This window comes from Gopherus flavomarginatus, chromosome 2 (assembly GCF_025201925.1).
Source record: "Gopherus flavomarginatus isolate rGopFla2 chromosome 2, rGopFla2.mat.asm, whole genome shotgun sequence".
Taxonomy (NCBI): domain Eukaryota; kingdom Metazoa; phylum Chordata; order Testudines; family Testudinidae; genus Gopherus; species Gopherus flavomarginatus.
This window is the reverse complement of record NC_066618.1, coordinates 1,080,620-1,219,819: the sequence shown is the minus strand read 5'-3', so window position 1 is coordinate 1,219,819 and position 139,200 is coordinate 1,080,620. Positions and strand designations below refer to the sequence as shown.

The following is a 139,200-nucleotide window of genomic DNA, read 5'->3' as shown; positions in this document are numbered from 1 at the left end:
GAAATTCATTGCTGACAAATACAAAGAAATGCACGATGGGAAAACATAATTCCAACTATATATATAAAAGAATGGGGTTTAAATTAGCTGCTACCACCCAAAAGGAAAACGGTTCTGGAATCATTGTGTATAGATCCCAGAAAACAGTCACTTAATGTGCAACAGCCATAGCTGAAAAGAAAGCACAGAAAAAACCAACTAAAATAATCAGGGGTCTGGAACAACTTTATATAAGAAAAGATTAACAAGGCTGTTAATGGAGGGATAGCTCAGTGGTTTGAGCGTTGGCCTGCTAAGCCCAGGGGTGTGAGTTCACTCCTTGAGGGGGCCATCTAGGGCAGAGTCAATACTTGGCTCTGTTAGTGAAGGCAGGGGGCTAGACTCAACTCAATGACCCTCCAGTTCTAGGAGATAGGTGTATGTCTCCATATATTAATTTGACTAGGGCTTTCCAACTTGGAAAAGAGATAAGTAAAGGGGAATACCATAGAGGTCTATGAAATCCCAACTCTTGTTGAGAAAGTAAATACAAGTTTAATTCTTCTTCTTTAGAACACAAGAACAAGGGGTTACCGGTTAAGATTGCTAAGCAGCAGGTTTGAAATAAATACAGGAAAATTATTATGCAGCTTCTTGTCAGAAACTGTTGTAAAGGCCAAGACTATAACAAGGTGTTTTTTGTGGTAAAAGAAAGAGGTCGATTCATAGAGGCTGTTAGCCGAGATGGGCAGGGACGGTGTCCCTGGCCTGTTTGCCAGAAGTTGGGTGTGGGCTGCAATGATTTTCACTATTTCACTAGGAGGGTGGAGAAGCACTGGAATGGGTTCCCTAGGGAGGTGGTGGAATCTCCTTCCTTAGAGGTTTTTAAGGCCCGGCTTGACAAAGCCCTGGCTGGGATGATTTAGCTGGGGTTGGTCCTGCTTTGAGCAGCGGGTTGGACTAGATGACCTCCTGAGGTTCCTTCCAATCCTGATGTTCTATGATTCTATGATCATTGCCTGTTCTACTGATTTTCTCTGAAATACCTGGCATTGGTCACTGTTAAAAGACAGGACGTTGGGCTAGATGGACCTTTAGTTTGACTCAGCGGTTTTCATGCTTGTGTCCCTAAGAAGGGTGCTCACTGTATTGAAAGGTGAGTAATTTAACTATCTTCTTGCTTATTCTTCAGCTGGAATCCTGTAGCACAGACAGGTCTAGTAATCACATGGCCAACCAGCCATAGCACATTTCACAGCACACTTCTTGCTTCCACACGTTCAGAGATTAACCTGCAAAACATACGCAAACAAAACACACCAGGCTCTGACTGGACCTTACAGGTTAGTACAGACTGTGCATTCATTTCTGAAATTGGTTATATTTAGTCCCTTGGCAAGTATAATTGGATTTAATCAGAATGTTTTTACACGTCTCCATCTGGAGTGGTTACTAAACTGCCACGGGCCTGGCCATATACTTACCTGGTAATGGGAAAGGGTTTCCTTTATTTTACCTTTGTTCACCAGTTTTAAGCATTACTGTGTTTTCTATTTTTCATTGATATTTTAATGCCTTTGGCTCTTCCTCTTGCTTGTGTTGATTTCTCTGTCCAAATGTTTTCCAATGTTTGCATCAAATTTGCTACTCGGATCTTCTTCTGTACCTGCGCAGGCATCAGTTTCTTTGTTGTTGACAGGAACTCGGGAGTTCTTATAACGTAGCCTGTTCTCGATTCAAAGAGGTGAAGAACATGTCCAAGAAACAATTAACAAATGATGAATTCAGTATAGAGACCTGCGCTGGCCAGCCTAGTTGGCAGGTTGGCTGCACTGAGGGAAGATTTACAATGCTATTGCTAGAATATAACCATGGGATGTCATCTGCCACCCGGTTTCTGTACAAGCCAGACTGGGGAGTCACAGGGGCTTTGACACTTCACTACCCCTTGTGCTTTTAGATCCTGCAACGAGGGGGTTGTTTTTTTAATGTGGAGAACAGCTTCTGCCGCCTAGGAATACTAAGGACCTGCTTTACACATTTTGTTCACTATCTTGACCACTGCCCTTTCGTTCTAGCCCAAACCATGAGAAATTTCCCCGATCCACTTATTGTCTGGCAGCGCCAGGCTCACGTTCTTAATCCTTCAGAAACAACCTGGTTATTAACAGTCTCTTGCTTCACTCCCAGCCTTCTTGCCACATGAATCATTCACTTTTCCCATTGTACCAGATCTACTTTTCCTAGTTATGCGGTTACAAACCACTGTATTTATTGAAAATGTAGTTTGCCCTACTACCTGCAGCAGGTGTTTTAATACTCAGCGTTGCCTTTACTCCTGTATTAATTAATGCCAGGGACCATTAGATGTCTCCTTCTGTCCCCTCTTCCACGGAAGATTTACCAGTTATGTGGGGCTGTAATTTGGCTACTAACATTTACCTCTGTGGACAGGGGTTGCTAAGGGCAAGGCATTTTTACTGAAATGTGGAGCCGCCCTGACAGGGAGCTGCTAATTTCATCTGAGCCAATTCCAGGGATAACGAGCCACAAGAACTCACCGGCAGATCTCTTGGGCCTGTTCCCACACTCCCCACACCCTCAACTCCTGGCTGCAGCATTGACTGTGACCTAGTCCTTGTCATCAAGTCACTTAAAGCAGCTAGCAAAGTCTCCAGAGGCTGCCTATCCAAACGGGACGTATCTGCCCCTTTCCTGAAGCTGAGCCCACACCTGTGCTCCCAATGATCCCCCACTAAACACGCCACGTCTCCTACCATACCGTCCTCGGCCTTGTCCTATTTCATTGCAACTGCCATGTCCCATATCAGTGTGGTTGGAGCCATTACAGCCTGTAGGAAGCCTCACTAATCACTTTCTGAGAAGAACCACCTGCTCCTTCCTTCTGATGGATTAACCGAGCTGCTCTTCTCTGTTCAGATGGGGTCAGAAAGTATCGGGCTACTTCTGGATAATCCCGTCTCTGTCACCTGGGTTTCACTCTGCCTCCATTTCTGCCAACAAAGCTGTTCCTTCGTAGGGTCAGCACAAGTTATCATAGGTTCTCTTAAGTCTTCAGGATCGAAATGTTTTCTAACCACGTATTCCAGCAGCCAAGACAAACATGTTCTTTTAGTCAAAGAGTCCATTTGTCTAGCCAGTGCCTGTGTTTCAGTTTCAGTCAGAGGACAATTTACTTTCTCTTGTATTTGCCGTGAAGGTTGAGGCATTTTGCTATCACTACTGGCTGGGCTGCGGGAGGCCCTGGCAGGGGCTCCTCTTCCTCTTCCACCTGTAGAGTGATTCTTTCCGGACACGTATGGGTTAAAGCTGTTATCTGCTGAGCCTTGGTTACATTCAATGCTACAGCAGTTTGCAAGTCACTTTTCTGGTTTTCATTTTGCAAGTTTCGTTTTTTCACTTCCTGTTCCAAACTTTCTTGCACAACATCGTGTTCCCTTTACAAGCTTATCTGCAGCACTAGACATAGCACAAATGACGTGTGCTGCTAGCTGGGCTTTCTCGGGACTGTAACCCCTTCGGGACCTCAACAGCAAGTTGTCTAAAACTTCCTCATGCAGTGTGGGGACAGCATCAGGCAGACGTGGACCAGACCCAAAGCTTTTAAACACCTATCTTAACAAACACTCCTCAGCCACACCCGGAGGCTTCAGGGCATCACCCTCGTCCTTCGGTTCGACGACCCTTCTCTGTCTGCGTTTGTGAAACATCATCAACCCCAGGAATGCACAATACAACCCTGCTCACCAGTATATTTCCCTCTCTGTGTACTGTAACTAAATCTGATCCCCCGCATTAAAATTAATATAAATCAGAACTGATTGTGAACTATATTAAAATTAGTTGGTTAACACCAGTGATTCAGGATACCAAGCTCCTCAAAGGCCATCACTTCAGAAAACAGTTTGATTCAGTTTCAGACCATTTTTTTCTTGGACACGACAATAACCATCCTCTGCTACCAAATGTTGGCTCCAGGGGGCTACTGCCCCGACTGGCTGGTTAATGGCTCCCGGCGGAGCAGGTCACCGTCACACCAGTGAAAACCGCCCACGGTCATTAACTTGCACACACTGCAGTGTATTGAGAAGGAATTACAGCAGCGGTGAAGGGTTCCATAAGCACATAACTCCTATGTCAGACATTAAGAGTGATCCATTCCTCGGAGCGAGTGTCTCTGTCACAGCCAGACACAGACACGCCCTGCGCTCGCCTCACGCAGCCCCTGCCTGGCAAACAGAGACGGTGGTCACCAATTCCATGGACGACTTCTTCTCGCTGGGTCTGGTCTCCTCAGCCCTCTGCTCTGTCTGATTCCCTGAAGGCCAGGCCTCGGCTCCCTGGAAACCCCTCTGCTCACAGGCCCACTCGAGCTCACCGAGCAGGGTTTTGGCTACTCTGTCTAGTAGCTTCTTCAAGCGTCAGTTAAGGAATCCCCCCAACAGTAATTTACTTTGCTTGATTCTTATGCTTTTTCCTCAGAGGAGTCACATGCCTTACAAGTGCCCAGTGGGCGTGTGGCTACTGATTTGTACCTAACTGATACTTTAGGAGCAGACTGCAGAGTGGTGCCAACCAAACCTTACCCCACATTCACTGCCGTGTCAATCATTCACCTCAGCCCCCCGCGTGATGTCCTTCAACAGGGTCGAGATGTCCCGGTCAGCCCATGCACCACTCAGGATCTTCCACACGGGTCGTTTGCTTTCAAGGGGACATAGTCGCCGACCCAAAGATCAGTATGGATCAGACATGCAGCAAGGAGCCAGTCAGCTTCACCTCTGCCGTCTACCTGATGCTAAGAGAAGGATTCTGCTCCCAGAATCCTCTTCAGCAGTTCAGTCATGTCAAGCCATGTCCTCACCATTCATTCAGTACGGCCACACCAATTCGGCACCATCGCAACACCTGCCACCGCTCTCATCTGCCTTCAGCTGGGCTTCTTCAGGATCATTTACTTCCCTGAGCAGCCTCAGCTGGGAAGAGCTGCTGGGTCCTGGCAAGGGGCTGCAAGCCTGGGTCAGGGCCATGAATTGGGCTGGGGTCTGCCAAAGACTAGCCTGGCCTCTCTATGCCGGCGCAGCCCCACAGGAGGAGCTCAGACTCCCTGCTCCCCCGAACAGCACTGGTTCCAGCCGTGGGAGCCCTGCTCTGCTGGCACGGCTGGGGCTGTGCTGGAGCTTTGCTGGCAGAGCAGGGCTGCTGGGGCTGGGCTCCCCACTCCTGCCCGCCAGAGCCAGACAGGGGAAGTGCAAGGCGCGGCCCAGCCCAGAAGAGTCCTTAGGTCAGCCTGGAAAAGGAGCCTCAACACGGGCTCGACGGGAGCGGGAGCCAGGCCCGGCCAAGCACTGCGGAGACCATAGCTCTCTCTTGGGTTCCTATGTCTCCGCTGATCCCACAACACCACGGAGAGCCTCTGATCCCTCAAGCCGCCCTAGGTCTCTGGCTCCAGCCAGGTGGGCACTGAATTCCCAGGGGGAATCTTCTGTAATATGTTGTGTGCCTCGGTTTCCCTTAAACGTTTCAGCCTTACTGCATGGAGGGAGGGCAGGCTGAGATACACGGGTGGGTGTCACCTCCTTCTCTGGATGGAACGGCCCTGAGCAGCAAGGGGGTCAGCGAGACAAGGCCAGCAGCGCCAGGGACTCAGGGACTCACCCCACCTCACAGCAGGGAAGCAGAACAAAGACCCAGTGGGAGAACAAAGGTGTCATGGTACAATTCCCCACTCTGAACCTTAGCGTCCAAAAGATGGGGTACCAGCATGAATTCCTCTAAGCTCAATTACCAGCTTAGTATCCGTAGCGCTGCCACCAACCAGGAATTCCAGTGCCTGGTACACTCTGGTCCCCCCAAAACCTGGCCCAGGGACCCTCAAGACCCAGTCCCTCTGGATCTTAACACAAGGAAAGTAAACCCTTTCCCTCACCGTTGCCTCTCCCAGGCTTCCCCTCCCTGGGTTACCCTGGAAGATCACTGTGATTCAAACTCCTTGAATCTTAAAACAGAGAGAAAAATTCACCTTCCCCCTACTCCTTCTCTCTCCCCCTCCCAGACTCTTCCAGAGAGAAAGTAATCCTGGCACAGAGAGAAATCAGCCTCTCTCTCCCTCTTCCCTCCTTTCTCCCCACCAATTCCCTGGTGAATGCAGACCCAGTCCCCTGGGGTCTCACCAGAATAAAAAAAACAATCAGGTTCTTAAACAAGAAAAGCTTTTAATTAAAGAAGGAAAAACAGTCAAAAATTATCTTTGTAAATGTAAAAAAAATTGAATAGGTACAGGGTCTTTCAGCTATAGACACTGGGAATACCCTCCCAGCCTAAGTATACAAGTACAAATTAAAATCTTTTCAGCAAAATACCAGTTTGAACTCCTTCCAGCCAAATACACATTTGCAAATAAAGAAAACAACCATAAGCCTAACTCGCCTGATCTACCTAGTACTCACTATTCTGGATCTATAAGAGCCTGTATCGGAGAGATTGGAGAGAAACCTGGTTGCACGTCTGGTTCCTCTGAGGCCCCAGAGAGAACAACAACCAAACACTAACAGCGCACACACAAACTTCCCTCCCTCGAGATTTGAAAGTATTCTGTCCCCTGATCGGTCCTCTGGTCAGGTGACAGCCAGGCTCACTGAACTTGTTAACCCTTTACAGGCAAAGAGATATAAAGTACTTCTGTGCTATTAACTTTTCTTATCTGTTTATGACAAAAGGATTGAGAGGCATGAGAAGTGTCGGCTTCTGAGGGAAGCTGGGACCTGCCCAGGGAGGTCGGCCAGAGAGGCAGAGCTTGCACCAAGGGGTTCCCTGCAGCCGAGATGGCTTGGGGCTGGCTGAGATGGTCTGAATTTTAACCTTCATTTCTCTGTGCTGCCCCAGGGCTTCCTAGGCTGTGTCCAGCTGACTAATAAACGCTGCAAATACTCAGGAAGGTGCTGCACTCCCTGGGCAGAGCTCACAGCCCGAAGCAGGAGGGAGAGCCTCCGTCTCATGAGGCAGGGGGAGGTCACCTGTCTGGACCCTTCTGGGGTCTGGCACACGGAAGGCTTCATCCAAGAGACTGTCCCCAGGGGTGACCCTGTGGAGCCATGACAGCTGGTGGCAGAAGTGGGACGTTGACCCCACCAGGAGTACTTTGCAATAAGTGGTGTGCAGCAGTAAAACAAGGGTAGCCAAAGGAAACTGGCATGTAACCACCTCCCTACAGTCATCGCAATGCTGGGCAGGGAGACAGGTCCAAGAGCTGGGAAGTTCATCAAGGTGCAGCTGATTGCTCGGCTGGAGACAGATGATCAGTCCAAGAAGCAGGGTCCACACGTAGGCAGGGTCCCCAGAATGTCCAAGAGGGACAGAGGCAGCAGCCGGATGTGCTCCAGATCCAGTTCCCCATCGAGAGATCTGCGTGGCGGGAGTTGGAGCTGCAGGTGGAGCAGCACAGACAGCAGGACACGGACAGGTGAGAGCTGACAGTAGAAGCAGTCAAAGCAGGAACTGGGGCTGGAGAAGCCGAGGGGGAAAAGGCCCCACCGAGGGGTATGTGGGGAAAGGCCCCAGTTTGCGGGGGGGGGGGGGCACTACAGGTGCTGACTTCACTGCCTTTGAGAAGGCCTGGGATTTGAACCAGGCTGGCCCTGCAGACTGACTCCGCTGTCCCATCCCCTCGCTTGGGCCCACGGCACCCCCTGCTGGTACCATCGATCTGCCCAGAGCTCAGGGACGACATGACCCTGCTCTGAGCTGTGTGTGGGAACTGACGCTGAGTGACTAACACTGGTGCCGGGAGAACCCTGGACATGCCGGCTAGGACCGTGCCCAAGGGACTGGAATGATGCTGTGGCCTGGGAGGGTAATACTGGGGGGGGTCCCAAAGGACCAAGCCCCAGACCCAGGTCAATAGACAAATCAGATCTTACGCTCAAATCACGCTGTTGCCAATCCTTTAGAATCTAAAATCTAAAGGTTTATTCATAAAGGGAAAAAGATAGAGAGGAGAGCTAGAATTGGTTACATGGAATCAGTTACATACAGTGATGGCAAAGTTCTTAGTTCAGGCTTGTAGCAGTGATGGAGTAAACTGCAGGTTCGAATCAAGTCTCTGGAACATCCCCCGCTGGGATGGGTCATCAGTCCTTTGTGCAGAGCTTCAGTTTGTAGCAAGGTCCCTCCAGAGGCAAGAAGCAAGATTGAGTTCAAGATGGAGGAGATGCAGCAGCTTTTTATAGTCTCTTGCCATGTGGTCTCTGCTTTCTTTGTTCCAAACACAAGCCACCCAGCACATGGCCTGGAAAAACCTGAGAGTTCTGTCCATAGGCATGTCCCTGCCTTGCTGAGCCACAAGGCTGTCACGGAGTGTGGGGGAGTCCGGCCCTGCACCCCTCTTCCTGGGACTCACAGTGACTCTCAGCCAGCCAGTAAAACAGAAGGTTTATTGGACAACAGGAACACAGGTTACAGCAGAGCTTGTAGGCACAACCAGGACCCCTCAATCGAGTCCTGCTGGAGTTTCAGGGTGCTTGGGTCCCAGCTCAGGATTCCCTGAATTTCCCACCACCCAGCCCAAACCCGAAACTGAAACTAACTCCCTCCAGCTGGCCCCTTCCTTCGTCCAGCTTCCTGGGCAAAAGTGTTGACCTCCCACCCCCCTGCCTAGCTCAGGTTACAGGCTCAGGTATTGTCCCTCACCTAAAGTCCTCCCCCCCTCTCCCATCCCCCACACAGACAGCCCCTACTCCATCACATCTCTCCCCCCTTCAAGACTGAACTGAGCGGGGTCACTCTGCCCAGTGACCTGGGGAAGTTCAGGGCCCCCTCTCCGGGACAACGTGTCCACTATCAGGTTGGCACTTCCCTTCACATGGACCACCTCCATGTCATAGTCCTGCAGGAGCAGGCTCCACCTCAGGAGCTTGGCGTTGGCTCCTTTCATCTGGTGCAGCCAGGTCAGGGGAGAGTGGTCGGTGTACACGGTGAAGTGTCGCCCAAAGAGATATGGCTCTAGCTTCTTAAGGGCCCACACCATGGCCAGGCATTCCTTCTCGATGGCCGCGTAGCTTTGTTCCCGGGGTAGCAGCTTCTTACTCAGGTACACGATGGGGTGTCTCTCCCCCTTTTCATCCTCCTGCATTAACACCGCCCCCAGTTCCATGTCTGAGGCGTCGGTGAACACCATAAAGGACTTGTCAAAGTCTGGGTTTGCCAGAACTGGGCCACTAACCAGAGCCTCCTTCAGCGCCCGGAGAGCCTGTTGGCACTGCTCAGTCCAGACCACCTTGTCTGGCTTCCCCTTCTTGCACAGCTCAGTGATGGGGGTGGCTATGGCGCTAAAGTGGGGCACGAACCTTCGATAGTACCCCCGCCATCCCAATAAAGGCCTGGACCTGCTTTTTGGTTTGGGGAGCGGGCCAGTCTCTGATCACCTCCACCTTGGCTGGTTCCGACTTTAGGCAGCCGCTCCTCACCCGATGGCCCAGGTAAGATACTTCAGCCATCCCCACTTTGCACTTCTCAGCCTTTACGGTTAACCCAGCCTCCCGAAGTCGGTCCAGCACTCGTTTAACCTGGGACACGTGGTCCTCTCAGGTCCGGCTAAAGACGCAGATGTCGTCAATATACGCCATGGCAAAACTTTCCATCCCCCTCAGTAGCTGATCCACCAGGTGCTCGAAGGTGGCCGGCACTCCCTTGAGGCCGAAGGGCAGGGTCAGAAACTCGTAGAGCCCCACAGGGGTGATAAAGGCCAATTTCAGCCTGGCATCTGCGTCCAGCGGCACTTGCCAGTAGCCCTTTGTAAGATCCATGGTGGTGAGGTACCGAGCGCCTCCCAGCTTGTCTAGGAGCTCGTCAGGCCTGGGCATGGGGTAGGCATCAGATACGGTGATGGCATTGAGCTTTTGATAGTCCACACAGAATCGGATCAACCCATCCCTTTTGGGGACCAGCACCACTGGCGGGGCCCAAGGGCTGGCAGACGGCTGGATCACCCCAAAGCCAGCATGTCCCTGACCTCTCTTTCTAGGTCCTGGGCAGTTTTCCCAGTGACCCGAAAAGGGGATCATCTTATAGGGGGAATGTGATCCGGTCTCCACCCGGTGGACAGTCAAATTAGTGCATCCAGGCCGGTTGGAAAACAGTTGTTGGCACAGATGCAGCACCCCTCTGATCTCAGCGTGCTGCGCCAGGGTCAGCTGATCAGAGAGGGGAATTGCCTCCAGGGGGGAACCCGCTTTTGTCCCAGGGAATAGATCCACTAACGGGTCATCTCCCTGCTCCTCCCAATGTCCGCACACGGCCAACACCACATTTCCCCGGTCATAGTATGGCTTCATCATATTCACATGGTACACTTGGCAGTGATGTGCCCGATTCAACAGCTCCACCACATAGTTTACCTCATTTAGTTGCTTGATAACCTTGAAGGGCCCTTCCCAGGCAGCCTGGAGCTTGTTTTTTCTCACGGGGATGAGAACCATCACCTGATCCCCGGTGGCAAAGGCACGGGCCCATGCCGTTCGGACATACCAGACCTTCTGCTTCCTCTGGGCTCGGGCTAGATTCTCCCTAGCCAGGCCCATGAGCTCGGCAAGTATTTCCCGGAAGGTCAGGACATACTCCACCACTGACTTTCCATCGGGAGCTGCCTTCTCCTCCCATTTGTTTCTCATTAGGTCCAGAGGCCCCCTTACCCGCCTTCCATATAACAGTTCGAAAGGCAAAAACCCGGTAGATTCCTGGGGTACCTCCCTGTACGCGAACAGCAGGTGAGGTAAGTACTTGTCCCAGTCCTGCGGGTGATGGTTCATAAATGTTTTTAGCATCATCTTTAGCGTCCCGTTGAATCTTTCCACTAGCCCGTTGGACTGAGGATGATACACTGAGGCCCAGTTGTGCTGGACCCCATGTTTCTCCCACAAGAACCAGAGCAGGATCGACATGAAGTTGGACCCCTGGTCCATTAGAGTCAGGTAGGTGTCGGGAACCATCCAATCTGGGGTGACCACCTCGGGTCAGGCCAGCATCACTTCTGCGCCCTTGTCCCAGTACCCAGTGACCTCCCTCCCATCTACCTCCAGGGGAACAAGGCACTCTCTCCGGAGGGGCAGCCCCGCACCCACGCTGTAAACCAAAAACTCGGAGCCTGGAGCATCCAGCCCCCCAGAGGAGCTGACCTGGGGCCCTCCTCCCTCTTTTGCAGGTGATATGCGGCCAGCCCCCCTTTCCTGCGAACGCTGCCCCTCATCCAGCTGGGTCTCTACCAAGTTAACCCAGTGTGGGGTCAGTCTGCTCAGTCTGTCCTTGAGCCTGGGGCACTGGGACCGTATGTGGCCCCTCTGGCCACATTGACAGCAGCTCATGTCCCGTTGGTGCCCTCGAACCAATCGGTTGTCCCTGATGCTGGGCGTTCCCCTTGGGAGGGGGTTCTCCCTATTCCCCCTTTGGGAGGTCCCAGGATGACTCTCTCTCTTAATCGCGGTGGGCCTGTTCCTTTGAGACTCCTCCCTGCCACCCCCCGACCTGCTCTTCACAAACTCATCAGCCAGCAGCCCTGCATGTCGCGGGTTCTCTGGCTTTTGGTCCCTCAACCACAGCCTCAGGTCGGATGGGCACCGCTCATACAGTTGCTCCAGTACCAGCAGTTTAACCACGTCCCCCTTCGTCTGGGCCCCATCTGCCCACTTGCTGGCGTATCCCTCCATGCGGACGGCTAGCTGCAGATATGTGACCTCAGGGGTTTTATACTGACCCCGAAACCTGTCCCGGAACATCTCAGGAGTCAGCCCAAACTCGCGCAGCAGGGCCTGCTTGAATAGTTCGTAGTTCCCTTTCTCCTCCTCCCCAGCTGGCGGTACAATGCTATAGCCTTGGGGTCCAGTAAGGGGGTGAGAACCCGGAGCCTGTCCGCAGGATCTACCTGGTGCAGCTCGCAGGCCGTCTCAAAGGCATCGAGGAAGTCATCCATGTCCTCCCCCTCCTTACGCTGGGCCAGGATGCACTTCTCAAAGCTCTGCACAGCCCTGGACCCCCCCTCGCTCACCGCCGCCAGGGGCCTGCTGCTCCTCAGCCTCGCCAGTTCCAGCTCATGATGACACTGTCAGTTTTTCTCCTCCCGGTCATGTTCCCTCTGTCTCTCTCTCTCTCCTCTCTGTCATGTTCTCTCTGTCTCTCACGATCCTCCAGCTCTCTCAGTTTTAGCTCTCTCCCATTCCAGCCGCTTCCGCTCCACGGATGCCGAGCGTCGCTGGGACGATCACCTGCTGGGGAATGAGCTTCGCCGGGAGGATTCCCTGCTGGCCGAGGCGGTCACGGTGCTCTCGGTAGCCACTGGGCTCCTCCTCGCCCTTCCTCTAGGCATAGGAAGGGGGGGTCTCGGGAAGCTCTGAGCCACCGTCTGACCACTCCTAGCAGGGACAGACACTGGTGCCTGCGCTGCATCTGCCCGGCTGCTTCCCTCAGAGACAGGGCTCTGTTCATTCAAGCGGTTTCCCTCCTCCAGCCGGGCAATCAGCTGGTCTTTGGTGAGTCTCCCACCGCACAGCCCCCTCTGCTTGCACAGCTCCACCAGGTCGCACTTGCACCGCTTGGCATACATCTTCCTGCTGGCCACTCACAGGCCGGGGTGCTCGCCGCTCCCCATGGTTTCCAGGGGGACCCCTAGTGCACCAGCCCTTCTTGAGGTCACCACCTCTCTGCCAGGGTCGAGCTGCAGACTCCTCCGCCCCTGGGACCGCTCGCTGCAATCCCCCGGGGGACCCTGTTACTGCAAAGTCCTTCTCACTGGGCACACACTCCCAGGGGTTAACCACCCCTTCGTTTTACTGCTCCCCAGTCACTTACTGCAGGAAGCGCCGTCCACGGGGTGCAGTATATCCCACCTCTGCCACCAGTTGTCACGGAGTGTGGGGGAGTCCGGCCCTGCACCCCTCTTCCTGGGACCCACAGTGACTCTCGGCCAGCCAGTAAAACAGAAGGTTTATTGGACAACAGGAACACAGGTTACAGCAGAGCTTGCAGGCACAGTCAGGACCCTCCACCGAGTCCTTCTGGCGGTTCAGGGTCTTTGGATCCTAGCTAGGATACCCTGAATTCACCTGCCCCAGCCCAAAACCGAAACTGACTTAACTGCCCTACAGCCGGCCCCTTCCTTTGTCCAGCTTCCCAGGCCAAGGTGCTGACACCTCCCCCCCTACCTGGCTCAGGTTACAGGCTTAGATCCTGTCCCTCCCCTAAAGACACCCCCGGCTCTCCCGTCCCCCACACAGACAGTTCCTACTGCATCACAAAGGTGTATCTGCTTCTCTCAGTGGGTCAGTTGTGTCTTGATGGTCCTTAATGGGCCATCAAGCAGGTGAGGCAGAGCTAACACCAACTTGTCTGGGGTGTCACCCAGAAGCAGAGCACAAGTTTGAAATACAGACAGGATAGAGCCAATACTTATAACTGTAAATACAAAACTGATACATGCATCCAGACAGCATAACCATAACCAGCAAACCATAACCTTGTCTGAGACACCTTATTAGACCCCCTTTATACAAGATTTGGTGCCTCTGCAGGACCTTGGTTGCAGCAGTGATCTATACGGTCCCAGTTCATGTCAATAACGTCACAGACCCTTGGGGTAGGACAGCTGAGGGGTTCCTCCCGGGGGCTGTCTGCAGTCCAAGCCACAGACCCACAGGGCGAGGGGGTGCTTTGGGGCATGGGGGGTAATCTGGGGAAGCCCTGGGGCTTGGGAGAGGGGTGCCACAGACCCACAGGCTCGGGGCTGCACTCCCAGCTTTGGGATGGTCTCTGGGAGGCCCCTTCACTGGGCCAGCCCCCTGTGGGTTCTGCTTTGCCTCCAGGGTGAGCCACACGGCCTCATCACTCCCTAGACTGGCCCTCTGGACCTGAAACCGTCCCCCCGTGAGCTCCAGGCAGCAAGTCCCCCGAGACAGCCCCTGAGGGAGACTCGGCCGCTCTTAGGGATCAGGGCCCCTCACCCAGCCCTGGCAGGGAGGCTCCCAGCGCAGGCACAGCCGGGTTCACTCGTTAGCTGGCGCCCGGCCTAGGGGCCCGTCGGGCAGCCCGGGGCAGTGAAGGGTGAAGCAGGGTCCATCCTGTCCAGCCAAGAGCCCAGCCCGGCTGTGGGGAACCCTCGGGTCCGGCTCCGTCCATCTGTCTGTGCAGCCTCCTTGGTCAGTTCCCAGATGGGCCCCAACTGCTTCCTACAGCCCCACGTAACCCCCACCTCACTCCGCCCCCAGTCCTTTGGTCACGAGCTGGGGAATGTGGCTCAGCCCCCTGCAGAAGCGGGTGGGGGGTCCAGATCTCTCTGGTCTATGGCAAAGTCCTGGTGCTTGGATTTGCCATGGTCTTCTCAAAAGCTCCCCTGATGTGGGGCCCAAGCCCCAGAAACCCGGCTCTGTTCACACCTGCCCCGAGAGCAGCCACTCCCTTTTCACTCACTAGAGAACAATGCGGCACATAGGGGAAACTGAGGCACGCACAGTGTTTGAAAACATTCCCACTAGGTCACACCGTGACACTGCTGGCCCTGCACATGGGTGAGCAGCCCGCAGGGCTCCAGCCATCAGATGAAGAGAAAGAACTGACTGGGATGGTAGGAGAAAAATCATACCATTTCAAAGCCAGTCGAGGTTTGGGGGCCAGACCCTGGATGTTTGATGCTTGAGCTTGGATGCCCCACCATGCTGCTCCCCCCCAGCCCTGCTGCTCTGCTCCTTGCCTTCCCCTCCTGGGCCTGCCAGTCCCTGCCCTGCAGCGCCCCTCATCCCCCGCTTCCCTCCTCCTGCCTTTTGCGTTATTCCTCTAAAGGCTCAGGAAGGAAACCTCACTGTGGGTGATCCGGGCGCGGCTTCCCGTCTGCAGATCGGGAACAACGCATGGGCCCGCTGGAAGGGTGGGGGCAGGGCTGGCAGCACAGCCCCCGCCCCCCACAGCCTCCCTACCCCTGCCTCAGCATAGGCCCCCAACCCTGCTCCCAGCAAAGCCCTGCGCAGCAGCTGCCCCCACCCACATAAGCCACAATCCCAGAGCTGGGAAGGGCAGGGGCATCCCAGCGGGGCGCCCATGGGAGGGGCACAGAGAGCGGGATGCCCAGCCCAAGGGGGCAGGGAGGGACCCTGGGCACAAGGTCAGCAGCATCGATTCCAGGCACTGGATGGGGCACTGCCATGGTGGGGTGGGAGGCCCAAGCTGGGGGGGCAACGTGGGGGGGCGGTGTAGGGGGCAGGGAAGCTCAGGCCATGGCTACACTGGTGCTTTACAGCACTGCAACTTTCGCGCTCAGGGGTGTGAAAAAACACCCCCCTGAGCGCTGCAAGATACAGCGCTGCAAAGCGCCAGTGTAAACAGTGCCCTCGCACTTCAAACCCTCAGGCTGGGAGCAGTGTGAGGGGCTGCACTGATTGTAAGAGCAGCAAAGAGTCTTGTGGCACCTTATAGACTAACAGAGGTTTTGGAGCATGAGCTTTCGTGGGTGAATACCCACTTCGTGGGATGCATCCCACGAAGTGGGTATTCACCCACCAAAGCTCATGCTCCAAAACCTCTGTTAGTCTATAAGGTGCCACAGGATTCTTTGCTGCTTTTACAGATCCAGACTAACACTGCTACCCCTCTGATACTGATTGTAAGAACAGTCACTCTGGGTCAGCCCAAAGATCCATCTAGCCCAGTATCCTGTCTGCTGACGAGGCCAGTGCCTGGTGCCGTAGAGGGAATGAACAGAACAGGACAATTTTGGAGTGATCCGTCCCCTGTCGCCCATTCCCAACTTCTGGCAAACAGAGACTAGGGACCCCCACCCCTGCCCATCCTGGCTAACACCCAGTGGTGGACCTCTCCTCCATGAACTCATCTAGTTCTTTTTTGAACCTGTAACGACGTGGCCACTGGCAGGACACAACTGAGAATATCAATTCAGGACAAATTGCTCAGAGCAGGGCAGTCACAGCCCCAGGCTGGGTGTCCTTTATCACACCAAACCAGCCAGCCAGAGAGGACTTCGCTCTCACCCCACTGGCTAACCACAAGTCACACAAGCAATTCCCTTAGACACTCCAGTTTCCCAGTATCACCACCAGTCCCACTCGTTATGGGGACAAATGGTTATGAAAACCAACACCCCAGTGAAAGAAAAAGGTTATCTCGATCCCAAAGGACCAAGCCCCAGACCTAGGTCAATATACACATCAGATCTTACCCACAAATCACGCTGTTGCCAATCCTTTAGAATCTAAAATCTAAAGGTTTATTCATAAAAAGAAAAAGATAGAGATGAGGGCTAGAATTGGTTACATGGAATCAATTCCATACAGTGATGGCAAAGTTCTTAGTTCAGGCTTGTAGCAGTGATGGAGTAAACTGCAGGTTCAAATCAAGCCTCTGGAACAGCCCCAGCGGGGATGGGTCATCAGTCCCTTGTTCAGAGCTTCAGTTCGAAGCAAGGTTCCTCCAGAGGTCAGAAGCAGGACTGAATATAAAATGGAGGGGTTTTCAGGGCCTTTTATCTCCTCTGCCCTGTGGAAGGACCCTTTGTTCTTACTGTGGAAAATCACAGCAGCAAGATGGAGTTTGGAGTCACATGAGCAAGTCACATGTCCATGCATGACTCAGTTTGCAGATAGAGCAGCCAATGCTCACGTGCTACCTTGAACATTCCCAGGAAGGCTCCTCAGATGTGGATTGGAGTTTCCCAAGGTCCATTGTCCATTAAGTGTTTCTTGATTGGGAACTTACTGAGAATAGTCCTTTCTCAAGAAGCTGACCAAATGCTTCATTGCTGCTACTTAGAATCAAACACACTGAGATACCCGTACATAGCCAATATTCATAACTTAAATACAAAAATGATACACACATACAGAGAGCATAATCATAGCCAGCAAATTACAACCTTTTCATAGACACCTCACATGACCTCCTTTGTACAGATTTGGTGCAATTATAGGACCTTGGTTGCAACAATGATCTATATGGTCACAGTCTATGTCAATAATGTCACAGAACTCTGTTACAGTCGTGGCCCTTCACAACATCCCCTGGCAAGGAGTTCCACAGATTGACTGTGCGTTGTGTGAAAAAAAGACTTCCTTTTTGTTTGTTTTAAACCTGCTGCCCATTCATTTCATTGGGTGACCCCTAGTTCTTGTGTTATGAGATGGAGTAAATAACACTTCCTTATTTACTTTCTGCACACCAGTCACGATTTTATAGATCTCTGTCATATCCCCCCTCAGTTGTCTCATTTCTAAGGTAAACAGTTCCAGTTTTATTAATCTCTCCTCACACAGCAGCTGTTCCAGACCCCTAATCATTTTTGTTGCCCTTTTCTGAACCTTTTCCAATTCCAATACATCTTTTTTGAGATGGGGTGACCACATCCGCACGCAGTATTCAAGATGTGGGTGTTATTTTCTGTCTTATCATCTATCTCTTTCCCAACATTCTGTTTGCTTTTTTGACTGCTGCTGCACAGTGAGTAGATGTTTTCAGAGAACTGTCCACAATGACTCCAAGATCTCTTTCTGGAGTGGTAACAGCTAACTTAGACCCCATCATTTTAACTCCAGATCATTTGAGCAACACTGGTCCTAGTACAAATCTGCGGGGGACACTGCTATTTACCTCTCTCCATTCTGAAAATTTAACATTTATTCCTACCCTTTGTTTCCTATCTTTTGAACAGTTACCAATCCATGAGAGAACCTTCCCTCTTATCCCATGACAGCTTACTTTGCTTAAGAGCCTTTGGTGAGGGACCTTGTCAAAGGCTTTCTGAAAATCTAAGTACACTATATCCACTGGATCTCCTTTGTCCACATGCTTGTTGACCCCATCAAAGAATTCTAGTAGATTGGTGAGGCATGATTTCACTTTACAAAAGCCATGCTGACTCTTCCCCAACAAACCATGTTCATCTCTGTGTCTGACAATTTTATCCTTTCCTATAGTTTCAACCAGTTTGCTGGGTACTGAAGTCAGGCTTACCAGCCTGTAATTGCCTGGATCACCCCTGGAGCCCTTTTTAAAAATTGGCATCACATTAGCTATCCTCCAGTCATCTGGTACAGACGCTGATTTAAATAATAGGTTACAGACTACAGTTAGTAGTCCTGCAATTTCACATTTGAGTTCCTTCAGAACTGTTGTGTGAATCCCATCTGGTCCTGGTGACTTATTGCTGTTTAATTTATCAATTTGTTCCCAAACCTCCTCTATTGACACCTCAGTCTGGGACAGTTCCTTAGATTTGTCACCTAAAAAGAATGGCTTAGGTTTGGGAATTGCCCTCACATCCTCAGCCTTGAAGACCATGCAAAGCTCATCCAGAAGTTATCACCAGAAGTTGTCTCTGTCCTTTGTCATGCAGGATGGTCAGAATGGTCCCTTCTGGCTTTTAAATCTACAAATCTATAATCAGAATAATGCAAATGCCCAGGGAGCCAGAGGGGTGAGGTCAGGAAGCGTTTGACGCTGAGACTGTTCCAAGGCGGGGGCAGCACCCGTGCCAGTGAGGATAAAGCCCAAACTCAGGGAGGAAAGGGTAGATTTGTGATGGGTGATGGATTGTTGGCCGGTACAGCTTGTAAAAGGGAACCTGAAAAAGGTGACTGTGATTTGCTGGAAGTAGCTCAGTGTAGTGCGGAGAACAGCAGTTTACCTGGTAAGGAAGCTGTCCGACTCTCCCAGTATTTGTCTGTAATCAGCCCTGGGTGCTGGGACAAGGGAGAGGAAGGCAGGGAAAGTTTGGATGGGCCTAGGCAGCCTGGTGAGCTGCTGGCTTGGTCTAGTCAGCAGTTTGGGAAGACAAGGACAGTGGAAGATGAGTGTCCCTGTCCCTTACCTGTTTCCTGTGTGGAGAAATGTGACAGTGAAGGGAATGTGCCTATTTCTGTCAGGGGTATTGACTTGCCTATGGAGGGAGCTACCCCGGTCTCCAGGCAGTTGTCTGTGAACAGCCCTGTGTGCTGGGACAAGGGAAATGAGATCCCGAGCTGTGTGTCTGGGGAAGGAGAATGTGTCTGTGACAAAGTGGGGGATTTTCTTGTTTTTCCGTTTTCCAGTGGGTTGCATGCAGAGGGGTGGGACTCAGTGTCCCCGGGTGTTACTGGTTTAACGAGGGGAGGAGAGAGGGAGTTTGTTGGTACAGAGGCCTGGAGAGGGAACTTGGGACCCTGGCCGATGACCTGGAGGACGGAGACCCCAGCAACTGTGACCTCGTGATCGGGTGGCCCAGCTCAGGAGTCACAGCCGGTTCTGGCCAGTGGGAGGACAATGGGCTGTGGAGAGAGGGCCCTGGTAACCTGACCAGCCGGTTCCAGCCCGAGGGGCCAGAGGACAGAAGAGGCCCAGGCAACCCTGTTTACCTGGGGAGAAGACAATGGGGAATGGTCCTGCTTTGAGCAGGGGGTTGGACCAGATACCTCCTGAGGTCCCTTCCAACCCTGATATTCTGTGATTCTAAGACTAGAGCCTGGCAAGGCTCTGTGAAAGGGGCAGCCGGGCAGCAGCCATGTGGCTGGGAACCCCCCACCAGTCTCAGGCCAAGCCAAGGCCCCGCAGCCAGTGGGGGATCCTGAAGCAGCATGGTGGGGGCTGGCTCAGCTGGAGGGGCTGCATCCCTGTCCTCCTCCTGCCACTCACAGCTGGGCACCAGTCCCTACAGCCACCAGGGATTCAAGCCAGTCACCCCAGCCCCAGGTGTGGGCTGTGTGGGGCCTGCAGACACAGGCTGGCACTGCCCCGCACCTGGGATGCTCTGGGCTGGACATGGGTGTGTGTGGGACTTGCAGACACGAGCCAGCACTGCCGGGCACAGGTATGTGGGGTCTGCAGACACGGGCTGACGCTGCCCTGCGCTGGGGCCAGGGGCTCGGGGCTGGACATGGGGGTGGGGTAGGGCCTGCAGACACGGGCCAGCACTGCCCTGCGCTGTGGGGGCTAGGAGCTGGACATGGGGGTGTGGGGCCTGCAGACACGGACCGGCACTGCCAGGGTTCGGGGCTGGACATGGGGGGTCTGGGGCCTGCAGACACAGGCTGGCACTGCCCTGTGCTGAGGGGGTTCGGGGCTGGACACGGGGGGGGAGGGGCCTGCAGACACAGGCTGGCGCTGCTGGGGTTCGGGGCTGGACACGGGGGGTGTGGGGCCTGCAGACACGGGCCGGCACTGCTGGGGTTCGGGGCTGGACACGGGGGGTGTGGGGCCTGCAGACACGAACCGGCGCTGCCAGGGTTCGGGGCTGGACATGGGGGTCTGGGGCCTGCAGACACAGGCCGGCACTGCCCTGCGCTGAGGGGGTTTGGGGCTGGGCACGGGGGTGTGGGGCCTGCAGACACGGGCCGGAACTGCCCTGTGCTGGGGGGTCTCGGGGCTGGACATGGGGGGTGTGGGGCCTGCAGACACAGGCCAGTACTGCCCTGCACTGGGGGGTCTCGGGGCTGGACATGGGGGGTGTGGGGCCTGCAGACACGGGCCGGAACTGCCCTGTGCTGGGGGGGTCTCGGGGCTGGACATGGGGGGTGTGGGGCCTGCAGACACGGGCCAGTACTGCCCTGTGCTGGGGGCGCTTGGGGCTGGACATGGAGGGTGTGGGGCCTGCAGACACGGGCCAGTACTGCCCTGCACTGGGGGGGGCTAGGAGCTGGACACTGGGGGTGTGGGGCCTGCAGACACGGACCGGCACTGCCAGGGTTCGGGGCTGGACATGGGGGGTCTGGGGCCTGCAGACACAGGCTGGCACTGCCCTGTGCTGAGGGGGTTCGGGGCTGGACACGGGGGGGGTGGGGCCTGCAGACACAGGCTGGCGCTGCTGGGGTTCGGGGCTGGACACGGTGGGTGTGGGGCCTGCAGACACGGGCCGGCACTGCTGGGGTTCGGGGCTGGACACGGGGGGTGTGGGGCCTGCAGACACGAACCGGCGCTGCCAGGGTTCGGGGCTGGACATGGGGGTCTGGGGCCTGCAGACACAGGCCGGCACTGCCCTGCGCTGAGGGGGTTTGGGGCTGGGCACGGGGGTGTGGGGCCTGCAGACACGGGCCGGAACTGCCCTGTGCTGGGGGGTCTCGGGGCTGGACATGGGGGGTGTGGGGCCTGCAGACACAGGCCAGTACTGCCCTGCACTGGGGGGTCTCGGGGCTGGACATGGGGGGTGTGGGGCCTGCAGACACGGGCCAGTACTGCCCTGTGCTGGGGGCGCTTGGGGCTGGACATGGAGGGTGTGGGGCCTGCAGACACGGGCCAGTACTGCCCTGCACTGGGGGGGGCTTGGGGCTGGACACTGGGGGTGTGGGGCCTGCAGATACGGGCCGGCACTGCCCTGCACTGGGGGGGCTCGGGGCTGGACACGGGGTGTGTGGCTCAGGGTAGGTCCCTTCCGGGGGCACGTGTGCAGCATTCAGCCAGCTCACGCTGGCTGCGGGGCCCTGGGCTTTCCTGACACCTCAGCCCCAGGGGGACGCCCTGGCTCCGACTCAGCTGCCTACGCCAGCAGGGCTGCAGGAGGGGAGGAAGCCTGGCCCGCGTGTCCCGGCCTCACTGAGCAGTGTAGCCCTGCCCCAGGGACCAGCTAATCTGCCGCACAGATGGGGAATCAGGTGTAGAGCTAGGAGAGAACCCAGGAGTCCTGACTGCTACCCCACCCCCACTCTTACCACTAGACCCCTGCTCCCAGGGCTGGGCTAGAACCCAGGAGTCCTGGCTCCCAGCCCCACACCCTCCTGCTCTAACCACTCACTGCACTGCCCCACAGGGCAGGGCTAGAACCCAGGAGCCCTGGCCCCATGCCCACCCCTCCCCATTGTGTGCTGGCCAGGGGTGTGGGAGTCACTCAAAGGTCCCCGGTTCGTCCCTGCAGAGGAAGTGACTGTTGCCGGTCCCGGCCCGGAGCTCAGTCCACCCAGGGCTCAGTCGTGGCGCGATGGGGAACCTGCAGGGAGTGCTGCACGAGCCCGCCCGCACCTGTGCCCTCAGCCTCTGCTCCCGGCAGCGGGGCTCCGTGCCCGAGGACGGCGCCGGCTGCGCCAAGGCCAGGTAAGGGCCGAGGGGACACCAGGGTGAGCTGCCCTGCCCTGCCCACAGCCCCGTTCTCCCAGGCCCTGGCACTGGGCTGGCACTCGGGTGCTGGGCGCCAGTTCCTGCTCTGCCACATGCTCCCCACGGGACCCTGGGCCAGGGGGTGACAGCCCAGCCCTGCCCCCTGGGCTCCAGGGAGCAGACCCCCGACAGGGGGAAGATGCCCAGACGCTGCGTGACGAACACCAGAAAAGTGTCCCAGAGATGGGTGTGAGAGACAGAACCTCCAGCGACCCCGAGTCCCCCCCCGACAGCACCCTCACTGACCCCCCTGACCCCTGACAGTGCCCCCTGCCCCTCCCCCTACAGCACCCCCACTGAGCCCCTGAACCTCCCCCAACAGCACCCCTACTGAGCCCCTGCCCCTCTCCATACAGCACCCCCACTGACCCCCCACCCCTCCCCTGACAGCACCCCCCACTGACCCCCCACCCCTCCCGACAGCACCCCCCACTGAGCCCCTGCCCCTCCCCCAACAGCAGCCCCACTGAGCGCCCGACCCTCCCCCTACAGCACCCCCACTGACCCCCCCACCCTCCCCTAACAGCACCCCCTACTGAGCCCCTGCCCCTCCCCCGACAGTATCCCCACTGAGCCCCTGCCCCTCCCCCAACAGCACCCCTACTGAGCCCCTGCCCCTCCCCCAACAGCACCCCTACTGAGCCCCTGCCCCTCCCCCGACAGCACCCCCCACTGAGCCCCTGACCCTCCCCTGACAGCACCCCTACTCAGTGCCTGACCCTCCCCCAACAGCATCCCCACTGAGCCCCTGCCCCTCTCCATACAGCACCCCTACTGACCCCCCACCCCTCCCCTGACAGCACCCCCACTGAGCACCTGCCCCTCCCCCAATAGTACCCCCACTGCACCCCCGCTCCTCCCCCAACAGTGCCCCCAATGAGCCCCTGACCCTCCCCCTACTGCACCCCCACCGAGCGCCTGACCCTCCCCTTGCAGCCCAGCACACCCAGCTTAATGCTGCGCTGGGTTTGGGGCTGGCACCGACTGAGGGGAGAGCCCCCGACCTGGCTCCCTGTAGCACAATGCCCCCTAGAGGGAGGGGCGCTGCTGGGGGCAGGAGGGGAGGTGCTGGGGGGCCAGGAGGGGTGTTTCTGGGGGCCAGCAGGGATACTGCTGGTGGGGCAGGAGGGGTGTTACTGGGAGCAAGAGGGGTATTGCTAGGGTGGACCAGACGGGTGTTGCTGGGGGGCAGGAGGGGAGCTGCTGTGGGGACCAGAGGGGCGCTGCTGGGGGGACAGGAGGGGTGTTGCGGGGGAGTGTTGCTGGAGGGCCATGAGGGGCGTTGCTGGGGGGCAGGAGGGGTGTTGCTGGGGAGACAGGAGAGGAGCTGCTGGGTGGCAGGAGGGGTGTTACTGGGGGCAGGAGGGGTGTTGCTAGGGTGGACCAGAGGGGTGTTGCTGGGGCGACAGAAGGGGTGTTGCTGGGGGGCAGGAGGGGAGCTGCTGGGGTGTGTTGCTGGGGGGCAGGAGAGGTGTTTATGGGGGGCCACGAGGGGCGTTGCTGGGGGGGGCAGGAGGGCTGTTGCTGGGGGGACAGGAGGGGAGCTGCTGGGGGGGGCAGGAGGGGTGTTACTGGGGGCAGGAGGGGTGTTGCTGGGGTGGACCGGAGGGGTGTTGCTGGGGGGTGTTGCTGGAGGGCCACGAGGGGCGTTGCTGGGGGGACAGGAGGAATGCTGCTGGGGGGACAGAAGAGGAGCTGCTGGGGGGGCAGGAGGGGAGCTGCTGGGGGGCAGGAGGGGCGTTGCTGGGGACAGGAGGGGAGTTGGTGGGGTGAACCGGAGGGGTGTTGGAGGGTGTTGCTGGGGGGCAGGAGGGGAGCTGCTGGGGGGACTGGAGGGGCGTTGCTGGGGGGACAGGAGGGGAGCTGCTGGGGGGGCAGGAGGGGTGTTACTGGGGGCAGGAGAGGAGTTGGTGGGGTGGACCGGAGGGGTGTTGGAGGGCGTTGCTGGCGGGGCAGGAGGGGAGCAGCTGGGGGGACAGAAGGGGTGTTGCTGGGGGGTGTTGCTGGAGGGCCACGAGGGGCGTTGCTGGGGGGACAGAAGGGGAGCTGCTGGGGGGACTGGAGGGGCGTTGCTGGGGACACGAGGAATGCTGCTGGGGTGAAGCTCTCATACAGGGTCCCCTTGCTGACTGTGCCCACCCCTCTGCACCCAGCTCTGTGCCCGTCCGCCCCATTGAGCCTCCGAGATACTCGCGGATCAAGAACTGGGAAGCAGGTACCATCGCCTACGACACGCTGAGTGCGCAGGCCACGCAGGTGAGGGGGCACCGTGGGGCACGTGGGGTGTGATGCCAGGCCCATGGGAGGGGGCTGCAGGTGGGCTTGAGAAGCTGGGTGCCACGCTGCTGGGGGGAGTCCAAGCCTCTGGCTCCCTGCTCTCGGGGAGCTGCAAACCTCGGGGGCCGGACCAGAGCTCAGCTGGGTGCATCCAGCCAGAGCCCCTGCAGCTCCTGAGATGGGCGACTGGCCTGGAGGCTGCCCCTGTTCTGGGCCCCTCTGGGCCTGGCCCCTCGTTCCCAACCCCATTGTCCTGCTCCAGCTCTTCCACTGGCCCTGGGTGCAGTCGGGAATCGGCTGCCTCATGCGACATTTCCTCACAGGTCCTCTGCCTGCCCTGTCCCGGACTCCCAGGACTCGGCTCTCGGCTCCATACGGTCTCCTGGGGGAACCCCCATCAGGGCGACAGCCCTTCTCGGGGGGGGGCGCTCTCTCTTTGGGGTTACACCCCTCGCCTCCTGGACCTGCACCTCTGAGCCTCCAGCAGCCTGGCTCTGCCATGGGCCCCGGTGCCCCCACCCCCAGAGGGAGCTATACCCGCCCAAACTGCCCACCTCCCCGAGGGAGCGATGCCCCGCCCCAATCTCCCCACCCCCAGAGGGAGCAATACCCCCCTGATCTCCCCACCTCCCCGAGGGAGCGATGCCCCGCCCTGATCTCCCCACCCCCAGAGGGAGCTATACCCCCCCAAACTGCCCACCTCCCCGAGGGAGCGATGCCTCGCCCTGATCTCCCCACCCCCAGAGGGAGCGATGCCCCCCTCAATCTCCCCTTCTCCCCAAGGGAGCAATGCCCCCCCCTGATCTCCCCACCCCCAGAGGGAGCTATACCCCCCCAAACTGCTCACCTCCCCGAGGGAGCGATGCCCCGCCCCGATCTCCCCACCCCCAGAGGGAGCTATACCCCCCTGAACTGCCCACCTCCCCGAGGGAGCGATGCCTCGCCCCGATCTCCCCACCCCCTGAGGGATCGATGCCCCCCCCAATCGCCCCACCTCCCCAAGGGAAACAATGCCCCCCCGATCTCCCCACCCTCAGAGGGAGTGATGCCCCCCCCGATCTCCCCTCCTCCCCAAGGGAGCAATGCCCCCCCCCAATCTCCCCACCCCCAGAGGGAGCTATACCCCCCTGAACTGCCCACCTCCCCGAGGGAGCGATGCCCCGCCCCGATCTCCCCACCCCCAGAGGGGATGAAGCCCCCCCGATCTCCCCACCCCCAGAGGAAGCGATGCCCCCCCCGATCTCCTCACCCCCAGAGGGGTTGAAGCCCCCTGTTCTCTAGCCCGGAGTGACTCTCAGCCAGCGTAACACAGGAGGGTTTATTGAGCGTCTGAACCCAGCACAGGAAACTCTCCAGCCTCAGGCCTGGCCTCCCTCAGCCCAGCACATCTAGGTCTCTCCAGCCTCCAGGTGGGCTCTGCCTGCTCTCTCCTCCCAGCCCAGAGACCCCCGCTTCCAGCTGGGCATCTGATATCACCTGCCCCCAAGCCCCGCCTCTGTCCTTTGTCTTCTGTCCCAGATAAACAGGTCGCCTGGGCCTCCTCTCCTCTCCGCCTCTCCTCCCTAGGCTGGAACTGGCTGGTCAGGTCACCGGGGTCCTCTCCCCACAGCCCATTGAGCTCCCACTGGCCAGAACCGGCTGATTGCCAAGCTGGTCGCTAGGTCCTCCATCTCCCGGCTGTTGTCCGGGGTCCCGACTGCTGGGCGAGGTCACACCTGGCCCGCTCTAACAGCTACCCCCACACCCACCCTCACCCCTTCATTACACACGCAGCAGACAGGGAAACTGAGTTCTGTGTTCATGCAAAACATTAAGAAGATCCCCCACTTCGTCACATCTCTTCCCCCTCCAGTCTGAACTGAGTGGGGTCACTCCAGCCAGTGACCTGGGGAAGTTCAGGGCCCCTTCTCCGGGACAAAGCATTGGCGAGAACGTTTGAACTTTTATCAGCGTGGACCACATCCACCTCATAACCCTGGGGGTCAGACTCCATCCTAGGGCTGGGCATTAGCCCCCGTCAGTTGGTGCAGCCCTGCCCTGCATCTGAACTTGTCCTCGTCTGGGTCTACCCCTCGGTTAGAGCCTCCTTCTGTGCACAGAGCGACCCAGCACTGCTTGGCCCAGGCTTCCTCGACCGGCTCGCCCGTCTCACACAGCCCCGTGGTGGGAGCTGAAGTGGGGCACAGACCTCCAGTGGTGCCCTGCCTGCCATCCCATGAGAGACCTGGGCTTGCTTCTTGCTTTGAGGAATGGGCCAGTCTCTGATCCCCCTCACCTTGGCCAGCTCTGGCTTTAGACAGACGCTTCCTGCCTTGTGTCCCAGCCAGGTACGACACCTTTGCCATCTCCACCTTCCCCTTCCAGTCTCTAAAGTCGTTCAGCATCCTGGTGCCCCAGCCCCTTCTCACCAGGACACAGTTCTCCCTAGCTGGCCTGAAGACACACGTTATTCATGCTCTCCCAGGCACACTCCTCCACACCCCTCAGGAACTGATCCCCCAGGCGCTGGGAGTGGCAGGTGCCCACTTGAGGCTGACAGGCAGGACCAGGAACCACAAAATCCCCATGGGGTGATGGGAGCAGATTCCATCCCAGCATCTGGGTGCCAAGGTACCTGCCTGTAGCCTTTAGTGAGATCCCTGGTATTGAGGTACCTTGTTTAGGATCTTGTCAGGCCGAGGCCTGAGCCAGGCATTGGGCATGGTGATGGCATTGAGCTTTCAAGAGTCCACAGAGTCTGATCGACCTGTCCTTGGGGACCAGCCCCATGGGAGAGGCCCAGGGCTGGGGGGTGGCTGGACCTCCTCTACAGCCAGCATGACTCTGACCTTTCTAGCCAGGGCCTGGGCTGTTTCCCGGTGACTGGGAATGGGGAACACCTGGTGGGTGGGTGATTTTTGTCTCCCCTCCCCTGTGGACAGCTAGATTAGTCAGCCCAGGCTGGCTGGAGGGCAGGGAGGGACGCGGCCCCTCTGCTTCCTGCCTATGGGCAGAGTTAGGGCAGAGGGGGCTTGATTTCAGCAGGAGGCTGGCTCCTGTCTCAGAGAAGAGACCCGCTGGGGACCCCTCCACACTGCCTTCTCCTTCCCGTGCCCACACACAACCAGCACCCACTGCTCCCTGTCAACATGTGACTTCATTGTGTCCACATGGGACACGCGCCTGACTGAGCCACGCCAGGACATGACTCATCTCCTTCCGCTGGTTCATGATTTCACAGGGCCCATCCCAGGCGCCCTTCGCACAGAGCCAAGACCCCTCCCCTGGTCCCCAGTGCCAGAGGAGCCAGCATGCTGTCATGCCAGCCTTTCTGCTTTCCTTGGACCCTGGCTAGGTTCTTCCTGGCCAAGCCCGTGGGCTCAGTGAGCTTTCCCCGGAACGTACTCCACCCCTGAGTCGCCATTCATCTTCCCCTCCCAATCTCACTTCCCTTCCATACACCAACTCGAAAGGGGGGACCCCTGTGAATTTCTGGGGCAGTAAAAAGTTCTGCAGCCCCCTCACTGGATGCACGGCCCCCGTGAAGTTTACAGGGAGGGATATGGTACTTCTGGGGAGCCACTAGTTGCCTACTGATCCTACAAGGTTCAGTTTTCCTGGCACCAGATCCCTTTTCTTACAGGGATCTTTCCCTGCAGTTCTTCCCCAGGATCTTGCAACACTGGGGCCCACAAGGGCCCTCAGCTTCTTCAAGGAGGGACCCTTCTGTTGCTCAGTCTGGAGTTGTCATGGACTCACAGATCGTGCCCACTCATGACCCCGTGCGATCCGTGGTGGGTGCTCCTTTCAGTTCAACAGCCCTTCTCGGGGGTCCACCCTCTCTCGGGGTCTGGCCCCTCCACCTCCTGGAGCCTCACCTCTCTGCGCCTCAGCACGTCTGTCTCTCACCATGGGCCCCTCAGGGAGTCCCCTCACTCTGGAGCCCCCGCGCCTCCTCACCCCCGAAGGGGTTGATGCCCCCTGTTCTCTAGCCCGGAGTGACTCTCAGCCAGCTTAACACAGGAGGTTTATTGAGTGTCTGAACCCAGCACAGGAAACTCTCCGGCCTCAGGCCTGGCCTCCCTCAGCCCAGCACATCCCAGTCCCCCTGCAGCCAGGTGGGCTCTGCCTGCTCCCCCTCTCCAGCCCAGAGCCCCCCTGCTTCCCAGCTGGGCCTCTGATATCCCTGGCCCCAAGCCCCCTCTGTCCATTGTCTTCTCTCCAGGTAACTGGGTCGCCTTGGCCTCCTCTCCTCTCAGCCCCCCTCTGGCCCCTCGGGCTGGAACCAGCTGGTCAGGTCACCGGGGTCCTCTCCCCGCAGCCCATTGTCCTTCCACTGGCCAGAACCAGCTTCGACTCCTGAGCTGGATCTCTGGGTCATCAGGTCACCAGTCACTGGGGTCTCCATCCTCCCGGCCATCGGCCAGGGTCCCAAGTTCCCTCTCCCGATCTCTGTAACAACAAACTCCCTCTCCTCTCACCTTGTTAAGCCAGTAACACCCAGGGACACAGAGTCCCACCCCCTCTGCATGCAAACCGTTGGAAACCCCCCCCCCCCCACTTCTTCACCTCTCTCCCCCCTTTGTGGCTGAATGGAGCAGGGTCACTTAGCCAGTGACCTGGGGAAGTTCAGGGCCCCCGCCCCGTGATAAAGCATCCGCTATAACATTGGCCCTCCTTCTCACATGGACCACCTCCATGTCACACCCCTGGAGGAGCAGGCTCCATCCCTGAGCTATGGGAGATGGGGAAGCCAGACGAGGTGGTCTGGACCGAGCAGTGCCAGAGGGCTCTCTCTATACTGAAAGAGGCTCTAATCCAGGGCCCGGTAAATCTGGCAAACCCAGACTTTGCCAAGCCTTTTGCTGTGGTCACCGACGCCTCAGATGCTGGGCCGACTCCAGACACAGCCTACCAAGCACGTGCTTGGGGCGGCACCTTGGGACGGGGCAGCATTCGGGGTTTGTTTGTTTGTTTTTTGGTTCAGCTGGGCGGTGCTGGGGGGGAGGCGGGACTTGGGAAGTGGGGCTCCGTGCTGGAGGGGCAGGGACAGGCGGCGCGACGCGACGCTCGGGGGGGCGGGGACGGGCAGCGCAGTGCGGCGCTCGGGGGGGCGGAGATGGGCGGCGCAGTGCGGTGCTGGGGGGGGGGACGGGCGGCCCAGTGCGGTGCTTGGGAGGGCGGGGACGGGTGGCCCAGTGCAGTGCTCGGGAGAGCGGGGACTTGGGCAGCGCGATGCGACTCTTGGGGGGCGGGGATGGACAGCACAGTGCGGTGCTCGGGGGTGCGGGGACGGGTGGCGCAGTGCGGTGCTCGGTGGGGCGGGGACGGGCGGCGCAGTGTAGTGCTCGGGGGTGCGGGGACGGGCGGCGCAGTGCGGTTCTCGGGAGGGGGGGATGAGCGGCCCAGTGCAGTGCTTGGGAGGGCGGGGACGGGTGGCCCAGTGCAGTGCTCGGGGGTGCGGGGACGGGCGGCGCAGTGCAACGCTCGGGGGGGGCAGGGACGGGCGGCGTGATGCGATGCTCGGGGGTGCGGGGATGGGTGGTGCAGTGTGGTGCTTGGGAGTGGGGGGACGGGCAGCCCAGTGCGGTGCTTGGGAGGGCGGGGATGGATGGCACAGTGTGGTGCTCGGGGGGGCGGGGACGGGTGGCGCAGTGTGGTGCTCGGGGGGGCGGAGACAGGTGGCACAGTCGGTGCTCGGGAGGGCGGGGACGGACAGCACAGTGTGGTGCTCGGGGGGGCGGGGACGGACAGCACAGTGTGGTGCTCGGGAGGGCGGGGACGGGCGGCGCAGTGCGACGCTCGGGGGGGGCAGGGACGGGCAGCGTGATGCGGTGCTCGGGAGGGCGGGGACGGGCGGCGCAGTGCGACGCTCGGGGGGCGGGGACGGGCGGCGTGATGCAATGCTCGGGGGGGCGGGGACGGGCGGCGTGATGAGACGCTCGGGAGGGCGGGGACGGGTGGCACAGTCGGTGCTCGGGAGAGCGGGGACTTGGGCAGCGCGATGCGACTCTCAGGGGGCGGGGACGGGCGGCGCAGTGCGGTTCTCGGGAGGGGCAGGGACAGGCGGCGCAGTGCGACGCTCGGGGGGGGCAGAGACGGGCGGCGTGATGCGATGCTCGGGGGTGCGGGGACGGGCGGCGTAGTGCGGTTCTCGGGAGGGCGGGGAAGGACGGCGCAGTGCGGTGCTCGGGGGTGCGGGGACGGGTGGTGCAGTGCGGTGCTTGGGAGGGGGGGACGGGCAGCCCAGTGCGGTGCTTGGGAGGGCGGGGATGGACGGCACAGTGTGGTGCTCGGGGGGGCGGGGACGGACGGCACAGTGTGGTGCTCGGGGGGGCGGGGACGGACGGCACAGTGTGGTGCTCGGTGGGGCGGGGACGGGTGGCACAGTCGGTGCTCGGGAGGGCGGGGACAGGCGGCGCAGTGCGACGCTCGGGGGGGCAGGGACGGGCAGCGTGATGCGATGCTCGGGAGGGCGGGGGCGGGCGGCGCAGTGCGGATCTCGGGAGGGCGGGGGACGGACGGCGCAGTGCGGTGCTTGGGGGTGCGGGGACGGGTGGTGCAGTGCGGTGCTTGGGAGTGCGGGGACGGGCGGCGCAGTGCGACGCTCAGGAGGGCGGGGACGGGTGGCACAGTCGGTGCTTGGGAGGGCGGGGACAGGTGGCCCAGTGCAGTGCTCGGGAGAGCGGGGACTTGGGCACCGCGATGCGACTCTCGGGGGGTGGGGATGGACGACACAGTGCGGTGCTCGGGGGTGCGGGGACGGGCGGCGCAGTGCGATGCTCGGGGGGGCAGGGACAGGCGGCGTGATGCAATGCTCGGGGGGGTGGGGACAGGCGGTGCAGTGTGGTTCTTGGGAGGGGCAGGGACGGGCGGTGCAGTGCGGTTCTTGGGAGGGGCAGGGACTGGCGGTGCAGTGCGGCGCTCGGGGGGACGGGTACTTGGGCAGCGCAACGTGTACGCTCGAGAGGATGGGGGACTTGGGCGGTGCAACGCTCGGGGGGCAGGGCGGCACTCTTTGTTTTCACTTGGGGCGCCAAAAATGTTAGAGTCGGCCCTGCTCAGATGCAGGGCCGGGCACGGTGCTGATGCAAGCCGATGCTGAGGAGGGGAGACACCCCAGTGGGTACCTGAGCAAGAACCTGCTGCCCTGGGAGCAGAACTCTGCGGCCTCAGAGAAGAAATGCCCGGCCATGGTGCCAGCCCTTAGAACGCTGCAGCTGGATCTATTTGGGCGGCGCTTTACCGTGTGTACTGACCACTCTCCTCTGACGTGGCGGCATGCGCAAGGGGCTGATGCCGAGCTGCTGGGGACAGAGACACCTGTTCAGAGGGTGGCAAGGTCAAGCTGGGGGCTCTTAACCCAGAGAGCCCAAATTGCAGCCCTCCAAACTGGAGCGCTGGGAGAAGACCCAATCCCAGTTTGAACCCCAGGGGTATTGGGGTGGCAAAAGGGCCCGGCCTGCATAAACCTTCCCACACACAGCCTGCAAGTGCCGTCAAGCACGACAGACCCATGGGAGGGTGTGAAACTGGAAGGGCCTGGTGTAACGCCCACCAAGGAATGGGAGAGATGATGGGGCATCCGTGGGAGCATTGGTGGGTTCAAACTTCCCAAGGTCACTGGCTGGAGTGACCTCGCTCAGTTCGATCTCGAAGGGGGGAGAGATGTGACTAACTGGGACTCTTCTTAATGTTTTCTCTGAATACTGGGAGGGGGGCTCAGTTCCTGGCTGACCCTCTGTCTCCTGGCAATTAACGGCCAGGCCCTTCCCCCCTGCAAGGGGATGCTAAAGGTGGGGGAGAACAAAGAGGTCAGGTGCCCTCCTGGCGGGAAAGGAACGGAAACCCCCTCCAGCCCCTCCTTTCTGGCCTTTGTCTCTTTCCCAGGACAGGAGGTCACCTGATCTTTGTTCACCTTTAGCATCCCCTTGCCGGGGCGGAAGGGCCCCGGCCATTTGTTGCCAGGATGCAAAGTGTCAGCAATTTATGCACACTGGAGACTTAAGAAATGCATAGGGGAAACTGAGGCACCCACACAGTATTCAGAGGAAACATTAAGAAGAGTCCCAGTTAGTCACATCTCTCCCCCCTTCGAGATCGAACTGAGCGAGGTCACTCCAGCCAGTGACCTTGGGAAGTTTGAACCCACCAATGCTCCCACGGATGCCCCATCATCTCTCCCATTCCTTGGTGGGCGTTACACCAGGCCCTTCCAGTTTCACACCCTCCCATGGGTCTGTTGTGCTTGATGGCGCTTGCAGGCTGCGTATGAGAAGGTTTATGCAGGCCGGGCCCTTTTGCCACCCCAATACCCCTGGGGTTGAAACTGGGATTGGGTCTTCTCCCAGCGCTCCAGTTTGGAGGGCTGCAATTTGGGCTCTCTGGGTTAAGAGCCCCCAGTTTGACCTTGGCCACCCTCTGAACAGGTGTCTCTGTCCCCAGCAGCTCGGCATCAGCCCCTTGCGCATGCCGCCACGTCAGAGGAGAGTGGTCAGTATACACAGTAAAGTGCTGCCCAAATAGATCCAGCTGCAGCTTTCTAAGGGCTGGCACCATGGCCGGGCATTTCTTCTCTGAGGCTGCAGAGTTCTGCTCCCAGGGCAGCAGTTTCTTGCTCAGGTACCCGCTGGGGTGTCTCCCCCCCTCAGCATCGGCTTGCATCAGCACCGTGCCCAGCCCTGCGTCTGAGGCGTCGGTGACCACAGCAAAAGGCTCAGCAAAGTCTGGGTTTGCCAGATTTACTGAGCCCTGGATTAGAGCCTCCTTCAGTATAGAGAGAGCCCTCTGGCACTGCTCGGTCCAGACCACCTCCTCTGGCTTCCTTCTCTCACATAGCTCAGGGATGGGGCAACTAGGGGGCTAACCTGGGGTACAAACCTCCGGTAGCACCCCGCCATCCTGAAAAAGGCCTGGGCTTGTTTCTTGGTCTGGGGAATGGGCCAATCTCTGATCATCTCCACCTTGCACTTTTCGGCTTTTACCATCAGTCCCACCTCCTTGAGGCAGCCCAGCCCCCTCTTCACCTGGGACACCTGTTCCTCCCAGGTCTGGCTAAAGATGCACATGTTATCAGTTTTCAGAGTAGCAGCCATGTTAGTCTGTATCCGCAAAAAGAACAGGAGTACTTGTGGCACCTTAGAGACTAACAAATTTATTTCAGCATGAGCTTTTGTGAGCTACAGCTCACGTCTTCGGATGCACAGAATGGAACACACAGACAGGAGATATTTATACATACAGAGAACATGAAAAGGTGGAAGTACCCATACCAACAGGAAGAGTCTAATCAATTGAGATGAGCTATCATCAGCAGGGGAAAAAAGACTCTTGAAGTGATAATTAAGATGACCCATAGAAGGTGTGAGGAGAACTTAACATAGAGAAATAGATTCAATTAGTGTCATGACCCAGTTATCAGTTATCTGACACTGTTATCAGTGTCTGCCAGGGCCAAGTTCTCCATCCCCCCAGCTTGTCTAGAATCTCCCCAGGCCTAGGCATGGGGTGGCACTGGACACTGTGATGGCTTTAAGCTTCTGATAGTCCCCACTAAACCAGACATCCTGTCTCCCTTGGGGACCAGCCCCACGGGTGAGGCCCATGGACTGTAAAACAGCTGGATCCCATCTAAAGCCAGCAGGTCCTTCACCTCTCTCTCCAGGTTCTGGGCTGCTTTCCTAGTGACTCTGAACGGGGAACACCTGATGGGGAGATTGGCTTTCACCTCAGGGAAGAGTTCACCCAAGGGGTCTTCCCCCTGCTCCTCTCAATTCTCCTCTTCCAGGTCCAGGGGTCCCCTCACTCTCCTCCCATCCAGCAGCTCGAACGGGAAGAACCCTGTGGATTCCTGGGGCACCACCAGCTACCTCCCGATTCCTCCCAGTTCTACTTTGCCTTCGGGAGCCGATTCCCGGGACAGGAATCCCTTCTCCCGCAGGGCTCTGTCCCTGCAGCCTTCCCCAAGGGGGTTTGCAGCGCTGTAGCCAGCAAGTTCCCGCAGCTTCTCCAAGGAGGGATCCCTCTGCAGCTTGGTCTGGGGTTCAGCGGCTGGGGCAGGGAGTGGGACCTGCTCCCTCTCGCTGGCTGGGCCTGGGGTCACAGCCCCCCTGAGCCCTGTCCCTGGTAGCTCCCTCCCTGCTGTGTAATCACTTCCCAGCAGCACGTCTGGACCAGGCAAACCTGGTTGGCAGCCGACCTGCCCTGCCTGGGTGTCCCCCCACTCAGCTGGGGTCTCAGCTCCCCCCATGCTCAGCGCTGACCTTGCTGTCCCAGTGGGGGCAGGCAGCGAGCTCTCTGCTCTGATCCCAGCATCAGAGCCAGTGTGAGCCCCCTCTCCGGTGTGCAGGGGGGCGGGGAGCATCTCTCCCTCCCACTCAGCCCCAGGGGGCTGGTTACAGGTAGGCAGGTATCCTGAGCCCAGCAGCCCCTGCCCCCGCCAGCCAGGTCATTTGCATTTTCACTGACCATTTTCATCCTAGCCAATTGATTCCCTGGATTCAAATTCAAATCCTCGGCCGTTACAGGAGCAGGGCCTGGATCCTGTCCCAAGGAGACACAGTCACCCCACAACAGGGCCTCCCAGCCGATATCCTGGAGAACCCCAACTACCAGCCAGCCTGACCCCTCCTGGGTCTGCACAGGGATCCGGGACATAGGCAGGGCGAGGGGTTTCACCCCGGGGACCTTCACCCAGGTCCCACAGCCCCTCAGCATCTGCAGCTGCAACACCACAGTTCTCTCCGTCCCAGGGTCTCGCCACCCCAGGCGTGTCTCCCCACTGACCACCACCTTCTACTCCCACTGGGGTTCAAGAGGCCTGAGCCCAGGAGACTCCACGCAGACATATAGGCCGGGGCCAGGAGTGGGAAGCTGTCCACCACCCCACCCATCTGGCTGACAGAGGCTATGGCCTTGGGACCCAGCAAGGAAGCTAAATACCGGGGCTTTTCCGCAGGGTTCCCCTGGCTCAAATCACCCGCCTGCTCGAAGGCAGTACAGTGGGTACCCACATCCCTCCCTCCTTAACCAGGTGCAGCAATTTAGTGTTGAGGTTCCCTGCGGAACTGGCAGCCTGGGGTCTATCCCCACTCACCCCTGGGCAGCCCCTTATGCCTCTCCGCTCCACCATCGCCAGTCCACGCTGCTGCTGCTTCTCCTGCAGCTTTTCCTCAGCCTCTTGCTGTCTCTTATGGTCCTCTCGCCTTCTCGGACTCAGCTCCAATCCCATCCGTCTCGGATTCCCTGATGGGGAACCCAATCGTGAAGACCCTCGTCTGGTTGGGGACCAGATTCTCAGGGATGCCTGGCTGCTGCTCCAGCTGCTCCCAGATCCTCTTGTAGCCCCATCTGGGCCAGGAATCTGCTCCTCAGAGCGGTCCTCCTCCTCCAACTGCACGATTAACTGTGCCTTGATGAACGTCCCCATGCGTATCCCTCTCTTTGTGCACAGGATCACAATGTCCTTCTTAAGGGGATGGTGATAGGCCATCACTTCACCATTCCTAAGTGGCTCTGGACTCACAGGCCTGTGTGCTCTTGGCGCCCCCATGGTTTCCAGGAAGAACCCCTGGTGTGCCAGCCCTTCTCGTGATCACCACCTCTTTGCCAGGGTCGAGCTGCAGACTCCTCTGCCCCTGGGACTGTTCCAGCAATCCCCAGGGGAACCCTGCTACTGCAAAAATCCTTCTCTCTCCCAGGGTCGAGCGGCAAGCTCCTCCGCCCCTGAAACTGCTCACTGCAGTACTCCAGGGGACCCCATTACTCCAACAGTCCTTCTCGCTGGTCACACACTCCCAGAGGTTAACTGCCCCCTGAAACCGTCCCTCTCTGAGCCTTCAGCACGCCTGGTCCTCATTATCCCTCCTTTGTTTTAATGCTCCCCAGTCACTTACTGCAAGCAGCGCCATTCACGGGGTGCAGTACATCCCACGGCTGCCACCAGTTGTCACGGAGTCCCCAGGCGATGCTGTGGAACTTCTCCCCACAAAGCCAGGCAGGACTTTGGGGAGCTTCCTCTCCCTTGGAGCAGACTTGTTCAGGGCAAGAAGCTCACACGTCTTCACCTCCTGGGTCTCTCCTTGGAGCATTCAGCATCCGGTAGTTAAACACTGGAATAAACTGCCTAGGGAGGTTGTGGAATCTCCATCTCTGGAGACATTTAAGAATAGGTTAGATAAATGTCTGTCAGGGATGGTCTAGACAGTATTTGGTCCTGCCATGAGGGCAGGGGACTGGACTCGATGACCTCTCGAGGTCCCTTCCAGCCCTAGAGTCTATGAATCTATGAATCCTCTGCCCCTCTGTGCGCTTCCCACAGTGAGCCTGCCCCAGTGGGGTCTTGGAGAAGCCACAGGGTCCTGCACCCCCCCTTTGCAGTCGGACGTGACTCTCAGCCAGCCAGTAAAACAGAGGTTTATTCAATGACAGGAACAGGGTCTAAAACAGAGCTTGTAGATACAGCGAACCGGACCCCTCGGCCGGGTCCATTCTGGGGGGCAGTGAGCCAGACCCCCACGTCTGCACTTCACTCCTTGTCTCCAGCCAGCTCCAGACTGAAACCCCCCCCCCCGCAGCCCTTCCTCTCTGCTCAGCCCCTTTCCTGGGCCAGGAGGTCACCTGACCTCTTTGTTCTCCCCCACCTTTAGCATCCCCTTGCCGGGGGAAGGACCTGGCCATTAGTTGCCAGGAGACAGAGGGTCAGCCAGGAACTGAGCCCCCCCCCAGTATTCAGAGGGAACATTAAGACCAGCCCCGCTTCGTCAGACCTCCCTTTTACTGAGCCTGTTGCGTGGCTGCTCCTGTGCAGCGTATCTAGGCAGGCCTGGAGGACCCACCTCACTGCTTCTTTCCCGGGTGGGGGGATGGCGAGGCAAGTCTTTCCACCCAGAGAGTAGCCCTGCCTCGTGGCCATGAAGGTATTGGAGAAGTTCCCCACGCCTCACAGGCTGTGGGATCCCAGGGCTGGGCTAGCAGCAGGCTGTGGCTCAGGGCACTGGTGGGGGAGGGCGGCCCTGAAGCACCGGAGCTGGGGTCCATGCTGGGTCTGACCCCAACAGCCCCCAGCCTCAGCTCTGTCTCTCTGTGCTCCAGGAGCTGCCCTGCACTGGGAAGCGGTGTCTGGGCTCCCTCATGTTCCCCAAGCAGATGGTTTGCCAGGCAGATGAGGGGCCCCCAGCCAAGGAGGAGCTGCTGCCTCTGGCCCGGGACTTCATCCACCAGTACTACAGCTCCATCAAGCGGTGAGTCCCCCCCCCCCACCCCCCCACAGGGACTGCCAGACCGCGCGGGGGAGGCTTTTCATAAACGACCAGCAAACCCCTCCAAAGCCCAGGACTCGGGGGCGGAATTCAGCTGCCCAGACGCCTGCTGGGGAGATAACGCGGCGGGGCCAGCGCTGGGGGGCGTTCCTGCTGCAGGGGGTGGAGAAGGTGCCTGAGGGGAGGCTGCTCTGCTTGGGATGGGACAATAGGGAGGAGCTGGTTGGGAATTTGAAATCAGAAGAAGGATCCTGCAGGGTCAGTTCTGGGTCCGGTTCTGTTCAATATCCTCATCACTGACTTAGATCATGGCATAGAGAGTCCACTTATAAAGATTACGGCCAATACCAACTGGGAGGGGTTGCAAGTTGTCACGGACTCCCAGGACTCGGGCTCTCTCAGCTCCATGTGGTCGGTGGGGGGTGCCCCCTTCAGTGCGACAGCCCTTCTCGGGAGGCTGCTCTCTCTTGGGGTCAGGCCCCTCCACCTCCTGGAGCCACACCTCTCTGAGCCTTAGCCCATTTGTCTCTGCCGGGGGGCCCCCTCAGGGAGTCCCCTCCCTCTGGACCCCCAGGGCCTCTGCTCCCAGGGGGGAGGCATTGCTCTCTAATCTCTAGCCCAGAGCGATTCTCAGCCAGTGTAAAGCAGGAGGGTTTATTGAGCATCTGAACCCAGTATGGTAAACTCTCCAGCCTCAGGCCTGGCCTCCCTCAGCACAGCACAGCTAGGTCTGTCCCACATCCAAGGGGGCTCTGCCTGCTCTCTCCCTCCAGCCCAGAACCCCCCTGTAACGATGCTGCCTCTGGCGGGACAGTTCTGAGACTATCACTTCAGGACAAATCGCTTAGAGTAGGGCAGTTACAGCCCCAGGGCGGGGGTCCTTCATTACTAAGGCACCAAACCAGCCAGACAAAGAGGACTTTGGTCTCACCCCACTGGCTAACCACAAGTCACACAAGCAATTTCCTTAGACACTCCAGTCTCCCAGTATCACCACCAGTGCCACCCGTCCTGGGGATGAATGGTTATGAAAACCAACACCCCAGTGAAAGAAAAAGGTTCTCTCAATCCCAAAGGACCAAGCCCCAGACCCAGGTCAATATACACATCAGATCTTACCCACAAATCACGCTGTTGCCAATCCTTTAGAATCTAAAATCTAAAGGTTTATTCATAAAGGGAAAAAGATAGAGAGAAGAGCTAGAATTGGTTACATGGAATCAATTACATACAGTGATGGCAAAGTTCTTAGTTCAGGCTTGTAGCAGTGATGGAGTAAACTGCAGGTTCGAATCAAGTCTCTGGAGAACATCCCCCGCTGGGATGGGTCATTCAGTCCTTTGTGTAGAGCTTCTGTTTGTAGCAAAGACCCTCCAGAGGCAAGAAGCAGGATTGAGTTCAAGATGGAGGAGATGCTGCAGCTTTTTATAGTCTCTTGCCATGTGACCTGTGCTTCCTTTGTTCCAAACACAAACCACCCAGCACATGGCCTGGAAAAACTTCAGAGTTCTGTCCATAGGCAGGTCCTTGCTAGGCTGAGTCACAAGGTGTATCTGCTTCTCTCAGTGGGTCAGTTGTGTTGCTGATGGTCCTTAATGGGCCATCAAGCAGGCTAGGCAGTGCTGATGCCAAATTGTCTGGGGTGTCATCCAGAAGCAGAGCACAAGTTTGAAATACAGACAGGATAGAGCCAATACTTATAACTGTAAATACAAAACTGATACATGCACCCAGACAGCATAACCATAACCAGCAAACCATAACCTTGTCTGAGACACCTTATTAGACCCCCTTTATACAAGATTTGGTGCCACTGCAGGACCTTGGTTGCAACAGGGATCTATATGGTCCCAGTTCATGTCAGTAACGTCACACAACCCCTTCCAGCTGGGCATCCAATATCACTGTCCCCCAAGTCCCACCTCTATCCTTTGTCTTCTGTTCCAGGTAAACAGGTCGCCTGGGCCTCCTCTCTCAGCTGTCCTTTGTTCCCCTCTGGCCAGAACCGGCTGTGACTCCCGAGCTGTGCCTCCCGGGTACCAGCTCCCCAGTTGCTAGAGTGTCCATTCTTCAGGCCATTGGCTGGCCCTCTGAAACAACAAACTCCCTCTCCCACCACTTCATTTAACCAGTAACACACAGGGAAACTGAGTCCCACCTCCTCTGCATGCAAACCATTGAAAACAACAAGAAACTCCCCTGCTTCATCATACAAGTGCTTTGGAGGATAGGATTAAAATTCAAAATGATCTGGACAAACTGGAGAAATGGTCTGGGGTAAATAGGATGAAATTCAATAAGGACAAATGCAAAGCGCTCCCCTTAGGAAGGGACAATCGGTTGCACACGCACTAAATGGGAAATGGCTGCCTAGGAAGGAGGCCTGCAGAAAGGGATCTGGGGGTCAGAGTGGATCACAAGCTAAATATGAGCTGTATTAGCAGGCGTGTTGTTGTGACAGTCACAGGCCCGATGCTCTGGAACTGCTCTGAATGGAGCCAGCCAGGAGTCTGGGTAGCATGACTCCTTTCAGGGTCACCTGGTCGCATCCCCCCCCTGGTTCTCAGTTAACGAGGAGCATCTGCCATCCCTTACGTGCAGGCAGCTGGAGCCTCCTCATGTGGCCCCGAGAGTCTCAGCAAAGTCACACACCCTTATCCCCACCACCCAGGCATTGGTGCAATACACAGGGAAACTGAGGCACACACAGTATCCATGCAAAACAGTTAGACTCACATGCAGCATAACCAGGGAAAACTCACTTTGTTACAGTTATAAGCAGGACATGAGAAGTGATTCTTCCACTCTACCCTGCTCTGATTAGGCCTCAAATGGAGTATTGTGTCCAGTTCTGGGCACCTCATTTCAAGAAAGATGTGGACAAATTGGAGAAAGTCCAGAGAAGACCAACAAAAATGATTTAAGGTCTAGAAAACATGAGCTATGAGGGAAGATTGAAAAAATTGGGTCTGTTTAGTTTGGAGAAGAGAAGAGTGAGAGGGGACATGATAGCAGTTTTCAAGTACATAAAAGGTTGTTACAAGGAGGAGGGAGAAAAATTGTTCTCTTTAACCTCTGAGGACAGGACAAGAAGCAATGGGCTTAAATTGCAGGTTTAGGTTGGACAGTAGGGAGGTTTAGGGTTGGGCAGTAGGAAAAACCTCCTAGCTGTCAGGGTGGTTAAGCACTGGAATAAATTGGCCAGGGAGGTTGTGGAGTCTCCGTCACTGGAGGTTTTTAAGAGCAGGTTGGACAAAGGAGGTCTAGATCAGTGGTTCTCAGCGCGCGTCCCATGGGCCACATGTGGCCCAATCAGCATACAGCTGTGGCCCAGCTGTGTGCCAAAGGCTGCAGGGCCCGCATGGCTGGGTTCCAGGCTGCCAGGCTGCCCCGCCGGCATGGTGGGGCCTGGGGCTGCTGGGCGGCTACAGTAGCTAAATTGCAGTGGAGTCTCTCTTTACTGGGGTTGATGGCCTGTAGACCAACAGATATTTTGCTGATCTATCTTCCAAATCAGCTATAAAATGGGCATCGGCTAATGCTTGTTCAGTCCATGGGCTCTGCCCAAAGGTTTGGAAAATTTTCTCAAAAGGAGCAGTGTCCTGTGTCCATGGTGCTTTTTTCTGCTCTTTTTGAGCTTTGTTTTTAGGGGATTATTTTTGCCTGAATAGATTTTTTTATAAATTTTGTTTACTTTATAATTTTTCTTGCCCACATTTGTGCTGGGACTTACACAACACGAACAGTCTGTACCCACTAAAACTCTGCCTGACAGAGCAGGAGGAGGGGACACTAAGCCCCTACCTTTTGGGCTCAATCCTGCTGTGACCGAGGGTATATTCACCTGTGCAATTTTTCCCTGACAGACGGGTAGGAGCGAGGACTCTAATCCTCCCTCTTATGGCCCAGCACCTCTATGACTGGGGCTGTGTAGAGCTGACAGTTTGATTATCTCTTATTTGTATGATTTTCCCCAACAGATGGGTCAGAGCAAGGACTCTAATCCTCTCTCTATTGCCCGGTATTTCTACAACCAGGGGTGTTCACACCTGTATGATTGGTCACTTGATACGGATGGGATACCTGGCAGCAATATTTCTCAGTGTGTTCAACAGACACAGTGCACGTCTTCCCCCCCTCGCAATTCTCCACCAAAAATGTTCTGCTTATAAGAGGCACATGGGATCCTTTTCAGGGGAGAAGGCAATACGCCGCGTTTATTGAAGATACAACAATTAGCATATGCATTCAATCACAACACACACACACACACACACACACACACACACACACACACACACACACACACACACACACACACACACACACACACACTGTCCCGCCAGTCGATGTTACAGTTACCAGTCCAGAGTCTGGATCAATCTACTGGCCAGCTCGGTTGATCACGGGTAGGGAGGAGCTGGGTTCTGACGGTCGCGACACGATGCTCCGGGGAAGTCTTGGCAGGACGAACCCAACGTTCCATGGCAAGGCCCTCGTTTAGACAGTGATCTTCCTTCATTGGGACCAGTGAGTTTTGCACCGTCCTGCTGTAATTAATTGTTGTTTGACGAGTGCTTGGTTTTTAGGGAGCTACCCCAGCCTGGTTTACAGATATCTTGTCCCCACCACTAGGTGCTTGTTTTATTTTTAGCGTTGTTAATTTGCCATTTTTTGACAGTTCAGTAGGGGCGGGTTGTAATTTGCTGGCGCTCTTGCATCTGGGTTTGGTTTTTTCCCAGAACATCTGGCTCGGCGATGGCCTTTCCTTTTATATTTTACAGCCACATTCCTCATTCACACACAACACAGAACTGATTTCCACAGAGCATTTTGAACAGGAACATCAAGTTGCAACGCACAAGAACACAATCACAACATCCTTTTACTGATTTTCACACGCTAAACCTACAACAAGTGGTGATCTTAAAACGTCTGTTACTGCCTTGAAATCAGCCCAGACACAGATTCCGGCTGAGACGGCCCATTAGGCCATTCCTTCTGCTAGTTAGAAAGGGTGGCTGGCAGGGTATGGTTAAATCACAGACCAATACATTTCAGACATGCTACATTATTATGTTTTATTTTAAATTATATTAAATTCATACATAAAATCCTCCTACTACAGTGGGTTCTGTAGCTGCCAGGCCTGCCCTGCCCCACATGGCGGGGTCCAGAGCTCCTGGGCTGCCCTGCTCTTCCCAGCCCTGCAGTGGGGTCCATTCTTGGCCCCACTCTGTGGAGGGGTCTCTGGGCGGGGCAGGCTGGGCATAGGAGTGGGGGAGGCACAGTGCTTCTCAGCCTGTGGCCCAGGTAACACATTGTGGCCCACAGTGATAAGTAGGCTGAGAACCCCTGGTCTAGATAATACATGGTCCTGCCTCAGTGCAGGGCCTGGACTAGCTAACCTACGCTTCTCTGGTGCGCCCACACCTTGAATACTGTGTCCAGCTCTGGACGCCTGGCCTCGAGTGGAATTGGAAAAGGGTCAGAGAAGGGCAGCAAAGAGGACCGGGGGATGGAGCAGCTGCCACATGACGAGACACTAAAAAGATTAGTGTTGTTCCGCTTGGACAAGAGACGAGTGAGGGGATGTGATCGAGTGACTAAGGCCGTGTTATTTACCCCTCACATAACACAAAATCCAGGGGCCATCGGACAAAATTAACAGGCAGCAGGTTTAAAATAAAGCCAAGGAAGGACTTTGTCACCCAATGCCAGGGCTGCCGGGACAATCTGTGTAGTCGGGGTGCCGAGAGCCACTGAACCGAACTGTAACCCTAAATTCATGGAAACCACTTCAAGACAGGGGGGTGCAGCAGCCTCCCCCAGTCCCAGCACCTCTGCCCAACACACAACCAGTGGAACTCACTGCCAGGGGATGTTGTGAAGGCCAAGACTATAACTGAGTTCAACAAAAGAATTAGATCAGTTCCTGGAGGGTAGGACCATCGATGGCTATTAGCCAGGATGGGCAGGGACACAACCCCATGCTCCGGGTGTCCCTAACCCTCTGCCTGCCAGGAGTGGGGAGTGGGTGACGGGACGGATCACCCCACATTGTCTGTTCTCTCCCCATAGGGCTGACTCCAGGGTCCACATGCAGCGGGTGCAGGAGGTGGAGCAGGAGATCAAGGCCACGGGCACCTACCAGCTGCTGGAGCCTGAGCTGATCTTTGGGGCCAAGCAGGCCTGGCGCAACGCCGCCCGCTGCCTGGGCCGCATCCAGTGGAACAAGCTGCAGGTGGGCAGGGGGTTCCACTGGTGCCAGCTGGGTTAGTACAGGGCAGTGCCAAGGACAGGAGCCCCAGAGCTCCCCCTCCCCCCAGACAGGACCTCCCCAGGGTTCCTGCTGCCCCCAGGACAGGCTCCCCCCAGGACTCCCCTCCCACCCCAGCAGGGCCCCCTGGGGTTCTCGCTCCAGGATCAGGGCAGAACAGGCACTTCCATGCCACTCATGGTGAGTGCTGGTCAGGGATAACAGCGATGCCTAGGGGTTAGAGCTGGGGGATGTCATGCAGCGGGCCTGAGGGGCTGCTTCTCTGCCGCTAACTGCTGTCCCCTGAAGGTGTTCGACGCCCGCGACTGCGCCAGCGTCCAGGAGATGTTCGGCTTCCTGTGCACTCACCTCCAGTACGCCACCAACCGAGGCAACCTCCGGTGAGATGCCTGCCTCCCCGGGCCCGTCCCCCATGGTCCCCACCCGCCTCCCCGGGCCCGTCCCCCATGGTCCCCACCCGCCTCCCTGGGCCCGTCCCCCATGGGATCCACCCACCTCCCCAGGCCCGTCCCCCATGGTCCCCACCCGCCTCCCCAGACCCATCCCCCATGGGGTCCACCCACCTCCCCAGGCCCGCCCCCCATGGTCCCCACCCGCCTCCCTGGGCCCGTCCCCCATGGGGTCCACCCACCTCCCCGGGCCCGTCTCCCATGGTCCTCACCCGCCTCCCCAGGCCTATCCCCCATGGTCCCCACCTGCCTCCCCGGGCCGGTCCCCCATGGTCCCCACCCGCCTCCCCGGGCCCATCCCCCATGGGGTCCACCCACCTCCCCAGGCCCGTCCCCCTTGGGGCCACCCCCGACCCAGGCCCGTCTCCCATGGTCCTCACCCGCCTCCCCACGCCTATCCCCCATGGGCCCCACCCACCTCCCCAGGCCCATCCCCCATGGGCCCCACCAACCTCCCCAGGCCCATCCCCCAAGGGGTCCACCCACCTCCCCAGGCCCGTCTCCCATGGTCCCCACCTGCCTCCCCAGGCCCATCCCCCATGGTCCCCACCCGCCTCCCTGGGCCCATCCCCCATGGGGCCCACCCACCTCCCCGGGCCCGTCCCCCTTGGGGCCACCCCCGACCCAGGCCCGTCCCCCATGGTCCCCACCCGCCTCCCCGGGCCCATCCCCCATGGTCCCCACCCGCCTCCCTGGGCCCATCCCCATGGGGCCCACCCACCTCCCCAGGCCCGTCCCCCTTGGGGCCACCCCCGACCCAGGCCCGTCTCCCATGGTCCCCACCTGCCTCCCCAGGCCCATCCCCCATGGGCCCCTCTGACCTCCCTGGGCCCATCCCCATGAGGCCGCCCCTGACCCAGGCCCCCCCCATCTCCCCAGGCCCACGCCCCATAGAACCACCTGCCTCCCTGGGCCCACCCCCCCATGGGCCCACCCCTCACAGGTCCACCCCCCCATCCAGGCCAACCCTCCATGGGGCCACCATCCACCCAGGCCCTTCCCCACGGGCCCACCCACCTTCCCAGGCACACCCCTTACAGGGCCACTCGCCTCCCTGTGCCCACCTCACACCTGGGCCCATGCCCCACGGGCCACTGGCCTCCCCGGGCGCATCCCCCCAGGCAGCTCTGACCCACGCCTCTCTCACAGGTCGGCCATCACCATCTTCCCGCAGCGCATGCCAGGCCGGGGCGACTTCCGCATCTGGAACAGTCAGCTGATCCGCTACGCCGGGTACCGGCAGCCAGACGGCTCTGTGCTGGGGGACCCGGCCAACGTCGACATCACCGAGGTGGGGCAGCCGTGACTGGGGAGAGCGCCCTGCCTGACCCCCAGGGCCCCCTGCCCGCAGCCCCGCCCCCTCTGCAGCACAGCCTCCTTGCCCTGCCCAGCCCCCTGCACTCCAGCATCCCCTGATGAGCCCTTCACCCCTCTCTCAGCCCCACGGTCCAGCCTCTGCCTCTGCCCTGCTCTCAGCCCCCAGCCCCTGCCCCACTCTCCGCCCCCGGCCAGGCTGTGTTCACAGACTCTCCCCTTGCAGCTTTGCATCCAGCATGGCTGGACGCCTGGGCACGGCCGCTTTGATGTCCTGCCCCTGCTGCTGCAGGCGCCAGACGAGGCCCCGGAGCTTTTCCTCCTGCCGCCCGAGCTGGTCCTGGAGGTGCCCATCCAGCACCCCACGTAAGTACTGAGACGGGCAGAACCAGCAGGGCTGGGACCCTCCCCGTCCCGCAGTGCAGGTGCCAGTTCCTGTGATCCCTTGAGCAACTTGCCTAGTAGTGTGCTGGGGGACCCTGGGCACAGGCAGTTCCAGAGGGCAGCACTGGGCACAGGGTGCTGCCAGGGGGCAGTGCTGAGGCTGGGGGAGGTGCCAGGGGGCAGCGTGGGGCTGGGGAAATGCCAAGGAGCAGCACTGGGGTTGGGGGTGGTGCCAGGGAGCAGCGCTGGGGCTGGGGGAGGTGCCAGGGACAGTGTGGGGCTGGTCGAGGTGCCAGGGGGCAGCGCTGAGGCTGGGGGTAGTGCCGGGGCAGCGCTGGGGCTGGAGGAGGTGCCAGGGGGCAGCGCTGAGGCTCGGGGACGTGCCAAGGGGAAGCGCTGGGGCTGGGGGAGGCAGTGCTGGATATGGGGCAGTACAAGGGGGCAGCGCTGAGGCTGGGGGCAGTGCCAGGGGCAGCGCTGGTTCTGGGGGAGGTGCCAGGGGGTAGCATGGGGCTGGGGATGGTGCCAAGGGGCAGTGCTGGATATGGGGCAGTACAAGGGGGCAGCGCTGGGCAGGGGGCAGTGCCAGGGGCAGCGTAGGGCTGGGAGAGGTGCCAGGGGGCAGCGCTGGATATGGGGCAGTACAAGGAGGTAGCGCTGGGCAGGGGGCAGTGCCAGGGGCAGTGTGGGGCGGGGTCAGTGCCAGGGAGAAGCACTGGGGCTGGGGATGGTGCCAAGGGGCAGTGCTGGATACGGGGCTGTACAAGGGGTCAACGTTGAGGCTGGGGGCAGTGCCAGGGGCAGCGTGGGGCTGGAGGAGGTGCCGGGGGAAGCGCTGGGGCTGGGGGAAGTGCCAAGGGGCAGCACTGTGGCTGGGAGAGGGGCCAGGGAGCAGCACTGGGGCTGGGGCCGGTGCCAAGGGGCAGTGCTGGATATAGGGCAGTACAAGGGGGCAGCGCTGGCCAGGGAGCAGTGCCGGGGCAGCGTGGGGCTGGAGGAGGTGCCGGGGGAAGCGCTGGGGCTGGGGTAAGTGCCAGGGGGCAGCGCTAGGGTTGGGGCAGTGCCAGGGGGCAGTGCTGGGGCTGGGGGAGGTGCCAGGGAGCAGCACTGCGGCTGTGGGTCCCAGTGATGGGGATGACTGTTCTGTCCCAGAACATCAGGTCCTAGCTGGGCTGGGGGCAGAAGGAGGCTCCCAGGAAAACTAATCCTCCTGCAGCCTGGCAGGGAGGGAGCCAGGTCTGGTGGCTAGAGCAGGGGGCTGGGCACCAGGATGCCTGGGTTCCATTCCTAGTGGTGGTGTAGGATGGGCTGTGTGGCTTGGGGCGCGTCCCTGCGCTCCGTCCCGCCTGTGCCCTGAGTGTGGTGTTGGGCGCAGGCTGGCGTGGTTCGGGAAGCTGGGCCTGCGCTGGCATGCGCTGCCCGCCGTGGCCAACATGCTGCTGGAGATCGGGGGCCTGCAGTTCCCGGCCGCCCCCTTCAATGGCTGGTACGTGGGCAGTGAGATCGGCATGCGCAACTTCTGTGACAGCAACCGCTACAACCTGCTGCAGGTACGGGCTGCCCCCCAGCTCCCCCTGCCCCCCCGGCGCCCCCTGCCTCCCACCCCTCACCGCTACAAGCTGCTGCAGGTACAGGCTGCCCCCCAGCTCCCCCTGCCCCCCCAGCGCCCTCTGCCTCCCACCCCTCACCGCTACAAGCTGCTGCAGGTACGGGCTGCCCCCCAGCTCCCCCTGCCCCCCCAGCTCCCCCTGCCTCCCACCCCTCACCGCTACAACCTGCTGCAGGTACGGGCTGTCCCCCAGCTCCCCCTGCCCCCCCAGCGCCCCCTGCCTCCCACCCCTCACCGCTACCACCTGCTGCAGGTACGGGCTGCCCCCCAGCTCCCCCTGCCCTCCCAGCGCCCCCTGCCTCCCACCCCTCACCGCTACAAGCTGCTGCAGGTACGGGCTGCCCCCCAGCTCCCCCTGCCCCCCCAGCTCCCCCTGCCTCCCACCCCTCACCGCTACAACCTGCTGCAGGTACGGGCTGCCCCCCAGCTCCCCCTGCCCCCAGCTCCTCCTGCCTCCCACCCCTCACCGCTACCACCTGCTGCAGGTGCAGGCTGCCCCCCAGCTCCCCCACTGCACTCCTGCTCTCCCTGCCCCTAGCTCCCCCAACTGCTCCCAGCTCCCTCTGCCACCATCTCCCCCCACTGCCCCCCAGCTCCTTCACTGTCCCTCAGCTCCCCTTGCCTCCCACCCCTCACCTCTACAACCTGCTGCAGGTACGGGGTGCCCCCCAGCTCTCCCTGCCCCCCCACTGCCACCCAGTTCCCCCCACTGTCGCCCAGCTCCCCCTGCCTCCCACCCCTCACCGCTACCACCTGGTGCAGGTACAGGCTGCCCCCCAACTCCTTCACTGTCCCCCAGCTCCCCCTGCCACCCACCCCCCACTGCTACAGCCTGCTGCAGGTACGGGCTGCCCCCAGCTCCCTCTGCCCCCCCCGTCCCCCAGCTCCCCCTGCCTCCCACCTCTCACCACTACTACCTGCTGCAGGTATAGGCTGCCCCCCAACTCCTTCACTGCCCCCCAGCTCCCCCTGCCCCCCCCCAGTTCTCCCCACTGTCCACCAGCTCTCCCTGCCTCCCACCCCTCACCGCTACCACCTGCTGCAGGTACGGGCTGCCCTCCAGCTCCCCTTGTCCCCAGCTCCTCCTGCCTCCCACCTCTCACCACTACAACCTGCTGCAGGTACAGGTTGCCCCCCTGCTCTCCCTGCCCCCAGCCTCCCCCACTGCTCCCAGCTCCCTCTGCCCCCAGCTCCCCCCACTTCCACTCAGCTCCCCCACTGCCCTCCTGCTCTCCCTGCCCCCCGCTCCCCCTGCCCCCCAGCTCCTTCACTGCCCCCCAGCCCCCCCTGCCACCCACCCCCCACCGCTACAACCTGCTGCAGGTACAGGCTGCCTGCCCACCTCCCCCTGTCCCTGTGGAGCGGGGGCAGGGCTGGGGGCTGGGGGTGATGGTCCCTGTGAGCAGGAGGTGGTGTGGGGGCAGGGCTCGGGGTGACGGTCCCTGTGTGGCAGGAGGTGGCCCTGCACATGGGGCTGGACACTGGGAAAACCTCATCGCTGTGGAAGGACAAAGCCGCTGTGGAGATCAATGTTGCCGTGCTGCACAGCTTCCAGGTATGGGGACGGGGACGGCGACCGGATGTGGGGAGAATGGGGGAGTGTCACAGAGTGTGGGGGAGTCAGTGCCTTGCACCCCTCTTCCTGGGACCCACAGTGACTCGCAGGCAGCCAGTAAAACAGAAGGTTTATTGGACAACAGGAACGCAGGTTACAGTAGAGCTTGCAGGCACAGTCAGGACCCCTCCACCGAGTCCTTCTGGGGGTTCAGGGAGCTTAGACCCCAGCTTGAGGTTCCCTGCATTGCACCCCCCAGCCCAAACTGACCCCCCAAAAACTCTCCAGCAGCTCTCTTCCCCCTCCCTTCTCTCCTGTCCTTTGTTCAGTCTCAGGCAGAAGCTGTGAATTCTCCCAACCCCCCTTCTGGCTCAGGTAGATTTACTCTCATCCCCAGTGTAACATTCCCAGGTCAAATCTGCCCTGCTCCCTGCTCTGCACATCAGGGAACAGAGCTATGGGGGGTGTTCCAAGCCCATACAGCCCTGGCCCTGGTGCGGGTCCCTCACCCACTCATGGGCTGCAGGTGTAACCCACACACCTCCTAGGAGTGGGTGCTGTCCCTCCAGTGGCGCCGAGACCACGTAGCGAGAGGGGGACAGAGTCTGTCTGCTGCAGCCTAAGCTCATGCATTGAACTCTGGGCGTCCCAGGTTCAAGCCCAACTGCCGCCGACAGGGCTCTGGTGGTATGACACGGGTCCTGGGTCTCTCCCTCCCTCTGTGAGCTAGGCCCCCTGCCTCGCTCCCGGGCCTCCGGAGTCCCCTGCCCTCAGACACACCCTGTCCCACAACCTCCGAGAGCTGGGGCAGGAGCCTGTGGCAACTGGGAGCAGATCACACGGATGCACATATGTACACACAGGCAAGCACTCGCCAGCTGTCACAGACCCACAGGGTCGGGGCTGCGCCCCCAGCTTTGGGACGGTTTCTGGGAGGTCCCTTCACTGGGCCAGTCCCCCTGGGGGTCCCGCTCTGCCTCCAGGGTGAGCCATGCAGCCTCACCGCCCTCTAGGCCTGCAGCCCCCTCTCCCCTCCCATGAGCTCCGAGACAGCCCCTGAGGGAGACTTGGCCGCTCGCAGGGATCAAGACCCCTTGCCCAGCCCCGGCAGCCTTTGGAGTCCCAGTTCCCAGGTGTGGAGCAGGGTGGGGGCTGTTCATTCCCAAGGGAGGCGGCAGCCTGCCCCAGAGCCACACGCAGCTCAGAGACCCCACATGGGCGCCAGCTCCGGGAGGTGACTGGGGAGCCTGGCTCAGCGGGCGTGACTTGCTGCCCAGGGCAGGGGCTGCCTCTGCCATCTGTTCTTTTCCTTCCACCCCCGCCCCAGGTTGCCAAGGTGACAATCGTGGATCACCATGTGGCCACGGAGTCCTTCATCAAGCACATGGATAACGAGCTGCAGATGCGTGGGGGGTGCCCGGCCGACTGGGTCTGGATCGTGCCTCCCATCTCGGGCAGCCTCACGCCCGTGTTCCACCAGGAGATGGTCAACTATCTGCTCTCTCCCTGCTTCCGGTACCAGGTGGGTCCTGGATCCAGGTCTGGATTAGTGCAGGGGCTTTAGGGGCTGCAGCCCAGGGCCCTGGGCTAAGGGGGACCCCGGTGCTGCAGGGCTCAGGCAGGCTGCCTGCATACCCTGTCCCGGAAGCAGCCGGCTGCTGGCACATGTCTGCAGCCCCTGGCGAGGGGAAGGCAGCTCCATCCCCGCAGCTCCTATAGGCCAGTTCCGCTGCGGAAGGGGTGCTGGCGGGCACGGGCAGTGCATGGAGACACACTGTCCCCCTCCCCACAGCGGCGTCCAAAGATGTGCCAGCAGCCGCCCACTTCTGGGAGTGGCATGGGGCCAGGGCAAGCAGGCAGCCTGCCTGAGCCCTGCTGTGCCACCGGCGGGGAGCCATCTGTGGTCGGAGACCCCTTCTGGACCCCACGCCCTGCCCCAACCTGGAACCCCCTCCTGCACCCAAACTCCCTCCCAGAAAGAAACTAATCTAACAGCTGTTCGAGTGTTTGTTCATGTCCATTCCAATCAGGTGTGTGTGCGCACGTACTCCGTAGCTGGAAGACTTTCACCCTAGCAGCATCTATGGGGTCAGCCTGGGCGCTCCCTGGAGTGGTGCCATCATGGCGCCCAATAAAGGGCCCTGCCGACCTGCCACCCCCTCAGGTCCTTCTCACCGCCAGTGATGGTAGCTGAGATTTCCCTGTGCTCTTGCTTTGGCTCGCTGGAGGTAATTACTTCTAGTGGGTTAGTGTCAGCAAGTGTGAGGGAGTCAGGGCCCTGCACCCCCACTACCTGCGATTCCTGGGACTCTCAGCCAGCCAGTAACACTGAAGGTTTGTTAGACGGCAGGAACACACCCCAAACCAGAGTTTGCAGGCAGGGCCGGCTCTAGGCCCCAGCAAACCAAGCACATGCTTGAGACGGCACAATTTCGGGGGCAGCATTCTGGGCACCTGTTTTTTTTCATTTTTTGCGCTTCAGCAGTTCTGCTCCCGGAGGTTTTTACCTAGAGTCGGCCCTGCTTGTAGGTATAGAAAACAGGACCTCACAGTCAGGTCCATCCTGGGGGCTGGGGAGCCCAGACCCAGGCTCTGGGCATCCCACCAGACGTCTCACCCAGGCACCCCTTCCCCCGGCTCCTCCTCCAGTCTTTGTCCAGTTTCCTGGACAGAAGTTGTCACCTGGCCCCAGCCCCCTCCTGGGCTCAGATTACAAAGGGAAGCTACTGTCCTTTCATCCCTCAGTGAAGTCACCCCCTTATGTCCCATTCCCATCTAGTATCAATACAGACAGTAAACTAGGAAAACTCCCATGCAACATTCCCACGTTAATACTCCCTATTGCATCACATCTCTCCCCCCTTCGAGACTGAACTGAGCGGGGTCACTCTGCCCAGTGGCCTGGGGAAATTCAGGGCCCCCTCTCCGGGACAATGTGTCCGCTATCAGGTTGGCACTTCCCTTCACATGGACCACGTCCATGTCATAGTCCTGCAGGAGCAGGCTCCACCTCAGGAGCTTGGCGTTGGCTCCTTTCATCTGGTGCAGCCAGGTCAGGGGAGAGTGGTCGGCGTACACGGTGAAATGTCGCCCAAAGAGATATGGCTTCAGTTTCTTAAGGGCCCACACCATGGCCAGGAATTCCTTCTCGATGGCTGCGTAGTTCTGCTCCCGGGGTAGCAACTTCTTGCTCAGGTACACGATGGGGTGTCTCTCCCCCTTTTCATCCTCCTGCATTAACACCGCCCCCAGTCCCATGTCTGAGGTGTCAGTGAACACCGTAAAGGGCTTGTCGAAGTCTGGGTTTGCCAGAACTGGGCCATTAACCAGAGCCTCCTTCAGCGCCTGGAGAGCCTGCTGGGACTGCTCGGTCCAGATCACCTTGTCTGGCTTCCCCTTCTTGCACAGCTCAGTGATGGGGCCGGCTATGGCACTAAAGTGGGGCACGAACCTTCGATAGTACCCCGCCATCCCAATAAAGACCTGGACCTGCTTTTTGGATTGGGGAGCAGGCCAGTCTCTGATCACCTCCACCTTGGCTGGGTCCGGCTTTAGGCAGCCGCTCCCCACCTGATGGCCCAGGTAAGATACTTCAGCCATCCCCACCTTGCACTTCTCAGCCTTTACGGTTAACCCAGCCTTTCAGAGTCGGTCCAGCACTCGTTTAACCTGGGACACGTGGTCCTCCCAAGTCCAGCTTAAGACACAGATGTCGTCGATATACGCCATGGCAAAACTCTCCATCCCCCTCAGTAGCTGATCCACCAGGCGCTGGAAGGTGGCTGTTGCTCCCTTGAGGCCGAAGGGCAGGGTCAGAAACTCGTACAGCCCCACAGGGGTGATAAAGGCCGATTTCAGCCTGGCATCTGCGTCCAGCGGCACTTGCCAGTAGCCCTTGGTAAGATCCATGGTGGTGAGGTACCAAGCACCTCCCAGCTTGTTTAGCAGCTCGTCAGGCCTGGGCATGGCGTAGGCATCAGATACAGTGATGGCATTGAGCTTTCCATAGTCCACACAGAACCGGATCGACCCATCCCTTTTGGGGACCAGCACCCCTGGCGGGGCCCAAGGGCTGGCAGACGGCTGGATCACCCCCAAAGCCAGCATGTCCCTGACCTCTCTTTCTAGGTCCTGGGCAGTTTTACCAGTGACCCGAAAAGGGGAGCATCTTATAGGGGGATGTGACCCGGTCTCCACCCGGTGGACAGTCAAATTAGTGCGTCCAGGCTGGCTGGAAAACAGCTGTTGGTACAGATGCAGCACCCCTCTGATCTCAGCGTGCTGGGCCAGGGTCAGCTGATCAGAGAGGGGAATCACCTCCAGGGGGGAACCAGCTTTTGTCCCAGGGAATAGATCCACTAAGGGGTCATCTCCCTGCCCCTCCTAATGTCCACACACGGCCAACACCACATTCCCCCTGTCATAGTATGGTTTCATCATGTTCACATGGTACACCCGACTGTGATGTGCCCGGTTTGACAGCTCCACCACATAGTTTACCTCATTTAGTTGCTTGACAACCTTGAAGGGCCCTTCCCAGGCAGCCTGGAGTTTTTTTCTCCTCACAGGGATGAGAACCATCACCTGATCCCCGGTGGCGAAGGCACGGGCCCGCACCATGCGGTCATACCAGACCTTCTGCTTCCTCTGGGCTCGGGCCAGATTCTCCCTGGCCAGGCCCATGAGCTCGGCCAGTCTTTCCCGGAAGGTCAGGACATACTCCACCACTGATTCTCCATCAGGAGTGGCCTTCCCCTCCCATTCGTCTCTCATCAGGTCCAGGGGCCCTCTTATCCTTCTTCCATATAACAGTTCAAAAGGCAAAAGTCTGTTAGACTCCTGGGGCACTTCCGTGTATGCGAACAGCAGGTGAGATAAGTACTTGTCCCAATCCTGCAGATGCTGGTTCATGAAGGTTTTCAGCATCATCTTTAGCGTTCCATCCACAAAGAGGGATCTTTCTGCAACTCGGGCTGGAACTCAGCGGCTGGGGAAGGGATGGGGACCTGCTCCCTTCCCGCCTGCTGGGTCTGAGGCCACAGCCTCCCTGAGCTGTGTCCCTGGGCACTCACTCCCCTCCCGGGTAGGGCCCCGTGCCTCCAGGAAGGTACCCTCCTCAATGTCAGGGCGTTGTGCCCCTCACTGGCTCTGGCTACGGGTCATGACCAGGGCACCCTGGGGGTTGCTTGGCCAGTCCTCTACATCACCCCCCATCAACACCTCAATGAGGAAATGATGGTGCACCCCCACGTCCTTGGGGCCCTCCTTGGCCCCCCATTTCAGATATACCCTCACCACGGGCACCTTGAATGGGGTCCTGCCCACACCCATCAGGGTCAGATGGGTGTTGGGCACCATCCAATCTGGAGTCACCACCTCGGGCCGGGCCGGTGTCACTTCCGCGCCCATATCCTAGTATCCATTGACCTTCCTCCCATCCACCTCCAGGGGAACAAGGCACTCGGTCCACAGGGACAGCCCTGCGCCCACCCTGTAAACCGAGAACCTTGAGTCCGGGACATCTAGCCCCCAAGAGAAGCTGATCTGGGAAACTCCTCCCACCTGAGCCATTGGAAAGCTGCCAGCCCCCCTTGCGTGGGAAGCCTGTCCCTCGTCCGGCTGAGTCCCTACCCAGTTAACCCGGTGTGGGTCCGGTCTGCTCAGTCTGTCCTTGAGCTTGGGGCACTGGGTCCGTATGTGGCCTTTCTGGCTACAGTAATAGCAGCCCATGTCCCATTGATCCCCTCGAGCCGATTGGTTGGTCCTGATGTTGGTTGTTCCCCTTGAGAGGGGATTCTCCAGGTTCCCCCTTTGGGGGGTCCCAGGGTGACTATCTCTCTGCACTATGGTGGGCTTATTCTTTTGGGACTCCTCCCTGCCACCCCTGACCAGCAGTCCACAAACTTGTCAGCCAGCTCCCCTGCGCGTCGCGGGTCCTCTGGCTTTTTGTCCCCCAACCACATCATCAGGTTGGCTGGGCACTGCTCATACAGTTGCTCCAATATAATCAGTTTAACCAGGTCCCCCTTCATCTGGGCCCCATCTGCCCACTTGTGGGCATATCCCTCCATTCGGAGGATCAGTTCCAGATATGTGACTCAGGGGTTTTATGCTGACTCCAGAACTTCTTCTGGTGCTCCTCAGGAGTCAGCCCAGACTTGTGTAGCAGCACCTTTTTCATAGTCTCCTGCCTCCCCCAACTTCCATTCAGCTGTACAGCCCCATGGCTTTGGGTTCCAGTAAGGGGGCGAGAAACGGAAGCCTGTCTATAGGGCGTAGTGGTGCAGGGGGCCCACTCCAGCAGGGGCTGGGGCAGAAGCAGCCAGGGAGGCGGTGGAAACCTGCAGCTAATTAGGGCGAAGCTCGTTAGGATCCGGACGGGAGGCAGCTCCTGGGGCAGTGGAGCTATGAGGAGCTGCCCAGCAGAGCAGAGGGGAGTCTCTTCTTGCCAAGCCAGGGAGGAGGACTGGCTCCCACGGATAGCCCCTAGACAGAGCAGTGCTGGGCAGGCTCAGGGGAGCGGAGGGGGAGCTCCGGTCCGTTACCTGCCAGGCTGCCGGCCTCTGCCAGAAAGGACCAAGAAGGTGCAAGAGCCAAAGGGGAAGGGGCCAGGACGAGTGGCGGACAAGGGGAGAGAAGGAGGGCAGAGATGCTACCACTAGAGGGTCCCTGGGTCGGGATCCAGAGTAGCGGGTGGGCCTGGGTCCCCCCCTTGCACTGCACCTGGCTGCGGAGGAGTGTGGCCAATACAGACTGCAACTTGCCCTGAAGTGAGGGGCCAGACTTTGGGTTGTGGCTGGCCCCTGCGGCGGGTGCAAGCCACAGGACTGCTGTGACCCCCAGAAGGGGAGTGAGAAAGAAGTAGTGGGCACTGCCGGAGGGCAGCCTCCTGAAGAGGACACCGCTGAGCAGGGGAGCAACGCGGGTCCAAAACAGCAGAGTAGGGCAGACAACAGACAAGACATCACCTGCAGGGGGCACTCCGGAGCTGCACTGAGCTAATCCTGGAGCAACCAGCAGGAGGCGCCAGTGGTGGTGAGTCTGAATCCATTACACAGGGTCAACCCTGTGCACCTCGCGAGCCGTCTCAAAGGCCATGTCCTCCTCTTCCTTACGCTGGGCCAGGATGCACTTAACAAAGCTCTGCGCAGTCCTGGGTCCCCCCTCGCTCACCACAGCTGGGGGCCCGCTGCCCCTCAGCCTCGCCAGCTCCAGTTCACGCTGCTGCTGCTTTTCCCATTCTTCCCGCTCTCCCAGTTCATGCTGCCTTTGCTTTTCCCGCTCCCCCAGTTCATGCTGCCTTTGCTTTTCCCACTCCCCCAGTTCATGCTGCCTCTGCTTTTCCCGCTCCCCCAGTTCATGCTGCCTCTGTTTTCCCGCTCCCCCAGTTCATGTTGCCTCTGCTTTTCCCACTCCCCCAGTTCACGCTGCTGCTGCTTTTCCCGCTCCCCCAGTTCATGCTGCCTCTGTTTTCCCGCTCCCCCAGTTCATGCTGCCTCTGCTTTTCCCGCTCCCCCAGTTCACGCTGCTGCTGCTTTTCCCACTCCCCCACTTCATGCTGCCTCTGTTTTCCCGCTCCCCCAGTTCATGCTGCCTCTGCTTTTCCCGCTCCCCCAGTTCATGCTGCCTCTGTTTTCCCGCTCCCGCAGTTCATGCTGCCATTGTTTCTCCCGATCCTCCAGCTCTTTCAGTTTTATCTCCCTCTCCTATTCCAGCCACCTCAGCTCAAGCGATGGGGAGCTCTGCTGTGAGTATCTCCTGCTGGCCATGGGGGTCCAAGTGCCCCCAGGGTTTGCCGGCCTTCTTCCAGCGCCTCCCCCCGCCATAGGTAGGAGGGGCCTTGGCAGCAGTCTGACCCCTCCTAGCTGGGACAGAGACCGGTGCCCACACTGCATCTGCCGGGCTGCCTCCCTCAGCGACGTAGATCAGCTCCTCCCAGCTGGGCAATCAGCAGTGCTTTGGTGGCCTTCCCTCTGCACAGCCCCCTCTGATTCCACAGCTCTACAATGTCCCTCTTAAGGAGATGGTTCATAGTCTCCCTGCTGGTCCCAAGTTGTCATGTGCTCTCAGTTCCCCAAGGTTTCCAGGAAGAACCTATGCCAGTCCGTCTCCAGGGCATCACCTCTCTTCCAGGGTCAAGTCACAGACTCCTCTGCCCCCGGAACCGCTCACCAGGGGGACCCCATTGCTACAAGAGTCCTTCTCGCAGAGCACACACTCCCAGGGGTTAAGTGCAGCTCCTCCACCTCCTGAAACCGCTCCTCTCTGAGCCTTCAGCACGCCTGGTTCATGTTACTCCCCTTTCGTTTTACTGCTCCCCAGTCACTTACTGCAGGAAGCGCCATCCACAGGGTGCAGTACATCCCACCGCTGGCACCAGATGTCACGTAGTGTGTGGGAGTCGGGGCCCTGCATCCTCACTTCCTGCGAATCACCATGACTCTCAGCCAGCCAGTAGAACAGAAGGTTTATTAGACGGCAAGAACACAGTCCAAGACAGAGCTTGTAGGTACAGAAAACAGGACCCCTCGGTCAGGTCCCTCTTGGGGGGTGGGGAGCCCAGACCCCGGTTCTGGGCCTCTGTCTGTTTCCCCAGCCAGCTCCAAACTGAAACTTCCTCCAGCAGCCTCCCCCAGCCCTCCCCCCCAGCCTTTGTCCAGTTTCCCAGGCAGAAGGTGTCACCTGGCCCCAACCCCTTCCTGGGCTCAGGTTACGCAGGGCAGCCGCCATCCTTTACGAGCTGGCCGCCAAGTATCATTGCTCAGTGAAGTCACCCCCTTATTTCCCATCCACATCTAGTATTAATGCAGACAGTAAACTAGTAAAACTCTCATGCAACATTCCCAGGTTAATACTCCTGTGTGATGGTGCTGCCCGTGGGAGCCAGCTGGGGTCACTCAATTAGGGTGAACTGCAAACAGACCAGGGCAGACAAACCCCAAACGCTGGTGGATCTTCCAATACTCAGATTTACCAACCAGCACAAAACAGCTTCTATAGTACCTCACTGGTTACTCAGAAGCAGGGCCGGCACTTCCATTTAGGAGACCTAGGCGGTCGCCTAGTGCACCAGGATTTGGGGGGCGGCATTTTGCCGCCTTTGGTGGCAATTCGGCGGTGGGGAGGTCCTTCCGCGCTCCAGGTCTTTGGCGGCAATTCTGCGGCGGGTCCTTCACTCACTCTGGGACCCGCTGCCGAAGTGCCCTGAAGACCGGGAGCCGCGGAAGGACCCCCCTGCTGCAGAATTGCTGCCAATGACTGGGAGCGCGGAAGGACCCCCGCCTAGGGCGCCAAAAACCCTGGCGCCGCTCCTGCTCAGAAGTCCAAACAACGCAGTTCCCTTAAAGTTCCTTGCCAAAGTTATAGCAATAGAGAAGACTTGTTTGCTCACATCCCAAGCCCTGAGAAAACACTTCCCCTTCTGCCTCTACCAGTGCTGGCTGTATTTCAAAGGTCTAGTCATTTAGTATCTTCCTAACCAGTCTCTAAAGTTTGGCCATGGGTCAGGTCAGCCTGTGAGTTAATTAACTCTTTCTGGCCCTGTATCCTTCAATGAGATATTAGATCAGACTCATAATGTCACACCCCCAATGCAAAATTGCTGCAGGAAGGGATGATGTAAACATCACTGACTGCATCCCAAGGGCTCCCCATTCTGGGTTCTGTCTCACTACAGCTTGTACTGAGTTAGAAGCCGTACCAATGTATAACAGAAATGGTTTACCAAAAAGTCCTGTTCAATAACATAATTGAATCTTTTTACAACCTCAAGGTAAAACTTGGTTAGAACAATAGTGGACTGGATCTGCTCTTGCAGCAGGATTCCTGTATGTCTCTCGCGATCTTGCCAAGAGCTAAAGGACATAGCTACTTTATCCATACAAGCTCTGGCAAATGGTTGGAACCCAATTAACATCAAGTCAATGTAGCTATTAATGTTGTTCATAGTACAGGAATCTTGGCATTTAGCCATGAAAGCAATTTGATAGTGTGCCTCAGTTTCCCTTTTTTATACAGCACATCAGGCCTGGAATGTCCTTTCTCCTCTGAAAAGTTCTAATACTGTTTACAGGCATTAGCAGTGCAACATCAGCATTACAAGGCCTTTTAACATAAGGTGTGTTCTTATGTATCACTTTCAACATGTTCAAGGGATTTTTCAAAAGATTAGACACATTGTACATCTTTACAATTTTTGGTAATAGCGACACATTGGTTACCAAAATCACCATTAGCATTAACAACAAATTCATTCATAGAATCTCAGGGTTGGAAGGGACCTCAGGAGGTATCTAGTCCAACCCCCTGCTCAAAGCAGGACCAACACCAACTAAATCAACCCAGCCAGGGCTTTGTCAAGCCTGACTTTGAAAACCTCTAAGGAAGGAGATTCCACCACCTCCCTAGGGAACCCATTCCAGTGTTTCACCACCCTCCTAGTGAAATAGTGTTTCCTAATATCCAACCTAGACCTCCCCCACTGCAACTTGAGACCATTGCTCCTTGTTCTGTCATCTGCCACCACTGAGAACAAGTGTCCATCTACAATCCTGTTTGTCATGCCACACCTTTGGCTCAATACCGTTGGGGTTTGGGCCTTTTGGAGTTACCCTGTGGCTTTCCTTTGCAAAGGTAAGTTCTCTCTTTCCTCCTTGTCCTGAAGGATCAAACCCTGATTTCTCTTGCTTAACAGAATTCACTGGCTGATGGGGGGTGCTCTCTGTGCTAACAGCTATTAGCAAATCTATCTTCTCCCTGCCAGCCAGGTAATTTGCATCAACATAAACACTAACAGCCAGAAATTTTCTGTTGTGAATGGATCCACTGACTTTCCTTTTGAAAGATCCTGTGTGGGTAGCTTAGAAAAGCTCTCAGATGGAGTAGAAGCTGTTAAGAAAGTTGAGCAGCCCCATAACCGTGTGGCTGGGTTTGGCCAGCTTGTTGGGAAGACAGTTGTGTTGGAACAGGAATGTCTCCATGCTGATTCTGTGAGTGAGCAGTCTGTGCTTCAGGGTCTGAGGACAGATTTGGTTACTGGTGTGTCAGAGCAGAACAGTTTTATGGCCGAATGCTTGAGGATGCAGGGGAGAGCAAGCGAACGCTCACCCTCAGACCCTTTGGATTCGTGTGGTATCTCTGTAAGATAGAGTCCAGCCTGGGAATTGGTAGCAGCTGAAAATTTAAAAGCTAGGAGCTGAAACTTCCTTGATTAACTCACATTCACACCCTTCAGTTGTAGCAAACTGCTTGCACAGATTACCATGAGGATCTTTTTTCCGAGGAGCTTTTCTAAGCAACAATTTGCCCCCACAGAATTTCTGCCCTTATCCTCTTCACCTAGGGCTTGCTCTAAAGGAACACTTTCCTGAGCAACAACAGACTCTGGGTTTTACTCATATCCAGGACCATCTTTGGCCCATCAGGTGGATTCCTACACAATCCCCTTTCAAGCAAACTCATAGACTCACTAGATAAAAGGTTAGAGGTACTCTCCTTCTCTCTGCAACGTTCCTCATAGTCACGGGCAACCTGCAAGTTGTCAGGCTCAACACACACAAGTTTAGGAGTCATTTCCTCCTTGTGGCAAGTTTCCACACCATCAGTAGGTAACACAATCAAATCACCTTCATGCTCTCCTTGTGCCCTGGCTAGGGTATCACCCTGATCAGACAGAGTTGCTACACTATTTTCCAACCACACATTAGCAACTGGCAAACTACAAGCACCAGAATTGTCTGGCCTCTGGGATTTTGCTAGGACACTAACTGGATGCACCCTAGTCACAGGGCCATTCTCCCCAGCAGACACAGACAGGACTATTCCTTTCCTGGACTTTAGCTGTATCCAAAACCAACTCTGAGACAATTGCACTATTCTCAACCCTCCCAGGCTGAGAGGCACCTTCTGTCTGTTCCACAGACAAAGAAGAGCTGGAGACACCTTCTCCTTCACCAGACACACAGCTCGGGATCTCATTTCCCTTGTCCAGCACACAGGGCTGTTCACAGACAACAGCTTGGAGATCGGGGTAGCTCCCTCCATAGGCAAGTCAATACCCCTGACAGAAATAGGCACATTCCTTTCACTGTCACATTTCTCCACACAGGAAACAGGTAAGGGACAGGGACACTCATCTTCCACTGTCCTTGTCTTCCCAAATTGCTGACTAGACCAAGCCAGCAGCTCACCAGGCTACCTAGGGTCCTCCCAACTTCCCCTACCAGGCACATGGCCACTCCCAACAGATACCTGCTGCTCTTCTCACTACACTGAGCTACTTTCAGCAAATCACAGTTACCTTTTTCAGGTTCCCTTTTACAAACTGAACCAGCCAACAACCTATCACCCATCCCAAATCTACCCTTTCCTCCCTCAGTTCGGGCTTCAACCTGACCATCCACTTGAATCTGCTCCTGAGAAACACTTTCCTGACCAATGAGATCTTTCTGCTTTTTATCTAATTCCAGATTCTGAGACATTAGACAGACGTTCAGAAACTCCATTCACAGACAAACAGCTCTTCTCGTCAGACAAACATTTGGAGAAACCCTCCCCAGGCAAATCATTGCCCATAACAGACACAGGTGTAAGATCATTCCTGTCCTGTGACTGGCTCCCTGGACTGAACAAAGCTTTAACATCTTCCCCAATCAAAAGCTCCTTAGGCAATAACGTCCTTACCCCAGCTATCACTGCGTGCCGAGCACTGTTCCATTCGAGGTGGAGTCTGGCTACAGGCACACGGACAGTAAAACATTCACACTCTGATTTGGTAAATAATCTTCCTCTTTGACCAGATCTGATTAACAAGAGTGATATTAGAAGCCATAATTAGCCTAAACAGTTTTTACCATTGACTTTTACACTCTCTATGAATTTGCCATGACCACTCCCATACATAGCACTGGCACAATTTATGGGGCCACCTTCTACTGAACACACAGTAACAGCATTGACATAAAAGCTGGCAGTGTTGGGGTACATTTGGTTACACCAGACAACTGCTCAGAGTTATACAACATACCAACATTGTTACAAACTGGACTTTCAAGAGGATACAACTTCTGCTGTTCTTCCCTTGCTTCTTTGACTTGGAGCTGAAGTCTCGCAGTTTCTTGTTACATCTGGCGAACCCTCCTCAGCAGCCAGCAGCTCCATGTGCCCCTTACAAGCTCTTTCTTCTCTCATCAGCCTCCTTCTTTCCTTTATCAGCTTCTTTCTCCCTCTCAGCAGCTTCTCTCTCCAATTCAGCTATTTTTTGCCTTTCCAGCAATCGAAGATCTGCTAGTTTCTGTTCATGCTCCAGTTGCAGTTTATTTGCTGCCTTTTTTATTCGAATTGCTTCTGCATCTTCTGTAGCCTCAGGTAAGGGCTGTGCTTCTGCCTCCTGATCACCAGCCATTAGCAGATCTCTCAGTTCTTGATTTGTAGCTTTCTTTCTAAAGCTTATCCCCTTTTCTGAACACAGATCTTTTTTATCAAGACCCTCATATGCTCTTTGCTCACCCATTGCAACTGCTCTTTAACCAACCAAACTCTCAATACCAAAATTCCAATTTGGATAGCGTGGGGTTCTGACCTAAAGCTTAATTGACCTGGTTCTGTGGATCCTTGCATGACTACACCACTGTGACGGTGCTGTCCGTGGGAGCCAGCTGAGGTCACCCTATTAGGGTGAACTGCAAACAAAATGGGGCAGACAAACCCCAAGTGCTGGTGGATCTTCCAGTACTTAGATTTACCAACCAGCACAGAACAGCTTCTATAGTACCTCACTGGTTACTCAGAGTCCAAACAACACAGTTCCCTTAAAGTGCCCAGCCTCAGGCCTCCGTCCAGACACACCTGTCAGATATGATGATGAACATAAGAATGGCCATACCGGGTCAGACCAAAGGTCCATCTAGCCCAGTATCTGTCTACCGACAGTGGCCAGTGCCAGGTGCCCCAGAGGGAGTGAATCTAATAGGCAATGATGAAGTGATCTCTCTCCTGCCATCCATCTCCATCCTCTGACAGACATGGCTAGGGACACCATTCTTTACCCATCTTGGCTAATAGCCATTTATGGACTTAACCACCATGAATTTATCCAGTTCCCTTTTAAACATTGTTATAGTCCCAGCCTTCACAACCTTCTCAGGTAAGGAGTTCCACAAGTTGACAGTGCGCTGCATGAAGAGGAAGGGAGGGGAGGAATAGCACAGTGGTTTGAGCATTGGCCTGCTAAACCCAGGGCTGTGAGTTCAATCTTTGAGGGGGCCACTTAGGGATCTGGGGCAAAATCAGTACTTGGTCCTGCTAGTGAAGGCAGGGGCTGGACTCAAGGTCCCTTCCAGTTCTAGGAGATTGGTATATCTCCAATTATTATTATTATAAATGCATAGGGAAAACTGAGGCACCCGCACAGTATTCAGAGAAAACTTTAAGAACATTCCCACTTCATCACAGGGGGGTCTCCCTTCCTTTTCATGTTAACTGGGGATGCCACAATCTCCGGGCTTCAAGATTTGCCAGGACTGCATGCCTAAAAGTGACCCCCCACACACACCTCCTGTTTCCGCTGTCTGGGTGAGGGTCACCAAAGAGACCTGTTGGGAATTCTGACCAAGAGCTCTTTAAGAGAGGGAGCAGTGGCTTAAAATCCTCCTCGTGGAGGCAGCTCTTCGACCTCAGTTAGATCCGGGTACCAGGGATCCTGCTCCTAGCATGTCTCCTTTGGCATGGAGCCTGCTGGTGCCATCTTCAAGAGATCCAGCAACGAAGAAAGACACTGCCGAGGAGGCAGGGCACCATCATGGAGCCTCTCAGGGGCATTCCAGCCTTTGGCACCAGTCCCAGTCACCAGCACAGAAGAAGAAGATGGAAAGAGGCCGATCTCCCTTGGCAAGACCCAGGGACCAGCCACCAGTGAAACCTCAGTCGGGCCACTGCTCGGGAACTCAGAATGGGACTACATCTACTCCTGCCCAAACGATGCAGTCGAGCCCGGGCCCATCGCGCTCGCCGAACCCCTTGGAGCACCTGCTGCTCCCGTCCATCCCGGAGGCTTTCGAAGCAGTGTAGTACTTGCTGAGACTCATGGTGCTGTTCTCGCCCCCGAGGCAGGCTCCATGCTGGCACCCCATTCAGTCTAAGGGAAAGCTAGCGACAATGTCACACCGATCCCTGTCACCTTGGCACCCCCCGATGCCAGCGCCTCCATCCAGGGAGTGCAGTGGGTCCCCAGGCTCCTGACACGACGTCGAGAGATGCAATGCCACCCTGGTCCTCCTATTCAGACTCATACCGCTTGGACTATAGCAGGAGCAGAAGGTCCAGATCACAGCACCACAGGGCGTCCCACCCAACACAGTGGCCCTCAGAATGACTGAACCCAGCTCAGTGGCCCTTTTGGACTCCATGGGCTTTCAATCAAGGCCAGGGCTGGAGCCAGGGGTCCCGTTTGGGAGCTGCATCAGTGGCGTCTGCAACGTTTGTCCCACCACAACCAGCGACTGAGGCAGTACCTCCAGTGTCAACGCGGTCAGCCATGGCATCATCACCGACATTGGCACCGACCGCGGCGCTGCCCTCGACGACACCTGCAGCACCAGAGGTGTCAGCAGCTCAGACTGCTTCTATGGTGCCAGCTGCGCCTTCGGCACCAACAACGGCGCTGGCACCAGCATCAACGCTGGCTGTGGCCACAGGCGCCGACTCTGTGGGTGCTCCAGGCCCGGAGCACCCACGGGGAAAAATTGGTGGGTGGTCAGGACCCCCCGGCAGCTCCCCATGACCCCGCCCCCCTGCCCCAGCTCACCTCCATCTCCACCTATGCCTCCACCGCGAGCGCCAGTGTGTCCTGCTTCTCCCACACACACACCAAGCTTGCGCTGCAAAACAGCTGTTTCATGCAGCAAGCACTGGGAGGGAGGGGGGGTTGGAGGAATGCGGTGCGCTGGGGGAAGAGGCAGAGCTGGGGTGGGGATTTGGGGAGGGGTCCAGGAGGGGCAGGGAGGGGGTGGAGTCGAGGCCAAAAGTTGGTGTCTGTGGCTGCCACGGGATCCATGAGGACCCCAGTGCAGATGCTACACCAGGAGTCTACGCCAGCACCGGCGCAGGATCCAACATGACCACCAATACCAGCACACCTCGTGGCACTGGAAGCAGGCCAACCAGCCACAGTTCCCCCTGGGGTCATGAGATCCCGCGGGTGGGAATGGTAGAGAGCAACCACCTCCTTTGGTGGCCTCCTCCTTGTCTGCACCAGATGAGGCGCTGGCGGGCGCTTCCATAGCCCCAGCTCTGGAAGACTCCAGGGTGTTGCAGCAGCTGCTGTGCCGAGTCGCCCAGGGTCTGGGTATTAAGGCGGAGGAAGTAGTAGATGATGCAGACCCTATGATGGACATCCTGGCTCCCTCCGGCCCTGCCCGTATCACCTTACCACTGACAAAGACAATCACAGACATGACCAAGACTCTGTGGCAGACCCCGGCCTCGCTGCCACCCACTGCCAAGCAGAACGAACGCCAGTACTTTGTGCCCTCCAGGGGTTATGAGCACCTCTACTCCCACCCCAGCCTGACTCGCTGGTGGTGGACGCTGCTAACCAGTGGGAGAGGCAAGACTTTCAGGGCCCTTCCCCCAAGAATAAGGACACTAAAAAGCTAGACCTATTCAGGCAAAAGGTGAACTCAACGGGGGGACTGCAACTCTGAATATCAAACCAACAGGCCATCGTCAGCAGATACCTACAATACCTGCCTGGCAATGGCTAACTTCACAGAGTTGGTCCCCTTGGGGTCCCATGCCAAATTTTCAGCTTTGGTTGAGGAGGGGAGACTGACTCCAGGGTGTCCCTGCAGGTAGCACTTGATGGGGCAGATGCTGCCACCAGGGTTATGGCCATGAGAAGGGGCTCATGGCTCCAGGTTTCTGGGCTCCCCTATGAGGCCCAGCAGACCATACAAGACCTGCCTTTTGAGGGTGAGACTTTTTTTTTTTTTTGAGAAAATAGACAAGAAGCTGAACAGCCTAAAGGACTCCAGAGCCACCCTCAGGTCCTGGGCCTCTACACACTGAACGCAGCGGAGACCCTTCCGTCTGCAGCCTCCTCAGCAGTTTGGTCACCAGAACCTCCAGGACGGGTCCAGAAGGAGAAACAGGATAGGCAGGAGAAGGCCGCATCAACCCTCTGGCCAGGGCTCAGGACAACCCAAGCCATCTTCAGGGCCCAAACCAGCCTTTGAAGGCACGGTCGAGGATGGTGTACCACACCAAAGACTGGATCCACCCTGCCTTACCTTCTTGTCCCGACTATCCCCTTTCTTCTGTGCATGGTCACGTATCACCTCGGACTGCTGGGTGCTCCACATGGTAGAGAGGGCATACTCCATCCAATTCTATGCCTTCCCAGCCTTCCACACCCCTTCCCTATCCCTCTTCAGGGACGCTTCTCATGAGCAGTTCCTTATCCAGGAGGTGCTGTCGCTCCTTTCACTAGGGGCAGTGGAGGAGGGTCTCAGGAGTACAGGGGCAAGGGCTTCTATTCCCAGTATTTCCTAATACCGAAAGCCGAAGGTGGCCTCAGGCCCGTCCACGATCCTGTTGAATTCCTGCAGGTCCAGAAGAAACTCAAGTTCCGTATGGTCTTATTGGCCTCCATCATCCTCTCACTGGATCCAGCAGACTGGTATGCCAGCCTCAACTTGAAGGACGTGTACTTTCATATTGCGGTCACCCAGCCCCACAGGAAGTACCTCAGGTTTGTGGTGAACAACACCCACTACTAATTTACAGTTCTCCCATTTGGCCTGTCAGCACCTTGTATTTTCACCAAGTGCATGGCAGTTGTCGCTGCGTTTCTGTGCAGGCACCAAGTACAGGTGTTTCCGTACCTCGATGACTGGCTCATCAAGGGCTGCTCCAAGACCCAAGTGGAAGGTCAGATCAGATTCATCAGAGCCACCTTCGACAACTTGGGTCTCCTTCTTAACGAAGCAAAATCGATTCTGTCCCTGGTCCAGAGGATAGAAGTTATAGGGGCAATATTGGACTTGTCCTAGGCCAGGGCATACCTGCCGCAAGCGAGGTTTCAGGCCCTGACCAATATCATTAGAGGCCTCAGACAGTTTCCCACCACCACAGCAAGAAACTACCTGAAGCTTCTCAGACACATGGCTGCCTGTACCGACATGGTGCAGCATGCCAGGCTCAGGCTTCGACCTCTTCAGTCATGGCTTGCGTCAGTGTACCGCCCGGCCAGGGGCAGCCTGGACAGGACGGTGACCCTGCCTCGCCTGGTCCTCGACCCCTCCTGCCCTGGCTTGACCCTCAGGAGGTGTGCTCACCGATCCCCTTCGCCACTCTGCGGCTGTCTCTGTCACTGGTGATGGACACATCAGACGTGGGCTGGGGAGCACATCTGGGAGACTGCAGGACTCAAGGGCTCTGGTCTCAGGCAGATCTGGCTCTCCACATCAATGTCAGAGAGCTGAGAGTGGTGCACCTGATGTGCCAGACCTTCCGAGCACACTTAATGGGACAATGTGTATCAGTCATGATGGACAAAACCACAGCAATGTTCTGTATCAGGGGTAGGCAACCTATGGCACGTGTCCTGAAGGTGGCACGCGAGCTGATTTTCAGTGGCACTCACACTGCCTGGGTCCTGGTCACCGCTCTGGGGGCTCTGCATTTTAAATGAAGCTTCTTAAACATTTTAAAAACCTTATTTACTTTACACACAACAATAGTTTAGTTTATATATTATAGACTTATAGAGAGAGACCTTCTAAAAACGTTAAAATGTATGACTGGCACGTGAAACCTTAAATCAGAGTGACTAAATGAAGACTCAGCATAGCACTGCTGAAAGGTTGCCAACCCCTGTTCTATATCAACAAACGGGGTGCACGCTCCTCGCCACTCTGCCAGGAATCCCTCATGCTGTGGGACTTCTGTGTAGAACATTTAATACACCTGCAAGCATCATACCTCCCCAGGGTACAGAACACGCTGGTGGACCACCTCAGCAGGTTGTTTCATGGCCATGAGCGGTCCCTCCCCCTGGCCGTCACAATTTCAATCTTCCAGAGGTTGGGATTTCCCCAGATAGCCCTATTCATCACGTGATACAATGACGTGCCAGCAGTTCTGCTCCTTCCAAAATCACAGCCCGGGCTCCAGTGCGGACACGTTCCTCCTCCCTTGGGGATGTTGTCTCCTATACGCCTTTCTGCCAATACTGCTCATTCACAAGGTGCTCCTCAAGATCCAGAGGGAATGCGCTCAGATCATATTGATACCACCAGCTTGGCCCCATCAGCACTTGTACACATCTCTCCTAGACATGTCCGTGGAAGCCCTGATCACCCTGCCGCTCTTCCCGGACCTTCTAACACAAGATCATGGTCGTCTTCAGCATCCGAACCTTGAGTTGCTTCACCTCACAGTGTGGAAGTTCCATGGTTGAACCCAATGGAGCTTTCCTGTTCAGACCAAGTTTGACAGGTCCTCCTTGGCAGCAGAAAACCATTTAAGAGAGACACATACCTCGCCAAGTGGGTGAGATTTTCAGTCTGGTCAGCGCAGCATTATTTGTGCCCAACAATGGCTTCAGTGCAGCTTATTTTGGACTACCTTCTACATCTGAAGCAGCAGGGGCTTTCGTTATCGTCAAGAAGGGTGCACTTAAGTGCCATTTTGGCCTTTCACCCTGGCGAGGAGGGCCTTTCTGTGTTTGCTAACCTGACGGTCAGCCTGTTCTTAAAAGGGCTCGACAGGCTATACCCTAACATCCGTCAGCGTGTCCTGATCTGGGACCTCAACCTGGTCCTGTCTAGACTCACGGGATCCTCCTTTGAGCCTTTGGCGATGTGCTCCCTGCTGTACCTCTCTTACAGGGTGGCGATCCTGGTGGCGATAACCTTGGCCAAGAGAGTGTCTGAACTCAAGGCCCTAACCTCAGAGCCCCCTTATACTATGTTCTATAAGGTTAAGGTGCAGGTCAGGTCTCCTGCTTTCCTCCCAAAGGTGGTATCACAGTTTCACATTAACCAGGACAGCTTTCTCCCAGTGTTCTACCCTAAGCCACATTCTAGCAGCAGGGAGCAGAGACTCCACTCACTAGATGTCCACAGCGTGCTAGCTTTCTACATTGAGAAAACGAAGCAGAAAATCAGTCCAGCTGTTCGTGGCGGTGGCAGACAGAATGGAAAGGCCTACCCATGTTGTCACAATGCATTTCATCATGGATTACACCCTGCATTTGCGAGTGCTACAACCTGGCAGCGGTTCTTGCACCCCCAATCACTGCGTACTCCACCTTCAACAGCATTCCTGGCTCAGGTTCCTGTGACGAAGTGGGACTGTTCTTAATGTTTCCTATGAATACTGTGTAGGTGCCTCAGTTTTCCCTATGCATTTCTTAAGTCTCTAGGTGGTGGGCCAGTGCAAATAAATGGCTGACACTCTGTCTCCTGGCAACTAATGGCCGGAGCCCTTCCCCCCTGCAAGGGGATGCTAAAGATGTGGGAGAACAAAGGAATCAGGTGACCTCCTGGCCCGGGAAAGAGACAAAGCCCAGAAAGGAGGGGCTGGAGGGTGAGTCACTTTGGGGCTGGTTGGGGATGAGGAGTGGGGGCAGACGTGGGGGGTCTTGCTCACTGGCCCCCAGAATGGACCCGGCCGAGGGGTCCGGTTCTCTGTACCTACAAGCTCTGTTTTAAACCGTGTTCCTGTCATCGAATAAACCTCTGTGTTACTGGCTGGCTGAGAGTCACGTCTGACTGCGAAGTGGGGGTGCAGGACCCTCTGGCTTCCTCAGGAACCCGCCTGGGCGGGCTCGCTGTGGGAAGCACACGGAGGGGCAGAGGATGCTGAATGCTCCAAGCAGAGACCCAGGAGGTGAAGACGTGTGAGCGTCTTGCCCTGAACAAGTCTGCTCCAAGGGAGAGGAGGCTCCCCAAAGTCCTGCCTGGCTTGGTGGGGACTCCGTGACAGTTCCCACTCAGGAAATCTGCAGAGCGGCAACGTGTCCCCCATCCACACTTTTACCACGCGCTGTGCGATTACGCAGCAGGCCAGAGATGATGCCACCTTTGGACGAGCCGTGCTCCAATCAGTGGACGACTCTGGCCCCACCTCCTGAACTGGGGCTTGTGACTCACATGACTGGAATTGACATGAACAAGCACTCGAGAGTGAGTGGTGGAAAAAGCCGATTACTCACCTTCTCATAACTGTTGTTCTTCCAGATGTGTTGTTCACGTCCATTCCAATACCCACCCTCCCAGCCCTCAGTCGGAGCAGCTGGCAAGAAGGGGTGGAGGGTCGGCAGGACCCTACTTTGGGCGCGACTCCAGGGAGCGCCCAGGCCGACTGACGGTTGCTGCTTGGGGGGGAATCTTGCGGCTGGCGTGCCGGCGGTGCACACAGCTGATTGGAATGGACATGGTGAACACATCTCGAAGAAGAGCAGTTACAGGACGTCAGTAAGCATCGTTTCTAAGGTAAGAAGGAGCTGGTTTGAATCCCCTGTATTCTACAGGTTTTAAGGCTGAAATGTAACCACAGAACGGCTTGATGTTAATGAACAGGCAGGTTCAGTGCAGCCTTAAAGACTTGTATACGGGGGCCCCACAAAATCGAATAGCCCGGGGCCCACAGGAGAGTTAAACTGGCCCTGCCTGGATCGTCCCTCCCCCCCGGGACTGCCCCACCCGCCAGGATCACCCCTCCCCCAGTGCCCCCCAGTGCCATCCAAGGGACACCCTCTCCTTCCCAGGCAGCCCCATGCAGGTCCAGCCCCCCAGCAGGAGCTCCCCCCAGCACCTCCCTGGGGTGCTGCACAGCCAGCCACTTCCCATCCTCCTGTGCAGTGGAGCTGGCCGGTCCCAGGCCCTGGTGGGCTGCATGGCCGCTCCCCGCCCCCTCCCACGGCTGCCCGGGGCTGACCTGGCTGGTTCCTTTGCAGCCGGACGCCTGGAAGGTTTATACCTCGAAGGGCACCAGCATCACCAGGAAGAAAACCTTCAAAGAAGTGGCCAAGTAGGTGCCAGGCTGGCCCCGGGGTGGGGGTGGGGAGAGGGGTGGGGTGGGAGGAGCATGAGGGGTGGGAGGGTAGCGGGTGCGGAGGGTAAGGGCACTATGAGCGGGCGAGGAGGGGACCATGAGCAGGGGGTGGGGTGGGGGAGTGATGGCCCTAAGAAAGGGCAGAGCCCATCCCCTCAGAACTCCCCTTCTCGGTCCCGGGACCTCGCTCTGCCCCTACCCCCATCCCACCCCCCCCCGGACCGTAGATAGGCATGTCTGGGCGTGGCAGGAGCAGCAGGGCATGAATAGGCGTGTCTAGGCATGGCAGGACCAGCAAGGCGTGGAGATGTGTGTCCAGACATGGCAGGAGCAGCAGGGCATGGATAGGCATGTCCAGGCATGGCAGGAGCAGCAGGGCATGGATAGGAGTGTCTGGATATGGCAGGACTAGCAAGGTGTGAAGACGCATGTCCAGGCGTGGCAGGAGCAGCAGGGTGTGCATAGGCGTGTCTGGGTGTGACAGGAGCAGCAGGGCGTGGATAGGCGTGTCCGGGTGTGGCAGGAGCAGCAGGACATGGATAGGCATGTCCCGGCGTGGCAGGACTGGCAGGGTGTGGAGATGCATGTCCAGGCGTGGCAGGAGCAGCAGGGTGTGGATAGGTGGGTCTAGACGTGGCAGGACTATCAAGGTGTGAAGAGGCGTGTCCAGGCGTGGCAGGAGCAGCAGGGCATGGATAGGAGTGTCTGGATGTGGCAGGACTAGCAAGGTGTGAAGACGCATGTCCAGGCGTGGCAGGAGCAGCTGGGCATGGATAGGCGTGTCTGGGCGTGGCGGGACTGGCAGGATATGGAGATGCGTATCTGGGTGTGGCAGGAGCAGCAGGGCATGGATAGGCGTGTCTGGGCATGACAGGACTGGCAGGGTGTGGAGATGCGTGTCTGGGTGTGGCAGGAGCAGCAGGGCGTGGATAGGCGTGTCTGGGCATGACAGGACTGGCAGGGTGTGGAGATGCGTGTCTGGGTGTGGCAGGAGCAGCAGGGCGTGGATAGGCATCTCTGGGTGCGGCAGGAGCAGCAGGGTGCAGATAGGCGTGTCTGGATGTGGCAGGACTAGCAAGGTGTGAAGACGTGTCCAGGCATGGCAGGAGCAGCAGGGCGTGGATAGCCGTGTCTGGGCGTGACAGGACTGGCAGGGTGTGGAGATGCGTGTCTGGGTGTGGCAGGAGCAGCAGGGCGTGGATAGCCGTGTCTGGGCATGACAGGACTGGCAGGGTGTGGAGATGCATGTCTGGGCATGGAAGGAGCAGCAGGGCATGTCGTGTCTGGGCATGGCCAGCTGCTTAGAAGTGCCAGGAGCTGCAGCATCCCTGACCCCTATGAGTGGGCATAGCGGGAGTTTGGGGGGGTGGAGAGAGCAGCTGATGGGCTGACAGAGGCCTTGGCCAGCTCTGCCCGGGCCAAGCTATAGCAGAGGCACTGAGGCCGTATCCTGCCCCATCGTTGTCTCCTCCCCTCACCCCGCGGCTTGTAGCCATAGGACCCGGCTGCCCGGGCACTGCCCTGGCCGGCTCAGACCACTGGCCCGGCAGGGGCCCAGGGCTGGGGCCTGCAGGAGGGAGCTGGCGCTGCTCATGGTGACACCTCTGGCCTCCCCACAGTGCGGTGAAGTTCTCAGCCAAGCTGATGGTCCACGTGATGGCGCGGCGCGTCAAGGCCACTATCCTGTATGCCACCGAGACGGGCAAGTCCCGCACCTACGCCTGGAACCTGGGCGAGCTGTTCCGGCGTGCCTTCGACCCCAAGGTGGGGCTGCAGGGGACTGCCTGTGGGGCGGGGGGCTGGTCGTTGGGGATGGCTGGGGGCAGGATGGGGTGGGTGGGGCGTAGCAGAGGATTGGTCGGGGGCTGGCTGGGGGAGAGGGGCTCTGGCAGGGGGGTATGGGGTGGAGATTCGCTGGGGGAGGAAGAGGGTCTGGCTGAGGAGGGTGGGGGGGTTGGCTTGGGGGGCTGGGTGAGGACAGGGCTGCCAGGGGGCAGTGTCAGGGGGCTGGCTGGGGTTCAGGGGATGAATGGGGGCTGGCTGGGGTGGGTGGAGGCTTGTGGGGGGCTGGGGGAGGATGGGAGCTGGTGGGCAGGAGGCTGGAGGGGGTGGGGGACTGGCTGTGGCTGGCACATTGTTGGCCCCTTGCTGGGTTCCCATCTCCCCGAAGGCTTTTCAGATGGGGGGGAACCTGCAACATTTGGTTTCCCAGGGCTCCTGCGTTCTCTTTCCAGCTCTGGGGGGTGGGAGCGGGCAGACTCTGGTGGGTACAGAGGGGGAGGAGGCGGGGAACCAGGACGCCTGGGTTCCACCCTGCTCTGGCAACGCAGGCACTGCCAGTGGCTCCCCCCCACGCCCCCATAGCCCCCGTGGCCTGGCTGCTCCGGAGGAGGCGGGGAGACCCCTATTGGTCAGGGATGAAATAACCAGCCCAGGTGAGGCTCCCTGGACCCCCAGCGGGGCCAGGCCCAGCAGCTCCAAGGGACCCTGCCCAGAGGGAGACACCTCAAGTCCAGAGCAGAGGCCGGCCCAGCGCTGTCGCAGGCAGCCAGGCCGGATGCCCCTGGGGGGCTCTGGACGATCTCATTATCCAGAGCAATGTCTGACGCTCTGACCGTGCCTGAGCGCTTGGCCTTAGCGAGACCCTGTGGCAGGGAGTTCCACTGGCTCAGTGTGAGTGGGGACAGGGATCCCTCCCCCCAGCCTGGAGCGTGCGGCCTGCCTGCTCTGCACAGGAGATGGGCACAGCAGTGCCCCACTGACCCCCCAGTGTCACCCCCCTAGGTGCTCTGCATGGACGAGTACGACATCGTCAGCCTGGAGCATGAGACCCTGGTATTGGTTGTGACCAGCACCTTCGGCAACGGCGACCCGCCGGAGAGTGGGGAGGTGAGGGGGGACCCCAGGGGGCAAAGTCTTGGGGCAGCACCTACGGATCGTTGTTGGGTGGGGAGCTGGTATTAGAGGGCCGGGGAGGTGCCCAAGATGGGGGGTCGGTGCCCGGGGGAGCAGCGCTAGGGAGCTGAGGGGTGCCTGGGAAAGCAGTAGGGGGCTGGAGGGGGCCTGAGGGAGCAGCACTAGAGGGACGGGGGGTGCCTGGGGGTGGCAGGCAGTGCTAGGGGGCTGGGGGGTGGCTGGGGATTGGTGCCCGGGGGAGCAACACTAGGGGGCTGGGGGTGGCAGGCAGCGCTAGAGGGCCGAGGGGTGCCTGGGGATCGGTGCTCGGGGGAGCAGCACTAGGGGGCTGGGGGGTGTCTGGGGAAGCAGTGCTTGAGGGTTGGGGGGTGCCTGGGGGTCGATGCCCGGGGGTTTCAGACAGCACTAGGGGGGTGGGGGTGTCCGGGAATGGGTGCCTGGGGGTTGCAGGCAGCGCTAGGGGCCCAGGGGGTGTCCAGAGATTGGTGCCTGGGGTTGGCAGGCAGAGCTAGGGGGCTGAGGAGTGCCTGGGGATCGGTGCCTGGGGGAGCAGTGATAGAGGGCCGGGGGATGACAAGGGGAACAGTGCTAGGGGGCTGGAGGGGGTCAGGGGGAGCAGTGCTAGAGGGCCGGGGGGTGCCTAGGGGAGCAGCGCTAGAGGACCAGGGGGTGCCTGGGGGAGCAGCGCTAGGGGGCCAGGCAGTGCCCGCCCAAGCCCCTGACCCCTCTCTCCCGGCAGAGCTTTGCCAAGGCGCTGATGGAGATGTCCTGCCCCTATGTCAGCTCCACGCAGCCCGAGCAACAAAAGTGAGTGATTCCCCGGGTGTGGGGCAGCTCTGGGCCAGCGCTGAGGACCCCCTGTGCCCGGGGCTGTGGGTTAGTGAGGTCCCTGGGCTGGCCGGGTCACTGCACCCGGGGCAAGGCTGCGGGTGGCACGTTCCGAACCTTGGAGTGGGGAATGCTTGGGACATGCACCCACTGCACCAGCACCCCCGAGAGGGGAAAGGCCCCCACCCAGGGGTTGGATTGGAGCTGGTGCCCCCAGAAGGGAGAGGTCCCAATCCCAGCCCCCACCCTGGGCAGGAAAGGGGGGGCCTGCCCAGCCTGGGCTCACTGCGCATCCCCTCCTAGGAGCTACAAGGTGCGGTTCAACAGCGTCTCGCAGAGCGACGGGCTCGTGGCCTCGTGGAAGAAGAAGCGAAAGGAATCGAGCAACACGGACAGCGCTGGGGCCCTGGGCACGCTCCGGTAGGGGCAGCCCATGGCGAGGGGCACCGGGACACCTGGGATCCGGCCCAGCTCTGCCCCTTTTAGCGCCTGGCTCTGGCTGCGTTCCCTTGTCTGTTGGGTGTGGGGGAGAGATGGACTCGCCCCTTGTCACGGAGCTCCAGGGTCTGGGCTGTGCCTGGCCTGTCAGCAGGCTCCGGGGTGGGACCCCTTAGCAGGCCGGGCCCAGGGACCCCCAGTTCGCTAGGGACCCACACTCCAAGGCGGGGCCTTCACCCCAACGCCCCGTCTCCCCATGCTCCCAGCAGCGAGGCCTGTGGGAGGCTGTGCTGGGCCCTACCGTGCTGGGCCCTACCAGGGGCGCGTTCCCTGCCACACGGGCCACCTGTGCCAACCAGGACCCGTCGATTAGTCACCTGGCCAGTCTGACGGGCCGAGGTCAGCGCAGCGAGCCAGGAGTCCAGCCGCAGGCCAGTACCTGCCGGGCCAGCCGAGCAGCACCAGCCCCGGCCTTGGCTCCGTCCCACCACCCATCTTCCAGAGGTTTCCTGCTGCCAGGCACGGCTGGTTCGGGCCTTGGCGTCTCTGTCTTGCGGGACGTGCTATGGGGCTGGGGTCGGTTTCAGTCAGTGCATGACCCTCTTCGCTCCAACCCCTCTCGGGAGCCCCCAATCCCCTGCCGCCTGCGCTGGTTCCCCAGGAGACGCAACCCTTCAGTGACAGTGCAACGTGCAGAGGGAAACTGAGGCACATGCAGGTGTCATACAGATATCACCCAACTCCCCCTTTGGCCCCCTCCACCCGTGTCCCCAGCTCAGCTCCAAGCACAGAGTGAACCCTTCTGCCCCCACTGGAGAGCAATGAAAAGTGCAGGGGAAACTGAGGCACACAGATGCTTTGTAAAAATGTTACCGAAAATTTCCTTTGGCAATCGGGGAAGCCAGCGAGGGCCAGGAAACGCCCCCTGGGTGAGGGCAGCAGGCGTGGGATGGGAGTGGAAAAGTCACACTGGGCCAGGGGGCATTCTGACCCCGCCCCCCACTCTCAGTGCCTCCCCAGGAGCCATGGCACCCCCTGCTGTCCTAGGGGGCAGAGGCAGCCCCAGCCAGCACCCCCTTTGCCAATGCCTCTTAGAGGAGGAGGGCACCCTGGTCTATCTGCGATCCTAGCCCTGCCCCCCAGGTCTGCCAGTGCCCCTCACTCCCGACCCACAGCCCCAGCTAGCCCAGCCCTGGGCTCCCCCTGTCCTGCAACATGTCCCCTGGGGCTGGTGGGAAGTGACTGGGTGACCTGTATGTTCCCACTCGGCCCTGGGGTCCCCCTCTTCATGGGCTGGAGCGGGGGGCAGGGCAAAACCCCGCCAGGGGCTCAGCTGCTGTCTCCTGTGCCCCCCAGGTTCTCAGTCTTCGGGCTGGGCTCCCGGGCCTACCCTCACTTCTGTGCCTTCGCGCACGCTGTGGACACGCGGCTGGAGGAGCTGGGAGGCGAGCGCATCCTGGCCATGGGGGAGGGCGACGAGCTGTGTGCCCAGGAGGAGGCCTTCCGCACCTGGGCCAAACGCGTCTTTCAGGTGAGCGAGGCGGGAGGGGCAGGGGCTGGAACTGGGTGCAGTGGGAATGGGGCTGGAAGGGCAGAGGGGGATAGGCTGGTGTCACAGAGTGGGGGAGAGTCAAGGCCCTGCACCCCTCTCCCTGCGAAAACCCAGTAGACTCCTGGGGTACCTCCCTGTACGCGAACAGCAGGTGAGGTAAGTACTTGTCCCAGTCCTGCGGGTGCTGGTTCATAAATGTTTTCAGCATCATCTTTAGCGTCCCGTTGAACCTTTCCACCAGCCCGTTGGACTGGGGGTGATACGCTGAGGCCCAGGTGTGCCGGACCCCACACTTCTCCCACAAGCACCGGAGGATGCCCGACATGAAGTTGGACCCTTGGTCTGTCAAGACTTCCTTGGGGAACCCCACTTGGCTGAAGATGGTCAGCAGTGCGTCCGCCACAGTGTCTGCTTCAATAGAAGCTAAGGGCACTGCCTCGGGGTAGCGGGTGGCAAAATCTACCACTATCAGAATGTATTTCTTCCCCAACCAGGTCATCTTGCTCAGAGGTCCCACTATGTCCATAGCCAACTTCTGGAAAGGTTCCTCTATGATAGGCAAAGGTCTCAAAGCTGCTTTCCCCTTGTCCTGGGCCTTCCCCACCCTCTGGCAGGGGTCACAGGATTGGCAGTACTGTCGGACCTGGGTAAAGACCCCAGGCCAGTAAAAGTTCTCTAGCAGCCTCTGCCTGGTGCGCCGGATTCCCTGGTGCCCTGTGAGAGGGATGTCATGGGCCAGGTACAGCAGCTTGTGGCAAAACTTCTGGGGGACCACCAGCTGCCTCCTGATCCCCCATGACTCTACTTCCCCTGGGGAAGCCCATTCTTGGTACAGGAACCCCTTCTCCCACAGGAACCTCTCCTTGCAACTTCTCCTCATGGTCTGTACCGCACTGAGGTCAGCCCGGTCCCTGGGCTTCCGCAAGGAGGGATCTTTCTGCAACTCGGCCTGGAACTCAGCAGCTGGGACAGGGAAGGGGACCTGCTCCCTCTCGCCGGGTGGGTTGGAAGCCGCAGTGCCCCTGATCCTTGTCCTTGGGTGCTTCCTCCCCACCAGGGTAGGGTTCTGTGCCTCCGGTGTGACATCCTTCCTGAGGTCAAGGCGTAGTGCCCCTTGCCGGCTCTGGCTATGGGTCAAGACTAAGGCATTCTGGGGGTTGCTTGACCAGTCCTCTAGGTCTCCCCACCATCAACATCTCAGTGGGCAAATGATGGTGCAACCCCACATCCTTGGGGACCTCCTTGGCCCCCCATTTCAGATGTAACCTCGCCATCATCACCTTGAATGAGGTCCCGCCCACCCCCATCAGGGTCAGGAAGGTGTTGGGCATCACCTGATCTGACGTCACCACCTCGGGCTGGGCCAGCGTCACCTCAGCGCCTGTGTCCCAGTATCCGTTGACCTTCCTCCCATCCACCTCCAGGGGAACAAGGCACTCGCTTCGCAGGGACAGCCCCACTCCCACCCTGTAAACCGAGAACCTTGAGTCTGGAGCATCCAACCCCCCAGAGAAGCTGGCCTGGGGCCCTCCTCTCTCCTGGGCCATTGGAAAGCTGTCAGCCCCGCTTGCCTGGGAAGCCTGCCCCTCATCCAGCTGGGTCCCTACCCAGTTAACCCTCTGTGGGTCCAGTCTGCTCGGTCTGTACCCGAGCCTGGGGCACTGGGTCTGAATGTGGCCTCTCTGGCCACAGCAATAGCAGCTCACGTCCCATTGGTCCCCCCGAGCTGGTCGGTTGGCCTGATGGCATGTGTTCCCCTTGGGAGGGAGTTCTCCATTGTGATGCAGCAGGGACTGTCTGTGTGGGGGATGGGAGAGCCGGGGATTCCTTTAGGTGAGGGACTAGGACCTAAGCCTGTAACCTGAGCCAGGGAGCAGTGAGGGGTGTCAGCACCTTTGCCCGGGAAGCTGGACAAAGGAAGGGGCCGGCTGGAGGGGGTTGAGTTGAGTTTCGGTTTTGGGCTGGCTGGTTGGACTAGGCTGGGATCCAAAGACCCTGAACCGCCAGAAGGACTCGATGGAGGGGTCCTAGTTGTGCCTGCAAGCTCTGCTGTAACCTGCATTCCTATTGTCCAATAAACCTTCTGTTTTACTGGCTGGCTGAGAGTCACTGTGGGTCCCAGGAAGAGGGGTGCAGGACCGGACTCCCCCACACTCCGTGACAACTGGTGGCAGCGGCGGGAGATACTGCACCCCGTGGATGGCGCTTCCTGCAGTAAGTGGCTGGGGAGCAGTAAAACGAAGGGGTGATTAACCCCTGGGAGTGTGTGCCCAGTGAGAAGGACTTTGCAGTAACAGGGTCCCCCGGGGGATTGCAGCGAGCGGTCCCAGGGGCGGAGGAGTCTGCAGCTCGACCCTGGCAGAGAGGTGGTGACCTCAAGAAGGGCTGGTGCACTAGGGGTCCCCCTGGAAACCGTGGGGAGCGGCGAGCACCCCGGCCTGTGAGTGGCCAGCAGGAAGATGTATGCCAAGCGGCGCAAGTGTGACCTGCTGGAGCTGTGCAAGCAGAGGAGGCTGCACAGGGGCAGACTCACCAAGGACCAGCTGGTTGCCCGGCTGGAGGAGGGAGACCGCATGAATGAACGGAGCCCTGTCTCTGAGGGAAGCAGCCTGGCAGATGCAGCGCAGGCACCAGTGTCTGTCCCAGCTGGGACTGGTCAGCCGGCGGCTGAGGGCTTCCCGAGACCCCCCCTTCCTATGCCTAGGGGCAGGAGCCCAGCGAATGCCGAGGGCACCATGACCCCCCCAGCCAGCAGGGAATCCTCCCCGCGAAGCTCATCCCCCAGCAGGGGATCGTCCCAGCGGCACTCGGCATCCGTGGAGTGGAAGCGGCTGGAATGGGAGAAAGAGCTAAAACTGAGAGGGCTGGAGGATCATGAGAGACAGAGAGAACATGAAGTGAGACAGAGAGAACTTGAGGAGAGACAAAGACAGTGGGAACTGGAGGAGAAAGAGAGACAGCATCATCATGAGCTGGAACTGGCGAAGCTGAGGAGCTGCAGGCCCCCGGCTGCGGTGAGCAAAGGGGGGCCCAGGACTGCACGGAGCTTTGATAAGTGCATCCTGGCCCAGGGACAACCGACCGGTTTGAGGGGACCAACGGGACATGAGCTGCTATCAATGTGGTCAGAGGGGCCACATACGGTCCGAGTGCCCCAGGCTCAAGGACAGACTGAGCAGACCGACCCCACACCGGGTTAACTTAGTAGAGACCCAGCCGGATGAGGGGCAGCGTTCGCAGGAAAGGGGGGCTGGCCGCATATGCAAAGGAGGGAGGAGGGCCCTAGGTCAGCTCCTCTGGGGGGCTGGATGCTCCAGGCTCCGAGTTTTTGGTTTACAGGGTGGGCGCGGGGCTGCCCCTCCGGAAACAGTGCCTTGTTCCCCTGGAGGTAGAGGGGAGGAAGGTCACTGGGTACTGGGACACGGCCGCAGAGGTGACGCTGGTCCGGCCCGAGATGGTGGCCTCAGATCGGATGGTGCCTGACACCTACCTGACCCTGATGGGCGTGGGCGGGACCCCATTCAAGGTGCCTGTGGCGAAGGTACACTTGAAGTGGGGGGCCAAGGAGGGACCCAAGGACATGGGGGTACACCCACATTTGCCCATGGAGGTGTTAAGGGGGGGGAGACCTGGAGGTCTGGCCAAGCAACGCCCGGAGTGCCCTGGTCGTGACCCGTAGTCAGAGTCAGCGGAGGGCACTGCGCCCCAACAACAGGGAAGGTACTCTGCCCGAGGCGCAGGACCCTAACCTGGTGGGGAGGGAACGCACAGGGACACAGCTCAGAGAGGCTGCGGCCTCAGACCCATCCGATGAGAGAGAGCAGGTCTTCTTCCCTGTCCCAACTGCTGAGTTCCAGGCCGAGTTGCAGAAAGATCCCTCCTTGCGGAGACCAAGGGACCTGGCTGACCTCAGTGCGGTACAGACCATGAGGAGAGGTTGCAAGGAGAGGTTCCTGTGGGAGAAGGGGTTCCTGTACCGAGAATACTTCCCCTGGGGGAGCCTAGAGTCATGGGGGATCAGGAGGCAGCTGGTGGTTCCCCAGAAGTTTTGCCACAAGCTACTGTACCTGGCCCATGACATCCCTCCCGCAGGGCACCAGGGAATCCGGCGCACCAGGCAGAGGCTGCTAGAGAACTTTTACTGGCCTGGGGTCTTTACCCAGGTCCGACAGTACTGCCAATCCTGTGACCCCTACCAGAGGGTGGGAAAGGCCTGGGACAAGGGGAAAGCAGCTTTGAGGCCTTTACCCATCATAGAAGAACCTTTCCAGAAGGTGGCCATGGACATAGTGGGACCTCTCAGCAAGGCGACCCCGTCGGGGAAGAAATACATCCTGGTGGTGGTAGATTTTGCCACTCACTACCCCGAGGCAGTGGCCTTGTCCTCTGTTGAAGCAGACACCGTGGCAGATGCGCTGCTGACCATTTTCAGCCGGGTGGGGTTCCCCAAGGAAGTCTTAATGGACTAGGGGTCCAACTTCATGTCGGCCCTGCTCCGGTGCTTGTGGGAGAAATGTGGGGTCCAGCACAACTGGGCCTCAGCGTATCACCCCCAGTCCAACGGGCTGGTGGAAAGGTTCAACGGGACGCTGAAGATGATGCTAAAAACATTTACGAACAAGCACCCGCAGGACTGGGACAAGTACTTACCTCACCTGCTATTCGCATACAGGGAGGTACCCCAGGAATCTACTGGGTTTTCACCTTTCGAACTGTTGTATGGAAGGCGGGTAAGGGGCCCCTAGACCTGATGAGGGACGAATGGGAGGGGAAGGCCACTCCCGATGGAGAGTCGGTGGTGGAGTATGTCCTGACCTTCCGGGAAAGACTGGCCGAGCTCATGGGCCTGGCCAGGGAGAATCTGGCCCGAGCCCAGAGGAAGCAGAAGGTCTGGTATGACCGCATGGCACGGGCCAGCGCCTTCGCCACCAGGGATCAGGTGATGGTTCTCATCCCCGTGAGGAAAAACAAACTCCAGGCTGCCTGGGAAGGGCCGTTCAAGGTTGTTAAGCAACTAAATGAGGTAAACTATGTGGTGGAGCTGTCAAACCGGGCACATCACCGCCGGGTGTAGCATGTGAACATGATGAAACCATACTATGACAGGGGGAATGTGGTGTTGGTCGTGTGTGGACATTGGGAGGAGGAGGGAGATGACCCTTTAGTGGATCTATTCCCTGGGACAAAAGCTGGTTCCCCCCGGAGGCGATTCCCCTCTCTGATCAGCTGACCCTGGCCCAGCACGCTGAGATCAGAGGGGTGCTGCATCTATACTGACAGCTGTTTTCCAACCAGCCTGGACACACTAATTTGACTGTCCACAGGGTGGAGACCGGGTCACATCCCCCTATAAGATACCCCCCTTTTCGGGTCACCGGGAAAACTGCCCAGGACCTAGAAAGAGAGGTCAGGGACATGCTGGCTTTGGGGGTGATCCAGCCGTCTTCCAGGCCTTGGGCCTCGCCAGTGGTGCTGGTTCCCAAGAAGGATGGGTCAATCCGGTTCTGTGTAGACTATCGAAAGCTCAATGCCATCACCGTATCCGATGCCTACCCTATGCCCAGGCCTAACGAGCTCTTAGACAAGCTGGGAGATGCTTGGTACCTCACCACCATGGATCTTACAAAGGGCTACTGGCAAGTGCTGCTGGATGCAGATGCCAGGCTGAAATTGGCCTTTATCACCCCTGTGGGGCTCTACGAGTTTCTGACCCTGCCCTTTGGCCTCAAGGGAGCACCGGCCACCTTCCAGCGCCTTGTGGATCAGCTACTGAGGGGGATGGAGAGTTTTACTGTGGCGTATATTGACAACATCTGCATCTTTAGCCAGACCTGGGAGGACCACGTGTCCCAGGTTAAGCAAGTCCTGGACCGACTCCGAAAGGCTGGGTTAACCGTAAAGGCTGAGTAGTGCAAGGTGGGGATGGCTGAAGTATCTTACCTGGGACATCGGGTGGGGAGCGGCTGCCTAAAGCCAGAACCAGCCAAGGTGGACGTGATCAGAGACTGGCCCGCTCCCCAAACCAAAAAGCAGGTCCAGGCCTTTATTGGGATGGCGGGGTACTATCGAAGGTTCATGCCCCACTTTAGCGCCATAGCCGCCCCCCTCACTGAGCTGTGCAAGAAGGGGAAGCCAGACAAGGTGGTCTGGACTGAGCAGTGCCAGGAGGCTCTCCGGGCGCTGAAGGAGGCTCTGGTTAGTGGCCCAGTTCTGGCAAACCCAGATTTTGAAAAGCCCTTTATGGTGTTCACCGACGCCTCAGACACGGGACTGGGGGCAGTGTTAATGCAGGAGGATGAAAAGGGGGAGACACACCCCATCGTGTACCTGAGCAAGAAGTTGCTACCCCGGGAGCAGAACTACGCGGCCATCGAGAAGGAATGCCTGGCCATGGTGTGGGCCCTTAAGAAGCTAGAGCCATATCTCTTCGGGCGACACTTCACCGTGTACACCAACCACTCTCCCCTGACCTGGCTGCACCAGATGAAAGGAGCCAACGCCAAGCTCCTGAGGTGGAGCCTGCTCCTGCAGGACTATGACATGGACGTGGTCCATGTGAAGGGAAGTGCCAACCTGATAGCGGACACGTTGTCCCGGAGAGGGGGCCCTGAACTTCCCCAGGTCACAGGGCAGAGTGACCCCGCTCAGTTTAGTCTCGAAGGGGGGAGAGATGTGATGCCCCCACACTCCATGACATCCATGTTTCCCCTTTGGGAGGTCCCAGGGTGACTCTCTCTCTGCATCATGGCGGGCCTGTCACTTTGGGACTCCTCACCCCCGCCCCCTCGACCAGCTCTTCACAAACTCATCGGCCAGGCGCCCTGCATGTCGCGGGTTCTCTGGCTTTTGGTCCCTCAACCACAGCCTCAGGTCAGATGGGCACCGCTCATACAGTTGCTCCAGTACCAGCAGTTTAACCACATCCCCCTTCGTCTGGGCCCCATCTGCCCACTTGCTGGCGTATCCGTCCATGTGGGCGGCTAGTTGCAGATATGAGACGCTGGAACCTTTCTCGGTACATCTCAGGAGTCAGCCCAAACTCGTGTAGCAGGGCCTTTTTGAATAGCTCATAGTCACCTCTCTCCGCCCCTTCCAGTCAGCGGTACAATGCTATGGCCTTGGGGTCCAGTAAGGGGGTGAGAACCCGGAGCCTGTCCGCAGGATCTACCTGGTGCAGCTTGCAGGCCGTCTCAAAGGCATCCAGGAAGTCATCCATGTCCTCCCCCTCCTTACGCTGGGCCAGGATGCACTTATCAAAGCTCCGCGCAGTCCTGGGCCCCCCCTTGCTCACCGCAGCTGGGGTCCCGCTGCCCCTCAGCCTCGCCAGCTCCAGTTCACGCTGCCTCTGTCTCTCTTTCTCCTCCAGCTCATGCTGTCTCTGTCTCTCTTTCTCCTCCAGTTCCCGCTATCTCTGTTTTCCCGTTCTGCTCGCTCCATCAGTTCCTGCTGCCTCAACTCCAGCTCTTTCAGCCTTATCTCCTCCAAGTCCAGCTGCCTCAACTCCAGCGATGGGGAGCTCCACGGGAGGATCCCCTGCTGGCCGAGGGGGTCACGGTGCCCTCGGTAGCCGCTGGGCTCCTCCCCACCCTTCCCCTAGGCCTAGGAAGGGGGGGTCTCGGGAAGCCCTCGTCCGCTGGCTGACCAGTCCCAGCGGGGACAGACACTGGTGCCTGCGCTGCATCTGCCAGGCTGCTTCCCTCAGAGACAGGGCTCCGTTCATTCATGCGGTCTCCCTGCTCCAGCTGGGCAATCAGCTGGTCCTTGGTGAGCCTCCCCGGGCGCAGCCTCCTCTGCTTGCACAGCTCCAGCAGGTCACACTTGCGCCGCTTGGCATACATCTTCCTGCTGGCCACTCACAGGCCGGGGTGCTCGCCGCTCCCCACGGTTTCCAGGGGGACCCCTAGTGCACCAGCCCTTTGTGAGGTCACCACCTCTCTGCCAGGGTCGAGCTGCAGACTCCTCCGCCCCTGGGACCGCTCGCTGCAATCCCCCGGGGGACCCTGTTACTGCAAAGTCCTTCTCACTGGGCACACACTCCCAGGGGTTAATCACCCCTTCGTTTTACTGCTCCCCAGTCACTTACTGCAGGAAGCGCCGTCCATGGGGTGCAGTAGATCCCACCTCTGCCACCAGTTGTCACGGAGTGTGGGGGAGTCCGGGCCCTGCACTCGTCTTCCTGCGATTCGCCATGACTCTCAGCCAGCCAGCGACGACAGGAAGACAGTCCCAAGCAGGGCTTGTAGGTACAACCAGGACCCCTCAGCCAGGTCCCTCTAGGGGGCAGGGAGCTTAGACCCCAACCTTGGGGTTCCCTGCATTTCACCACCCAGACCAAAACTGAAAAACAAACCCCCCTCTAGCCGTCTCTCTTCCCCTTCCCCCAGCTCCTTCCCTCCTTTTGTCCAGTTTCCCGGGCAAAGGTGTCACCTGGCCCCACCCCCCTCCTGGCTCAGGTAACTCTCAAGTAAAATCATCCCCTACTATCCCATCCCCAATGCAGACAGACAATCCCAGTAAAACTAAACAACATTTCCAGGTCAATCCGCCCCGCTCCCTACTGCATCACAGCTGGGCAGAGGGGGATTAGAGGTGCAGAGGGAGTTGGGGCGCAGGGGGAGTTGGGGTGCATGGGGAGGGAAAGGGCAGGCTCTGGAGTGGGGGATTCGGGTTCCGGGAGATCATAGAATATCAGGGTTGGAAGGGACCTCAGGAGGTATCTAGTCCAACCCCCTGCTCAAAACAGGACCAATCCCCAACGAAATCATCCCAGCCAGGGCTTTGTCAAGCCGAGCCTGAAAAACCTCTAAGGAAGGAGATTCCACCACCTCCCTAGGGAACCCATTCCAGTGCTTCACCACCCTCCTAGTGAAACAGTGTTTCTTGATATCCAACCTAGACCTCCCCCACTGCAACTTGAGACCATTGCTCCTTGTTCTGTCATCTGCCACCACTGAGAACAGTCTAGATCCACCCTCTTTGGAACCCCCTTTCAGGTAGTTGAAAGCAGCTATCCAATCCCCCCTCATTCTCCTCCTCTGCAGACTAAACAATCCCAGTTCCCTCAGCCTCTCCTCGTAGGTCATGTGCTCCAACCCCCTAATCATTTTTAAAAGCAGCAAAGAATCCTGTGGCACCTTATAGACTAACAGACGTTTTGGAGCATGAATTTTCATGGGTGAATATCCACTTCCTCAGATGTGAAAGCTCATACTCCAAAACGTCTGCTAGTCTATAAGATGCCACAGGACTCTTTGCTGCTTTTACAGATCCAGACTAACACGGCTACCCCTCTGATACTGATCATTTCTGTTGCCCTCCACTGGACTCTTTCCAATTTCTCCACATCCTTCTTGTAGTGTGAGGTCCAAAACTGGCCACAGTGCTCCAGATGAGGCCTCACCAATGCTGAATAGAGGGGAATGATCACGTCCCTCTATCTGCTGGCAATGCCCCTACTTACACAGCCCAAAATGCCGTTAGCCTTCTTGGCAACAAGGGGCACACTGTGGACTCATATCCAGCTTCTCATCCACTGTAACCCCCAGGTCCTTTTCTGCAGAACTGCTGCCTAGCCACTCGGTCCCTAGTCTATAGCAGTGCATGGGATTCTTCCATTCTAAGTGCAGGACTCTGCACTTGTCCTTGTTGAACCTCATCAGGTTTCTTTTGGCCCAATTCTCTAATTTGTCTAGGTCCCTCTGTATCCTATCCTAGGGTGACCAGATCACCCAGGTCAAATATCGGGACACGGTGGGGTGCGGGGGGGGGTGGGGGAAGGAGGAGTGAGGGCAGAGGGGAAAAAATGGCGGAAGAGCAAAAAAAAAAATCCCCCACCCCAATTCCTCCTCCCTCCGCAAGTGCTGGAGGGAGGCCCGGGAGACTCAGGGGAGCGCGAGCTCGGGGTGAGTGTGAGTCTGGCCTGACCCCGAGCAGGCAGGACTCGGGCACGGTACCTGGAGGGAGAGTAGGGGGTGGCCTGTGGGGCCAGGCGGTGGCTGTTTTCCCCACCTGGGCACCAGGACTTGGGAGCAGCCGTTGCTGCAGCTCCCACTACCGTGGGGGGAGGAAATGGCTGCTGGCCAAGCTTGGCAGCTGCGGCTCTGGCACCCACGAACCCCCTGAGCCCAGGCCTGCTGCAGGCACCCAGCCAGTTGCGTCTGGGCTGGCTGCCCAGCTGGTGCAATCCCGCGGGCGGCCCCGGAGTGGGAGCAGCAGGCCCCAGCCCCCCCATCCCGCTCGGGTCCCACAGGGGAACGAATGGGGCTGGGCTGCCAATGCCTCCGCTGCGGGATGGCACCAGCTGAGCAGCCAGCCCAGACGCGACTGGCTGGGCGCTCTCGGCGTTCACGCTGGGTCCCCGCAGCAGGCCCGGGCTCAGGGGGTTCGGTCTCGGGCGCCAAAGCCGCAGTCTCCGAGCGCCATGTGCTTGGCCACTTCCTCCCCTGTGGCAGCGGGAGCTGCGGCTGCTCCCGAGTGCCACTGCCCACGTGGGGAGAACAGCCGCCGCCTGGCCCCAAGGGCCGCCCCCTACTCTCCCTCCAGGTACCGCCCCAAGTCCTGCCTGCTCGGGGCCAAGCTGGATTCACACTCACCCCGGCCCTGTGCTCCCCTGCGTCTCCCGGGCACGGCGGGCTTGGCAGGAGGCGGGGGTTTGGGGAGGGAGCCAACAGGGCGGGGATTTGGGGAGGGAGCCAATGGGGGAAGGGGGGACAGAGTCGGGACAGGCGAGGGCGTGAGCCCTTCTGGGCTCCGGAGCCTTTGCTTGTTTGTCCAGGGTCCCGACCTAACATTGGTCAGGACGCGGGACAAACAAGCAAATATCGGGACGTCTGGTCACCCTATCCTATCCCAACCCTCCAGCGTATCTACCACTCCTCCCAGTTTAGTGTCATCTGCAAACTTGCTGAGGGTGCAGTCCACGCCATCCTCCAGAATGTTAATGAAGATATTGAACAAAACCGGCACCAGGACCAACCCTTGGGGCACTTCACTTGATACTGGCTGCCAACTAGACATGGAGCTGTTGATCACTACCCATTGAGCCTGACGATCTAGCCAGCTTTCCATCCACCTTATAGTCCATTCATCCAGCCCATACTTCTCTAACTTGCTGGCAAGAATACTGGAGGAGACCGTATCAAAAGCTTTGCTAAAGTCAAGGAATAACACGTCCACTGCTTTCCCCTCCTCCACAGACCCAGTTATCTCACCATAGAAGGCAGTTAGGTTAGTCAGGCATGACTTGCCCTTGGTGAATCCATGCTGACTGTTCCTGATCACTTTCCTCTCCTCTAAGTGCAGGGACTGAGGTGAGACTGACTGGTGTGTAGTTCCTTGGATCCTCCTCCTTCCCTTTTTTTAAAGATGGGCACTACATTAGCCTTTTTCCAGTCATCTGGGACCTCTCCCATTTGCCATAAGTTTTCAAAGATAATGGCCAATGGCTCTGCAATCACATCCACCAACTCCTTTAGCACCTCAGATGTAGCACATCCGGCCCCATGGACTTGTGCTCATCCAGTTTTTCTAAATGGTCCCAAGCCACTTCTTTCTCCACAGGGGGCTGGTGTAACGAGTCCTCTGCCCGCTCCTCTTCCTGGGGCCCACTGGCTGCCCCAATAAAGCACAGAGAGGCTTCTCCTTCTGCAGCACCTGTGGCTTTATTTATACATATTCTCCCACCACCAGTGATATATTATATACAGAGCAGGCCTTACAGTCTCCTCTTCTGCACAGAGCCTGCCCTCAGCCTGGAGACTGACCTTCCCCTGGCCATTCCATTGTTTTCTGGCTGCCAGCCAGCCTTTATAGCTCTTGAACCCTCAGGCAGCAGGTGCAGCCAGTTCTAAAGGCCCGGCACCAGACTTCTCCCCAGCCCCAATCTATTTCCCCTGATTGGGGCTGGCTGAGCAGGGGCTAATTAGATGCTTTTGCACCAGCACCCTGCTACAGCTGGTCACCTCCTCCCCATGCTCTGCTGCCTAGTGCAGCAGTCTGGGAGTTGACCTTGTTTGTGAAGACTGAGGCAAAAAAATCATGGAGTACATTCAGCAAAGAATCCTGTGGCACCTTATAGACTAACAGACGTTTTGGAGCATGAGCTTTCGTGGGTGAATACCCACTTCCTCAGATGCATGAGTACATTAGCTTTTTCCACATCCTCTGTCACTAGGTTGCCTCCCTCATTCAGTGAGGGGCCCACACTTTCCTTGACTTTCTTCTTGTTGCTAACAGACCTGAAGAAACCCTTCTTGTTACTCTTAACATCTCTTGCTAGCTGCAACTCCAAGTGTGATTTGGCCTTCCTGATTTCACTCATACATTCCTGAGCAATATTTTTATACTCCTCCCTGGTCATTTGTCCAATCTTCCTCTTCTTGTAAGCTGCTTTTTTGCGTTTAAGATCAGCAAGGATTTCACTGTTAAGCCAAACTGGTCGCCTGCAATATTTATTATTCTTCCTACACATCAGGCTTTTTTTCCTGCAACCTCAGTAAGGATTCTTTAAAATACAGCCAGCTCTCCTGGACTCCTTTTCCCCTCATGTTATTTTCCCAGGGGATCCTGCCCATCAGCTCCCTGAGGGAGTCAAAGTCCAGGGTCCGTATTCTGCGGCTCTCCTTTCTTCCTTGTGTCAGGATCCTGAACTCAACCATCTCATGGTCACTGCCTCCCAGGTTCCCATCCACTTTTGCTTCCCCTACTAACTCTTCTCTGTTTGTGAGCAGCAGGTCAAGAAGAGCTCTGCCCCTAGTTGGTTCTTCCAGCACTTGGACCAGGAAATTGTCCCCTACACTTTCCAAAAGCTTCCTGGATTGTCTGTGCACCACTGTATTGCTCTCCCAGCAGATATCAGGGTGATTTAATCAGGGTGATTAAAGTCTCCCATGAGAACCAGGGCCTGTGATCTAGTAACTTCTGCTAGCTGCCGGAAGAAAGCCTCATCCCCCTGGTCTGGTGGGCTATAGCAAACTCCCACCACGACATCACCCTTGTTGCTCACACTTCTAAACTTAATCCAGAGACTCTCAGGTTTTTCTGCAGTTTCACACCAGAGCTTTTAGCAGTCATACTCTCTCTTACATACAATGCAACTCCCCCACCTTTTCTGCCCTGTCTGTCCTTCCTGAACAGTTTATATCCATCCATGACAGCACTCCAGTCATGTGAGTTATCCCACCAAGTCTCTGGTATTCCAATCACATCATAGTTCCTTGACTGTGCCAGGACTTCCAGTTCTCCCTGCTTGTTTCCCAGGCTTCTTGCATTTGTGTGTAGGCACTTAAGATAACTCGCTGATTGTCCCACTTTCTCGGTCTGAGACAGGAGTCCTCCCCTCTTGCACTCTCCTGCTCGTGCTTCCTCCCGGTATCCCATTTCCCCACTTACCTCAGGGCTTTGGTCTCCTTCCCCCGGTGAACCTAGTTTAAAGCCTCCTCACTAGGTTAGCCAGCCTGCTTGCGAAGATGCTCTCCCCTCTCTTCGTTAGGTGGAGCCCGTCTCTGCCTAGCACTCCTCCTTCTTGGAACACCATCCCATGGTCGAAGAATCCAAAGCCTTCTCTGTGACACCACCTGCGTAGCCATTCATTGACTTCCACAATTCGACGGTCTCTACCCAGGCCTTTTCCCTGCACAGAGAGGATGGACGAGAACACGAGATGAGGGTGGCACAGGACCAGGAGGGGTGGGGCGTGGGTGAGAGTAATGGGGTCTCCTCCCCCCCGGTAGAAGGAAAAGCACCGCCTTGCTGTGCAGTCGGCTCAGGTCCCACTGGCAGCCGGCTGCCCCCAGGGGTGGTATTGGGGTTCTGGGCCCCCCACAGCAGGGCCTGAGGGTTGTGAAGTCAGAGATCTGGGCTCCCAGTGATCCCCCACCCCCCCCCCACAGGCCGCCTGCGACACCTTCTGCGTTGGGGACGACGCTGAGGAGGCCGCCAGGGAGATTTTCACCACCCGGCGAAGCTGGAAGCGCCAGAAGTACCAGCTGAGCGTCCATGCCAACCCCCCGGACATGCTTACAGGTACCTGCCAGCCAGTCCCCTTGCACCCTGCAGGGAGTGCTAGCTTGGGGGTGAGCGATCACCAGCGGGGCATGACCCCTCGTGCGACGGTGCAGTCACAGAGGCCCGTGCAATGCTGGCTGCAGGGCCCGGGCAGGGAGGTGCTTTTCCCCCGGCCTGGCCCTGGTGCCACCTGTCCAGAAGGAGGTTGATAAATTGGGGGGGGGTCGGCGCAGAAAGCGACCGAGGGGCTGGGGACCTGCCGGCGCTGGACTCCAGGAAGGGAGCTCGTCTGGTTAGTGTCTTCCAGCCATGCTTCAGGGGTGAAGGGATCAGAGTGTGAGGGCCTGGCTCAGTGCTGCTGGAAGGTCTCTGTGGAGCAGCTCTGTCCCGCCAGCATAACTCACCCAGTGAGAGCGGGGGCAAGGCCGGGGGAGACCCAGCGCCGACCTAGCGCTGTGCACACCAGCACGGCTGTCGGGGACACATCACTCGGGGGAGTCACATCCCAGCCGACCACAGTGCTTGGGCGGATGTGGCCGGGGCGCCCACACGGGGCACAGATCCAGCACCGGCTCCACGCTGGAGCAGCAGATGGTCCAAGAGGAGCCAGTGGCCAGAAGCTGAAACCAGACAAAGCCAGGCACTGGGTGTCACGGACTCACCGGTTGTGCCCACTCGTGGCCCCATGCGGTCCGTGGGGGGGGGTGCCCCTTTCAGTGCGACAGCCCTTCTCGGGGGTCCACCCTCTCTCGGGGTCCGGCCCCTCCACCTCCTGGAGCCGCACCTCTCTGAGCCTCAGCACGTCTCTCTCTCACCATGGGCCCCTCAGGGAGTCCACACGCTCTGGACCCCCCGGGCCTCCTCACCCCCGAAGGGGTTGATGCCCCCTGTTCTCTAGCCTGGAGTGACTCTCAGCCAGCTTAACACAGGAGGGTTTATTGAGCGTCTGAACCCAGCACAGGAAACTCTCCGGCCTCAGGCCTGGCCTCCCTCAGCCCAGCACATCCCAGTCTCCCTGCAGCCAGGTGGGCTCTGCCTGCTCCCCCTCTCCAGCCCAGAGCCCCCCTGCTTCCCAGCTGGACATCTGATACCCCTGGCCCCAAGCCCCCTCTGTCCATTGTCTTCTCTCCAGGTAATTGGGTCGCCTGGGCCTCCTCTCCCCTCTTCTGTCCTCTGGCCCCTCGGGGGCTCGAACCAGCTGGTCAGGTCACCGGGGTCCTTTCCCCGCAGCCCATTGTCCTTCCACTGGCCAGAACCGGCTGCGACTCCTGAGCTGAGTCTCCGGGTCACCAGGTCACCAGTCGCTGGGGTCTCCATCCTCCCGGCCATCGGCCGGGGTCCCAAATCCCCTCTCTGGTCCTGTGTACCAACAAACTACCTCTCCCCTCGTTAACCAGTAACACCCGGGGACACTGAGTCCCACCCACTCTGCATGCAACCCACTGGAAAACATGGAAAAAACCAAGAAACCCCCCACTTTGTCACACTGGGGCGCGTTGTTAGCACCGAGGGGCGTTGGATGGAACCAGGCTCGGGCTGGATTCTCCGTCACCACCGGTCTTCAGTCCGGCTCGGCCGTTTGCTCGAAGCACGGCTCTGGGAGTCACTGGTCCCTGGCCAGTGTTACGCAGGGTCAGGCTGGCTGGACACACTGGGGCCTGCTGGCCATGACATCCATGGATCTGAGAGAGGCTGGGGCTGGGGGCTGGGAGCCCCCGCCCCCCCGGACCCCCTGCTGTGAGAGTTCAGGGTGGGAGTAGCCGGGAGCCCCCCGTCCGGACCCCCTTCTGGAGAGGCTGGGGCTGAAGTAGCCGGGAGCCCCCACCCCCGCCGGGACCCCCTGCTGCAAGAGGCCAGGGTGGGAGTAGCCGGGAGCCCCTCCCCTCTTGCCCGGACCCTCTGATGGGAGGGGCAGAGGCTGGAGTCAGCAGTAGCCCCACCCCCAGCCCCTCCCCACAGCGCCCCCTGCTGGGGGCTGGCCCCCACTGACCCCCTGGCTGTGCTTGCTTGGCAGGTTTATCCCAGGTGCACAAGCGCAGGGTGTTTCCCTGCCGTGTCCTTTCCGTGCAGAACCTGCAGAGCAAGGAGTCCAGGTGAGACCCCGCCGGGCCGCCCTGCCTGGCGCTGGGAGCCCCCCGCCCCTGGCGCTGGGGCCTGCTCTGACGCCTCCCTCCCTCCCAGCCGCTCCACCCTCCTGGTGCGCCTGGACACGGCCGGGCAGCCGGAGCTGCAGTACCTGCCCGGGGACCATGTGGGCATCTTCCCCGCCAACCGCCCGGAGCTGGTGCAGGAGCTGCTGGAGCGCGTGGAGGACCCACCCCCTGATGAGGAGCCCGTGGCCGTGGAGTTCCTGGAGAAGGCAACCAGTGGTGAGAGGCCAGGGGCTCCTCCCCAGAGCCAGCGCTGGGGGCAGGGAACCTGGTGCTAGTGCCTGGGGGATCTCATGGGGGGTTCTGTGGGGGACCCTGGTGCTAGTGCCTGGGGGATACCATGGTGGGTTATGTGGGGAGGGCAGTGCCAGTGCCTGGGGGGTCCCATAGGGGTCTGGGGGGATCCTGGTGCTAGTGCCTGTGGGGTCCCATGGGGGTCTGGGGGGACCCTGGTGCTAGTGCCTAGGGGATCCCATGGGGGGTTCTGGGGGGGCAGTGCCAGTGCCTGGGAGGTCCCATGGGGGTCTGGGGGGATCCTGGTGCTAGTGCCTGTGGGGTCCCATGGGGGTCTGGGGGGGGTGCCAGTGTCTGGGGGGTCCCATGGGGGTCTGGGGGGATCCTGGTGCTAGTGCCTGTGGGATCCCATGGGGGTCTGAGGGGACCCTGGTGCTAGTGCCTGGGGGATTCCATGGGAGGTTCTGTGGGGGGGGGAGGGCGGTGCTAGTGCCTGTGGGGTTCCATGGGGGTCTGGGGGGATCCTGGTGCTAGTGACTGAGGGATCCCATGGGGGGTTCTGTGGGGGTGGTGCCAGTGTCTGGGGGGTCCCAGGGGGGTCTGGGGGGATCCTGGGGGGATCCCGGTGCTAGCGACGGGGATCCCATGGGGGGTTCTGTGGGGGGGCAGTGCCAGTGCCTGGGGGGTCCCATAGGGATCTGGGGGGATCCTAGTGCTAGCGACTGGGGGATGCCATGGGGGGTTCTGTGGGGGGGGTGCCAGTGTCTGGGGGGTCCCATGGGGATCTGGGGGGATCCTGGTGCTAGCAACTGGGGGGTCCCATGGGGGCCTGGGGGGATCCTGGTGCTAGTGCCTGGGGGATCCCATGGGGGGTTCTGTGGGGGGGGTGCCAGTGTCTGGGGCGTCCCATGGGGATCTAGGGGGATCCTGGTGCTAGCGACTGGGGGGTCCCATGGGGGTCTGGGGGGATCCTGCTGCTAGTGCCTGGGGGGTCCCATGGGGGTCTGGGGGGAATCAGGAAGCTAGGACCCCCTTTTGCTCAGACGCTCTGTGTTGCTTCCTCCAAAACGACTCTGTGGTTGGGCACGTGGGGGGCCGCCCCCGATGGCAGCAGAGCTCGGGCTCCATCATGGACCCCCCAGGTCTGGTCTGTGCCCAGCCTGTCACAGCCCTTGGGAGTGACCCCTTAGCAGGCCAGGACCAGGGACCCCCAGTTCCCTATGGCAGCCCTGTGACCTCCACACTCTGGGACAGGGCCTCCGGCCCCTGTGCCCCATCTCGCTCCGTGCTCCTGGCCGGGGCCTGCGGGAGGCTGTGCACACCCCTCCTGCCTCCTGCTGAGCACCTAGGGGGTAGCCACACAAAGAAAAGAGGGAAACTGAGGCATGGCTAGAGGTCCTATCCCAGACTACGTTCACTGCGTCACAGGGCAGACATTCCCCCCTTCCCCGGTCTCTCTGCAGGTGGGTGTGCCAGCCCCAAAGCCAGCGGGGTGCCCCTCGGCCGCCTGCCGCCCTGCACCCTGCGCCAGGCCCTCACCTTCTTCCTGGACATCACCACCCCGCCCAGCCCCCAGCTCCTGCAGCTGCTAGCCACGCTGGCCGAGGACGCCGCTGAGCGGGAGCAGCTGCAGCGGCTCAGCCAGGTGCGAGGGGCCTCCGGGGGGCGCTGTCTGGGGCACCGCTGGGGGAGCAGCCTGGGCAGTGGCCATGCGCTGGGTGGGGGTGGCCACGGGGCCAGCCAGGCCCAGCACGGGGGGTGAGGGAGGGTCCGCAGGCTCCCAGCCCAGCGCCGGGGATGGGGCTAGCATTGAGGGGAGCCTGTCATTGGGGGCAGGGGGAGGTAGTGTTGGGAAGGTGGGAGGCAGCATGGGGGATGGGGCGAGCATGGGAGGGGCTGTGGGGGGCTTGGTGGTTGAGGCTCGGGGGAGGGGCTGTGAGGGGCTCGGTGGGTCCCAGCCTGGCTGTGGTTGGGGCTCGGGGGAGGGAGAGCGTGGGGGGCTCAGGGGTCCCAGCCCGGCTGTGGTTGAGGCTCGGGAGAGGGGCTGTGGGGGGCTCGGTGGGTCCCAGCCTGGCTGTGGTTGGGGCTCGGGAGAGGGGCTGTGGGGGGCTCGGTGGGTCCCAGCCTGGCTGTGGTTGGGGCTCGGGGGAAGGGCTGTGAGGGGCTCGGTGGGTCCCAGCCTGGCTGTGGTTGGGGCTCAGAGGAGGGGTTGTGGGGGGCTCGGTGGGTCCCAGCCTGGCTGTGGTTGGGGCTCGGGGGAGGGAGAGCGTGGGGGGCTCAGGGGTCCCAGCCCGGCTGTGGTTGGGGCTCGGGGGAGGGGCTGTGGGGGGCTCGGTGGGTCCCAGCCTGGCTGTGGTTGGGGCTCGGAGGAGGGGTTGTGGGGGGCTCGGTGGGTCCCAGCCTGGCTGTGGTTGGGGCTCGGAGGAGGGGTTGTGGGGGGCTCGGTGGGTCCCAGCCTGGCTGTGGTTGGGGCTCGGGGGAGGGAGAGCGTGGGGGGCTCAGGGGTCCCAGCCCGGCTGTGGTTGGGGCTCGGGGGAGGGGCTGTGGGGGGCTCGGTGGGTCCCAGCCTGGCTGTGGTTGGGGCTCGGAGGAGGGGTTGTGGGGGGCTCGGTGGGTCCCAGCCTGGCTGTGGTTGGGGCTCGGGGGAGGGGCTGTGCGGGGCTTGGTGGGTCCCAGCCTGGCTGTGGTTGGGGCTCGGAGGAGGGGTTGTGGGGGGCTCGGTGGGTCCCAGCCTGGCTGTGGTTGGGGCTCGGAGGAGGGGTTGTGGGGGGCTCGGTGGGTCCCAGCCTGGCTGTGGTTGGGGCTCGGGGGAGGGAGAGCGTGGGGGGCTCAGGGGTCCCAGCCCGGCTGTGGTTGGGGCTCGGGGGAGGGGCTGTGGGGGGCTCGGTGGGTCCCAGCTGGCTGCCGTTGCAGGATGCCCAGCAATACGAGGAGTGGAAGTGGTTCCGGTGCCCCACGCTGGGCCAGGTGCTGGAGCAGTTCCCCTCGGTGGCGTTGCCCGCCTCCCTGCTGCTCACCCAGCTGCCCCTGCTGCAGCCACGTTACTACTCGGTCAGCTCCGCGCCCGGCGCCAACCCCGGCCAGATCCACCTCACCGTGGCCGTGCTGGCCTACCGCAGCCAGGGTGAGTGACCCCCCCTTTCCCCCGCAGCCAGGGTGAGTGACCCCCCCCTTTCCCCCAGCCAGGGTGAGCGACCTCCCCTTCCCCCTTCCCCCCCAGATATGATGAGCAACCCCCTGTGACAGCTTCCCCCTGGCGTGTCCCCTCGAACTGGGGTACTACTGAGCCCCCTGACCCGCTAGTCTTGGCTCCCTTTGCACTGTATTGCTGTAACCAGCCTGCCAAGCCCTGTGCCAGGCTCTAGAACACATGCAGGTAGAGACACACCCAGCTGCAGTTATATACACACCGGTTCTTTAACCAGCCCCTGCATGGGAAATAAGGCACCTCCCAGTTACTAAGGCACGGACCCACCTCCTGAGTGTAAACCCACAATTATATCATCTTGCGCTGCCCAGAGATCTGTACAGCGTAAGCTCATGAAAGTCAATGTGGAGAGGAATATACACAGCTTTCTGCCCCAAGTTATGATTTCTACACACTAGTTTTAGACAAAACAAAAACAAGTTTATTAACTACAAAAGATAGATTGTAAATGATTATAAGGGATAGCAAAGAGATCAAAGCAGGTTACCTAGCAAACAAACAAAAACACAGAAACCTGTGGAACAAGGATAATCAATGGGACACAGTAATACCAAGATACAAAATATATCGGAAGCACAGAACAGGCCATGCTGGTGCGGGGGTGGCACTACACATGAAAGCGTAGAATCAAAAGAAGTAAAAATCGTCAATGAACCAAACTGTACCATAGAATCTCTAGGATAGCAATTCCATGCTCTAATAAGAAGAATAGACCGGTAGGGCTATATTACCGACCACCTGACCAGGATGGTGATAGTGACTGTGAAATGCTCAGGGAGATTAGAGAGGCTATTAAAATAAAAAACTCAATAACAATAAGGGGGGATTTCAGTTATCCTCATATTGACTGGGTACATGTCACCTCAGGGCAGGATGCAGAGATAAAGTTTGTTGACAGCTTAAATGACTCCTTCTTGGAGCAGCCAGTCCTGGAACCCCCCAGAGGAGAGGCAATTCTTGATTTAGTCCTAAGTGGAGCACAGGATCGGGTCCAAGAGGTGAATGTAGCTGGACCCCTTGGTAATAGTGACCATAGTATAACTAAATTTAACATCCCTGTGCCAGGAAAAACACCACAGCAGCCCAACACTTTAGCATTTAATTTCAGAAAGGGGAACTACACAAAAATGAGGTTTGTTAAACAGAAATTAAAGGGTTACAGCGCCAAAAGTGAAATCCTTGCAAGCTGCATGGAAACTTTTTAAACACATCATAATAGAGCCTCAGCTTTAATGTATACCTCAATTTAAAAAACATTGTAAGAGAACTAAAAAGAGCCACGGTGGTTAAACAACAAAGTAAAAGAAGCTGTGAGAGGCAAAAAGGCATTTTTAAAAAAGTGGAAGTTAAATCCTATTGAGGAAAATAGAAAGGAGCATAAACACTGGCAAATGAAGTGTAGAAATATAATTAGGAAGGCCAAAAAAGAATTTGAAAAATAACTAGTTAAAGACTCAAAAAGTAATAGTAATTTTTTTTAAGTACATCAGAAGCAAGAAGCCTGCTAAACAACCAGTGGGGCCACTGGATGATTGAGATGCTAAAGGAGCACTCAAGGACGACAAGGCCATAAGAACATAAGAACGGTCGTACCGGGTCAGACCAAAGGTCCACCTAGCCCAGTATCCTGTCTACTGACAGTGGCCAATGCCAGGTGCCCCAGAGGGAATGAACCTAACAGGTAATGATCAAGTGATCTCTCTCCTACTGTCCATCACCACCCTCTGACAAACATGGCTAGGGACACCATTCCTTACCCAGCCTGGCTAATAGCCATTTATGGACTTAACCTCCATGCATTTATCCAGTTCTCTTTTAAACGCTGTTATAGTCCCAGCCTTCACTACCTCCTCAGGTGAGGAGTTCCACAGGTTTACTATGCGCTGCGTGAAGAAGAACTTCCTTGTATTTGTTCTAAACCTGCTGCCTGCCAGTTTAATTTGGTGACCCCTAGTTCTTGTATTATGGGAACAAGTAAATAACTTTTCCTTATCCACTTTCTCCACATCACTCATGATTTTATAGACCTCTATCATATCCCCACTTAGTCTCCTCTTTTCCAAGCTGAAAACTCCTAGCCTTTTTAATCTCTCCTCATATGGGACCCTCTCCAAACCCCTAATCATTTTAGTTGCCCTTCTCTGAACCTTTTCTAGTGCTAGAATATCTTTTTGGAGATGAGGAGACCACATCTGTACACAGTATTCGAGATGTGGGTGTCCCATGGATTTATATAAGGGCATTAAGATATTCTCCGTCTTATTCTCTATCCTCTTTTTAATGACTCCTAACATCCTGTTTGCTTTTTTGACTGTCGCTGCATACTGCGTGGACATCTTCAGAGAACTGTCCACGATGACTCCAAGATCTTTTTCCTGACTTGTTGTAGCTAAATTAGGCCCCATCATATTGTATTGCATTGCCATTGCCATTGCAGAAAAACTAAATTAATTCTTTGCATCAGTCTTCACAGCTGAGGATGTGAGGGTGATTCCCAAACCTGAGCCATTCTTTTTAGGTGACAAATCTGAGGGACTGTCCCAGACTGAGGTGTCATTAGAGGAGGTTTTGGAACCAATTGATAAATTAAACAGCAATAAGTCACCTGGATTAAATGGGATTCACTCAAGAGTTCTGAAGGAACTCAAATGTGAAATTGCAGAACTACTAATTGTAGTCTGTAACCTATCATTTAAATCAGCTTCTGTACCAGATGACTGGAGAATAGGTAACGTGATGCCAATTTTCAAAAAGGGCTCCAGAGGTGATCCAGGCAATTACAGACCAGTAAGTCTGACTTGAGTACCGGGCAAATTGGTTGAAACAATAGTAAAGAACAGAATTGTCAGACAAAGAGATGAACATAACTTGTTGGGCAAGAGTCAACATGGTTTTTGTAAAGGGAAATCAAGCCTCGCCAATCTACTAGAATTCTTTGAGGGGGTCAACAAGCATGTGGACAAGGGGGATCCAGCGGATATAGTTGTAATGAAGCTGCCTCTGGTGGGACACAACTGAGAGTATCAATTCAGAACAAATTGCTCAGAGCAGGGCAGTTATAGCCCCAGGCTGGTGGTTTTCCACCTCTAAGGCACCAAACCAGCCAGACAAAGAGGACTTTGGTCCCACCCCACCGGCTAACCACAAGTCACACAAGCAATTCCCTTAGACACTCCAGTTTCCCAGTATCACCACCAGTCCCACCCGTCCTGGGGATGACTGGTTATGAAAACCAATTCCGCAGTAAAAGAAAACAGGTTCTCTCGATCCCAAAGGACCAAGCTCCAGACCCAGGTCAATATACAAATCAGATCTTACCCACAAATCACGCTGTTGCCAATCCTTTAGAATCTAAAATCTAAAGGTTTATTCATAAAAGGAAGAAATATAGATGAGAGCTAGAATTGGTTACATGGAATCAATTACATACAGCAATGGCAAAGTTCTTGGTTCAGGCTTGTAGCAGTGATAGAATAAACTGCAAGTTCAAATCAAGTCTCTGGAACATCCCCAGCTGGGATGGGTCATTCAGGTCCCTCACCAAAGGCTCTTAAGCAAAGTAAGCTGTCGTGGGATAAGAGGGAAGGTTCTCCCAGGAACTGGTAACTGGTTAAAAGACAGGAAACAAAGGGTAGGAATAAATGGTCAGTTTTCAGAATGGAGAGAGGTAAATAGAGGTGTCCCTGTGGCGTCAGTACTGGGCTCAGTCCTATTCAACATATTCATAAAGGATCTGGAAAAAGGGGTAAACAGTGAGGTGGCAAAATTTGCAGATGATACAAAACTACTCAAGATAGTTAAGTCCCAGGCAGACTCCACCCAGACACAAAAACTGGGTGACTGGGCAACAAAATGGCAGATGAAATTCAATGTTGATCAATGCAAAGTAATGCACATTGGAAAACGCAATCCCAACTATACATATACAATGATGGGATCTAAATTAGCTGTTACCACTCCAGAAAGATCTTGGAGTCATTGTGGATAGTTCTCTGAAAACATCCACCCAATGTGCAGAGACAGTCAGAAAAGCGAACAGAATGTTGGGAAGCATTAAGAAAGGGATAGATAATAAGACAGTAAATATCATATTGCCGCTATATAAATCCATGGTATGTGCACACCTTGAATACTGCGTGCGGATGTGGTTGCCCCATCTCAAAAAAGATATATTGGCATTGGAAAAGGTTCAGAAAAGGACAACAAAAATGATTAGGGGTATGGAATGGCTGCCGCATGAGGACAGATTAATAAGACTGGGACTTTTCAGCTCGGAAAACAGATGACTATAAAATCATGATTGGTGTGGAGAAAGTAAATAGGGAAGTGTTATTTACTCCTCATAACACAAGAACTAGGGGCCACCAAATGAAATTAATGGGCAGCAGGTTTTAAAACAAAAAAAAGGAAGTATTTTTTCACACAACGCACAGTCAACCCATGGAACTCCTTGCCAGGGGATGTTGTGAAGTCCAAGACTATAACAGGGTTCAAAAAAGAACTAGGTAAGTCCATGGAGGATAGGTCCATCAGTGGCTATTAGACAGGACGGGCAGGGGTGGTGTCCCTGGCCTCTGTTTGCCAGAAGCTGGAAATGGGCACAGGGGATGGATCACTTGATGATTCCCTGTTCTGTTCATTCCCTCTGGGGCACCTGGCACTGGCCACTGTCAGAGAGGATACTGGGCTACATGGACCTTGGTCTGACCGTGTATGGCCGTTCTTAAGCTTAATATGCTAGATAGATTGGATATGAGTAGCAGATTCTCACCCTAAGAGATGATACAGGCAGGCTGCAGATTCTTAGGGGGCAAATTGCACTTGCTCACAGCTTGGAATCCCCAGGTGTTCCATGCACAGGCTACAAATCCCTCTCGCCAGGGTCCAGCCCTTCCCCCCAGTTCAGTCCTTGTACCTCAGGTGTTTCCCAGAGTCTCTTTGGGCAGGGAGTCAGTGACAACCCCGATTATGTCACTCCCCTTATGTAGCTTCTGCATAGGGCTGGAACCCTGTTTCAAAGTCTGGTTCCCGCGCCAGTCAGTGGAAAAGCACTGACATCCCAAGATGGAGTCCTGCACCAGGTGACTTCATCACATGATCCTGTAGTTCTAGCAGCCATAAGTCAGAGGCTGTTTAGAGCCACTGATCTAGATTGACTGCATTCTGCCTACCAGTGGGCATGCCCCGGGTGTTAACACATTTCTCAAACAGATACAGAGTCAATATTCCTAACTTCAGATACAAAAGCGCTACAATCACACAACTAGGATAATCACATTCAGTAAATCAGAACCATTTCACTGATCTCTCACATGAAAATACATCATAGTTATGCCTTGAATATTACACCGCCTTCCCCCTCAGCCAAGGGAGCAGGCCCACACAGCCAGGGGGTGACCCTGGCAAGAGTGAGCAACACCCTGCACAGCCAGAGTGAGTGATACTCCCACAGCCAGGGCAACCCCACAGTGAGGTGAGCAGCCCAGCTCTTCCCCACCGCCCCGGGGAGATAGAGCCTGAGACGAGGGGGGATGGGGGAGGGTATCTGAGGGGACATGGGAGGGCACTGAGTGGAAGGAGAGAGGGTATCGGGGGCAGGTGCCATCCCCATGAGGCTTCTGAGCACCCTGCCCCTCTTCCCCGCAGACGGCCAGGGGCCCCTGCACTTCGGCGTCTGTTCCACTTGGCTGGCCCAGCTTCAGGAGGGGCACATGGTGCCCACCTTCATCAGAGGGTAAGGGGGGCCAGGACCCTGCCCCGGGGCACAGAGCCTGGATGGAGGCTGGGACCCTACCCGCATGCTCCCTCCAGGCCCTACAGCTCCCAGCATGCCCTGCTCCCCTCTGAGCCCCATTTACCCCATAGGGACTACAGCTCCTAGCATGCACTGCTCCCCTCTGAGCCCCATTTACCCCACAGGCCCTACAGCTCCCAGCATGCCCTGCTCCCCTCTGAGCCCCATTTACCCCACAGGGACTACAGCTCCCAGCCTGCCCTGCTCCCCTCTGAGCCCCATTTACCCCATAGGGACTACAGTGCCCAGCATGCCCTGCTCCCCTTTGAGCCCCATTTACACCACAGGCCCTACAGCTCCCAGCATGCCCTGCTCCCCTCTGAGCCCCATTTACCCCACAGACCCTACAGCTCCCAGCATGCCCTGCTCCACCCCTAGTCTGGGGACCGTTCCCCTTCCCCTTCCCCCTGTCTGTTGCCATAGCCCTGCCCCGAGGCCCCTGCAGTGCACTGGCTGTGGGCGGAGCTGGGTGCCCAACCCGGTGCCACGCCCCAGACACCATCACTCCCCACACAGGGCCCCGTCCTTCCGGCTCCCGCAGGACCCCAGCGCCCCCTGCATCCTGGTGGGTCCAGGCACCGGCATCGCCCCCTTCCGGGGGTTCTGGCAGCAGCGGCTGCACGACATGGAGACGGAAGGTCAGACGGGCTGGGGGGCACGGCTGGGGGGCTGTGGGACCTGGATTGGGCAGGGGGTCTAGGGGTCCCTAGGGCTCATGGCATGGGAAGGTTGGGAGTCTCGGGGCTGGGCCTGGGGTTGGGGGGTTGTGTGCCTCCACACACCTGGATTGGGTTGCGGGGCTGGGGGTCCCTAGGGATCTTGGTCGGGGAGTCCTGGTGCACCTTCCCGAGGGGCACTGGGAGGGCCAGGTGTGTCCAGGAGGGGTCTCAGCAGGGCCGGGGCAGGGGAAGGTTCCCGGAGCTGGGGGGCCAGCGCTGCCCCTAACCCTGTCCCTGCCCTCCAGGCCTCCGGGTGGGCGAGATGATCCTGGTATTTGGCTGCCGCTGTGCCCGCCTTGACCACCTCTACCAGCAGGAGGCGCTGGAGGCCCAGCAGAAGGGGGCACTGAGCCGGGTGCTGACAGCCTTCTCCAGGGACCCCGACATCCCCAAGGTAACGGGGGCTGCATCCAGGGGGCTGGCTGGGGTGGGCCAGGACGGCTGACAGTGATGCTCTGTCCTGCCCCAGGCCTACGTGCAGGACATCCTGCGGACGCAGCTGGCAGACGACGTGTACCAGGTGCTGTGCCAGCGCGGAGGCCACCTCTACGTCTGTGGGGATGTCACCATGGCCACCGGTGTCCTGCAGACGGTGCAGCAGATCCTGGCCCAGGAGGGAGGCATGACGCTGGCCGAGGCTGGAGACTTAATCAGCGAACTCCGGGTACGGGGTGGGGGAGCAGCTCCAGCTGGCGGCATGGGGACGCGGGGAGCCTGGGCTAGCAGGGGGCTGTGGGTTGGGAGTGAGGGGCACTGGCACAGCTGGGGGTGTGGGGACTCCAGGGCTGGGATAGGGGCTGCAGGTTGGGACTGAGGTGCTGGCAGAGCTGGGGGACCCCAGGGCTGGGATAGAGGCTGAGGGGTGGGACTGAGGCGTGCCGGCAGAGCTGGGGGGCAGGGGACCCCAGGGCTGGGATAGGGCTGTGGGTCGGGACTGAGGGGTGTTGGCAGAGGTGGGGGACCCCAGGGCTGGGATAGGGGCTGTGGGGTGGGACTGAGGAGTGCCAGCAGAGCTGGGGGGCAGGGGGACCCCAGGGCTGGGATAGAGGCTGTGGGTCAGGACTGAGGGGTGCCAGCAGAGCTGGAGGACCCCAGGGCTAGGATAGAGGCTGAGGGGTGGGACTGAGACGTGCCAGCAGAGCTGGGGGGCAGGGGACCCCAGGGCTCAGATAGGGGTGCGGGTCAGGACTGAGGGCAGGCCAGACTTGCAGGGCTCCCTGGATAACGTTCTCGCTGCCCTGTCCGGCACTCCCTCACAGCGGGTCTCTCCCCAGGACCAGAACCGCTACCACGAGGACATCTTCGGCCTGACATTCCGCACGCAGGAGGTGGCCTCGCGGATCCGCTCTCAGTCCTTCTCGGCGCAGGCACGGAGCCTGCTTGACCCTGCCCCCTGAGTGGCCCCTGGCTCCTCGGCCCATGGGGGTGGGGGCACGGCCCTTTGCCCCATTGCTGCTGCTTCCCTGCCCTCTGGAGCCCCTCAATAAAGCATTTAGTTTTGGTAATTGTAGTTTCATTTCCCACGATGCGGCAGCGACTGGGGGGCAGCCCTGTGTCGGGGTGGCCTCGCGCACCCCCATGGAGGGCAGAGCCCCACATTCAGACTCTGCCAGCCCTGCCGGCTGGGGGTCCGAGGCCCACAGGGCGCGGCGCTGGCCAACGCCGCAGAGGGAGGCCCAGGCTGCCACTGCTCTGGGGGCGAGGAGCCAGCTGCTTCCCCAGGGGGCAGAGCTGGGGGCCACGGAGCCCGTCTGACTCCAGTCCGGGAAGGGCGGGGCTCTAGCGGGGGCGGGGTCAGTCTGGGGAGGGGCGGGGCTCTGGCGGGGGGGCGGGGTCAGTGTGGGGAGGGGCGGGGCTTGGGTCTGGGGGTGGGCTCAGGCGGGGGCGGGGCTGTATCCTAGGGGCGGGGTCAGACGGGGCGGGGCTCTGGCCTAGGGGTTGCGTCAGACGTGCGCGGGGCTCGGGCCTGGGTGGCGGCAGAATAGGGTTGCGGTCATTCCGGGAGGGGCGGGGCTTGGGTCTGGGGGCGCGGTCAGTCCGGGGAGGGGCGGGGCTCCGGCGGGGGGAGGGATCGTTCCGGGGAGGGGCGGGGCTGGGACGGGGTCAGTCTGGGGAGGGGCGGGGCCTGGGTCTGGGGACAGGCTCAGGCGGGGGCGGGGCTGTATCCTAGGGGCGGGGCTCGGGCCCGGAAGCTCGCGCTGTCTCGCTGTCGCCGTGGTGACGACCCTGCCGTCCCGCCAGTGGCGCGGTGCATTGTGGGCCGCCGGCCGGTGCCGTCATGCTGCTGCTCCGGGCTTGCTCCGCGCTGCGCCCCGCGGCCAGGTACCGCGTCACCCGGACGCCTGGGTTCCCTCCCGGGCGGGACCGGCCCAGGAGAGGCCCCCCCCCCGGCGTGCGGGCGCTGGGGCGGAGCGAGCCCGGAGCGAGCCCAGGCCCGGGGGTCCCGCTGACTCCCCCCCCCCGCGTGCGGGCGCTGGGGCGGAGCGAGCCCGGAGCGAGCCCAGGCCCGGGGGTCCCGCTGACTCCCCCCCCCCGCGGTCGGCGCGGGGTGTCCTGGCCCGTGCGCGTGACACACTCGGTCCCGGCCCCTCACCCCGCGTCTCGTTCCAGGTGCGCGGCCGGTCGCGCCGGAGTCTCCTGCCTGCTCCGGGCCCCCGGCCGCCTCGCCCCGCGGCCCCCGGTGCTGCCCCGCGGCCCCTTGGCGGGCCGGGCCGCCGCGCTGCTGGGGGCGGTGGGCGCGGGGGCTGCCCTCGCCCGCGGAGCTGCCTGTTGCCAGGAGGCGGCGAGCCCCGGCCCAGCCCCCGCCGCCCCCGCGCCGGAGCCCGACTTCGACTGGGCCGAGTTCTGGAAGTTCCTTCGGCCGCAGCTGCTGGCCCTGTCGGCAGCCATCGTGGTAAGAGCCTCCCGGGGAGCTGGGGGGAGCCCGGCTCCCGCCTTGGCTGGGCCGGGGCTGGAGAGCCGCGCCCCCCCCAGCCGCCTGGCCCGGGGCAATGCTGGGCTCCTGTCTCTCTCTGCAGTTTGCCTTGGGCGTGGCCCTGCTCAACATCCGGATCCCCATGCTCCTGGGGGAGCTGGTGAACGTGGTGGCACGCTGCAGCCAGCAGCACCTTGGGAACTACCTGCGCGAGGTGCGCCGGCCTGCCCTCCGCCTGCTGCTGCTCTACAGCCTGCAGGTGAGCTGGGGGGGCTTTCTGAACACCCTCCCCACCCCCCGTCTCTAACAGCAACATGCAGCCGCTGTCCCAGACGGGCCAACGCTCTACCCAGATCTGAAAAGACCCTGGGGTGAGCTGGGGAATTTGACCAGTCAGCCTTACAGCTGTACCTGGCAAACTGGTTGAAATCATCATTAACAACAGTCTGTTAAAAGACCTGGAAGAACTGGGTTTCGCTGGGTCTAACCAGTGTCATTTTTGCCAAGGAAAACCAGGTCTCACTCATTTGTTGAACCAACTGATGTAATTTAGACTTTCAAAAGGCCTTTTCCATGGTTCCCCACAAGAGGTGGCTAAAGAAGCAAAGTCATCTTAGGGTGAGAGGGACAGTGCTGTCCTGGATCGAAGGCTGGCTGGGCACAGAAAGCGAGAGCAGGACTAAAGGACACAAAGCTTTAAACAACTAGCGGGGCCCCGGACGATCGAGATACAAAAGGAGCGCTTAAAGACGATAAAGTCATTGCGGAGAAACTAAATGAATTCTTTGCTTCAGTCTTCACAGCTGAGGATGTTAGGGAGATTCCCAAACCTGAGCCCGTTTTTGTAGGTGACAAATCTGAGTAATTGTCACAGATTGAAGCGTCACTAGAGGAGGTTTTGGAATTAATTGATAAACTCAACATTAACAAGCCACCGGGACCAGATGGCATTCACCCAAGAGTTCTGAAGGAACTCAAATGTGAAGTTGCGGGACTACTAACTAAGATTTGTAACCTGTCCTTTAAATCGGCTTTGGTACCCAATGACTGGAAGTTAGCTAATGTAACGCCAATATTTAAAAAGGGCTCTGGGGTGATCCCGGCAATTACAGACTGGTAAGTCTAACGTCAGTACTGGGCAAATTAGTCGAAACAATAGTTAAGAATAAAATTGTCAGACCCATAGAAAAACATAAACTGTTGAGCAATACTCAACATGGTTTCTGTAAAGGGAAATCGTGTCTTACTAATCTATTAGAGTTCTCTGAAGGGGTCAACAAACATATGGACAAGGGGGATCCAGTGGACACAGTGTACTTAGATTTCCAGAAAGCCTTTGTCAAGGTCCCTCACCGAAGGCTCTTATGTAAATTAAGCTGTCTTGGGATAAAAGGGAAGATCCTTTCATGGATTGAGAACTGGTTAAAAGACAGGGAACAAAGGGTAGGAATGAATGGTAAATTTTCAGAATGGAGAGGAGTAACTAGTGGTGTTCCCCAAGGGTCAGTCCTAGGACCAATCCTATTCAATTTATTCATAAATGATCTGGAGAAAGGGGTAAACAGTGAGGTGGCAAAGTTTGCAGATGATACTAAACTGCTCAAGGTAGTTAAGACCAAAGCAGATTGTGAAGAACTTCAAAAAGATCTCGCAAAACTAAGTGATTGGGCAACAAAATGGCAAATGAAATGTAATGTGGATAAACGTAAAGTAATGCTCATTGGAAAAAATAACCCCAACTATACATACAATATGGTGGGGGCTAATTTAGCTACAACGAGTCAGGAAAAAGATCTTGGCGTCATCGTGGATAGTTCTCTGAAGATGTCCACGCAATGTGCAGAGGTGGTCAAAAAAGCAAACAGGATGTTAGGAATCATTAAAAAGGGGATAGAGAATAAGACTGAGAATATCTTATTGCCCTTATATAAATCCATGGTACACCCACATCTTGAATACTGTGTACAGATGTGGTCTCCTCACCTCCAAAAAGATATTCTAGCACTAGAAAAGGTTCAGAAAAGGGCAACTAAAATGATTAGGGGTTTGGAGAGGGTCCTATATGAGGAAAGATTAAAAAGGCTAGGACTGTTCAGCTTGGAAAAGAGGAGACTAAGGGGGGATATGATAGAGGTCTATAAAATCATGAGTGATGTGGAAGAAGTGCATAAGGAAAAGTTATTTACTTATTCCCATGATACAAGAACTAGGGGTCACCAAATGGAATTAATAGGCAGCAGATTTAAAACAAATAAAATGAAGTTCTTCTTCACACAGTGCACAGTCAACTTGTGGAACTCCTTACCTGAGGAGGTGGTGAAGGCTGGGACTATAACAGTGTTTAAAAGGGAACTGGATAAATTCATGGTGGTTAAGTCCATAAATGGCTATTAGCCAGGCTGGGTAAGGAATGGTGCCCCCAGCCTCTGTTTGTCAGAGGATGGAGATGGATGGCAGGAGAGAGATCACTTGATCATTGCCTGTTAGGTTCACTCCCTCTGGGGTACCTGGCATTGGCCACTGTTGGCAGACAGATACTGGGCTAGGTGGACCTATGGTCTGACCTGGTATGGCCGTTCTTAAGGCTAACAGCGGGGCCTGAAGGCTCGGTCCTGTGTTTAATGAATTTATCACTGGTCTGGAAAGGAGGGTAAGCAGGGAAATAGCAGCATTTGCAGCTGATAAGTTATTTAGGTGAGTCAGGCCCAGAGAGGGCGGTGAGGAACTCAGATCTCAAGCCCAGCTGGGTGAAAGGGCTGCATGACAGGCAGTGAAGTTCACTGTTGATAAATAGTAAGTAATGCGCATTGGAGTGGAAAATATGAACGACTTGTCCACCTGACAGTGCTCGACATTAACTGTGTCAGCCCAGGAAAGGGATAAAAATAAATAAATAATAAATAATTGGAGATATACCAATCTCCTAGAACTGGAAGGGACCTTGAAAGGTCATTGAGTCCAGCCCCCTGCCTTCACTAGCAGGACCAATTTTTGCCCCAGATCCCTAAGTGGCCCCCTCAAGGATTGAACTCACAACCCTGGGTTTAGCAGGCCAATGCTCAAACCCTCCCCCCACCCCTCTGGGCATCACTGCCGATAGCTCAATGGAGAGCTCTGCTCAGTGCACAGCTGTGGTCAAAAAAGCTGAGCTGATGCTGGGATGCTTAAGGACTAGGGTGGTGAATAACTGAGACTATTTGAATGCCTTTTTATAAGCCAATGGCGCAGCCTCATCTGGCTCCCGTGTGCAGCACGGGCTGTCCCAGACGGATATGGCAGAGCTAGAGGGTGTTCCCACAAGGGCCACAGAGATGACCCCGGACCTGGAAATGCTGTTACAAAGAGAGATTGGAATGACTGGGATTGTTACCTTAAAGAGGCGGTGTGAGAAGTCTATAAAATGATGACTGGCCTAGATCAGTGGGATCGTGACTCATAACACAAGGACGAGGGGCCAGTCCATGAAATTAAATGGTGGGACGTTCCAAACTGATCGAGGAAATACAGTCCCACAATGTGCGATTGGACTGTGGAACTCTCTGCCACAGGAGGTTGTTGAGGCCAGGGACTGAGGAAGATTCCAAGAGGATGTTTATGTAGGTACCAGGAATATCCAGGTGGAGCCCTGGGCGGGACTGTTGTTTAATCCCGCTCCCACTAGTATGGCAGCAGGGCCCGTGGGATCCCAGCCCCGCAGCCGGGCTCTGCACTAGTCCCGCGCAGTGTGCTACATCCAGGGGCACCACCTGTGTGACAGAGATGTGAAAGCTGCTGCTGGTCCCTGCCTCCTGGGGTTGGGATGAGACTCCAGGAGGGACTGGTCACCCCAGATCTGCGGTGGTGGGGCTCTCGCAGGTGTTGTTGGGCAAGGCGCTGGGCTGACCCGCTATGGCCTCTCTCCATCCCCAGGGGCTGCTGACCTTCAGCTACATTGTGCTGCTGGCACGGGTCGGGGAGCAGGTAGCCGGCAGCATGCGTAAGACCCTCTTCGCATCCCTGCTGCGGTAAATCCTGCTTGGGGGGATGTAGGGGAGGAAAGGTGGGAGATGCCTGCAGGGGAAAGGGCAAGAGTGGCTGTGGAGGGGGCTGGGGCAATGGCTGCGGGAGCGGGTATGTTTGGGGAGCAAGGGGTGGAGGAATGACTGGGGTTGCTCGGGAGGGGTGTGGGGTGGTTAGGAGGGTGAGGGGGTTGGTGGGGGAGCGGAGGGGGTTGGAGGCAGCAGCTCCTGCAAGCCCTGCCCCCCCCAGCCCCTGTCTTCCCCCACCCCCCCCAACAGGCAGGACGTGGCGTTCTTTGATGCCAACCGGACGGGGCAGCTGGTGAATCGGCTCACGACCGACATCCAGGAGTTCAAATCCTCCTTCAAACTCGTCGTCTCCCAGGTGAGGCCTATGGGAGCAGCCCTGGGTGTGCCCGTCCCCCCCCACACCCCACCCCCGGGCAACCCCATCCTCTCCCAGCCACCCTGGGTGCTGAGTGCCCACGTGAGCCCCACCACTGGCCTCTCCCGGCGCTGCTGGGGAGGGCCTGGGGGCCACGTGGGATCCCGCTGACTGGGTCTCTGCCTCCAGGGCCTGCGCAGCGTCACACAGACTGTGGGCTGCTTCGCTTCACTCTACCTGCTCTCGCCCAAGCTGACCGGGCTCCTGCTGGTGGTGATGCCCAGCCTGGTGGGCGCTGGTGCCCTGATTGGCTCCATCCTGCGCAGCTTGTCCCGCCAGGCCCAGGAACAGGTAAAACTCACTGTGACGGGTTCAGTCACAGAGACCCCCTTGGGACTGTCACTTGACGTGCTGAAGTTACCTCTCAGCCCGTTTTCCCTGCCAGCTCGGCGCTCCAGAATTCTGCCTTGTTGAGCCAGACTCGCCAGCCTGCTGCAACACAGACTCAGGGTCTGGGCCACGTCCCCAAAGCTGCAGGCTTAACTGAAAACAGCTCAGCAAGTTACTTGTGTGCAGCACCCAGCTCCCAATGGGATCTAAACCCCAAATAAATCCGTGTTACTCTGCATGAAGCTTATCCAGGGTAAGCTCATAAACTGTCTGCCCTCTGTAACACTGTATCACACAGAGAGATGTGCACAGCTGTTTGCTCCCCCAGGTATTAATCACTTACTCTGGATTTAATAAACAAAAGTGATTGTATTAAGCATAACAAGTAGGATTTAAGTGGTCTCAAGTAATAACAGACAGAACAAAGTGAATTACCAAGCAAAATAAAACAAAACACACAACTCTAATCCTTATACGTTTGATTAAGAAACTGATTACAGGTAAATCTCACCCTCCGAGATGTTCCAATGAGCTGCTTTCACAGGCTAGGCTCCTTTCCGGTCTGGGCTGAATCCTGTCCCCTGGTACAGTCCTTGTTAGTTCCAGCAGACACCTTAGCTGGAAACGGGGCTGCCAGTCATGAGAACACCCCTATTGTTCTGTTCCACCCCCCTTAATAGCTTTGGCCCAAGGCAGGAATCCTTTGTCTCTCTGGGTCCTCACCCGTCCTTCTAAATGGAAAAGTACCAGATTTAAGATGAATTCCAGTATCATGTGACATGGTCACATGTCCTGTGAGGCCTTATTTTTCATTACCCACGGGCTGGCCCACGCATACACAGGAAGGCTTGCAGGTAAATAAACCATCTACAACCAATGGGCCCAGTCAATGGGAGCCATCAAGAGTCTAAACCACCATCAATGGCCCACACTTGGCATAATTACAATAGCACCCCCGTGTTATACTTCATATTTCTAGCTTCAGATACAAGAATCCTAGACGAATAGACCATTAGGGTTGGAAGAGACCTCAGGAGGCATCTGGTCCAATCCCCTACATACATACAAGTAGGAGGAATATAATTCAGTAGTTAGAGCCTTTGTAATGATACCTTACCAGACCTTTTCCGTAAAGCATATTCCACTTACATCCTATTGCCACTCATAAGCATATTTCCATAAGAGATTATGGAGTGCAACATCACCCCACCCCCGCCTGGCCCCGGAGCAGGTAACACACACACACACCCCCACCCCCCTGGCCCCGGAGCAGGTGTCTCACACACACACACACGCACGCGCAAACGGTGACTGTGCGTTTGTGGGTCCCCCGTACGGAGGGAGCGTTGAGGTGGCAGATGCCCTGGCCATGGCACCTCCTGCCCCATCAGGCAGCCGGGCAGGCAGTGCTCGCAGAACAAGGTGGCCTGTGACTGTCTCTCTGCAGGTGGCCAAGGCCACAGGGGTGGCAGACGAGGCGCTGGGAAATGTGCGGACCGTGCGGGCCTTTGCCATGGAGGACACAGAGGTGGCGTAAGTACCAGACAACGGCTTTGTCCCCACCCTGTCCCACTCCCGCCAGCCCCATGCACACGTGCTCCTCGCTGCCCAGACCCCAAAGCTGGGACCTTGTACCTCGCTCCTTCCCGTCTGGGCCCACTTCCTGTCTCCCAGCCTGGCACCAGGGGGCGCTGTGCGGGAGGTGTCACCCCCACACCCTGGCTGGTTCCCGTGGGCACCAGGGGGCACTGTGCGGGGAGATGCCACCCCCACACCATGGCTGGTTCCTGTGGGCACTAGGGGGCGCTGTGTGGGGAGGCGCCATCCCCAGGCTCTGGCTGGTTCCCGTGGGCACCAGGGGGCGCTGTGCGGGGAGCTGCTATCCCCAGGCTCTGGCTGGTTCCCATGGGCACCAGGGGGCACTGTGTGGGAAGGTGCCACCCCCAGGCTCTGGCTGGTTCCCGTGGGCACCAGGGGGCACTGTGTGGGAAGGTGCCACCCCCAGGCTCTGGCTGGTTCCCGTGGGCACCAGGGGACGCTATGCGGGGAGGTGCCACCCCCACACCATGGCTGGTTCCCGTGGGCACCAGGGGGCGCTGTGCGGGGAGGTGCCCCCACACACACCATGGCTGGTTCCCGTGGGCACCAGGGGGCGCTGTGCGGGGAGGTGCCCCCACACACACCATGGCTGGTTCCCATGGGCACTAGGGGGCGCTGTGTGGGGAGGTGCCACCCCCAGGCTCTGGCTGGTTCCCATGGGCACCAGGGGGTACTGTGCGGGGAGGTACTACCCCCAGGCCCTGGCTGGTTCCCATGGGCACTAGGGGGCGCTATGCGGGGAGGTGCCACCCCCACACCATGGCTGGTTCCCATGGGCACCAGGGGGCTCTGTGCGGGGAGGTACCACCCTCAGGCCCTGGCTGGTTCCCGTGGGCACTAGGGGGCACTGTGCTCGGAGGTGCTACCCCCACACCATGGCTGGTTCCCGTAGGCACCAGGGGGCGCTGTGCGGGGAGGTGCCACCCCCACACCATGGCTGGTTCCCATGGGCACTAGGGGGCGCTGTGCTCAGAGGTGCTACCCCCACACCATGGCTGGTTCCCGTAGGCACCAGGGGGCGCTGTGCGGGGAGGTGCCACCCCCACACCATGGCTGGTTCCCATGGGCACCAGGGGGCTCTGTGTGGGGAGGTACCACCCCCAGGCTCTCGCTGGTTCCCGTGGGCACCAGGGGCACTGTGCGGGGAGGTACCACCCTCAGGCCCTGGCTGGTTCCCGTGGGCACTAGGGGGCGCTGTGCTCGGAGGTGCTACCCCCACACCATGGATGGTTCCCGTAGGCACCAGGGGGCGCTATGCGGGGAGGTGCCACCCCCACACCATGGCTGGTTCCCGTAGGCACCAGGGGGTGCTGTGCAGGGAGGTGCTGTAAGGAAGGCCTTGCAGCTGCTAGCCCCACCCCTGTTACGGGACGCCACCTCTCCCCTGTCTTGCAGCCTGTACTGTCATGAGGTGGATCGGTCGAGCCAGCTGAACGAGAAGCTGGGCGTGGGCATTGCTGCCTTCCAAGGGCTGTCCAACATGGTGCTGAACTGTGAGTGGACGGCTCGTGGCTGGGCCCTGCTGTAACTAGTCCCCGGGAGCGCCCCATGCAGTGCACCAGACCCCCAGGTCCCGGCCATTCACAAGGGTGGGCCACACAGCTCCCCACCCCTGACAGAGCCAGGGGACTCCAGCCCTCTCCCTTCCCCCCGCGAACTCTGCCAGCGAGTCCCTCTGAGCTGGGGGAGCCTTGTGCGCTCTGCAGGGACCGACTCGCCCAGCCAGGATCGGCCCCAGCACCAGGAGCCTTTTTCCCCCAGAGCAGGTTCGTCAGTCGCCTGGAACAAGCCCTCGGTAGCCTGGAGACACAGTCTGGACTGGCCACCCGCAGGGCTCCCGTCAGCCATGCTACTGTAGGCCCCCGGTGACCCCCCACGAGCCCCATGGCTGTGACACCCCCTCTCCCCCCAGCACTGCTCTGGCTAGGGGCTTGGCTCTGCTCCCTGCAGAGAGCTAGGGGAGCAGTTGGCTCCAGGTTAACCTGCAGTCAGTGAGTCTCTGTGGGGGCCTCCAACTAGTCTTGGCAGCCTTAGTGGTGGGGAGGGACAACTCAGTGGTTTCAGCACTGGCCTGCTAAACCCAGGGTTGTGAGTTCAGCCCTTGAGGGGGCCACTTAGGGATCTGGGGCAAAATTGGTACTTGGTCCTGCTAGTGAAGGCGGGGGCTGGACTCAATGATGTTTCGGGGTCCCTTCCAGCTCTATGCGATCAGTATGTCTCCACCTCGCCCTGACCCCTGTGGCGCAGGGAGAGCTCGACCCCCAGGCCCTAGGGACAGACTCACTGGGATGTGGAGAATTCCCACCCACACCACACAGAGCCAGCTGCCCTCCGTGAGCCCCTGGCCTGGCTCAGCCTGCCACTTTGCACCCAGCCAGGCGCCAGCTGCTGCGCTCCACCCTGGAGGTGGCTGCCTTTGCAGGTGGTTAGGGATATACTTCAGCATCCCTTGGCGTGAGGGCACCATGCCAGCCTGTTCGTCTGAGGGGGGCTGCAGGCTCCTCCTGTGTCCCGCTCCCTGTGGCAGGGCCAGGGGCCCTCATGTCACTGTGCCACTCTGCCCCTGCAGGTATCGTGCTGGGCACCATCTTTGTGGGGGGCTCCCTCATGGCTGGGGAAGAGCTCTCGCCTGGAGACCTCATGTCCTTCATGGTGGCTTCGCAGACAGTGCAAAGGTCAGAGAACAAAGGTCGTGTGCATTGCGCCCCCAGTGTGGGGTCTAGGGGGTGGGACTCACCATGAGAGTAGTTATCAGTGGTTCACAGGGGTCCCACAGGGACCGGTTCTGGGGCCGATTCTGTTCAATAGTGTCACAGATTTAGCTCAGGGCACACAGTGCACTTGTAAAGTGTGTGGACGATACCAAGCTGGGAGGGGCTGCAAGTGCTTTGGAAGATTAGGATTAAAATTGAAAATGATCTGGACAAACTGGAGAAATGGTCTGAAGTAAACAGGATGAAATTCAATAAGGACAAATGCAAAGTGCTCCCCTTAGGAAGGGACAATCGACTGCACACACACAATGGGCAGTGACTGCCTAGGAAGGAGTCCTGTGGAAAGAGATCTGGGGGTCCGAGTGGATCATCAGCTAAATGTGAGTCAACAGTGTAATGCTGTTGCAAAAAAAGCAAACATCCTTCTGGGCTGTATTAGCAGGAGTGTTGTAAGCAAGACACGAGAAGTGATTCTTCCGCTCTGCTCTGCGCTGTTACGGCCTCAACGGGAGTGTTGTGTCCAGTTCTGGGGGCCACATTTCAGGAAAGATGTAGGTGAATTGGAGGAAGTCCAGAGAAGAGCAACAAAAATGATGAAAGGTCTAGGAAACTTGACCTACGAGGGAAGGTTGAAAAAACTGGGTCTGTTTGGTCTGGAGCAGAGAAGACTGAGAGGGGACATGAGAACAGTTTTCAAGTACATAAAAGGAGGAGGGAGAAAAAATGTCCTTAATCTCTGAGGACAGGACAAGCAGCAATGGGCTTAAATTGCAGCAAGGGCGGTTTAGGTTGGACAGTAGGAAAAACCTCCTAGCTGTCAGGGTGGTTAAGGACTGGAATAAATTGCCCAGGGAGATTGTGGCGTCTCCGTCACTGGAGGTTTTTAAGAGCAGGCTGGACAAACCCCTGTCGGGGACGGTCTGGATAATCCTTAGCCCTGGCGTGAGTGCAGGGGACGGGAGTAGAGACCCCTCGAGGTTCCTGCCAGTTCTCTGATTCTACGTCCCCTGCCCAGTGCTGAGCAGACGCCTCTCCCCTTGTCTCGGCAGGTCCATGGCCAACATCTCCGTTCTGTTTGGACAGGTAGGTGGGGCAGGGGCTGTCCATCTGGCTCGGCCCCCCCTTGGCACTGCCCCGCTCCTGTGGGGCTAGCCCCACGACGCAGCCTGCCAAGGCCGGGGTGATCCATCCCAGCAGCCGGTTCCCAGCGCTTGCTTGCTGCTTCTGGGATCCTGGCTTGGGATGGCTGCTAGGCAGAGGGTGCTGGGACTGGTTGAAGGTGCAGCTGGTGGTTCTTTTATCTGTACGCCCTGCTCTGGCCCAGCTGCTGCACCTTGTAAACTGAGGCAGGGACCCCTGGGGCACAACGGTGGTGACGGGGTTCCTCTTGCGCCCCTGTCCTGGCCCCCGACTGTCAGGTGGTCAAGGGAGAAGGGCCAGGACTCCACTGGCCAGGGCCCTTCCAGCACACAGCGCCATGTGGCCATGGGGGTGATGCAAACGGGGCCGTGCTCGGGGCTGCCCCAATGACAAGGTGACCAGGGCATTGGGCAGTCCCACCCCATCGCTGTCCCCGCAGGTCGTGCGAGGCCTCAGCGCTGGAGCCCGTGTCTTTGAGTTCATGACCCTGGAGCCCACCGTGTCCCTGTCCGGGGGGGACCAGATCCCCAGCCACTCCCTGCTCGGCCACATCTGCTTCCAGGACGTCTGCTTCAGGTGAGGGCAGCCCGGGGGGCTGTGGTCTGCGCCACTGGGCACCTGTCATTCTCACCCTCAGTACCGCCCTTCCCGCAGCTCTGCCGGTGCCCCGCACTCCTGACCCACAGCCCCTGCTAGCCCAGCCCTGCCAGTGTCCCCCACTCACGACCCACAGCCCCTGCAGCCTAGCCCAGCCCTGCCCCCCAGCTCTGCCAGTGCCCCCCACTCTCGACCCGCAGCCCCTGCAGCCTAGTCCAACCCTGCCCCTCAGCTCTGCCAGGGCCCCCCACTCTCGACCCGCAGCCCCTGCTAGCCTAGCCCTGCCAGTGTCCCCCACTCACGACCTACAGCCCCTGCAGCCTAGCCCAGTCCTGCCCCCCAGCTCTGCCAGTGTCCCCCACTCTCGACCCACAGCCCCTGCTAGCCCAGCCCTGCCAGGGCCCCCCACTCTCGACCCGCAGCCCCTGCTAGCCCAGCCCTGCCAGTGTCCCCCACTCACGACCTACAGCCCCTGCAGCCTAGCCCAGCCCTGCCCCCCAGCTCTGCCAGTGCCCCCCACTCTCGACCCGCAGCCCCTGCTAGTCCAGCCCTGCCAGTGTCCCCCACTCACGACCCACAGCCCCTGCAGCCTAGCCCAGCCCTGCCCCCCAGCTCTGCCAGTGCCCCCCACTCTCGACCCGCAGCCCCTGCTAGCCCAGCCCTGCCAGTGTCCCCCACTCACGACCTACAGCCCCTGCAGCCTAGCCCAGCCCTGCCCCCCAGCTCTGCCAGTGCCCCCCACTCTCGACCCGCAGCCCCTGCTAGTCCAGCCCTGCCAGGGCCCCCCACTCTCGACCCGCAGCCCCTGCTAGCCCAGCCCTGCCAGTGTCCCCCACTCACGACCTACAGCCCCTGCAGCCTAGCCCAGCCCTGCCCCCCAGCTCTGCCAGTGCCCCCCACTCTCGACCCGCAGCCCCTGCAGCCTAGTCCAACCCTGCCCCTCAGCTCTGCCAGGGCCCCCCACTCTCGACCCGCAGCCCCTGCTAGCCTAGCCCTGCCAGTGTCCCCCACTCACGACCTACAGCCCCTGCAGCCTAGCCCAGCCCTGCCCCCCAGCTCTGCCAGTGTCCCCCACTCTCGACCCACAGCCCCTGCTAGCCCAGCCCTGCCAGGGCCCCCCACTCTCGACCCGCAGCCCCTGCTAGCCCAGCCCTGCCAGTGTCCCCCACTCACGACCTACAGCCCCTGCAGCCTAGCCCAGCCCTGCCCCCCAGCTCTGCCAGTGCCCCCCACTCTCGACCCGCAGCCCCTGCTAGCCCAGCCCTGCCAGTGTCCCCCACTCACGACCCACAGCCCCTGCAGCCTAGCCCAGCCCTGCCCCCCAGCTCTGCCAGTGCCCCCCACTCTCGACCCGCAGCCCCTGCAGCCTAGTCCAACCCTGCCCCTCAGCTCTGCCAGGGCCCCCCACTCTCGACCCGCAGCCCCTGCTAGCCTAGCCCTGCCAGTGTCCCCCACTCACGACCTACAGCCCCTGCAGCCTAGCCCAGCCCTGCCCCCCAGCTCTGCCAGTGTCCCCCACTCTCGACCCGCAGCCCCTGCTAGCCCAGCCCTGCCAGGGCCCCCCACTCTCGACCCGCAGCCCCTGCTAGCCCAGCCCTGCCAGTGTCCCCCACTCACGACCTACAGCCCCTGCAGCCTAGCCCAGCCCTGCCCCCCAGCTCTGCCAGTGCCCCCCACTCTCGACCCGCAGCCCCTGCTAGCCCAGCCCTGCCAGGGCCCCCCACTCTCGACCCGCAGCCCCTGCTAGCCCAGCCCTGCCAGGGCCCCCCACTCTCGACCTACAGCCCCTGCAGCCTAGCCCTGCCAGTGTCCCCCACTCCCAACCCACAGCCCCTGCTAACCTAGCCCAGCCCTCCCCCCAGCTCTGCCAGTGCCCCCACTTGCGACCCGCAGCCCCTGCTAGCCTAGCCCTGCCAGTGTCCTCCACTCCCAACCTACAGCCCCTGCTAGCCTAGCCCAGCCCTGCCCCCCAGCTCTGCCAGTGCCCCCCACTTCTGACCCACAGCCCCTGCTAGCCTAGGCCAGCCCTGCCCACCAGCTCTGCTGGTGCCCCCCAACTCTTGACCTGCTGCCCCTGCTAGCCGAGCCCTGCCAGTGCCCCCCTACTCCCGACCCTCAGCCCCTGCTAGCCCAGCCCTGCCCCCCAGCTCTGCCAGTGCCCCCCACTCTCGACCCGCAGCCCCTGCAGCCTAGTCCAACCCTGCCCCTCAGCTCTGCCAGGGCCCCCCACTCTCGACCCGCAGCCCCTGCTAGCCCAGCCCTGCCAGTGTCCCCCACTCACGACCTACAGCCCCTGCAGCCTAGCCCAGCCCTGTCCCCCAGCTCTGCCAGTGTCCCCCACTCTCGACCCACAGCCCCTGCTAGCCCAGCCCTGCCAGGGCCCCCCACTCTCGACCCGCAGCCCCTGCTAGCCCAGCCCTGCCAGTGTCCCCCACTCACGACCTACAGCCCCTGCAGCCTAGCCCAGCCCTGCCCCCCAGCTCTGCCAGTGCCCCCCACTCTCGACCCACAGCCCCTGCTAGTCCAGCCCTGCCAGGGCCACCCACTCTCGACCCGCAGCCCCTGCTAGCCCAGCCCTGCCAGGGCCCCCCACTCTCGACCTACAGCCCCTGCAGCCTAGCCCTGCCAGTGTCCCCCACTCCCAACCCACAGCCCCTGCTAACCTAGCCCAGCCCTCCCCCCAGCTCTGCCAGTGCCCCCCACTCCCAACCCACAGCCCCTGCTAACCTAGCCCAGCCCTCCCCCCAGCTCTGCCAGTGCCCCCACTTGCGACCCACAGCCCCTGCTAGCCCAGCCCTGCCAGTGTCCCCCACTCCCGACCCACAGCCCCTGCAGCCTAGCCCAGCCCTGCCCCCCAGCTCTGCCAGTGCCCCCCACTCTTGACCCGCAGCCCCTGCTAGCCTAGCCCTGCCAGTGTCCTCCACTCCCAACCTACAGCCCCTGCTAGCCTAGCCCAGCCCTGCCCCCCAGCTCTGCCAGTGCCCCCCACTTCTGACCCACAGCCCCTGCTAGCCTAGGCCAGCCCTGCCCACCAGCTCTGCTAGTGCCCCCCAACTCTTGACCTGCTGCCCCTGCTAGCCGAGCCCTGCCAGTGCCCCCCTACTCCCGACCCTCAGCCCCTGCTAGCCCAGCCCAGCCCTGCCCCCCAGCTCTGCTGGTGCCCCCCTACTCCTGACCCACAGCCCCTGCTAATCCAGCCCTGCCCCCCAGCTCTGCTGGTGCCCCCTACTCCCAACCTGCAGCCCCTGCTAGCTCTGCCGGTGCCCCCCCACTCCCGACCCACAGCCCCTGCTAATCCAGCCCTGCCCCCTAGCTCTGCCGGTGCCCTTCACTCCCAGTTGTACAGCTTCTCCCAGGGCCTGTCCTGCTCCGCCCTTGCCCAGCACTTGGCCGCCCTGTCTGCCCTGCCCAGCCTGACCCCTCTCTTCTTGCTGTCGCAGTTACCCCACGCGCCCTGGCTGCCCAGTGCTACGGAACTTCAGCCTCGCCCTGCCCCCTCGCAAGACAGTGGCCATCGTGGGCGAGTCAGGAGGAGGTACCACAGGAAGGGCCCAGGTTCCTCTCCCCCCTCCAGTCTGTCACAGGTGGGGTCTCGCAGGGCAGCCAGGCCAGACGGGCGAGGGGAGCCAAGATCTCACAGGGAACAGGGGAATGGTTCTGGCTCCCAGCCCTACCGCTCCCCCAGAGCTGGGATAGAACCGAGGCATCCTGGCTCCCAGCCTGCTCGGGCCCCCCTGCCCTCCCAGAGCCGGGGCCAGAACCCAGGAGTCCCGAACAGCGCCTGTCTCGGCACCACCTTGGGTCAGAGCCCTGCCCCTTCCTGGGCTGTGGGCAGTTCCGGGGATGCTGTGTGCCAGGCTGTGTCGTGGCCCATGTGCTGCAGCCTCATCCCCGTGCCCTGCAGGGAAGTCGACGGTGGCGGCGCTGCTGGAGCGTTTCTATGAGCCCACGCGGGGGGCCATCACGCTGGACGGGTGTGAGCTCTGCACCCTGGACCCCTCATGGCTACGGGGGCAGGTCATTGGCTTCATCAGCCAGGTGAGGGGGCGGCAGAGCGCAGGGGGAGTGGGGCACAGTGAGACGGTGCAGTGGGGGGAGTCAGGCAGCTCCCGGTACTGAAGCAGTGTCATCCCCGTCCTCCCACCAGGAGCCTGCGCTCTTTGGAACGACCATCCTGGAGAACATCCGCTTTGGAAAGCCCGACGCGTCCGATGCCGAGGTCTATGCCGCGGCACAGCTGGCCAACGCCGACAGCTTCATTCGCAGCTTCCCGCAGGGCTATGGCACCATCGTGGGTGAGCGCAGGGCCCTGGCGCCTTCCTCTGCCCCCCACTCACCCATTGCTGCCCGCGGCTGTGGAGCCAAGTAGGCGCCATCCGTGGGCCAGCAGCTCCAGTTCTGTCCGGCAGACGCCGAGTCGCTGGCTGCAACCACCAGACCCGCTCCGAGTGGGGGGGGGGGGTCTCCGCCGCGCGGGGCAGCCCTGCTGTAGCTCAGGGTCCTGGGGAGAGGGTCCCTGGCCTGAAATCAGTCACCCCCGGAGCCCCTGCCCCTGTCCCCGCAGGCGAGCGTGGCGTGATGCTGTCGGGGGGCCAGAAGCAGCGCGTGGCCATCGCCCGGGCCCTGCTCAAGAACCCGTCGGTGCTGATCCTGGACGAGGCCACGAGTGCGCTGGACACGGAGTCGGAGCAGGCAGTGCAGGAGGCGCTAGAGCGGGCCATGGCCGGCCGCACCGTGCTAGTCATCGCCCACCGCCTCAGCACCATCCAGTGCGCCGACCTCATCGTGGTGCTGGCCCGCGGCTGCGTGGCTGAGGTCGGGGGGGTTGGCAGCTCTGTGGGAGGGTGTTCTGGGGTGAGGTGGTCCCCGGGTGGGGGGAGTTCTTGGGGGAGGGGCACAAGGTGTTGTTTTGGAGCAGTTATGAAGGTGTGGGGACGAGATGGGTGTTCTGGGGGCACAGGGTGTTCTGTGGTGGAGGGGCTGTAGAGGGGTCCGGGGGAGGTACAAGGGCACAGGGACGAGACGGGTGTTCGGGGGGGGCAGTAGAGGGGTCCTGGAGGTGGGGTATGAGGGTGTGGGGATGAGACAGGTGTACTGGCGGCATGGGGTGGGGTGGGGTGGTCCCCAGGGAGGGCTATAGAAAAGTCCGGGGGGTACGAGGGCACAGGGATGAGACGTGTGTTCTGGGGGGGGAACAGATATTCAGGGGTGTACAGGGGGCACAGAGCCAAGGCTGGGCAGAGCACCCATTGGGCGTGGCTGGCTCTGGTGACACCCCCCTCCGGTCTCCCCCCCCCAGGCTGGGACCCACGCAGAGCTGCTGCGCCGGGGCGGACTGTACGCTGAGCTCGTCCGCAGACAGGCCACGGAGCAGCCCTGAGTGGGGACGGGTCCGGCCGTGGCGGCTGCAGGGACTGAACCTGGCACCCACCCGGCAGACACTGGATCTGTGCACCTACCTTGGCGCTGGGGCCCAGCCACGGCCCCCCCTTCTGCTCTGCCCCCAGGCTGGGACCAGCTCCGGCCCCCCCCTTCTGCTCTGCCCCTGGATGGGGCTCCCAGCCCCCCTCTTCTGCTCTGCCCCTGTGCGGGGACCAGCTCCGGCCCCCTCCTCTGCCCTCAGGCGGGGCTCCCAGCCCCCCTCTTCTGATCTGCCTCTGGGCTGGGACCAGCTCCAGCCCCCTCCTCTACCTGGCAGGGGCTCCTGTTCTGCTCTGCTCCCAGGCTGGGCCTGGGTCTTGGCTCTGCCCCCCATCCCCGACCCCTGGCAGGACCCGGCTGTGGCCGCAGGAAGGGGGTGGGTGCCCAGGTTCACGTGCCCCATCCACCAATAAAAGCCAAGTGCAGCTGTTGTCTGGGGCAGGGGGTGGGGCTGAGTCTGGGTGGGGGAGGGGGCAGGGGGAGCCAGGACCAACCAGCCTCACTTTATTACCATGGCGATTGGCCTGTGATCTCATCTCATCTGCGCCCCCCCGCCCCCTCATGCCTGGAGTGGGCTCTGGACGTGCCCTTCAAGAGGTGAGGGCTTCCAGGGGGCTGGGGCTGTGACTCAGATCCCCCCCCCCCCCCGGGACTCACCCTGCTCAGGCTGTGCGAGGGCCCAGGCAAGCAGAGTAATGGGCTGGGGGGCAAGGGGCCAAGCCCCCAGGGCTGGAGGGCTGGTTGGGGACCCAGGCCAAGCCCTTGGGTCTCATGGCTCTGAGAAGCCGCCCTGATGGGCTCAGCGAAGTCTCCAGGCCTATCTGCTCTGAGGTCTTGTCCCGTGGGTTACGGAGCTCCCTGGGCCCCCTTGCCCCCTTCCCGGTAATGAGCCTCCCCCCATGGGTTTGGGCCAGGACCCTGCGTACCTGCCCAGGGGACTTGGGGAGGGGGGGCCAAACCAGGCCACAGGGGCCATTCTATGTATTTCGAGCTTCATCCAGGATCCGCCAAATTGTCCCAGGCCCGGTAACATGGCCCGTTCCCAGCACATCCTGCTGGTGCTGCTACCTGCTACCCTGTGTGAGCTCCCGCCCGCTGCTCATCCTCCCCTGGCAGCGGGGCCCACCGCGCCACTACCAGCCGTAGCATCAGGTCTGCTGCCCCGGCTGTACGGCCCGTTCTTCCTGCTGCCCCTCGGCTTGACGTGCTCCAGAGAGGATGTTCCCCTACGGCACTTCGTCCGCCCAGCGTGGCCACAAGGCGGGTTTCTGAGCCCCCTTCAGCAGCTGGTTAGTCATCAGAACGGCCAGACCGGGGCAGCCCCATGGGCCTGCTAGCCCAGGATCCTGCCTTCGGCTGGGTCAGTGCCAGGGGCTTGAAGAGAACAGGGCAACGTGGACTGATCTGTTCTCTGGCGTCCAGCCCCAGCTTTTGGCAAGCAGGCTGAGGCCCCTCAGAACATGGGGTTGTGTCCCTGCCAATCCTGGCTAATCGCCATTGAGTGACCTACACATCAGGAACTGAACCTTGTTACAGCCTTGGCCTTTGCCATCCCCCAGCAGTGAGTGGTGGGTGACAAATCTCTTCCTTTTGCTTGTTCTGAACCAGCTACCTGTTAATTGTTCGTTAGGGTGGGTCCTGTGTGGGAGGATTTCCTGTTTTCATCTAGCCCAGCTTTTCAGTCTATTTTTTTTCATTATATTTCCGTTCAATTTTTCCCCTTGACTTTGGCTCCAGTACGGCTGGAGATTTTATTTCCCCTCTCAAAGAGTCTCTGCTCACGTACCCAGCTCTGGTCTGGTGCTTCTGACCCGAAACCTTTTCTATTTTCCTCCTTTCTGCCTTCTCGCATCCGAGTGCTGTGCTTTTATCCTGCTCCGCCTCAGCTCCAGTTCCGCTGCTAGCGCAGGTCTAGGTGGTTCTCCTTCCCTCCTTTTGCCAACTGCCCCCATTGGGTGCGTTCCGCGGCCCCTCCCCAGCTCGAGGTGCCCCCTTGCTGGCCATCTCTGCCCCAGGACAGCTTTTGGGGCAGCTGCACCGCAGCTGGAGCGGTGCTAGCGCCGGGGTTACTGCACCTAGCTGGGGTTCACCCACTGCTGCAGCCTCTTCCTGGGGATGAGCCCAGGGGTCACTTGGCAGCACCCCAGATGTGCCCGAGGGGCTGGGCATGGGGCAGGGGTGCAGTCACTCTGGGACACCATGAACAGGGCTGGGGGGGGGCTTGATGGGCACAGGTGGTGCTGCACTAGCCCTGCTGTGATGCAGATGCTGGTGCTGTTTGGGGGTCTGGGGGCTGGTTCTCCCCACAGGAGCAGGTGGGGTGAGTGGGTTGACACAGGAGGCCATACTGCAGAGCTGGGGGTCTTGCTGAGTGAGCCTGGAGCCCCTATATAGGCCCTGGGGCAAATATTAGCAAAGATGTTTGCAGAGGGTGGGGGTCCTGCTCTGGGGAGCTGCCTCCAGCAGGAGAGAAGAGACAGGCCTGGGTAGGGCTAATTTCACTTGTTTGCCCCAGAGCAGGAGCTGCGGGCCCCAAAGCAGAACGTGGTGCATGTCTGGGCTGAGGGGGAGGACACCCCCCAGCCAGGGCATGATGCTCAATTCTCCCCCCACCCCTCCGGTCCTCCTAGCAAAGGCCCAGGAGGGAGCACCAGCCTCATGGAAATGCTTCCCCTGACCCACTGGGGCTGGGGGAGCCTAGGCCTGGCCCAGCCTGTCCCCCAATACAGGGTCAGTCCTGTACCAGGTCAGGCCAGAGCCTTCTGCCCCCTCCAGCATCGGGGCACCGGCAAGGAAAGCTCCTTGGAGAATCCATGGGTGGCCCTGCCCCCTCTCCCCAGGGCCCCAGCCTAGAGGCAGGTTAGGGGCCCCTTGGCTAACTGGCTGCTCCCTGCTGCTGGGTGACAGCCTGGGGGGGGAGGGGGCACACCAAGCCCAACAGGCCCCACCAGCTTCCCCAAGATGCCCCATGGGCTGGTGGGGGGGAGTAGCTCATTCCTGGCCTGGGGCCTGCAGCAGGGGAGCAGGCACTGGGGGGCTCTGGCAGGTTTATCCCTGTCCGGGGAGCACTGGGGGGCTCTGACCCAGCAGGGGAGTTTGTCTTGGCTGGAGCACTGAAGAGCAGAGCAACGCGCCAGGATCCTGGCGGCTGGCAGCAGAGAGCAGCCGAGAGGCTGGGGTGTGGGCGGAGCGTCCCCCAGGGAGGGCAGCTCCTGGCCCCGGGGAGTGCCCAGCAGGGGGTACATCCTGCAGGTGCCACTTCACCCTGGTCCCCCATGGGAGAGGCCTTGCTGGGTTAGGGGGGGCCAGCTGGGCTCTTTACAGGGCCAGAACCTATGCTGAGCCCCCCGTGTGGGAAGGTGGCCAGGCCAGGCCAGGATGTGCCCTTCACCTGTACCCGGTGCAGGCACCAGTTCCTGCAGCAGGGAGTCCTATGCATGCACAGCAGGGAGAGCCCCTGCCACAGTGACAGCGAGCTGGGACAGCCACAGTCCCATGCATGGGCGAGTGCCCTTCCCTAGCCCTCACCACACCAGCCCTTCTGCTACAAGGCAGCCACATCCTGCAGGGGGGTGCACCTGGGGGTGGGGCAGCATGGAGAGTCCTGAGCAGCCAGGTGTCTGCACCCAGTTCAGGCAGGGCCTGAAAGCCAAGGCTTCCTCCATCACGGCCCGTGCAGCATCCACCTCCGCCTGGAACTGAGACAGCCAGGCCAGACAGACAAGGGACGTGTGAGGCTGGGAACAAGGCGAAGTACCCACGGGCTGGGCTGCTCCGCCCTCACTCCCTTTGGGGGAAGCTGGTGATGGCAGCCTGGCTGCAAGATGAGAGGACAAAGCGGGTGGCACCATGGCCAGCTGCTTCTCCTGGGCCTCAGGCTGGTGCTGTCTTGGCCTGGTCCTGAGTGGTGTCCTGACCAGGCTGGAGCGAGGCACTCGGGGGCCAGCAGCAAAAGCCTGACCACGCTGGACCGCGCGCCTTTGTCCCTGCCAAGTGCCTCCTTCCATCCCTCGAGGGGTACCTCCTGGCTAGACGAGGCTGGCTCAGCTGGCCAGGGCTGGATAGTTTGCAGTGCTGCCGTGAGCCAGTGACCAGAAAATGGAAACGAAGCCCAAGGCCTGGGGTGGTGGCAGCGTTACCAAGGGCCGGGCTGGGTAGCAATAGGGCTGCTCCGCAAGGCGGGGGGGTTGGTGACACCTAGAGGTCCTGGCCCCACAGCTCCAGGATGCCGAGTTGCCAGCTGGCTGTGGCTGTGCAGCCAGAGGCTGGGCCAGGCTAGCCCCAGCAGGGAGGGGGCAAGTCAGGACCCGACAGATGTGCATTTTCCATGTTTGCTGCTTTTCTCCCCACCCCTACCCCCTCCACCCCCCGTGTGCAGGTGTTTGGTGGGAAACAGGGTTGGTCTTGCGCTGGCCCAGAGACAGCTCTCGCCCCTTGGCTAGTCAGGTCACGTGCCGGCGCTGCTCAGAGCTTGGTGACACAGCCCACCTGCTGCGAGGGGGGTAAGCCGACCTAGGCCCGGGGTAGGCCTGGCTAGGGTGACAGAGGAATTCTTCCATCAGCCCAGCCACTACCTCTGCGGAGAGGTGCATGTCCTAGGACCGGATGAACCCTTTGCTCACTGTAGTTACTACTAGACAGAGCAGCGGGGCCAGGGCCATTTCCTATGGAGCCAAACCAGAACTGCTGGTCTCCCCCACAAACCAGTTACCAGCTAAAGGCTGCTTTCGGTGCAGCTGCAGCCCTGCTGGTCCCAGGGCATGAGAGCGCCAAGGTGGGCGAGGTCAGAGCTTTCCTGGGCTCAGCGTCTGCTGGGGGGAGAGACAAGCTGACCAGAGTGCGTCGTCAGGGCTGGGAAGTGCTCGGCGGGTCTGTCTCCACTGCCAGGCCTGTCCAGGGTTAGAACGTGAGGTTGCAGCCCCGGGGTTTGTTAGCCTGAGGACTGAACAGCTACACTCCTGCGTAACCCCAGCCTAGGCACTGCTGAACCCTGGCTCCCTACAAGGCGCTCCAGCATCCACACTGCATTACATGGGGCCTAGTCCAACCCCCATACCCCAGACTTCCTAGCGTCCATCCCAAATGGGGCCAATCCAGCCCTTTGGCTGTGGTGCAACAGGGGAGCCCGTGACTGCCCAGAGCACAAAGACAGTCGACCCCTGGGCCTGCAGGATGCTGTTGGCAGAGTTCCAGAGCACAAGGCCAGTGGGGGCTGCAACTAAACCACAGAGCAACAGGGCTTGACCCCGGGTCCTGGCTTGACTCAGGTTTACCCCCTTCATCCTTGTGGAACCCTGGGTTGTTTCTCTCTCCCCCCCCCCCACCCCAGAGGGCAGGGGAGGCTTGAATCAGAGTCTGAGCCCTGGGCTTACACTGCTGTGTAGGCATACCCAGAGCAGCACAGCTAGAGCCAAGGTGCCCCACTGCTTAGCAGAAGGCATTAATACAGATTCTAAGAGGCCATTGAGGAGCGGTGGCCCATTAACCCCTCTGCAGTCATAGGACCAGAAGGGGGCTAGTGGGTTACAGATTGTTGTAATGAGCCATAAATCCAGTTTCTCTGTTCAGTCCGAGAGTTTTGGTGTCTCGCAAAGTGATGAATGTAAAGTTCCCAGGCTCATCTGTTGAAAGCCTTGTGCTGGTTCCCTTTGACAGATATCGAGTGGCTGCATTGTGAGATGTGTCCCCCACAGGTGATAGGATGTTTTTGTCTTTTATCGTTTTCCTGTGTGAGGTCATTCGAGTGCACAGTGATTGTCTGGTTTCACCCACACCGCTGTTTTTGGGCCATTTAGTGCACCGGATGAGGTACACCCCATGTTGTGCTAGGCAGGCGTAGGACCCACGGACCTTGAAAGGTGTGTCGGGGGGGCTGATCATTGTAACAGTGGAGATATGGCTGCAGGTTTTCCATCTCTTGTTCTGGCAGAGTCTGGTGCCACTTTGAGTTGGTGTGTCCTGGTCTGTGGGGAGCTTGCTTCTGATGGTGAAGTTGGGGGGTTGCTTGAAGGCCAGAAGAGGGGGTTCAGAAAAGATTTCTTCTAGGATGGGGTTCCCACTGACTATGGGCTGCAACTGTTTAAAGATATCCCCATATGTCACCTACTGTCCCACATTGGAACTCAACTAGGTGTGCGGGGTGAGTGGCTTTTTTGTTGTTCAATTTAGGGCTCTCACCCCCCCACCCTCTCTTTTGGGTATTCAGGAAGTAAGGGACCCAACTTTACCCCTCCATGGGCTCACTTACACCCATTCTCAGTGGACTCAGGGCTCTGCTGGGCCCTTCCCCAGTGAAAGAGCCTTAAACAATAATTTCCTTAACTAATGGTTACCAGACAGAATGCCCGTGCTGAGCACACAATGCGCACCACTCCCGCGTACACAGCCAATTCCCCCCGTACTGGCCATGCAAGGTGCAGGTTGTCTGGAGCGCCGGTTGCTGCACCACAGGGATGTGCAGGGTCTTCTGGCAACTTTAATTTGAGCTGGGCTGTGTCCTGGAGGTGAATTCTTCCACCATTTCAACTGGGACCCCAAGTTTTATAGTGAAACTTACATCCTGCCTATCTGTATGTTAGCCAGTTATGAGCACGAAACAATTCTTTAACCAAGCCTAACATAGGGTGAAATGCTTCTTCCCCAGCTCAGACCCCACTGCCTTCATTGGCTCCAATCTTTATACAACAGACAGAATCAATCACAAACCCAGACCGAGACCAGACGGATAAACCATAGAGAAATGGGGACCATAAAGACAAAACGATAATAAAGTAGGGATTTCACAGCCACAGCTGTTGAGAAGTGAGTTCTTGCCAGACGGACGCCATCAAAGTTTCCTTTAACCACCTTAAGCCCCATTTCTGTATCTGGTGATGGTGGGTGCTATTACATTCTTTTAATATAATTTACATGGAACGTGAAGATGTGACTTTCTGCATCTTAGCTCACAGCTGCTGTTTTCACTGCAGAAGCCTCAGAGCTTACACGTTTAGAGTACCTGGGTCGCCTGTTCCACGACGCAATCTACTTCTCTTCAGTGTGTTAGGGTGTATATCCCAGACTTTCTCCTTGGAGCACATTCTGTGGTAGCTGAGTGCCTGGCTGTAGATAGATTTCTTGGTGTGTTTGGGGTGGTTACTGGATCTATGAAGGTAGGTGATCTGTGGGTTTCTTGCATATGGTTGTTTCTGGGTTCTGTTGCTAAAGCTGATTGTGTTGTTCAAAGAGCTGATGCTGGTGTGGGAGCACTCGAGAGACAGTTTAATGGCCGGGTAGGGGCTGGGATGGCAATCTATGAGGGTGTTTAGGACGTCTGTCCAGAGGATGAAGATATCATGGCTGTATATCATTGGTTTTGTGGTGCATTTGTCCAGAAAGCCTTCCTCAAGGTAGCCAATGAAGAGAGTGGCACACTGGGAGCCTTCCCAGTACCCAGGGCTGTTCCCATGGGCTGGGCAAAGTGTTTGTTGTTGAATGTAAACTGATTGTTGGGGAGGATGCAGTGGATGAGGTTACCACTGTGTTTGGGGTGGATTTCAGGCTTATTACAATGTCACCCACTAACCACCCCCTTTTTTCTCCTACACATGGAAAGGCATTAAGGGGCCAGTTCACATCAACGGTCTCTTCGAATGTGGGCTAACTCCTTACACTAAACAATCGCGCGTTCCACTGCGCACTTGGAGAGTCTCTTCCAGCCCAGACGAAGAGCTCGGCACGGCTCGAAAGCTTGTCTTGATCGCCCACAGAAATTGGTCCACAGGATTCCATCTTGCACCTCATTCATGCAACAGGCTGTCAAACAGGGTGTTTTTCCCGTCAAAAACTCACTCCAGCTCCAGGAAAAGGCAACATAGGATGACGTTGAAAGCCTGACTCAAAACTTCCCCTTTCAAGGGCTTTAACTGGCTTCCCTGCTTCTGTATCTTGGGTTAAAAGGGTTTTCGATGGTGCATTTGCCATTGTGCTAAGCAGGCTGAGGTCCTTGGCACTAACACTGGACAGTGACAAGGGGCTTTTACTACAGCTAAAGGAATATAACAGTCATGCTGAGCTTTCTCCATCAGACATGGACTGGGATCTGCCAGGAAGAGACAGACTTTGCTGTGGGACCTTGCTGTACTGCACCTGGTCACTTCAGCCTTTTTCTGGGATCTGCATCCCTCCCCATCCTCACTAGCCAAGGGTGAAGGCACTGGCCCTGCTGTGAGAGGCAGGCTCAACCCCAGAGCAGCAGAGTCCTCCCAGCTCCCTTCCTCTCCGAGCGCCATGTTCTCACACCCCAGGGAAATGTCCAGCCCCTTTTTGAGTCCTGCTAGGTGCTGACTCTCCCCGCTGCCTTGTGGCAGCGAGTTCCACAGCCCAAGTGCACATTGCGCAAAGATGTGACACCCCCACACCCAACTCAGTCATACGCTGGCCGTGGATGGGCAGCTGTAGGCAATTTAACATTATTTAACAAATACATTGGAAGAGCGTGAGGGTGTGAAAGTCCAGCCCTGAAGTTAGGAGATGCCAGAGCCCTGCCACCCCTCCCTTGGTCCCTGGTGGGTTGGCATTAGGATCACACACTGTACTTCCCACAGGTCCCCAGCTCACTGGGTGCACAGGATGGACACCCGCTATGCTCTGCAGGAGTCTGTGGTGGCAGGACAGGCTGGAGGAGGGGGAAGGTGTGCACTGATCGAGACGGGGAATTGGGGGAGGATAGTTTCATGGGTAAGGCAGCTGAATGTTGCCCTGGAGAAGTGGAGTCTGCCCATCTTGGCGTTTGTGTGCAATGCTGGGCCAGTCCCATCCTTGGAGCTGGCTCTAGGCCCTGCCCGTCCTCTACTGCGCATGTGAACCACAATTGCTCCTGGTTTGTCACTTGCTGACTTTCCATGGGAACAGCAAAAGGGACATCCCTGGCTCCAGTCCCTGTGCCCAGGCAGGCAGCTTCCCAACCCTGGGTTGTGCACTGCATTGCATTGCAGACTGTGCTGGGGTAAGTGGTCAGCCCCAGGTTTCCTGCTTCTTCCCCTGCACAGCTCTAGGTATGTGGAACGGGGTGGGGCACGACTTCCCTCCCTTCTGCACCACACTGGACACAGCCCAGAGCATTCACTGAGTGGCTTTGTCCTTCCCCGGCCCTGCTAATCTGTTAGCCCAGCACCCAGCTCCCACGGCCCAGTTGTGAGCAGCCCAGCTGGCTGCCGGCGTTGCTACGCTGATGGTTACAGGCAAAGACAGTGCAAGCACGGCGGCCTGAGCACAGCCCCAGGATGGGGACACTCCGGACCCCAGCGGCCCCGCATGAGGCCAAGAGCCCCAGCCATGGGGGGCAGCCCTAGAGGGCAGGGAGCGCCCTTAGCAGTGAGTGAGCTCAGCAGCGCCTGCAGCACAGAACATGCACCAGCCTGATCCCAGGACCTGCCTGCAGCGCTTCAGCTTTATTTCTCCAAAGACACCAGCCATGTCCCTCCCCCAACACGGGGCTGCAGGGGCCCATCTCCCACCAGCTCTGGCCACTGCAGCCCTGCAGCCTGGGTGTCGAGTGGAGCCAAGCTGGGGTCTGGCCCCTGACCCAGACGCTCCTGAAGAAGCCTCCCTGCTCTCACCCAGCACCAGCCCCTGCCACCAGCCTCAGCAGGGAGGTCAATGATTTTTTTGCCTCCGTCTTCACAAACAAGGGCAGCTCCCAGACTGCTTCACTGGGCAGCACAGCATGGGGAGGAGATGACCAGCCCTCCGTGGAGAAAGAAGTGGTTTAGGACTATTTAGAAAAGCTGGATGAGTACAAGTCCATGTGGCCGGATGTGCTGCATCCGAGGGTGCTAAAGGAGTTGGCGGATGTGATTGCAGAGCCATTGGCCATTATCGTTGAAAACTCATGGCGATCGGGGGAGGTCCCGGATGACTGGAAAAAGGCTAATGCAGTGCCCATCTTTAAAAAAGGGAAGGAGGAGAACCTGGGGAATCCGGGGAACTACAGGCCAGTCAGTCTCACCTCAGTCCCTGGAAAAATCATGGAGCAGGTCCTCAAGGAATCAATTCTGAAGCACTTAGAGGAGAGGAAAGTGACCAGGAACAGTCAGTATGGATTCACCAAGGGCAAGTCATGCCTGACTAACCTAATTGCCTTCTGAGGAGATAACTGGGTCTGTGGAGGAGGGGAAAGCAGTGGACGTGTTATTCCTTGACTTTAGCAAAGCTTTTGATACAGTCTCCCCACTATTCTTGCCAGCAAGTTAAAGAAGTATGGGCTGGATGAATGGACTATGAGGTGGATAGAAAGCTGGCTAGATCGTCGGGCTCAACAGGTAGTGATCAATGGCTCCATGTCTAGTTGGCAGCCGGTATCAAGCGGAGCGGCCCCAAGGGTCGGTCCTGGGGCTGGTTTTGTTCAATATCTTCATTAATGATCTGGAGGATGGCGTGGACTGGACCCTCAGCAAGTCTCCAGATGACACTAAACTGGGAGGAGTGGTAGATACGCTGGAGGTAGGGATAGGATACAGAGGGACCTAGACAAATTAGAGGATTGGGCCAAAAGAAATCTGATGAGGTTCAACAAGGACAAGTGCAGAGTCCTGACTTAGGACGGAAGAATCCCAGGCACTGCTACAGACTGGGGACCAACTGGCTAACCAGCAGTTCTGCAGAAAAGGACCTAGGGGTTACAGTGGACAAGAAGCAGGATATGAGTCAACAGTGTGCCCTTGTTGCCAAGAAGGCTAACGGCATTTTGGGCTGTATAAGTAGGGGCATTGCCAGCAAATCAAAGGATGTGATCATTCCCCTCTAGTCAACATTGATGAGGCCTCATCTGGAGTATTGTGTGCAGTTTTGGGCCCCACACTACAAGAACGATGTGGAGAAATTGGAAAGAGTCCAGCGGAGGACAACAAAAATGATTCGGGGGCTGGAGCACATGACTGATGAGGAGAGGCTGAGGGAACTGGGATTGTTTAGTCTGCAGAAGAGAAGTATGAGGCGGGGGTTGATAGCTGCTTTCAACTACCTGAAAGGGGGTTCCAAAGAGGATGGAGCTAGACTGTTCTCAGTGGTGGCAGATGACAGAACAAGGAGTAATGGTCTCAAGTTGCAGTGGAGGAGGTTTAGGTTGGATATTAGGAAACACTATTTCACTAGGAGGGTGGTGAAGCACTGGAATGGGTTCCCTAGGGAGGTGGTGGAATCTCCTTCCTTAGAAGTTTTTAGGTCAGGCTTGACAAAGCCCTGGCTGGGATGATTTAGTTGGGGTTGGTCCTGCTTTGAGCAGGGGGTTGGACTAGATACCTCCTGAGGGCCCTTCCAACCCTGAGATTCTATGATTTACAGGGGGGCTGGCCCTGCCTCCCACCCGCGCCGAGACAGCTCTGCTCCAGCAAGGCGACCCATGAAGCCGGCCCTGTGTGGGAGCAGAGCCCAGATCATTGGGACTCTCGGCTCTGGCCACAGGGCCCCAGCAACCACTAAGAGCTCCCTCCTGCAGGAGCCCCTGCTTTCCTTGGGGCCTGCCCATCCCCTGGCCATGGGGGAAGGCTCTGAGCCAGTGCAGAGGCACCCCAATCTGGGCAGCTGGTTGGGGCTGGGGTGGGGGTGTACCGCACCCCAGGAGTGGTTGGGGGGGATGGGCTGCTATTGCAGTTTGAAGGGGTGCGGTGTCACGCTGCGCCAGCGGTGGTTCTCTCTGCGGGAGGCCCGGTTGCGCTGTGACCCAGGCAGCTCTGGAACCTCTCAGGGCAGGTGTTTCCTCCGGCCCCCACAGCACACTCAGGGCTCTTCGGCCCTCTTTCTGCCTGGTTGCGTGTGTGGCACGATAGACAGCCCCCCTCTCCCCCGGGGCCACATCCAGGCTCAGCAGCCTCTTCCCTGAAGGGCAAACGGGGCAGAGGGGCCCAGAGAGAGAATTTGGGGGCACCGGGCAGGGCTGCTACACGCATCTGGCAACAGGGCAGCAGCCAGCAGCAGAAAGACCCAGCCCCAGCCCCGCAAACCCCATGTGCTCAGTCACCCTAGACCCTTCGCCTGCCGGCGCCACAGCCGTGCTTTGAGTCCGAAGCTGCCGTTCTCCCAGGACTCCAGAGCTGGTGCTTTCAGACAACGGCCAGTAGCCCAAGTTGGCCACCCTGGGTTTCAGCAGCCCAGTCCTCCCCTCTCTCTAAAACTGTGCCCGTGGCCAGCACCCCCATCGGCACGCTCAGAGCTCCCTTGGCAATGCTGCCCCTTTGCTGATGGCACGAGGCCTGGGGTGGGGCTGGCGCTCCGTGCCCCGGCCGCATGGGCTCGCTGGTGGATGATGAGGAAGCCATTGTTCTTGAAGCCTTTCCCACACTGGGTGCAGGTAAAGAGCCTCCCCCCACTGGGCAGGGCCTGGCGCTCCCGCCCCACGGCCTCGGGGGCCGAGTGCTTCCGCTGGTGCATGCGCAGGTAGCCTTTGTACTTGAAGCTCTGCTGGCACTGTGGGCAGGTGTAGGTGGCCGGGGGGGCGTGGCTCTGCTGGTGGATGGCCAGGTTGGCCTGGTGCTGGAAGCTGGTGCCGCACTGGGGGCAGGGGTAGGGCCGGGGGGTGGCATGCTCCCGCTGGTGGGCCACCAGGCTCTCTTTGTAGCAGAAGCCGTCCCCGCACTCGGGGCAGTGGTAGGGCTGGGTGCCAGCATGGCCACGCTGGTGCCGCAGCAAGTTGCGTTTGTGGCGGAAGCTGCGCCCGCACTGCGGGCACTGGTGGGGGCCCAGGCCCAGGCCCGGGTGCTGGCGCTGGTGACAGGCGAGGTTCCGGCGGGACGGGAAGCGGAGGCCGCACTCAGAGCAGGCAAAGGGGCGCTCGCCCGTGTGCGTGCGCAGGTGGGCACGCAGGTCCCCGCGCTGCAGGAAGGCCCTGCCGCACTGCAGGCACTCGTGGGGGCGCTGGCCGGAGTGGGCACGCTGGTGCACCACCAGGCAGGTCTTGTAGCGGAAGCCCCTCCCACACTGGGCACAGGCGTAGGGGCGCTCACCCGTGTGCACGCGCTGGTGCGCCAGCAGGCTGGCTCGGTGCTTGAAGCCCTTCTGGCACTGGGGGCAGGTGAAGGGCCCAGCCCCTTGCCCGGTGTGGTCTCGCTGGTGGGCAATCAGGGCCTCGTGATGCGCGAAGCTCTCCCCGCAATCAGTGCAGATCAGCAGCACGTCCCTGACACGGCCACTCCCTGGGGCCAGGGGCTCCCCACAGCCCAGGCTCTCGGACACGCTCTCGGCTTTCACTGCCTGAGATCCTAGCGTGTCGCTCTGCTCCTCTCTGACGCTCCAGCCCCCAGCGCCTGCTGCAGAAACAGAATCAGGAAGGAGCCCAGAGCAGCTGGGATCCAAACCCCCTGTGCTGGGCCAGAGCCCCCACACCCCAGCACACCCTGCAGGATCCTCAGCTCCAAGTCACCCGCTGCAGGAACTGGGCAGGGACCCCTGCAGGGAACAAGCCGCTCTCCCCCTTGGCTCCCCACGCCCAGCCCTGTGGGCATCTCCCAACTGCTCTGGCAGCAGCGAGCAGGAGGTGTTGGAGTCGTTCTGGGCAGTGCTTCAGGCAAGGTTTGTCCTGGGAGTGGAGACCCTGGGGCACATCCAGCTCCCTCATGGGGCCAGGACTAACACAGGGTTCGCGGCACTGAGGGCTGCCCCAGAACTCCACGAACAGCCCAGCCTGAATACTGCCAAGACGCCTGCTCCCCAGAAAGGGTGGGCCCGGGGCTGGCTCAGCAACCCACTGGCCAGCTCCAACCATGCTGCTGGGCCTGGAGCACTAGTGCAGCGTGTCCGTCTGCTGGCAGTTTGCTACCTGCACTGGGTCAGCGTCACTCACCCGCCCCAGGAGCATCTGGGACTTCTCTGCTCCCAACACTTGGCTCCATCTCGGAGGCACCCTCTGGGGCGGGATCTGCAGAGACACCGAGTCACAGGCACGTTCACTGGAGATGCCACTAGGCAGGTTTGGAGTGGGAAGGTGTGACGGCTGGAAGGTGTGACCAGGAGACGGGCAGTTAATTCACAGCTCCCCAGACAGGTGAGCTATGTGGAGGGAGATCATCCCGTGTGCTCCGGGCAGGGCCGATTCTGCCCAGCAGACAAGCTGGGTTTCCAGCTCGGCAGTTCTGGTGGAAGCACCAGCCAGGCAAGTGGGATGGGGGAAGCTGGGTGTGTGCACTGCTCCCTAGGCCCCCAGACATGCAGCGAGGGCAGCATAGTTGTCCCAGCTACTCCTCGCCCAGCACCTGCGAGCACTGCTCACTCGCTGCCTTCTCTAATGTGGCTCATTATGGACAGCAAAGGGCATTTACAGAAACAAAGAGCAGTTCTGAGCCCTGGGCCCAGAACCACTTCCCCCCCCCGCCCAGCTCCGAGCCAGGCCAGGGCACCCACTTGCCAGCAAAGAGCTTGCACAAGTCTGACGATGAGATTGGACAGCTCAGCACACCCTGCAGGCTGGGAGCTCTACGAGCCTGAACTCTGCCCTACCCCCTCGCTTACCCTCCCCTTAACTCTGACCCCTCAGCCCAGGGGATCTTGGTGCTCATGGGCAAGGGTGTGTGAAGTGTCTGAGATCCTCAGCCTGTGCTATCAATCTGGTGCAGAAAGTTACTCTCCAAGTCGGAGCCTAGATGGACCCTGTACCTGTATAGGGAGAGTAAATAGAGGAAGAAGGGGGCTCCAGGCCCTACAAAGGCAGTGCACAGGAGTCAGAAAGATGCTGCAGGGGGGCAGGTCAGGTGTCCCCTCTCTAAGTAGCTCTGATTTGCAGCTTGCAGACTTGCATGGAGCTTTCCCGGGGTCAGCGATTTCAGGCTGGGGGACCGTTCTGCCATCCCACTCAGCCTCCCGTAGAGGCCAGGGCAGGGCTCTCCCCCAGGAACTCCTGCACCCGGCCCGGCTCGGCCAACTGAGATAAGAGTGGGGCTGTCAGAGAGACACCTGGCCTGGATTCACTGACAAACACTCCCCCACCAACTCAGTTGTTCGAAAGGGGGTGACCCTCCACGGGGAAAATCTGCTCCTTATTGCCAGCCAGGACAGTTCTCGTCCAGGCCTTGCCTGCCAGAGCCAAGGGCCGTCTGCTGCAGAGCCCCCTCCTCTGCCCAGACCGGGCTCACGGCACCGCCGACCCCTCCCCTGCCCAGACCGGGCTCACGACACCGCCGACCCCTCCCCTGCCCAGACCGGGCTCACGGCACCGCCGACCCCTCCCCTGCCCAGACCGGGCTCACGGCACCGCCGACCCCTCCCCTGCCCAGACTGGGCTCTAGGCACCTGCAGCCCACGCTCACGACACCGCCGACCCCTCCCCTGCCCAGACCGGGCTCACGGCACCGCCGACCCCTCCCCTGCCCAGACCGGGCTCACGGCACCGCCGACCCCTCCCCTGCCCAGACTGGGCTCTAGGCACCTGCAGCCCACGCTCACGACACCGCCGACCCCTCCCCTGCCCAGACCGGGCTCACGACACCGCTGACCCCTCCCCTGCCCAGACTGGGCTCACGGCACCACTGACCCCTCCCCTGCCCAGACTGGGCTCACGGCACCACTGACCCCTCCCCTGCCCAGACTGGGCTCACGGCACCTCTGACCCCTGCCCTGCCCAGATCGCGCTCACGGCACCTCTGACCCCTGCCCTGCCCAGATCGCGCTCACGGCACCGCTGACTCCTCCCAAGCACAAACCGGGCACCTGCAGCCCACGCTCACGGCACTGCTGACCCCTCCCCTGCCCAGACTGGGCTCCGGGCACCTGCAGCCCGCGCTCACGACACCGCTGACCCCTCCCCTGCCCAGACTGGGCTCCGGGCACCTGCAACCTGCGTTCATGGCACTGCTGACCCCTCCCCTGCCCAGACTGGGCTCCGGGCACCTGCAACCTGCGTTCATGGCACTGCTGACCCGCCACTGGAGACACTACCCCGGCGAGCTCCAGCTGGATTCCCAGCCCTTGAATCGCTCTGGGATGCTGGAGGCAGCTCAGACCACAGTCAAGCTGGGGCTTGTGGCTTGGCTATTTCCAGATGTTCTGGCTCAGGCCTCTCTGACACATGGCATCTCCACGCCCTTGCCGAGATGCCAGCGCAGCGGGCACCAGCAGGCAGCCCAGCAGGGCCCTTTTCACTCTAAGTAGCCCGCGCGAGCGGCATGCAGAGACTAGGTCTGTGGACCCGCTCCGAGGCACCGGCAGGAGCCCACCTGGGGAAGCTGCGTCCGAGGGGTCTGTCCCACCTGTAATTCACGCGGCTTTATCCTGCCACCGCCAGGCCACGGACTCCACCGTCACTGGCCCACGGCTCTGCCACGCCACGAATTCCACCCACGCCTGTGGGGCCGGAGACGGAGACGTCCTGACTAGGCACCAGTATCTGCAACAGAGGGGGCACAGCTCAGCACCCCTGGACCTGCGATCAGTATGGGGGGGTCACCACCCTGGGCCCTGCATGGGGGGGGCACAAACCCCAGTCCCGGCCGGCCCTGCATGGGGGGGGTCACACACCCCGGTCCCGGCCGGCCCCGCATGGGGGGGGGTCACACACCCCGGTCCCGGCCGGGCCCTGCATGGGGGGGGGGGTCACACACCCCGGTCCCGGCCGGCCCTGCATGGGGGGGGGTCACACACCCCGGTCCCGGCCGGCCCTGCGCTGGGGGGGGGGTCACACACCCCGGTCCCGGCCGGCCCTGCATGGGGGGGGTCACACACCCCGGTCCCGGCCGGCCCTGCGCTGGGGGGGGGGGTCACACACCCCGGTCCCGGCCGGCCCTGCGCTGGGGGGGGGGGGTCACACACCCCGGTCCCGGCCGGCCCTGCGCTGGGGGGGGGGTCACACACCCCGGTCCCGGCCGGCCCTGCGCTGGGGGGGGGGTCACACACCCCGGTCCCGGCCGGCCCTGCGCTGGGGGGGGGGGTCACACACCCCGGTCCCGGCCGGCCCTGCATGGGGGGGGGG

At 59.0% G+C, this 139,200-nt stretch overlaps 2 protein-coding genes across 6 annotated transcripts; both read left to right on the top strand.

The window, feature by feature from the left end:
• Positions 1 to 21,848: 21,848 nt before the first annotated feature.
• NOS3 (nitric oxide synthase 3) lies at positions 21,849 to 104,614 on the top strand. 4 transcript variants are annotated; one of them, XM_050942449.1, is made up of 26 exons: positions 21,850 to 22,041; positions 24,258 to 24,360; positions 37,453 to 37,601; positions 43,701 to 43,863; positions 44,188 to 44,279; positions 45,498 to 45,639; positions 45,889 to 46,028; positions 47,422 to 47,596; positions 49,109 to 49,210; positions 50,538 to 50,732; positions 71,169 to 71,242; positions 72,886 to 73,030; positions 74,051 to 74,155; positions 74,922 to 74,989; positions 75,314 to 75,430; positions 76,805 to 76,979; positions 90,890 to 91,022; positions 93,019 to 93,097; positions 93,186 to 93,373; positions 94,852 to 95,033; positions 96,302 to 96,512; positions 102,243 to 102,330; positions 102,907 to 103,028; positions 103,355 to 103,503; positions 103,579 to 103,773; positions 104,369 to 104,614. In XM_050942449.1, exons 1-26 carry the CDS (start codon positions 21,929 to 21,931, stop codon positions 104,504 to 104,506), a joined length of 3,543 nt encoding a protein of 1,180 aa, XP_050798406.1. In that variant the 5' UTR covers positions 21,850 to 21,928; the 3' UTR covers positions 104,507 to 104,614. The 4 variants fall into 4 exon arrangements, 3 of the variants coding, with proteins under 3 accessions (XP_050798408.1, XP_050798406.1, XP_050798407.1); XM_050942450.1 differs by having other exon boundaries at positions 21,851 to 22,041; positions 104,384 to 104,614; XM_050942451.1 differs by lacking the exons at positions 102,243 to 102,330; positions 103,579 to 103,773; positions 104,369 to 104,614 and having other exon boundaries at positions 21,849 to 22,041; positions 103,355 to 103,465.
• Positions 104,615 to 106,009: 1,395 nt separating this feature from the next.
• On the top strand, positions 106,010 to 122,698 carry ABCB8 (ATP binding cassette subfamily B member 8). Of its 2 annotated transcripts, XM_050942619.1 has the most exons (14): positions 106,010 to 106,282; positions 109,933 to 110,027; positions 110,301 to 110,406; positions 110,596 to 110,757; positions 112,244 to 112,329; positions 113,791 to 113,888; positions 114,965 to 115,070; positions 116,159 to 116,192; positions 116,689 to 116,825; positions 120,287 to 120,381; positions 120,751 to 120,884; positions 120,994 to 121,141; positions 121,411 to 121,661; positions 122,146 to 122,698. In XM_050942619.1, the coding sequence occupies exons 1-14, from the start codon at positions 106,100 to 106,102 to the stop codon at positions 122,224 to 122,226; spliced, it is 1,716 nt and encodes a 571-aa protein (XP_050798576.1). In that variant the 5' UTR covers positions 106,010 to 106,099; the 3' UTR covers positions 122,227 to 122,698. The 2 variants fall into 2 exon arrangements, with proteins under 2 accessions (XP_050798576.1, XP_050798578.1); XM_050942621.1 differs by lacking the exon at positions 109,933 to 110,027 and having other exon boundaries at positions 106,190 to 106,282.
• The last annotated feature ends 16,502 nt before the right edge of the window (positions 122,699 to 139,200 follow it).

What these genes read in the sequence shown, in the direction of transcription:
- NOS3 (XM_050942449.1), top strand. Translation starts at nt 21,929, where the DNA reads ATGGGGAACCTGCAGGGAGTGCTGCACGAGCCCGCCCGCACCTGTGCC. An exon ending in CCGTGCTGCACAGCTTCCAG is followed by an intron (nt 49,211 to 50,537) that starts GTATGGGGACGG and finishes CCCCCGCCCCAG; the next exon opens with GTTGCCAAGGTGACAATCGT. An exon ending in CCTGGAGAAGGCAACCAGTG is followed by an intron (nt 93,374 to 94,851) that starts GTGAGAGGCCAG and finishes GTCTCTCTGCAG; the next exon opens with GTGGGTGTGCCAGCCCCAAA.
- ABCB8 (XM_050942619.1), top strand. Translation starts at nt 106,100, where the DNA reads ATGCTGGGCTCCTGTCTCTCTCTGCAGTTTGCCTTGGGCGTGGCCCTG. An exon ending in TGCTGCTCTACAGCCTGCAG is followed by an intron (nt 106,283 to 109,932) that starts GTGAGCTGGGGG and finishes CTCCATCCCCAG; the next exon opens with GGGCTGCTGACCTTCAGCTA. An exon ending in TTCCAGGACGTCTGCTTCAG is followed by an intron (nt 116,826 to 120,286) that starts GTGAGGGCAGCC and finishes TTGCTGTCGCAG; the next exon opens with TTACCCCACGCGCCCTGGCT.